Raw genomic sequence first — 144,179 nt, forward strand, 5'->3', positions numbered from 1 at the left:
AGTATCACCGAGATAGCAAAGAAGTGGGGATTTTCCTGTAAGACCATTTCGCGAGTGTGGTGTGAATCAGGAATCCACCAAGACATCAAGTCTCCAACATCGCTGCGGCCGCGAAAGTATCCTCCTAGAACGGGATCAACTAGGACTGAAGAGAATCATTTGACAGAAGTGCAAACTTTCCCCAAATTGCTGCAGATTTCAATGCTGGGCCCTCAACAAGTGTCAGCGTGTGAAACATCATAGACATGGGCTTTCGGAGTCGAAGGCCCCTTCGTGTACCTTGGATGACTGCACGACACAAAGCTTTACGCCTCTCCTGGGCCCGCCAGCACCGATATTGGACTGTTCATGACTCGAAATATATCTCGTCTTAAATTGTATCGAGCGGAAGGACGTGGGCGGGTATGGAGACAACCTATGAATCCATGGACCCTGCATTTCATCAGGGGCTGTTAAAGCTGGTGAAGGCTCTGTAGTGGTGTGGGGTGTGTGCAGTTGGAGTGATTTGGGATCTCTGATACCTCTAGATACGGCTCTGACAAGTGACACGTACGCAAACATCTTGGTTGTTCACCTGCATCCATTCATGTCCATTGTGTTTTCCGACTGACTTGGGCAATTCCAGCAGGACAGTGCGACACCCCACACGCCCAGAGTTGTTATAGAGTGCCTTCATGAACACTCTGCTTAGTTTAAACACTTCCGCTGGCCACCAGTCCCCCTAGCCATAACATTATTGACCATATCGGGGATGCCTTGGTACCTGTTGTTCAGAAGAGATCTCGTACTTTATGGGCAGCCCTGCAGGATTCTGGTGTCAGTTCCCTTCAGCAATACTTCAGACATTAGCAGAGCCTATACCACGTCGTGTTGCGGCACGTCTGCACGCTCACGAGGGCCGTACACAATGTTAGACAGGTGTACAAGTTTCTTTGGCTCTTCAGTGTAGGTGGTCATTAGACTCAACATAATTGCGACAACAAATATTCCAATATAGCTTAGGCGTGTCCAAGCATTAGTCCAATATTATTTCTTCCACAAACACCATTCTATCCATGGCTACGTCACCTGAGGTGGACAACAAAGTGATGCAATGCTGCCGGAAGAGTTGTTAGCTGCCCTATCGCTTAAAAATCAGCAGCCACCAAACTACTGTTGATACTCTGGATGCTCTACGCACTAATACGTTCTTTCGAGATGCGATCACGTCGTGCGAAGCCTCACATGCTTCTGCAGTCGGTATCCAGTATGGTTCAGAAACGCACCAGCAGTGGAGAAATTATGGGACGCATTACACAACCCATTAATTGAGGAAAGATATCGGTGGTCCCGAATCAATTCACAGAACTTATGAAACAGTCTTGATAAGCGTCATCATCTTCGCTTTCAGACATGGTACAAGATCAAAAGTCCCCACTCTTTCACGAATGACGTAAGTCGAGTGGCGTTCCGATTACACTCAGAAAGACCCGTCAAGTAGGGTGATAAACGTGCTCCATTAGCAGCCAACATACTTCAGCAAAGAGTCTCCGTGCAGTTGCAGCAAATCAACTCCACGAAAGGAAAACAGGAGAGTATTTAAACTGCCCGTAAGTCATGACACACATGATTATAAAAACATTTAGTTCATTTGTACATAAATATAGTTTCTTAACTTTCAATTAACTTCACCAAATCTGTCACTTACGTCAACATCTCGTATTTAGTCAGTTGCGTGTTCTGTAGATCATTTGGCAGATTTACTATCGAAATTATGTGGAACGAATCAGTTTAGAAGATATGCATAAATGGTCTCTTTTAACGCAGTTGGATTGAACAATACTGCGCATATTTTTTTCAGTCCTACTCATGCAACTACAGATAATCTAGCTTTTTTTACCTGTTCTTAGACAAACTGTTGTCTATGGAACAGAATGAGCTGTCAAGAAACAGGTGTATAAGGTTAAATTAAATCTTGCTTTTTTACCTATCGGACAATAGATGTTGTAAAGCAACATCAATAATTTTTCTTGATGCATATTAAACTCTTTTTTGCGCCACTGACAGGAGAGTAAGAAAGGCAATGCGTGATTTATTCTTCTAGTGTTGTAGGCACGAACATCGCTGTTTTTCTGAAATTGTGATCGTTTATTTGTAACGAATATCATTAACGTATATATGAAATTCAGCTACGATTTATCCTGTAAAATTAATCCATAACACATTATTGAGTGTAAATTGGAAATAGATGTATTGGCTTCATTCGTTTATTTACAGGACTAGCATTTATACGAAGATCTTACGTAGCTGCATTTAATTGGCTGAGTAGCTCAGTAATATGCTCCCTTGTTGAGGACGTACCAGTTTCTCGCTGCGGTTGTTGTAGTCGGATAAAAATAGTTTGTGAAGGACTCAGGCGTACTTATCTACCGAGCGAGGTGGCGCAGTGATTAGCATACGATTCGCATTCTGGAGGACGACGCTTCAAACCCTCGTCCGGCCATTCTGGTTTAGGTTTTCCGACATTTCCCTAAATCGCTCCAGGCTAATTCCGGGACGGTTGTGTGGAAAAAGGCGCTGCTGACTTCCTTCCCCATCTTTCCCTAATCCGATGGGGCTGATGATCTCGCTGTCTGGTCCCCTCCACTAAGCCAACTATTCAAACAAAACATACCAACCGGTGGTATTTTATTGTTTTAAGTTTGTCATATTTGATGAGAGAGTATATAAGCATTCTTAGTTGAGCAATCCTCCTAAAATCGAAAATGTAATGTGCAGTGTGAATTGTTTCTACTTAAACGTGAATCTACTCTTATTGTACATTCTGTGAAGGATGTTGCGTCTACTTGTAGTTGCTACAGCTTCCCAATGGTTCTAAGATCTAATACAGTTCTGCCGCTAATCAATCACACAAGCACGCTCTTAGCCACAACTTTGTCCTACAAAAACATGATAGAGTTTATAAGTTATGTAGGCAAAACATGGTAATAGATTTCAGAATTTTTCGAAGTTCTCTGTATTGTAAGGATAATTTTGTTGATCATTATCGCTCACTAACCACCGACTTCAGACACTTTCGCTGCAGCACGCACTACAAATAATGGGACAATTTGCTTGACTTCGTGAGCCACAGCAACCCTTGCGGGCTTTCTAAGCCTCGGGACCTTTCAACGAAGCGGCTTTGTGTTAAGATCTTTTTTCTTAGAAGCGGGCGTTCTCATACTTCATAACCTATTGTCCCACTTACATGACTGGGGAACAGTATCTGATACCCCTGAGAATTCTTTAAAACTGGAATGAGCCCACTGGAATCCACCCACAGTGTTCAGCATGTAATGTCGGATTACTAGTCCAACATCTAGCAGCAGCGCGTATAAGCAAGGGAACCTTCATCCCGAAACCTGGGGAAGCTTTTGTTTCGCTGACAACTGAGGTCTCACCCCAAGCCGTAGACCGACGTCTATTGAGTCAGGCGCAGAGGAACCTAAAATTCTAGCTCCAGTTATAATGCATCACGAGTAATTACTCCTGTGAATACTCGCATTTTGAAATGGTCCTAATTAGTGCACCACTGGTCGTAATTTGCACTGTGGGTGCCCTGCGGTCACTCACGGCTGCTCACTAATGTGATGGCTAAAACCACAAGCCGATAATACGACCACACTGAGATTCAGTTAATTACGGGAATTGTGCTAATCGACCGCTTCATGGCATTTCAGTTACATTTATCAACGTAATACGATTTTAAAATAGGATTACACAAGTACACAAATCATATGCACAGATAAAAAATTTTTTTTCGGTAACCCGTAGTTGTCTCCCTTGCAACACATGTATTTCAAAGTTGGCTCTAACGTGCCTACCACCTTCCTCTCTTAAGTGCTAAATCGTGGTACCCTGTGTGTCACCCCCGGGCTCTACGATGCTTCGTACAGCAAGGAGCAAGAAAAGACCATATTTCAGAAGTTCGCGTCAGCTGTAAGGTGCGTTAATGATATCACATTGGCAACAAATTTCACCATCATCGTGGACGTTTCCCATGATTGGAAGGTAATCAAATCTCTCTTATCCACATTTCACGTCACTGCGATGGTGGTCATAATCGTTACATTCTGCGTTGAAATCAAGCGCTTTTCTTTTGGGTGCTGAGGAAAACATTTCATACACACTGACTCTCAGAATCGACACGAACAGCCGAGAAGACTTGACATGAAGGGCGTCAATGAAACTATACTCTCTCTTGGGTCGTGTTTCTGACACAATTGTCGGCCGAAAATGATATATCGCCGTGCGATGTACTAAAGGACGACGTTCTTGACAATGTTCGTCACTGCAGACCCTCCTCAGGTGATTCAGTCAACTCTACAAACATCGAGGGGCTACAGGTTTCTAGTCGTCCCTCCGGCAGGGGTGTGTGCGTTGTTCTTGGCATACGTTAGTTTAAGCAGTGTGTAAGTCTAGGGATCGAAGACCTCAGCAGGGCCGGCTGGTTTCGCCGTGCGGTTCTAGGCGCTTCAGTCTGGATCCGCGTGACCGCTACGGTCGTAGGATCGAATCCTGCCTTGGGCATGGATGTGTGTGATGTCCTTAGGTTAGTTAGGTTTAAGTAGTTCTAAGTTCTAGGGGACTGAATGACCACATATGTTAAGTCCCATAGTGCCCAGAGCCATTTGAACCATTTTTGAACCTCAGCAATTCACAAACATTGAACATTTGAGATACCGCCCCATTGAACTGGAGCTGATCCCTTTGCAATGTAATGCGAATAAAGTATTTGCTCTGCCGTAAAAATGAAACCAGTAGGGATCATTCAAAACGATTCGAAGAAGTCTGAACCGAAGCAGCTAAAGGTGTTTACACTTTTTCAGTCCTCTTGTTTTGTGCCCTCGTGTGGGATGATTGCAACATAGATATGTGCATAAATAAGACACCAAGGCGTCCCTCTATGAACCCCGAAACTCCCAGCCGCTCCCACTACACCCTCGCCCTCCCATAGTCAATCATCCTCCTCCCTCTCCCCACACCGCCACCCCCGTTTCGGCAATTCCGCAACACCTTCAGTGACACTAACACATCTCAGCATTGAGCACGTCAAAAGTGTACTCTCAACTACTATAACGCTTATGGGCAGACAACCCCATGTAAGAGATGTCGAGGGGTTGTCTTCCCTTAGGAGCTAGAGTAGAGGCGTCGTCTAGAGTGTGGTCCTATTGCTCACCATATAGCCCATCAGACTGCGAACTGTCGTTTTCGACGGCGAAATGTATGGGAATCAACGTCCCAATGGAAGGGGTGAATTCATTGACGCCCTTTAGACACCGCGTAAGGACCTTTCGTGTCAATTCTGAGCTTCAGTGTGAAAACTATCCCTCGGGCATCCATAAGAAAAACGCACGATTTCAACGCTGGGAGTCACGGTTCTGGCCTCAATTGGAGAGGTGTTGAAAGAAGGCCTGAAATGTGAGTAAGACACATTCTCGACGGCGTGAATGTGTAGTAAGACACATTCGCGACGGCGTGAATGTGTAATTGCGGTGAAATTTGGCGCCCATGTGACATGATTAACTCATCTTATCCTTCAGATGAACGGGCCTTTCTTTCGAATGTAGCGACACCTTGTCGTATGTAGCAAGCAGAGTGAGAGGGTGATGTCGCAGAGCACCACCGTTTCGCACGTATAGAGAGGAATGTTGCAGGCATCTTAGAGCCACATTTCAAACATGCGAGATCATTACATGGTTTCCAAACAGTGATATTTTTTGCGCATTGTATGATTGTTATGAACTCACTGAGTCTGTCCCTGTAATAACACAACTCTGCACGGTGATGTCGTGCTTTATTGTCACTGACAGTAGCAATGGAAAAGTAACAGAAAATACAAGGCTGGTAATTATATTTCTGGAGTCCTGATGCTATGCAGTTTGCATGAATTTCAGGAAAGACATTACATTTCATCTAGTGATGCACATAATAAGATTAAAACTGTATGGAATATTGTGAAATTAGAGACAGAACGACCAGTAAGTGAAAAAGATACTCCCTCACGCACCACATACATTGCAGAGAGTGTGTCAACAATATAGCTGTACCGTGGATGCACAAGATACTGTCAGCTGGATGACAATGTTGCCAACGGCAATTCTCAAACAGCGAGTATTTATAAAATCTGAAATTTAGTATCAAAATATGATCATATCTTCAGTTGCATAAGCTAATGAATATACTAAAGTGCCACTTCACAAAATTTTATACAAATAAAATCCCATTCACAAATGAGAGCGGTTCACATAGGTCACTAGGCATAGACACGTAATGCCTTGTTGTCGGTTCCAATTGGGTGTTGCGGTAAGCGTGTGCACGTGCTTTGCGTCCGAAGAAACCCTGTATCTTGCGTATTATGTCTTTAGCTTTCTTATGTAGAATTCGTCGCTTATCATCACCATCAGTGACAACTCGCAACAAATGGACTAATAATTCTTTAAATAATGCGTTAACATCACGTTTAATGCTCGCATTAGCTGCGACGTCCACATCAGAGAGCTCAGAATACTATCGAACGCTCATTGGCTGTCGGAGAATGCATGACGTAGGTACGCAAAACAAGATTAAACTCGACCGCCATCGTTCGTGACTGCGAATGCCTTCAACTATGGAAGTAGCACCACTGTCCTTCGTTGAAATTAATAGACTTACAATAGCTCTCAAAATCAAAAGCTCATATAGTGTTGATGTAATTCCAAACAAAATTCTGAAAAACCGGTCTTATTTAATACATAAGAGCTTTCATGACATATGTATTGCATCACTAACACAAGGACTTTTTCCACACAGATTAATTTTTGCTTTTGTTAAACCTCTTTATAATAATGAGGACAAGAAAGACATTAATGTTAATCGTCCAATTTCAATACTAACGTCTTTGCAAAAAATACTCGAAAAAGTAATGTACCCTACAATAGTTTCAAATTTAATTAGATACCATTTATTTTGCTTGTTATAGTCTAGATTCCAAAAGGTTGACCGACTAACTATGCATTGTACGCATTCTCTCACCAAATAATATAGTCCTTAAATAAAATGTCGGCCATTGGTATTTTTATGATCTTTCCGAGGAATTTGACTGTGTAGTTCAAGTAACTTTCTCAGAAACAATATTATGAAGCGGGAAGTTGCTACTCACCATATACCGGAGATGCTGATTTGTTGAATGTGGCTTCAGTTGCCTGAGTCAGGTGTGTGTGTGTGTGTGTGTGTGTGTGTGTGTGCACCTGTATGTGTCTGTCATTTATTTTTGACGGACGCTCTACTGGCCGAAAGCTTTGTTTATGAGAGTCTTTTTGTTGTGCCTTTCAGCGACTCAGCATCTCCGCTATATGGTGAGTAGCATCTTTCCTTTTCATAATATTGTTACTTTCCATCCTAGATTTTCCACTTTCTGAGATTCCACGTCCCGACTAGTAGAACATTATCCTTTCGTTGATTACTCCACGCTTTCCTCACACTCACCTCCTTGGCAGTTCCCTCCCAGAAATCTGAGTGGGGACTCATCCGGTGTCCTTTGCCGGTGAAAAGAGCATAATGATGCTATTTTACTGTGGATATACTTAATGTCTTTAATGCAGTAGTTTCCATTGCCTTCTGCATCGTCATAGTGTTGATCACTGCTGATTCTTCCAACTTTTAGATGCAGTTTCACTCCCCAAAAATAATAAACTGCCCTGAACCTCTATCCGTCCCTCCGCCGTCTTTGACAAGACCGTTGCGAGAAAGAGGTTGACTTCCTAGGCCGGAAGGCTTGTCCGCCAAATTTTAAGTAGTGGCTTGGTTCAGACCTTTGACCCAGTGCGTTCTCATTCCTAGTCAAAGACACTATCCTAGGACCACCATGCCTATTAAAGATTATGCAAAAAGTAGTGCTGAATATTTCAAATAATGTTCGAGGAACAGGAAATTTCCGTGACTGTCGAGAACCCACGAAGGATATCGTACTGGGCTCTCTTTGGCTCCACTTCTATTCTTAATGTGTGTTAATAACCTTCTGCTTGACATTTCTTTGTTCAGAACTGGTATTTTTGCAGACGATACTAGTGTTAAAATAAAAAACATTGAAGAAATTGCGAAACAACAAATCGTTCATTACGGTTTTCAAAGCATTAATAAGTGGTTCTCTGAAAAAGAGACCCCCTCCCCCTTAACTTTGAGAGACAATGTTATATCCAGTTGTTCACAACAAATTTAGATGCCTGAGCTAGCAGGACAGAGTTGATTAGGTTGTGGAAAGAGGCCAAAAAAGTTGCTGTCAGTTGCACTATAACACACAAACTTTATTCATCAACATACAATATTACAAGAAGGATGCAAAACACTCAAAACTTTAATCGACCTCCTTTGATTGACTTGAGATCGGCTGGAGACCACACTCAAAATCCAAGACACAAGGCCTCAGCAAGAAATTTAAATACAAGCTTCTTCTGGAGGTTTCACCCAAGAATATTTTCTAAACATTCTATCTAAAAAGGCTCAAGGCTTTAGCAATTTAATGCTATTGAAACTTGGCTGGAGGCCGCATATTAAGCAACAAAAAGTTTCAATCAAAGGGCAGAAGGCCTTATCTTAAAATATTTCATACAAAATTTGGCTGAAGGCCCCATACAAAAGCATAACAATTTTACGCCTTAAGGGCAAGAGCAGAACATTAATTAAAGACATATTAATATTCAGCTGTAGGCTACACATTAACCAAATAACTAAAACCCAAAGAGTGAAATTACTATGTAACACACAAGGAACGCCGCTCAGCAGTTTCCAAGGGTCGGCCTGGGATTCTAACATTAACGCCCGTTTAGGTGAGACAAAAATGGTTCAGATGGCTCTGAGCATTATGGGACTTAACTGCTGTGGTTATCAGTCCCCTATAACTTTGAACTACTTAAACCTAACTAACTTAAGGACATCACACACATCTATGCCCGAGGCAGGATTCGAACCTGCGACCGTAGCAGTCGCACGGTTTTAGGTGAGACAGGCAGCCTGTCCAACGACCTCTTAATCTGAAGGCAACCCAACCGACAGATAGCCATCCGACGAATCAACAAAATCAGTTCCGCTCCACGCAACCGGCAAAACGACCACAAGATTTCAATACAACGACACACAGAATATTGGCGCCCACAGGGAACAACATCATCTCAGATGTTGAACTGCGCTGGACAGCAACAGAACGACAGCAACTGCCGAAAATTACGTAAACGACCGGGGCAGGTAACCGGAACGTCAATGGCCACCAGGCATATAACACCGCTGGTCAACTTCAATAACAAGGAATAAATGAAGTTAAACTCCACAGGAAGATGGCTGGAATCTCGGCCGACTTGAATACAAACACGTTGTTGCTCACGGGAATGTCCCAAAAGCGACAACCAGGATCAAACGAAGAAATGTAAACAGTTGGGATTCGGTCGTAGGTTAGGTGAGGACTCAACTTTCATGTCCAAGATCAGTGGGCGACGCACTTCGTAGCACTCGCAAGGATCACCTCACGCTCCAACCGCGCGTACACACCTCCAGCCATACATACGTACACACCACCAGCCATACATACGTACACACCTCCAGCCATACATACGTACACACCACCAGCCATACATACGTACACACCTCCAGCCATACATAGGTCGGACGACGAGACGGCCAACCGAACTACCAACCAACAGTCGTCCCTCTCGAATCTCCCTCCATGGCGCAGTTCATGTGTTTCGCCAACGGTCGGCAAGTCATGGATGTCCGCGCCTCAGCGGCGTCCTGTCCCCGACTTCACTGCTGTTGCGTCCCGACTGCACTGCTTGTCTGTCTCCAACTGACTGCCACACACACAACGACCCGGAAATACTACCGGTCGCTCCAGAGACGGTACGACAGTGCAATTATTGATACACGCTGCTGCTGCCACTCATGGGAAAGTAAGGCAGGAAGTGAGTGACGCCAGTAATTAGAATAAGAAAACGAGGCATCAGTACCGTAATAGAAGATGACAAACAATAAATGGCATGATCACGGGCCGTGCACGCAAGTGCTGCCTAGTACAATCGTGAGAGCGAGGAATGGTGTCGTTACAGCCCTCTCGTTTGTAGTGTATTGTCGTCGTCATCAGTACGCTTGCATATATTTATATTGTTGCAGGCAAGTGAACAACTGTGTTTCATGAACATATCAGTGGATAAGCTACATACGGACAACGGCATTAAGGGAAAATGGAAATTAAAGAGGCATTACATGCTTTTAAGATTGTAAAATATGACAGTGGTGAATATTAATACAAAATACTGAGCTTATGCAGGTAACAACTGCATTCTTTGTGGCAGCGCCATAAATATATAAGCGAGAAATTGTGTTCATAGTTCGTTATCTAGGGATATGGTACATAAAATATGTTTTAGACTCATAGTTGTGCTATTCTAATAGCAAGCTAGTGATAAATACATTTACTGATAGTGACTGCCTGCAGAACAGCAGTGGTTACATACAGAATAACAGTGGCTGTGCCAGTAAGTAGACAGGATAACTTAACGCATAAAATAGTACGTGCAGATTGACTGTAAAAAATGACAAGATAGATAGTTCATAAGTAACCAGTCTAAATACTGTCAGAACTCATAAGAAAGATCAGTATAGTTGAATATCTCTGCAGTATATGGGACTTTAAAATGGTATTTCTTATAAATATCGTCTATAAAGAGAAGGGAAAATATAATAACAATAGCAGATGTAAGGAATGCACATAACTACTGGTAAAGGTAGGAGTAAGGTAAAGGGAAGTGTACTTCTGCTGGAAAAGAAACGCATTATCGTCCATAGTCGTCAAATTCGTCAGTCAAAATAAAGCAAATGGGGCGCATCTTGGTGGCGGGCTCGTTCTCCAAAAAAACTGCGAATGAATTCCAATTTATGAGTAATAGGCCAATTAGATGGTAACAAGAATTAAACCTGTTGTGTGCCAGCCGCGGTGGCCGTGCGGTTCTAGGCGCTTCAGTCCGGTACCGCGGGGCTGCTACGGTCGCAGGTTCGAATCCTGCCTCGGGCATAGATGTGTGTGATGTCCTTAGGTTTAAGTAGTTCTAAGTTCTAGGGGACTGATGACCTAAGATGTTAAGTCCCATAGTGCTCAGAGCCATTTGAACCAAACTTGTTGTGCCCAGTCTAAGGGATGGAGATCTGTTTTGTTATTACGTAATACATTGAACTTACGTACTGAGAAGAAATGCTTGTAATCGAAACCATCGTGTCGGAAATTTTGTGTCGGCCCATTGTTATTAAAAATTGTGTTTTGTGGACGTTGTTCTGCGTCTAAATCTCTCACACTCTGCAATCTATCAAGACTGTGCTTTAGCGGTGTGGTACCAAATTATTCTGGATGATTGTATTGTAGGTTACTATGTACTTGAATGTATGGTATCTCATATTTTAACATGGCGATTTCATGATGCAAACTGTTAAATTTACGAATGAGTGCAATACTATGTGAGTTCAGCACATTATTAGTGCCGTTCATAGATTGAAATTGTTGAGACTTAATGAAAGGAGACTGTGTCCTCAGATTTAGTATCGGAATTACTTCCTAAAATTTCTATTCTGTTCGAAAGGTCACCTTGTTTTTCAGTAAGTGATGAAATCTGAGCAGTGTTATTCGTGTCATTTTCGTCTATCTCATTCTGCAGTTTTTTGTACACTTATTAAGTTTGCGTGTATCAGAATTGACTATTGTAGAATCAGTGTCAAGTTCTAGTTGTTCAAGTCTGCTGGTGACAGTTTGTACCTTTTATTGGAGTTTGTTTGTATTGTTGACTCAAACGAGTTTCTGTTAGTTTATCGCTTCACTAATTTCTGTGAAACATTCGCATTGTTTCTGCTGTGGCTATTTACTGCTATCCATGATTTGTTGAAACGTCATAATAATGACATTATTTGATAATTGACCAGCAATGTTGAAAGTACAATGCTCAACAGTCTCAGCATCTGACATGTCTGTTAACTTTTCGGTATCTTCATTTTGTATGGATTCGAAATCTAAATGATCAGAGTGCCAATTTTGTACTTGGGCAGTACGTGTATCAGCGGCTTTCGCATTTGAGGAATATGCCGTCTGATGATTTGCGACATCGGTAAGTAAAGCAAAATTAGAGATAGTCTGACTATATGGCATGGAAGATACACCTTGATTGCCTGTCGCGTGATGCACTGTCGATGCAGTATTGTCAAAATTGGTATTCATTGCAACAGAGTTATTTGCAAATGAGTATCTGCGGCATTGTCCATGAGTGAACTAAGCTTAGTACTATTAATCGTTTTACGTGGCGTGTTGCACAGATACAATCAAAGAACAAACAAACAGACAAGAAATAATGAGCAAATTGCCTTTAACCTGTTAGGAATAACTGATACAGATTAGAAAACGCGCAGAGCGAAATTTGATAACTACACTTACTAACAAGGAGTGGACCGTATGCTTCATTGTACTATATCAAAATATTCCAAAAAGTATTTCGATCTGCACGAAGTAGTCGCTAAGTGAAACATGTATGTTTGAAATATGATTGAAATTATGTGACTGACAGCCGCCTGCAACACATCTGTTCCAATGCGAATGGCATGCGAACGTGTAATTTTCCTCATCACTGATGCGCTTTGCCCCGTACTGAAATTTTCTGTCGGGGTGAATGTAAACTGTTAATAATTTTAAACCAAACCAAAGCTGCATGAATTTACGTAACACAAAAAACAATCTGATGCAACAGTATTGATTTAAAACTAGCCCTGGTAATAAAACAAAACTTGATCAGTTTGAAAATAAAGGTCCCTGTGCTTTATAAATGCTATCCCTGAAATAATAAATCATCGTACATTTATCTGCGCAATGGTGACGCTCTCTGTTATTACTTTAAATTGTACAGTTAGCATACAGATATTGTGGAAGGCTGTTGCTTAGCATACATTTTAATTAAATCGAATATGACAGACAATACCCACTTGAGCACAAGAGTTAATCAATAACGACATGAATCTGGGAACTGGAGTAGTGTTATGGGAATTAACAACATGGCACTAAATAAAAAACTTGTATTTTGATTCTTTCAAAATTAATGATGTTCACAATTAACACACTCAAGGAACTGATTACGCATTAACAATAGGCTTTACAAAATCATTGGATGTGGGTGCTGTACATCGTCTCAATCATCACTTAAGAATACGCGCATTGCACTGGTAACAAAACAACTTCCTTTACCGTGTTTCCAATATCGTATTTTGCAAATAAAAAAATCATTACTGCCTGTAGCGAGTAAGTATACGTATATTCAGCACACATTAAATACACTCCTGGAAATGGAACAAAGAACACATTGACACCGGTGTGTCAGACCCACCATACTTGCTCCGGACACTGCGAGAGGGCTGTACAAGCAATGATCACACGCACGGCACAGCGGACGCACCAGGAACCGCAGTGTTGGCCGTCGAATGGCGCTAGCTGCGCAGCATTTGTGCACCGCCGCCGTCAGTGTCAGCCAGTTTGCCGTGGCATACGGAGCTCCATCGCAGGCCTTAACACTGGTAGCATGCCGCGACAGCGTGGACGTGAACCGTATGTGCAGTTGACGGACTTTGAGCGAGGGCGTATAGTGGGCATGCGGGAGGCCGGGTGGACGTACCGCCGAATTGCTCAACATGTGGGGCGTGAGGTCTCCACAGTACATCGATGTTGTCGCCAGTGGTCGGCAGAAGGTGCACATGCCCGTAGACCTGGGACCGGACCGCAGCGACGCACGGATGCACGCCAAGACCGTAGGATCCTACGCAGTGCCGTAGGGGACCGCACCGCCACTTCCCAGCAAATTAGGGACACTGTTGCTCCTGGGGTATCGGCGAGGACCATTCGCAACCGTCTCCATGAAGCTGGGCTACGGTCCCGCACACCGTTAGGCCGTCTTCCGCTCACGCCCCAACATCGTGCAGCCCCCCTCCAGTGGTGTCGCGACAGGCGTGAATGGAGGGACGAATGGAGACGTGTCGTCTTCAGCGATGAGAGTCGCTTCTGCCTTGGTGCCAATGAAGGTCGTATGCGTGTTTGGCGCCGTGCAGGTGAGCGCCACAATCAGGACTGCATACGACCGAGGCACACAGGGCCAACACCCGGCATCATGGTGTGGGGAGCGATCTCCTACACTGGCCGTACACCTCCGGTGATCGTCGAGGGGACACTGAATAGTGCACAGTACATCCAAACCGTCATCGAACCCATCGTTCTACCATTCCTAGACCGGCAAGGGAACTTGCTGTTCCAACAGGACAATGCACGTCCGCATGTATCCCGTGCCACCGAACGTGCTCTAGAAGGTGTAAGTCAACTACCCTTGCCAGCAAGATCTCCGGATCTATCCCCCATTGAGCATGTTTGGGACTGGATGAAGCGTCGTCTCACGCGGTCTGCACGTCCAGCACGAACGCTGGTCCAACTGAGGCGCCAGGTGGAAATGGCATGGCAAGCCGTTCCACAGGACTACATCCAGTATCTCTACGATCGTCTCCATGGGAGAATAGCAGCCTGCATTGCTGCGAAAGGTGGATATACACTGTACTAGTGCCGACATTGTGCATGCTCTGTTGCCTGTGTCTATGTGCCTGTTGTTCTGTCGGTGTGATCATGTGATGTATCTGACCGCAGGAATGTGTCAATAAAGTTTCCCCTTCCTGGGACAATGAATTCACGGTGTTCTTATTTCAATTTCCAGGAGTGTACAACACGTCTTTACACTTTAGTGTCCTCCATATTTCTCTGTAAGTAAAGTTCCTCTCTACGTCATTTCTAACTCTGTTACTTTACCCATAACAACTGGACCCAACGATGGCCGTTGAGCAGCCATGCTCTTGCACATTCGATAGTACATGTGGCCATTTCTGATCGAATACAAAATTCTCTTACAAAATTTTCCCTGTGTATATGCCTTTCAAGCTTCGTTAGAGATTAAAGAGATGTCGGAACCTAGGTGACAAACAAAAGCTGAAAGAAGCGAAAATGAGAAAAAGGAAAGCAATAAGACAAGCGTTCAATAACTTTGAAAGTAAAATTTTTCAGCCAGTTTGAAACCCCAAGAGGTTTTCGTCTTATGTAAAATGAGTAAGCTTCCCGAAATCATCTACTCAGTCTTTCAGTGACGATATCGGCCCTGAAATGTAAGGTAACCGACAGAAGGCTGAGATACTGAATTCGGTCTTCCAAAATTATTTCAAATAATGAAAGGAAAAAGTTGATCCTTGCTGCACTTTCACAGTTCATGCTGTAAAAAGGCCGCATAAAGCATGGCGTTTTAATTATTACGTCTTGCGTATTAACTTTGTTCACACTGTATTTGTAGACATTATTCACATACGTCACTGGATGTACGAGCATCATTACATCGTTTCACGACTCATAGTTCAACAGATATGACGTAATTGCCACTAAGATGCGTGAAAAATTGCTGCATCATCTGAGACGTTCAAATTTATTTCCTCGTTGCTAATAACTCTATTCGCAACTCTATCCGCAGACAGTGTCCACATATTCCGCTGACTATACCATGAAAGCTATGCCATTACACGACATTTATCTTAGGAGATACGATATCATAAACACTGAGATGCAAGAAAAACTGCTGCATCATATATGACATCCTTATTTATTCCTACCTTACTGCTAACTCTGTTCGTAAAACATATCGTAGACAGTATACGCATATGGCACTCAATGTACGTAGAAAATTTTATCATTGTGAGGCACATAATTCAAGGGATGTAACGCCATAAACATAGAGATGCACGAAAAACTGCCGCATCTTCCAGAAGGTTCTAGTTTATTACTCCTTCGATACTAACTCTATTCACAACACGTTTCGCCGAAAGCAGTCACAAGCCAATGGATGTATCTGCAAAATTATTTTATTCTACAGCACACAAGATACGTCGTCATACTCGTAATCTTCAAGTTGCGTGGAAATGGAGCTTCAGGGTGAGACTCGCTAGAGATGAATGTGCAATATGTGTACAAATGATAGTGAATTATATGGCATATATGTAATGTAAGCATAGGCAGGCAAAGTCACAGGTAAAAAGCTCACCCAAAATTGGTACCCATATTTGTTATGTTCTGTAATCAAATATTTCGAGGGTAAGAATCACCAGCACAGTTTTGGGGTGTATGTTATAAACTGGAGAGAAAAGGAGATGGGGGAAAGAGGAGATGGACATAGAGAGGGGATGGAGGAAATGGACACAGCGGAGAGAGGACGATTAACAAGGGAAGGAGGGAGGAAGTGATGGACAGTCTCGGAGAGGAGCAGATGTAGAGAGAGGGGGGAGATGAACAACGACAGGGAAAAGAGAAGATGGGATGTAAGGCGGGTGGGAGAACATCGTCAGAATGTGATGGTGCAGATGGAAGGAGGGAGGAGAAGATTGATATATAGAAGGACAGGAATCTGGTGCACTAAGTGTTTCTGCTAGAAAGAGCAGACAAGCAGTTGTTAGCGTCTCCCTTAGACATTGAACTGTAATCATTTAGTTCCAGAATGGTGAAAATAGAAGAATTATGGGCAAAGTTTAAACAGACTGTAAATCGTGCTCACGACAAGTTTGTGCCTAGTAAGTGGACTAAGGACGGTTCAAAAGAGGATGCAAAAATGACGACAGACGAACATTTGTAGAGTTTTGTGCTTCTGTGATAAAATCTATGCACGAAGCGTACAACAGCTACCACCGTCATACCTCGGCTAAAGATCTGGAGGAGAATCCGAAACACTATGTGAAATCGCTTGGCAGGTATAAGAAGTCCATCCAGTCACTCGTTGACCATTCGGGTTTAGCATTAGAAGACAGCAAAAGGAAGGCCGAAATTTTAAATACCACGTTGAAGAAATCTTTCATGGAGGAGAAACGTACTAACGTACCTTCGTTTCACCATCGTACAGACTCTCGCATGGGTGTCATAGTTAAAAGCAGACTTTTAAAGAAACTAGTCAAAACATTGATAACAAATTGGTCGCCAGGTCCGGATAGAATCACAATTCGGTTTTACAATGAGTACTGTAGGTTACTGGACCCTTACTTAGTTTGCATTTATCCCGACCAGTGCAAAGTGCAACGCGACTGGCATTAAAGTGCAGGTGACGACACCTGTACGTATGACGGGTAAAAGAAGGCTCCGCAAATTATGGATCAAAATCCTTAACATCGGTTTGCTGCATAATTCAAGAGCGTATTCTGAGTTAGAATTTCATAAATTTCCTAGAGAACTGGAAGCTCATGTCCACTAATCAGCACGGCTTTAGAAAGCATCGCTCGTGCGAAACCCAGATCGCTCTTTTCTTACATGATATACTGCGAACAATGGATGGAGGGCTCCGAAAACCATTCCACGCCGTAACCCACTGCAGGCTGTTAACGAAGGTAGGAGCATACGGAATAGATTCCCAGATATGTAACGGGTTCGAAGACTTCTTAAGTAACCAAGTATGTTGTGCTCGAAGGCGAGTGTTCATCGGAGACAATGGTAACATCTGGAGTGCCCTAGGAAAGCGTGATAGGACCGTTGTTATTTTCTGTTTACCTAAATGATCTGGCAGACAGTGTGGGCAGCAGTCTTCAGTTGATCGCTGATGATGTTGTACTGTACAGTAAGGGGTTCATGATAAGTGACTGTAGGTTGATACAAGATTACCTAGACAAAATTTGTAGTTGGTGTGATGAGTGCCAGCTGGATACTGAAGTGGAAAAATGTATGTTGATGCGGATGAGTAGGAAAACTAAACAAATAATGTTCTGATACAGTATTACAAGTGTCCTGCTTGACACAGTCACGTCCTTTAAATATCTGGGCGTAACGTTGTCAAGCGATATGAAATGTAATGAACATGAGAGGATTGTGGTAGGGAAGGAGAATGGCTGAGTTCGGTTTATTGCGAGAATTTTAGGTTAAGTGTGGTGCATCTGTAAAGGAGACAGCATATAGGACGCTAGTGCGACCTATTCTTGAGTACTTATCGAGTGTTTGGGATCCGAGCCAGGTCCGATTGAAAGGAGCCATCGAAACAATTCTGAGGGGATCTGCTAGATTTGTTACTGGTAGGTTAGTTCAGCATGCAAGTGTTGCGGATATGCTTCGCGAGCCCAGGTGGAAATCTCTCGAGCGAAGGGGACGTTCATTTCGAAGAACACTACTGCCAAGGGAACTCCCCCCCCCCCCCCCCCCAATCACACACCCCTCAGATTTAGTTATAAGTTAGCACAGTGGATAGGCCTTGAGAAACTGAACACAGATCAATCTAGAAAACAGGAAGAAGTTGTGTGGAACTATGAAAAAAATATGCAAAATATACAAACTGAGTAGTTCATGCGCAACATAGGCAACATCAACGATAGTATAAGTTATGAGCGCCGTGGTCCAGTGGTAGTCCGGCTTTCGCCGCCGTGCAGTGCGGACGTGTTGTTGTTTCCGCCTGCGGAGCGCGCGCGCTCGCTGTTGTTTACATTTCAGCGGCCGTCACATACGTATCGCTTACGTGCACTAGAGCCATGACCAATCGTTTTCGAAAATCAACTTTACGATTCAACTTCTGCAACGAATACGCACGACCAAAGGCCTTGGGAGTGGAACGCTTCCTACGCGACGTTGCTAAGATCCCAGCTTCCGACATCTTGGGCATCCATTTGTCCATATTATGCAGTACTGTGTACGTGAAAGTCGTCAATGACGCGGTGTGTGAAAGAATACTTCGTGACACCAACCATGGAATACGCTTTTGCCACGCCGACGGCAATGTCGGAGCGGTCACTGTCGACCATGCCGGCTTAGGAATGCGCACCATACGAGTTTTCGAACTCCCGTTCGAGCTACCGGCGGAAGACGTTATCGCGGCTTTCCGCCCCTATGGCACTGTACATGGCCACACTGCCGAACGCTGGGCGCAATTCCAAACGTACCCCGTTCTTAACGGTGTACGGCAGATCACCATCGACCTCCATCGCCACGTGCCATCTTACCTGCAAATTAGCGGGTGCCGAGCGGTTGTCATATACGACGGCCAACCCAAGACCTGTTCCGGGTGCGGAAAAGAAGGCCACCTCAGATCTGAGTGTCTTCAGCGACGGATCACCCAATTGTCAGGCGCTACCGTGGCACCTCCGGCTCCGACGACGATTTTACCGATCACCTACGCATCGGCGCTCTCTTCTCCTCCCACCGGCCGCCGCTCATCGGACCACGTACCGGTGACCCTTCCAGCTGCTATGGATACCGCCGGGGCCGACACATCGCGCTCAAAGCCAGACGTTACTACGGCGCCACTACTAACAGCGACGACTTCCGACACCCACCAGCCTGAACATATGGACACCCCTTCATTTGACGTTCCCGCGACGGCCTTGCTCTCAGAGCGACGCGACTCCCTTCCGTCTTCCGACACAGAGGGACGAACCCGCAAACAACGTTCACATAAGAGGCGCAAGAGGAGGCGCCGTACGGTCTCGGAACGAGACGTATCACCTCCCCATGATGATCCAGAGGCCGTCCGACACGACGAGGCCTCAGAGAACCTACACGACGATACGAATGACGACAACATGACGCCGACTGTGGATGTTTCGATGCCAACTCTACTGGCTCGCTCAGGTGCTCCTGAACCAATGGACTCCACCGATGCGATTGCCGCCGAGACGTGCTCCGCCCCTACGACCGAAGTGGAACGTACGACCATCACAATGACAGCGCCCTCAATGATCTGGAGTGAGGACGTCGATGAGGACCCGGACCACACGCTGGGGACAGAGTTACCCCAGACGGAAGCATCGTTACTCCGCTGATAACGCCGTCAGGTGGCGCACGGCACGACTCGCCGTTGCCTCGCCCCTCTACATTCTCCGCCGGTGGAGTTCCCCTTCACTGCGGGGGACGGCTCCAAACCTACAGAATAGCGACGATCAACACTAACACCATTAGCTCACCAGTGAAACTTCAACTGCTGCGAGAGATGATATGGGCGTCGGACGTCGATATAGCACTACTACAGGAAGTACAATTGGCCACACTTCCAGACGCCGCGGGATATAACACTTATCCTTCTCCTGGTGACCACCTGGGACGCGGCGTAGCCATCTACGCCAGAGAAGGCATTCCAGTGACCGATATCACATACCTTCCATCTGCCAGAGGCATGGCCGTCACCTTCATGGGGGCGCGTATCGTCAACATTTACGCTCCGTCAGGCTCCACCCACAAACGCGACAGGGCCCTCTTCTGTTTCTTGGACGCTGTTTGGGGGTGATTTTAATTGTGTCTTGCACCCTAAAGATCAGGTGCCCCACTATAACACCTGTCAAGAACTGCGTCTTGTCGTCCGAGATCTGTTGCTCCGCGACACTTGGGAAGTTCAGCACGACGAGTCACTCCGCGAACCGCCTGGACAGAATTTACGTCTCTCGGGAACTCACACCTGCAGTCCAAGGTGCAGAACTTTGGCCCCTGGCCTTTTCGGACCACTGTGCGTACATCTGCAACATTCTCTTCCCAAAGCAAGTGGTCTGGCGCAGTCGTGCACCGTGGAAGCTAAACACCTCCCATCTTCATGATCCCGAATGTTTTCAACGTGTTACCGAGACATGGGCCACCTGCGAACGTCGTTTACCGAAATACTGCACGACCTTGACCTGGTGGCTGGAATGTGCCACACCTGCCATTCGACGCACTTTGATTCAGTATGGAAAGGAAGTTGCTATGTGGCGCCGGCACACTACCGACTATTTGTACGCCGTTCTCCGCGACCTGGACGCCCAACCGCCCACACCCGACACCCAGAGGGAACGCAGCAGGATTAAGGCCCAAATTGTAAATTTGACACGCCGTCGACTGCAGGGGGCTATGGTGCGAACCCGATATCAAGATTGAGCGGAACAGGAACATCCGACCATGCATCATATCGCCTCCGATAGGAAACATCGTCGACAACAACTCATCACCGAGATCACAACCTGTCGCGGCCAGCACGTCACTTGCCAGGCCGAAATCGTCAGTGCCTTTGTCGACGACTACCGCACAATGTACCAGGAGGAGACTACCAACAACCACGCTGAGGAATCTGTGTTACCACACGTAACTCGCACCCGCACCAGCGACGAAGCGGATGAGCTGATGGAGCCCATTACGCGTGACGAAATCCACGATGCAATCAAAAAAGGTGCTCTGAATAAGTCACCTGGTGTCGACGGATTGCCGATAGAATTGTATCGCGCTTTCTTCACACTAATGGCGTCACGGTGGACAACAATGTTTCATGAACTGCTGACGATGGGGAACGCCGTACCGCCGTCCTTCGTCACGGGAATTATTATACCAATTCACAAACCGACACCAGGTGTGACGACAGAACATTACCGTCCCCTGACTCTACTTAACGCTGACTATAACATTTTTACATTCCTACTGGCAATGCGATGCCGCAAGGTCCTGCCTAGCATTCTATCCCCGGAACAGACAACTCCGGGCGGCTCAGTTAATATACAAACGGCCACAGGAGAATGTCGCGATTTAATTTCACTGGCAGCGACGTGCAGACTCCGCGCCTCAGTGGTTGCCATTGATTTTGACACCGCATTCGACAAAGTGCGGCATCCTTTTCTGTTCTCCGTGATGAACCGCATGGGTTTTCCACCAGCCTTTATCGACGTAATCCAGCGCCTGTATGGCACCGCCGAATCGCTTCAGATTAATGGCCGTGTGGCGGGACCAGTGGCGATCCGACGTTCCGTACGAAAAGGCTGCCAACTTTTGACCCTACTCTATGCCATCAGCCTGGAGCCACTCATCGGGAGTCTGACGAGCCACCTTTCTGGTCTCACTTTGCGACAGCACAGTTTTCGATGTCGTGCGTATGCGGACGACCTCCTCCTCTTGATCCGCTCACGGAGTGAAACACACACGGTACTTGATTTGATATCAACGTACGGCACTGCAGCGGGCAGTAACATGAATGTGACTAAATCCGCGGCGATGCCCATTGGACGCGGCCTCTCACACGACGACTTAGCACCTCTCCCGTGTGTACAGAAACTACGATACCTTGGTATCATTTTCACCTCCTCCGTGCGTCGCTCCGCTGCCATCAATTTTCGGCGTACTCTCCAAACCATCCGCACGACGGTGCGACAAAATCTTCTCCGACGACTCGATTCTTTACAACGTGTCCAATACCTCAATCAACATGTCGCGTCCAGAATGGTCCACATTGCACAGGTCCTCCCGCTGCCATCAACTATTGGACGCAGCCTCCAGGCTGCCTTCGGATACTTCCTTACGGCCGGTACGCTCTTTAAGGTCCGCTACGACGCTCTCACCCTTCCCCCGCGAGCGGGAGGCCTCGGCCTTGTCAATGTGCGACTCCGCGCAGCGTCCTTGTACATGTCCACCATGCACAAGCAGTGGCACGGGGGCACCTCCCTTACGCGCGGCTTGCTGGAAATTCTTGTGCTCACGACCGTAACACCACCAGTACCAGTCGGACACATCAAGCACCATCTGACGCACATTTCCGATTTCATCGTCGACTTCAGTTATGCTCACACACACTTACCGACCACGCGTTCTCCTCGACCTAAGGATTTATACACCCCACTCCTTCGTTCCATATCCAGCAACAATATCGAACTGCGGCATCCGTCCACGCGGTGGCCCACGGTTTGGCGTCACATCTACCACCCTTTTCTTCCCTCCAACGTCCGGGCAACATGGTACCAGTTCGCAAATGAAAAATTGACCACAAATCATCGTCTTCACGCCATCGGACTAAAGGACTCTCCACTCTGCTCCATCTGCCACCTCATGGATGACGATGTCCATCAACTGACTTGTGCTGCCACCAGTGATGTCTGGAAACTTGCCCGACAGTTCGTTCCTGTTACCTCCGTGTTCCGCCGGACTCGATTGACCCATGGACTTTTCTCCATCCTGAGAATACTTATTTCCCCGCCACCAAAAATCATGTGATTGTATGGGTCAAGGGATGGACCATCACCTACATGTATAATGATGGGACAAATCACGCCCTGATTTCTGGCAGTACTTACAAACCGCCCACAGTGAAGTCGAACAGCGACCACACTACCGTGCCCTCTTCGCTAATTACCTACACGCGATCTTTACGTCACCCCCGCTCAGTTGGATGGTGGCACACGCCGACAGCACTTCCGCCCCCCCCCCCCCCCCCCTGCTGACATCTGAGACCCCTCGCGCTGCTTTCCACATTGTAACCCATAGTGGAGTAGGCGCATGGACACGCGCCTCCTTTCTTTTATGCACTACACCAGATAAACGCTGGTTTTTCCCTCACTCCACTGTATATTGCTTTACACCTCTTAATTTCCATCAGTATTATTAGTTTTTTTTCCTACATCTTGTTCATACTAAAGAAACTTGCTCACCTTGTACGAGTATCATGTCTTGTGTTATTTTCGCCGGAAGGATGGCATTTTTCTTGTATTTAAGTTTGTACCAATAAAGATCTTTTGTTCATTAAAAAAAAAGTGGTTAACGTGAGCAGCTGTAAAACGAGAGGTCCTTGCTTCAAGTCTGCCCTCAAGTAAAAATTTTACTTTCTTAATTTTCGCAAAGTTATGATCTGTCCGTTTCTTCATTGACGTCTCTGTTAACTAATAAGTTTAGTGTGTGTTTTGCGACCGCACTGCAAAACCGTACGATTAGTAGACGAAAGGAGGGGCCTCTCCAATGGGAACATTTGATCGCAAGGTCATAGATCAACCGATTCCTCCACAGGAAAACACGTCTGATATATTCTATACGACAATGGTGACGGCATGTGCGTCACATGGCAGGCATATGTTGTCGACCCACCTAACCTGTACACTGGCGAATGGGTAAAAAGGTTCTTCTACCTTGCCCGATTTAGTTTTTCTTTTGGATGTGATAATCACTCCCAAAAAAGTGATTAAAACATAAGAGTTTGTCACATAAACTGCAACAAATGAATGCAACAGTTTCACAGTGGCACAGTTTTCCCTGTGCTCTGTCAAAACATACGTTTTTAACGTTTTCAAATTTTTCCGTGTGTAGACCGTCAAATCCTGCTTGTATCCAAGCAAATCTGAACATCTCCTGGAATTTTGGAGAGCGAAGTTGATTATGTGTGAGTGCCTGAACTTTGATAATTGTCTGAAAATAAAATAAATTAACTTTTCACTCGAGGGAAAACTTGAACCAAGCACCTCTCGTTCCGCAGTTGCTCATGTTAACCACGGGACGACGGCGCACATAACACACATTGTCATTGATGTTGCCTATGTTGTGCATGGACTACTCAGTTTGTATATTTTGCTTATTTTTTTCATAGTTCCACACAGCTTCTTCCTGTTTTCTTGATTGAGCTGTGTTCAGTTTTTCAAGGCCTATCCACTGTGTCAACTTATAACTAAATCTGGACGGGGTGCGATGGGGATGTTCCCTTGTGAGAAAGTCTGGAGAACTGGCATCTGAAGCTGACTGAAGAACGATTCTACTGCCGCCAACATACACTTCGCGTAGAGACCACAGTACAAGAAATTAGGGCTCATACGGAGAAATATAGATAGTCATTTTTTCCCTCGCACTATCTGCGAGTGGAACAGGGAAGAAAACGACTAGTTGTGGTACAGCGTCCCCTCCAGCACAAACCGTATGATGGTGACACACACAAAGTGGTTAGGGTTACTACAAGCCACACCACAAGTTAGGAAACGGGGCCAAATTTCTAGTAGTTTCCTATCGAGTTGACATTTTCACAAACGTTTTCTTCGTATATTACAGAAACTGGAAGTACGGCAATAAACAGCCTTTTAAACACGCCGCTAACGAAAATCAAAGTAATTTACAGCAATACAACAAATTTAAATTTTCTTTTAACACAGAAGCTAGCAATACGGCAATAAACTACCTTTTAAAACACGCCGCTAACGAAAATCAAAGTAATTTACAGCAATACAACAAATTTTAAAAAAATGTTAAGAACATTGGTAAACAGTCTACTTAAGTAAATAAAGAACTTTGTTAATAAAGTACGGTGAGGTAGTGAAGCTACCAACACCTCCGGTAAACAAATTAAACAGTTATCAGCAAACACACGATTAACGGCAGTAAAAGGAATTTACAAACTTGGAGGAATTTAACTAAAACTTAAACAAAAGTGTCCTGGAATATCATTAGAACATAACAGATATGACGGACCCGTGTAAGGTGGCCACAAATCACCTACCCAGGGATGCTCAGGCTAGACAGAATACTGACCAATTTAAATACGCCCGTAAATACAATTGCCACTCTCCAGCTGGTCACCGCACCGACTTTCAGCCAGCGAAAACTTGTTATAAGATGGCTTAACTTGCTGACAGAATTAGAGCTAACATCTTGCAAGGAAATATTACACCACACAGCCCTGAATGAGTGACCACCTGATCAACCAACAAGAAGCATGAATTTATTCATAACGAAACAATTAAACTTCCCAAAACTACACCTCCCCTCGGACAGTAACGAGAGATGGAAAGATCACTGTCTTCAATTACACCGGTGCCAGGGACAGGAAACCTGGTCGCCGGAGGCCACAAGGCAGAAGAGACGCTGGTTACACAAAATTATTACTTAATGATTAGACCTTCCACAAACTTATCTTGCAGTTATGCTCGAACAGGCAGTGCACGATCTCCGATGGCAAGGGTCCACACATCCGAGCGCGCACGCGTCGCCAGCGTACCCAACACGCCACGGTCACCCGACAACATGCTCTGTCACCGGAGTTCACGTCTTCTCTGCAACGTTGACGGGTAGTGACCGCTCCTTCACGTTAGGTGTCTCCTTTTAAACTCCAGTGTTGAAACGGAGGATTTACAGAAGCTTGTTAACGTCCTACCAAGGCGAAATGAACAGCAACTACTCGTGGGGCGATTCTGTATAGAAACAACACGCAAGGAGCTCTTCCGTCAACTCGACTCGCTCGTTACACACAACCGACATACATCACGTGGCGACTCGGTACAACCGACCACGCCTGCTTCGCGCTGGAGTGCCACACTGCCCTCCCGTGTCCACCACACTCTCTCTGCTCCCAACGCCCCTTGCCGGGCGCGGTGGTCTCGCGGTTCTAGGCACGCAGTCCGGAACCGTGCGACTGCTACGGTCGTAGGTTCGAATCCTGCCTCGGGCATGGATGCGTGTGGTGTCCTTAGGTTAGTTAGGTTTAAGTAGTTCTAAGTTCTAGGGGACATGGCCACAGCTGTTAAGTCCCATAGTGCTCAGAGTCATTTGAACCCAACGCCCCTTTTTCCTCACCACTACACGAGATTACAACCGGTCAAAGACCTCACTTCCTCCACAGCAGTTTCCCGGAAGCAAAAATGCAGATATTGATAGCAGAGGGAAAAGACAACCAAGCAGCCACTTAATGACAGACAACATACCAAACAAACATGTCAGGGGAAGAAAAGGAAAACCAATGCAATGTAAACACAAGGTGTAGCACGAGTCGATACACGGCTCAGATGGCTTGCGGACTATGTATACGGATGCACATGGAGACGCAGTAGGTGGACAAAGAACGAAGAGACGGAGGATGAACAGAGAGGTGTTGATGGAGGAGATGCGCAGAAACAGGGGAAAGGAGAGGTTGGTTCAAAAAATGGCTCTGAGCACTATGGGACTTAACATCTTTGGTCATCAGTCCCCTAGAACTTAGAACTGCTTAGACCAAACTAACCTAAGGACATCACACACATCCATGCCCGAGGCAGGATTCGAACCAGCGACCGTAGCAGTCGCGCGGTTCCGGACTGCGCGCCTAGAACCGCGAGACCACCGCGGTCGGCAAAGGAGAGGTTGGACAAATAGAAGACTGAGATACACGAGCAACAGCCAGGTACACAATCAGTATGTCATAAATTTCACATATATTTTGGAAAACACATACAGTTTTCGATCAACGCCTTCATCGCAGTTTTTCTTTACTCCTCCCCTCCTATTACTACAACGAAAAGATCGTCTTAGTATCTGACTTTTAGCAATTGTTGTGACGCACGGTAGCACTTAACTATTATGATGCTATCAGTGGTAACCATGGATGGGTCAGTGTCTACTAGGAGAAACCTGTATGCCGATCAAACGAAAAAGTAAAAAAAAAAAAAAAAAAAGATAGGCATTTTCAAGCCACGCTCCTTGGTGGCGAGAGCACAGGTTTTCCCATCTGAACGGGAAGTGTCGCTGTAAGCCATATGACGAAAATTGACGCTTAAACATCGATGATAGTTTGGCAGCACCGGCTTGTGGTTCAGCGTCCAGGTAGGCCTCGCCCTGAGATGCCATCAGGCGGTTTTTGTCGCTTCTGCGACAGCCGGCTGTGGGTCCCTCCACTCATTAGCACATTTAATTGCGCCTCGTTCCACGCAGTCCACAGCGGCCAACCGCGTTAAACAAAAAAAATTATTTATGGCCGTCGTTTCGGCTTACGCGGCACCGCTACTCTTGCCCGACAGATTTACGTCCAGATGTCTGAGCGAGATAGCCGCGGTTGGCATCACTGTCCTCCTCTGGAGATCCAGCGCGTGGTGCGGGCGACTTGCAAAGACCCTGCGGAACATGGAGGCTTGCACGTTACCACACGCGCTGTTATTGAGGAGTACTCCATGCTTCATTTGGAACAGAAACCAGTTCCAAGCAACATCCTTAAATGTCCAATTCCGTACTGCTAAGTACTCGTCAGTCTGACCGCGTCCGCTCGTAAAAGCTGTGTAAAATCGTTTACAATATTTATACGTGTACTAGTAAAATGAACTATAAAAATTGTTCTTCTGTCTGCTGATGAAGTACAACGAGGTCTTAAGAAGATTATTTGCATTTTTATGTACCGCTCAGAGGTGCTACGCTCTTGACGTTTAAACGCTCTCATGAAAACAGCGCGTACTGGTCGTAATTTTTCAAGTTTATGCTTGCATCAATAGTGGTACCGACCTCTCAGAATAACGAAGCAAGCTTAGATTCGTCCTGTGAGTCATAGCACATCCTTCGCAGCGATTTTACTGTTCTTTCATAAAAAAGTCTTCAGACAACTAGCACAGAAGGATCATACATGCTTTTATTTACTGTGTGTTAAATTCTGCTTCATGATACGACGAGGTACTTAATGCAGGATTACGATACAAAATTAAAATTTACTTTATGGTTTTCTCTACTTTCTACTACACACAGTTACAAACAGATTGTTGTGTAATATTTTGTACTGCATATCCTCTTCAGCATCAAGTACGTATTAAAACTACAAGTGGACGACTATTGTGTTCAATTGCTGTCTGTTAACGATGAATGACCCTCAAAATTGTTTTAAAAACAGTAGTGAAATTTTTATAAATGGTATGATATGTGGATATCTAAAGACTTCGTAAGAGGACAATGAATAAGGAAGTTCTTATCGAAATTACATCTGCTCAAGTGCGCTAGCAATAACTTCGATATTTAGGGACCTCTTACAACTTAAGCGGGACTATTACACACAAAACTTTGTAGCTTCGTGTTGCTTTATTCCAAATAACAGATACATCCGTTACACATGTTCCTCAAATCTGTTGTAGACTTTAGAATAAGTCAAGATACGCACTTGGTATCAAAACTTTCAACAATTGTAAATAAACAGTTCAAAATATTTAAAATTACAATAGCATAATTTCTCAAAGCATCTTTGCTTTTCTCGATATTACCATATGAATCAGTATTAAGTTAACATTACTTGTGCTAATTTCATTTCATTGTGTGTGGAATGCGTAAATTAATTGTTGTCAGTAGTGAAGCAAAGGAACTCTTTGCACTGCTCACATCCTATCAGCCGGCATTCTGTATTGTTCTTCTGAACGTGGCAGTCACGCCCGGTAATCAAGGTAAGAAAAGTTAACCCCACTATCAGTAATGATATACATACACTCCTGGAAATTGAAATAAGAACACCGTGAATTCATTGTCCCAGGAAGAGGAAACTTCATTGACACATTCCTGGTGTCAGATACATCACATGATCACACTGACAGAACCACAGGCACATAGACACAGGCAACAGAGCATGCACAATGTCGGCATTAGTACAGTGCATATCCACCTTTCACAGCAATGAAGGCTGCTATTCTCCCATGGAGACGATCGTAGAGATGCTGGATGTAGTCCTGTGGAACGGCTTGCCATGCCATTTCCACCTGGCGCCTCAGTTGGACCAGCGTTCGTGCTGGACGTGCAGACCGCGTGAGACGACACTTCATCCAGTCCCAAACATGCTCAATGGGGGACAGATCCGGAGATCTTGCTGGCCAGGGTAGTTGACTTACACCTTCTAGAGCACGTTGGGTGGCACGGGATACATGCGGACGTGCATTGTCCTGTTGGAACAGCAAGTTCCCTTGCCGGTCTAGGAATGGTAGAACGATGGGTTCAATGACGGTTTGGATGTACCGTGCACTATTCAGTGTCCCCTCGACGATCACCAGAGGTGTACGGCCAGTGTAGGAGATCGCTCCCCACACCATGATGCCGTGTGTTGGCCCTGTGTGCCTCGGTCGTACGTAGTCCTGATTGTGGCGCTCACCTGCACGGCGCCAAACACGCATACGACCTTCATTGGCACCAAGGCAGAAGCGACTCTCATCGCTGAAGACGACACGTCTCCATTCGTCCCTCCATTCACGCCTGTCGCGACACCACTGGAGGCGGGCTGCACGATGTTGGGGCGTGAGCGGAAGACGGCCTAACGGTGTGCGGGACCGTAGCCCAGCTTCATGGAGACGGTTGCGAATGGTCCTCGCCGATACCCCAGGAGCAACAGTGTCCATAATTTGCTGGGAAGTGGCGGTGCGGTCCCCTACGGCACTGCGTGGGATCCTACGGTCTTGGCGTGCATCCGTGCGTCGCTGCGGTCCGGTCCCAGGTCGACAGGCACGTGCACCTTCCGCCGACCACTGGCGACAACATCGATGTACTGTGGAGACCTCACGCCCCACGTGTTGAGCAATTCGGTGGTACGTCCACCCGGCCTCCCGCATGCCCACTATACGCCCTCGCTCAAAGTCCGTCAACTGCACATACGGTTCAAGTCGACGCTGTCGCGGCATGCTACCAGTGTTAAAGACTGCGATGGAGCTCCGTATGCCACGGCAAACTGGCTGACACTGACGGTGGCGGTGCACAAATGCTGCGCAGCTAGCGCCATTCGACGGCCAACACCGCGGTTCCTGGTGCGTCCGCTGTGCCGTGCGTGTGATCATTGCTTTTACAGCCCTCTCGCAGTGTCCGGAGCAAGTATGGTGGATCTGACACACCGGTGTCAATGTGTTCTTTTTTTCCATTTCCAGGAGTGTATTTGGCATAGAGTCCCCAGGTATCGTATATTATACATAAAAGTTTAAAACTCATGTATCCGTTATAATATTAATTTACAGTTAGCTAATAACTTCGGAAAGTCTGTAACGTTCTAATAAATTACTACAGCATGTGACAACGCTTGCCGGCCGGGGTGGCCCAGCGGTTCTAGGCAGTACAGTCTGGAACCGCGCGACCGCTACGGTCGCAGGTTCGAATCCTGCCACTTGCATGGGTGTGTGTGATGTCCTTAGGTTAGTTAGGTTTAAGTAGTTCTAAGTTCTAGGAGACTGATGACCTCAGAAGTTAAGTCCCATAGTGCTCAGAGCCATTTGAACCATTTTTTTGACACTTGACATTGAACATAGACAGTCCCTTTATTTCGCCGAGGCATGCTGTGTAGTTGCAGAATCCGAAGTTTATACCTCGTGGGGCTCGGCAGGAGGATTTAGAACGGGGGTGTGGTAATTGCGATTTACATCGTACATGACGAAAACATTCAGCTGCGTACATTCCCGAGAAAAAAAAAAAACCTGTTGGTATCGTGTATGACACCTATTGACTAGGGATGATATATTTATTGCGTAAACTCTACGGACGAATAAATTTTAATAGATGCGCAGGGGATATATCTTATTTGTTACGACAAAAGCAATGGAAATTATTTACATGATGCAGAAAAGTTACTTCATGCCTCTATGAACATCGTAAATAAAAAATTTAATTCTTACTTCAAAAAATCAAAATCTACAGAAATCTCGTAATACGAGTTATCATTGTGACGCTGCAGCATAAATTTGTTAATATAAAGCAGCTGAGTATGCACTCGTGATCTTCAGTCTCGCATTCTAAATTTACAGAGTAACTTGGGTTGTCGCTGAATATTACAAGAGTCGAAGGACATGAAAGGGAAGCAGTTATTGAGAACAGAGTTGTAGGCCCTGATGTTATTTAATCTGTACTTTGAGCAAGCAGTAAACGAAATAAAGCAGAACTTCTGAAAGGAAGTTAATCTTCAGTGAGCAGAAATAAATTTATCAAGTTTTGCTGATCACATTGCATTTCAATCAGAGACGGTTAAAAGATGCAGTTGAACGGAAAGAAATGTGTCGAAAAGTGGACGTAAGAAGGAAAAAATGATCATTGAATGTAGTCGAATGAAATCTGGAGATGTTGAGGAAATTAGATTGGGATATGAGACGCTAAAAGAGGCATAATGGTTTTGATATCTGGAGAGTAAAATAACAGATGATGGCCGACGCAGAGACACTATATTCTTCTCACAATACCATACATCCTATCTCACCACTTGCTTCCTCTACCAATAAGGAATATAGTCTTCTTGCTTGATTAATAAAATATTCGTGAAAGGAGATTAGCAGAAACTAATTCAGACCGTCTTCAAATCCATGGCACGATGCTAAAATAGCGTTATAACAGCACTTGTGACCTAGTATAGAATTTATAAAGATATGTTGCTCAAGTGATTATCATACGGTCATGTATCTAACCTGTAGTATAAAATTGATTGTAGCGACATGTATCATTATTAGCACTGCATTTTCACAATGATTAGTTCAGTACTGGTTATTGACTCTGAGATGTGCACAAATACTCTAACTCAGCCAGTAGGAAGAAGAAGATTTGCTGAATGGGAAATACAGCTCAGCTGTGAAGATGTTGAGGGTGCAACTGAGAATTTTAGTGAACACTCTTGAAGGAACCGTGGGACTGCTAACTTCGAAAAGTAGAATAAAGCAATTTTATATAGTACGGCCCAAAATACGCGTTAGAAAGTGACTAACGTGGTTTAATCGTATGCCGTGAATGAGTATCCTTGCGATATTAATGTGCTGTAAGTTTGAAAATTCTGTAGCTCACTCACTGATGTCTCAGTTCACATTTCAGAGCGGAACCACTAACATTGGAACTACGGTACTGTGAATCCTCACGTTGCTGCAGCTCCACTTCATCCACAAAATGTTTGTGTTTGTGCGCAGTTCAGTGTAGAATGTGTTACTGGGCACTGTCACAGAAAACAAATACAGACACGTCCAGGAACATCAGTTAATACCGGCCGCATGTTCAGGCATCGGAAAGTCGCCCTGGACACTTTAGGGTTCACTGGAGATGGTGGAATGGCTCTCTTATAGACGCAATCATGTGTGAAAATTTGTACTTCATGAATACGAGGCATACCTGTTGTTAAACATTTCCTAATATGATAGAGCCATGGTGTCATCATCAAAAGACAAAAACAAAATCCGCTTAGAATCGTCGCACGTGTATAAATTATGGTATACAGGGTGTTAACTGTAACGGAAGACACTGATGTATCTCGAAAACTACACATCGGACAAAAAGAATTATAATTCCTATTTGTTTTTCTCGGAAGGGGACATCCGATACCACACTTGACCTGCCACCGCACCCCGTGTGTGGGTGGCAGGGGGCAACTTTGAAATCTTCAACGGGAACCCCCTTCATTTATTGCAGATTACGATTTTATGGAGAAATCTACATACCTTGTGTCTGAAACATTTTCTTCGTTTCGACATAGATGACCTGTAATTGGAGGAATAGAAATGCGTAGGCAGAAAATATCTTCCGAGATTGTCCTAAATGCTTTCTCCGAAAATTATTTCGAGCAGTTAGTCCACGAACCCACGCGAATTGTAAATGGTTGCGAAAACACACTTGACCTCTTGGCCACAAACAATCCAGAGCTGATAGAGAGCATCATGACTGATACAGGGATTAGTGATCACAAGGTTAAATGGTTCAAATGGCTCTGAGCACTATGGGACTCAACTCCTGTGGTCATCAGTCCCCTAGAACGTAGAACTACTTAAACCTAAGGACATCACACACATCCATGCCCGAGGCAGGATTCGAACCTGCGACCGTAGCAGTCGCACGGTTCCGGACTGCGCGCCTAGAACCGCGAGACCACCGCGGCCGGCAGTGATCACAAGGTCATTGTAGCTAGGCTCAATACCATTTCTTCCAAATCCATCAGAAACAAAGGCAAAATAATTTTATTTAAAAAAGCGGATAAAGTGCCACTAGAAGCCTTCCTAAAAGACAATTTCCATTCCTTCCGAACTGACTATGCGAATGTAGACTAGATGTGGCTCAAATTCAAAGATATAGTAGCAACAGCAATTGAGATATTCATACCTCATAAATTGGTAAGAGATGGAACGGATCCCCCGTGGTACACAAAAAAGGTCCGAACGCTGTTGCAGAGGCAACGGAAAAAGCATGCGAAGTTCAGAAGAACGCGAAATCCTGAAGATGGGCTAAAATTTACAGACGCGCGAAATTTGGCACGTACTTCGATGCGAGATGCCTTTAATAGGTTCCACAACGAAACATTGTCTCGAAATTTGGTAGAAAATCCGAAGAAATTCTGGTCGTATGTAAAGTACACAAGCGGCCAGACGCAGTCAATACCTTCGCTGCACAGTGCCGATGGTACTGTTATCGACGACTGTGCCGCTAAAGCGGAGTTATTGAACGCAGTTTTCCGAAATTCCTTCACCAGGGAAGACGAATGGAATATTCCAGAATTTGAAACACGAACATCTGCTAGCATGAGTTTCTTAGAAGTAGATACCTTAGGGGTTGCGAAGCAACTCAAATCGCTTGATACGGGCAAGTCTTCAGGTCCAGATTGTATACCGATTAGGTTCCTTTCAGATTACGCTGATACTATAGCTCCCTACTTAGCACTCATATACAACCGCTCGCTCACCGATAGATCTGTACCTACAGATTGGAAAATTGCGCAGGTCGCACCAGTGTTCAAGAAGGGTAGTAAGAGTAATCCATTTAACTACAGACCTATATCATTGACGTCGGTTTGCAGTAGGGTTTTGGAGCATATACTGTATTCAAACATTATGAATCACCTCGAAGGGAACGATCTATTGACACGTAATCAGAATGGCTTCAGAAAACATCGCTCTTGTGCAACGCATCTAGCTCTATATTCGCACGAAGTAATGGCCGCTATCGACAGGGGATCTCAAGTTGATTCCGTATTTCTAGATTTCCGGAAAGCTTTTGACACCGTTCCTCACAAGCGACTTCTAATCAAGCTGCGGAGCTATGGGGTATCGTCTCAGTTGTGCGACTGGATTCGTGATTTCCTGTCAGGAAGGTCGCAGTTCGTAGTAATAGACGGCAAATCATCGAGTAAAACTGAAGTGATATCAGGTGTTCCTCAGGGAAGCGTCCTGGGACCTCTACTGTTCCTGATCTATATAAATGACCTGGGTGACAATCTGAGCAGTTCTCTTAGACTGTTCGCAGATGATGCTGTAATTTACCGTCTAGTAAGGTCATCCGAAGACCAGTATCAGCTGCAAAGCGATTTAGAAAAGATTGCTGTATGGTGTGTCAGGTGGCAGTTGACGCTAAATAACGAAAAGTGTGAGATGATCCACATGAGTTCCAAAAGAAATCCGTTGGAATTCGATTACTCGATAAATAGTACAATTCTCAAGGCTGTCGATTCAACTAAGTACCTGGGTGTTAAAATTACTAACAACTTCAGTTGGAAGGACCACATAGATAATATTGTCGGGAAGGCGAGCCAAAGGTTGCGTTTCATTGGCAGGACACTTAGAAGATGCAACAAGTCCACTAAAGGGACAGCTTACACTACACTCGTTCGTCCTCTGTTAGAATATGGCTGCGCGGTGTGGGATCCTTACCAGGTGGGATTGACGGAGGACATCGAGAGGGTGCAAAGAAGGGCAGCTCGTTTTGTATTATCGCGTTATAGGGGAGAGAGTATGGCAGATATGATACACGAGTTGGGATGGAAGTCATTACAGCATAGACGTTTTTCGTCGCGGCGAGACCTTTTTACAAAATTTCAGTCACCAACTTTCTCTTCCGAATGCGAAAATATTTTGTTGAGCCCAACCTACATAGGTAGGAATGATCATCAAAATAAAATAAGAGAAATCAGAGCTCGAACAGAAAGGTTTAGGTGTTCGTTTTTCCCGCTTTCTGTTCGGGAGTGGAATAGTAGAGAGATAGTATGATTGTGGTTCGATGAACCCTCTGCCAAGCACTTAAATGTGAATTGCAGAGTAGTCATGTAGATGTAGATACAATTGTAATTTTCGACATGCTGCTCAGTGGCCCTTGAATATCCAGTGGCACTCGGCTCCACACTTCCATTCTGGGAGTGTAGAACACGCCAGTATTTCATAACACCTAATTGGAAGCTCCATTAACAACGTTGTATTCCTACGACATATCGAAGAGTGGACTAGTCGAAGCGCAACTGTGGCCGTATCTCGAGACGAATACTATTCTACCATTCCAATTAAAGTAAGTACACTACTGGCCATTAAAATTGCAACACCAAGAAGAAATGCAGATGATAAAAGGGTATTCATTGGACAAATATATTATACTAGAACTGACATGTGATTACATTTTCACGCAATTTGGGTCCAAATATCCTGAGAAATCAGTACCCAGAGCAACCACCTACGGCCGTAATAACGGCCTTGATACGCCTGGGCATTGAGTCATACAAATTTTGGATGGCGTGTACAGGTACAGCTGCCCATGCAGATTCAACACGATACCACAGTTCATCAAGAGTAGTGACTGGCGTATTGTGACGAGCCAGTTGCTCGCCAACCATTGACCAGACGTTTTGAATTGGTGAGAGATCTGGAGAATGTGCTGGCCAGGACAGCAGTCCAACATTTTCTGTGTCCAGAAAGGCCTGTACAGGACCTGCAACATGCGGTCGTCCTTAATCCTGCTGAAATGTAGGGTTTCGCAGGGATCGAATGAAAGGCAAAGCCACGGGTCATAACACATCTGAAATGTAACGTCCACTGTTCAAAGTCCCGTCAATGCGAACAAGAGGTGACGGAGACGTGTAACCAATGGCACCCCATACCATCACGCCGGGTGATACGCCAGTATGGCGATGACGAATACACGTTTACAATGTGCGTTCACCGCGATGTCGCCAAACACCTATGCGACCATCATGATGGTGTAAAGAGAAAATGGATTCATCCAAAAAAATTACGTTTTGCAATTCGTGCCCCCAGGTTCGTCGTTGAGTACACCATCGCAGGCGCTGTTGTCTGTGATGCAGCGTCAAGGGTAACCGCAGCCATGGTCTCCGAGCTGATAGTCCATGCTGTAGCAAACGTCGTCGAAATGTTCGTGCAGATGGTTGTTGTCTTGCAAACGTCCCCATCTGTTGACTAAGGAACCAAGACGTGGATGCACGATCCGTTACAGCCATGCGGATACGATGACTGTCGTCTCGATTGCTAGTGATACGAGGGCGTTGGCATCCAGCACGGCGTTCCGTATTACCCACCGATTCCGTATTCTGGCGTGAACCAAGAACTAGATACCAACCGGTAATGTCCTTGAAATGTTTATTTCGTAGAGTCAGTTAGCAGCAGACAGAGGCCAGTGCAGTTTCATCTGTGCTTGAAGAGTGACGTGTGCGAGCAGCAGTAGCAGAAACTAGTCGTATATTCAGATTTTTCGTATTCAGCAGGTTTAATTGAAATTACTTTGTATGTTTGTGTGCGTGTGTGGTGAAATTTTTCGGATCTTTGTGAATTTTCAAATTAGAAACGGGTACAAGCAAATTTTAATAACGGTACAGTGTAAAATCGCGTAGGCGGTTGACATTTGTACTAAGACAGGTGTAGGATCGCATTGTAATATCTTTATAGTGGCGTAGTTGTGGTCATTTGATTGCTGAGTTCGTAAGTAATTGTTCATATATTGCAGCTCAATCTGTCCCTGGTGAGGCAACTGTGCAGTCGCATATTGCTGTTTTATTTCTCGCAACTCTATACGTCCATATATTAGCAGTAGGATGGATAGGGTGTGTGACTGCTGTGTGCGGGCGCAGGAGGAACTGGCTGCGGTTCGCGAGCAGCTGAGCGTGCTGTTGGCCACGGCCAGTCGCCTTCAGGCTGCTGCCTCGAGGTGCTGCGACGGCGGAGAGTCTGGCGCGTCGCTTGAGACACCCCAGGTGTCGCTTGCTGCGTCCGCTGACGCAGCCGCCGAGGCACCCTCTAGTGTACCCGGCGCGTTGGGGCCGCCCTCACGGTGAGTGGCGGTCTGAAACGCGTTCGCGTCGCTCGAGGGTCAATGTGGAGGCTGGCCGGCTGGCCTCGCCCGTTCATCCTGTCAGTGAGCAGGTGGCCGCTCCTTCAGCAGGGCCTGAGCAGGCACTCGGGGCAAAGGCTTGCTGGTTATTGGGAGCTCCAACGTTAGGCGGGCGATCGAGCCCCTTGGGGAAAGCGTACTGGGCTGGAAAGAATTCCAATGTGCACTCGGTTTGTCTGCTGGGGGGCCTCATCCAAGATGTGGAGGCGGCCTTGCCTGCTGCTATCGAGCGTATGGTGTGCAGTTGTCTGCAAGTAGTTGCTCATGTCGGCACCAATGATGCCTGTCGCTTGGGTTCTGAGGCGACCCTCAGTTCGTGCAGGCGGCTGGCGGATTTGGTGTAGATCCCTGGCCTCGCACGCGGGGTGCAAGCAGAGTTCTCAATTTGCAGCATCGTTCTTAGAGTGGATCGAGTGGAGGATACCAACCAGAGCCTTCGTGACGGCCATGGCTGCAGATTTCTAGATTTAAGTTATTGGGTGGGGAATAGTAGGACGCCCCTAGATAGGTCATGGGTCACTACACAAAGGAAGCAGAGTACTTGTGGCGTGCACATGAGGGTTTTTTTAGGCTAGGCAGTAGTGCGAGGTGCCCTGATGAGCACTCATCAGTCGACGTGCAGGCAGGAAAGTCAGGACGCACTCAGTGTAAAGACACTTTAGCTATCAAGATATCAGCAGTAAATTTTCAGAGTATTCGGAACAAAATTTCTGAATTTACTGCCCTCCAGGAAGCGTGTGGCGCGCAAATTATTCTCGGGACTGAGATCTGGCTGAACCCTGAGATAGGAAATTCTGAAATATTTAGTGAGGGTTGGAACGTGTATCGGAAAGACAGATTAGACGCCGTAGGAGGTGGTGTATTCATTGCATTTGACAAAAATATTGTGTCTACTGAGGTCGAAGTAGAGTGTGATTGCGAAGTTATCTGGACATTTAAACAGGGCTAGGAGACATCAAGTTAATTGTTGGGTGTTATTGCCGGCCACCAGGTTCCACATTGACAGATCTAGAATCATTCGAAGGGAGTGTGCACACTGTATCGCAGAAGTACCCGGATCAAGCTATATTAGTCGGAGGCGACTTCAACCTACCAAGTATAGACAAGGATGTCTGTGGATTCATGGATTCATTACGGGAGGTACAGACAAGCCGTCGTGTGAATCACTTTTAAACACATTATCCGATAACTGTCTTGAGCAGCTAAATCGACTGCCAACGCCTAATGGAAATATCGTAGATCTGGTAGCCACAAATAGACCAGACCTCATCGACGGTGTCAGTGTTGAGACAGAGATTAGTGATCATGATGATGTCATTACGACTATGGTTACGAAAGTTAAAAAGACGGTCAACAAGGCTAGGAGAGTATTCTTACTACAAAGAGCAGATAAGCAGTTCTTAGCATCCTACTTAGTAAATGAATCGACTTCATTTACTTCAGGTACCATGAACGTGGAAGAATTATGAGCAAATTTTAAACACATTGTAAATCACGTATTGGAGAAGTATGTGAGGAAACAGTGGGTTACGGACGGAAAAGACCCACCGTGGTTTAACAGCGCAATTCGGAGAATGCTCAGGAAGCAAAGGCAGTTGCAATCGCGATACAAGAAAGATCGTGAGAATGAGGACAGGCAAAAGTTAGTAGAGATTCGTGATGCTGTAAAAAGAGCGATGAGCGAAGCATACAACCACTACCACCGTCATACCTTGACAAAATATCTTGCTGAAAACCCAAGGGAATTCTGGTCTTACGTAAAATCGGTAAGCGGGTCGAAGGCTTCCATCCAGTCACTCACTGATCAGTGTGGCCTGGCAACGGAAGACAGCAAAACGAAAGCTGAAATTTTAAATTCATCATTTGAGAAATCTTTCACGCAGGAGGATCGTACAAACATACCGCCGTTTGGGTCTCGTACAGATTCCCGTATGGAGGACATAGTGATAGACATACCTGGGGTTGTGAAGCAGCTGAATGGGTTGAAAATTCATAAATCGCCAGGTCCTGATGGGATTCCAATTCGGTTTTACAGAGAGTACTCTACTGCATTGGCTCCTTACTCAGCTTAAATTATCGCGAATCTTTTGCCCAATGTAAAGTCCCGATCGACTGGAAAAAAACGCAGGTCACGTCTGTATATAAAAAGGGTAGAAAAATGGATCCTCAAAGTTACAGAACAATATCCTTAACATCGGTTTGTTGCAGGATTCTCGGACATATTCTTAGTTCGAATATAATGAATTTCCTTGAGACAGAAAAGTTTCTGTACATGCATCAGCACGGCTTTAGAAAGCATCGCTCCTGCGAAACGCAACTCGCCCTTTTTTCACGAGGTATCTTGCGAACCATGGATGAAGGGTATCAGATGGATGCCATATTCCTTGACTTCCGGAAAGCGTTTGACTCTATGCTCCACTGTAGACTCCTAACTAAGGTGCGAGCATATGGGACTGATTCCCAAATATGTGAGTGGCTCGAATAATTCTTAAGTAATAGAACCCAGTACAATGTCCTCGATGGTGAGTGTTCATCGGAGGTGAGGGTACCATCTGGAGTGCCCCAGGGGAGTGTGGTAGGTCCGCTGTTGTTTCGTATCTACATAAATGATCTTTTGGATAGGGTGGATGGCAATGTGCGGCTGTTTGCTGCTGTGGTGTACTAGAAGGTGTCGTCGTTGAGTGACTATAGGAGGATACAAAATGACTTGCACAGGATTTGTGATTGGTTTGCAGCTAACTCTAAATATAGATAAATGTAAAATAATGCAGCTGAATAGGAAAAAGAATCCCCTAATGTTTGAATAGTCCATTAGTAGTGTAGCGCTTGACACAGTCACGTTGATTAAATATTTGGGCGTAATACCGCAGAGCGATATGACATGGGACAAGCATGTAATGGCAGTTGTGGGGAAGGCGGATAGTCGTTATCTGTTCATTGGTAGAATTTTGTGAAGATGTGGCTCATCTGTAAAGGAGACCGCTTATAAAACACCAATACGACCTATTCTTGAGTACTGCTCGAGCTTTTGGGATCCCTATCAGGTCGGATTGACGGGGGACACAGAAGCAATTCAGAGGCGGGCTGCTAGATTTGTTACGGGTAGGTTTGATCATCATGCGAGTGTTACGGAAATGCTTCAGGAACTCGGGTGTAAGTCTCTGGAGGAAAGGAGGCGTTCTTTTCGTGAATCGCTACTGAGGAAATTTAGAGAACCAGCATTTGAGGCTGACTGCAGTGCAATTTTACTGCCGCCAACTTATATTTCGCTGAAAGACCACAAAGATACGATAAAGAGATTGGGGCTGGTACAGAGGCATATAGGCAGTCATTTTTCCCTCGTTCTGTTTGGGAGAGGAACAGGGAGAGAAGATGCTAGTTGTGGTACGAGGTACCCTCGGCCACGCACCGTATGGTGGATTGCGGAGTATGTTCGTAGATGTAGATGTAGAAAGGAACCTGTATGGAGGTCGTGGTTTGATGGTATGGGGTGGAACTATGATTGGTGAACGTACACCCCTACATGTCTTTGACATAGGAACTGTAACAGGTCAGGTGTATCGGGACGTCATTTTACGCCAGTATGTCCGCTTTTTCAAGGGTGCAATGGGTCCACCTTCCTCCTGGTGGATGATAACACACAGCCCCACCGAGCTGCCATCGTGGAGGAGTACTTGGAAACAAAAGATATCAGGCGAATGGAGTGACCTGCCTGTTCTCCAAACCTAAACACCATCGAGCACGCCTGGGATTCTCTCGGTCGACGTATCGATGCACGTCTTCAAACCCGTACGATTAGATTAAATTAGATTAATACATTCCATAGACCCACAAAAGAGGGTAGCCTCCTGGGTGTGGAGCATGTCACTTCAGCAGCTCCGACAGGCGCTGGTGCAAGAATGGGAGGCTATATCCCAGCAGCTGCTCGACCACCTGATCCAGAGTATGCCAACTAGTCTTAATAGCATTAAGACACATCAATGCTTTTTAGTGATTTATGGGAACGGAAAGACGTTGAAACGTTATATACACTCCAGGAAATGGAAAAAAGAACACATTGACACCGGTGTGTCAGACCCACCATACTTGCTCCGGACACTGCGAGAGGGCTGTACAAGCAATGATCACACGCACGGCACAGCGGACACACGAGGAACCGCGGTGTTGGCCGTCGAATGGCGCTAGCTGCGCAGCATTTGTGCACCGCCGCCGTCAGTGTCAGCCAGTTTGCCGTGGCATACGGAGCTCCATTGCAGTCTTTAACACTGGTAACATGCCACGACAGCGTGGGCGTGAACCGTATGTGCAGTTGACGGACTTTGAGCGAGGGCGTATAGTGGGCATGCGGGAGGCCGGGTGGACGTACCGCCGAATTGCTCAACACGTGGGGCGTGAGGTCTCCACAGTACATCGATGTTGTCGCCAGTGGTCGGCAGAAGGTGCACGTGCCCGTAGACCTGGGACCGGACCGCAGCGACGCATGGATGCACGCCAAGACTCCTCAGTGCCGTAGGGGACCGCACCGCCACTTCCCAGCAAATTAGGGACACTGTTGCTCCTGGGGTATCGGCGAGGACAATTCGCAACCGTCTCCATGAAGCTGGGCTACGGTCCCGCACACCGTTAGGCCGTCTTCCGCTCATGGTGTGGGGAGCGATCTCCTACACTGGCCGTACACCTCTGGTGATCGTCGAGGGGACACTGAATAGTGCACGGTACATCCAAACCGTCACCGAACCCATCGTTCTACCATTCCTAGACCGGCAAGGGAACTTGCTGTTCCAACAGGACAATGCACGTCCGCATGTATCCCGTGCCACCCAACGTGCTCTAGAAGGTGTAAGTCAACTACCCTGGCCAGCACGGTCTCCGGATCTGTCCCCCATTGAGCATGTTTGGGACTGGATGAAGCGTCGTCTCACGCGGTCTGCACGTCCAGCACGAACGCTGGTAAAAACTGAGGCGCCAGGTGGAAATGGCATGGCAAGCCGTTCCACAGGACTATATCCAGCGTCTCTACGATCGTCTCCATGGGAGAATAGCAGCCTGCATTGCTGCGAAAGGTGGATATACACTGTACTAGGGCCGACATTGTGCATGCTCTGTTGCCTGTGTCTATGTGCCTGTGATTCTGTCAGTGTGATCATGTGATGTATCTGACCCCAGAAATGTGCCAATAAAGTTTCCCCTTCCTGGGACAATGAATTCCGGTGTTCTTATTTCAATTTCCAGGAGTGTATGTGCGCCGATACATATTAATCTAGATGGTCCCCACGTAACTGAATAACATTTATGAGGGACAGAAGGCTTGTTCACAACATGAAGTTGTGGTAAAATAAATGCAGAATACCAATAAAAATGGTATTATAATATGGTTTTCATAAAACAAAGATAAGATGGATGACAAGGAAAGGATTATATATCAAAAGATGAAAATCATCGTCCTTGCGTTCAAACATATTTTCAGACAGATCGGAACATCCGTTATCTCATAATTATATGTTTTCATTAAGTAGTAGTGACTGGTCTTGTTTTTTGGTGAACAAAAAACCCGAGCTCTTCCAAGGTACCTAACAGAAAGTATTTAAGAATTGTAGATTAAATTCTGTATCACATTCTGAATTTTTGTCCTAGATCAGACGTTGTCCAAACACTGATTTTTTACGCGATGTAACCACCTTATGCTCTTCAAACCAAGTTCATTTATATACCCTGGATCTGTAAGATGGACATTTATAGTTTCCAGCAGTGTGTTTCAATTTATTTGCCAAGATATTGGTGGTAGGGAATGGTAGTGAGAGGTCAGATTTTATAAACAATTTGTTGATCCTATCAGAATCAGGTCCCATGTAGAACATTTTTAAAAATGGTTTTCCTACTTGACTACTCTTCTGATCACTTTTTTTGGAAAAGAATATCAGCCATTTTAATACCGTACCCATTCGCAGCAGCAATTTGTTTGAAAACCGAACTAGTTGACAGCTTCTGTGGACTGAGTCAATGCTTTAAACCAGTTTAATGATGACAACAATACAGAAAGATGTGGGGAAGTAAATGAAGATAGGATGGGAGATAAGACGGTGTGAAAGAAATTTGACAGAGCACTAAAAGATCTAAGTTGGAATTATGTCAGCAGAGTAGATATTTCTTCACAACTATAGATGTCTTTGGAAGAGCTATACATAACAAAACTTTTCCATCTATTTTCGGGACATATGAGACAGGCGAAATACACTCAAACACAAAGAGAACGCAATAAATCTCATTTCAAAATATACAGATACTGACACGTTTGAATGCTGCCAAGCTACAAAAAGTCATAGTTTCATAGTACTAACACAAATAATTTACAAATGAATAATGAATGGAAAAGCTTGTAGAGGCTGATCACGGTGAACGTCAGTTTGTGTTCCGGAGACATTTAGGAACACGCGGAACGCAAAAGGCAATACCGGCCGTACAGCGGGTAGTGGCCTGTACAGCAGAAAATATATTAGAGGTCTGAGAGTATCGGTCTTCGGCATGAAGATCACATCAACAACGACAGCGCTACCCTGCAATTTCTGAAGCTCATCACAACATTTATAAACCGTAAAAGCGATGTGGAATGAAGTAAACGCGTACATTTGCAGTTACAAAAATTATGATCAACTGTGGAATTCCTCTGAAGTGCAATTCATGCCTTAAGAAGATCGCATACAAGAGTGCAGTGATAGAAGACGAAGAGGAATTTCGGGAGTACTTACTAGGTGCCCTACACGATTGTTGCCGTTGTGGTCTTCAGTCCTGAGATTGGTTTGATGCAGCTCTCCATGCTACTCTATTCTGTGCAAGCTTCTCCATCTATCAGTACCTACTTCAACCTACATCCTTTTGAATGTGCTTAATGTATTCATCTCTTGGTCTCCCTCTACGATTTCTACCATCCACGGTGCTCTCCAATACTAAATTAGTCATCCCTTGATGCCTCAGAACATGTCCCACCAACCGATCCCTTCTTCTAGTCAAGTTGTGCCACAAACTCCTCTTTTCCCCAATTCGATATTCCGAGACCCACAGTCGCAAGAGTGTGCTGAGAATTCCAGATTTGAGGCATTACTTCTGACCATGGACATAGCGGTGGCAGATAGCCTTCACTTAACGACTGAGATTACATTATATTAGATTAGATTTACTTTCATTGAAATTGATCCGTAGTGAGGAAGTCATCGAAGATATAGAACATGTCAGAACAACCACAATACAGGACAAATATTTGCAACAAAAATAAGCTGCTGTACCATTCCACATGTTCCAAGTGGAATGATAGTCATTTTTTAATGAACACTACATGAAAGAGTTATTTTACAAGTACTAATGCACTGAATTAAAAAATTTACAATTTAGATTGTACTTTCACACAGACACACACACACACACACACACACACACACACACACACACACACACACACACACACACACACACAAACACATATTAACAATGAAAACATTACTGCACAGTAATTTTGCAGAAGTTATAGTTTCACACACACAAATCACTTAGTTCCACTGAGAAATTCATCAATGGAGTAGAAGGAATTGGCCACCAGAAAATTCTTTAGGATTTTCCTAAACTGAATTTCATTGGTTGTCAAGCTTTTTATGAATGCTGGCAAGTTATTGAAAATGTGTGTTCCTGAATAATGCACACATTTTTGTGCAAGACTAAGTGACTTTAAATCCTTGCGAAGATTATTCTTACCTCTAATATTGATTCCATGAATTGAGCTTTTCGTTTGAAAGAGTGACATATATTTTAATGAAAAATTTAACTAAGGAATAAATATATTGGGTTTCAGTAGTCAGTATCCCTAGTTCCCTAAACAGGCATCTGCAGGATGTTCTCGATTTCACGCCACATATAACTTTTACTGCACGTTTTTGTGCCGGAAAACTTTAGCTTGGCTTGATGAATTACGCCAAAATATAATCCCGTATGACATTATGGAATGAAATTAAGCATAGTATGCCAGCTTTTTCATTTTTATATCCCATACGTCTGACACTATTCGCATTGCCAATAGAAATTTGTTAAGACGCTTCAGCAGTTCTGTGGTGTGCTCCTCCCAGTTGAATTTATTATCAAGCTGTAGTCCTAAGAATTTAACATTGTCCACTTCTTCTATGTGCTTGTCATCGTATGTCAGGCATATACTCGTGGGACACGCCTTACAAGTTCTGAAATGCATGTAGTGTGTTTTTTCAAAGTTTAGGGACAAAGAATTGGCTAGGAACTAGTGATTAATGTTCACAAATATTTTATTAGCTGATCTTTCTAAGACTACACCTGATTTGCTATTTATTGCAATGTTTGTATCATCGGCAAACAAAAAAAACTGCTAATGTCCCTTATGAAAGGTCGGTGATATACACAAGAAACAGTAAGGGCCCCTAAAATGCAACCTGGTGGGACCCCACATGTAATTAGTTCCCAGTTGGTTGATACGGGATAAATTGATACATGTCTCTTTCCTAATAACACCCTTTGTTTCCTGGTAGAGATATAAGATTTGAACCATTTTGCAGCATTTCCTGTTACACTGCAATATTCAAATTTCCTTAAAAGGATATTGTGATTTACACAGTAAAATACCTGTGACAGATCACAAAATATACCAGTTGCCTGCAATTTTTTGTCTAATGAATTAAGCATACTTTCACTGTAAGTGTAGATAGCCTCTTTAATATCAGAACCCTTTAGAAACGCAAACTGTGATTTTGACGGTATGTTATTTGAGATAAGATGGTTATAAAGCAGATTGTACATTAATTTTCTAAAATTTTTGAGAATGCTGGCAACAGAGAAATTGGAAGGAAATTTGATGCTATTTGTTTATCTCTCTTCTTAAACAGTGGTTTAACTTCAGCATATTTCAGCCATTCAGGAAATATTCCACAGATAAACGACTGATTACACAGATAGCTTAATATGTTACTTAGCTCCGAATCACATTCTTTAATTTGTTGATATTTCATCATACGCACTAGACATTTTTGATTTTAAAGATTCTATGATGGACATTATCTCTGCTGGGATATGTTGCTTGTTTTTTGTTGTTGTCTTTAGTCCAGAGACTAGTTTGATGCTGCTCTCCATGCTACTCTATCCTGTCCAAGCTTCTTCATCTCCCAGTACTTACTGCAACCTACATCCTTTTGAATCTGCTTAGTGTATTCAACTCTTGGTCTCCCTCTGCAATTTTTACACTTCACGCTGAACTCCAATACCAAACTGGTGATTCCTTGATGCCTTAGAACATGTCCTACGAACCGATCCTTTCTTCTAGTCGAGTTGTGCCACAAACTCCTCTTCTCCCTAATTCTATTCAATACCCCCTCAGTAGTTACGTGATCTACCCATCTGATCTTCAGCTTTCTTCTGTAGCACCACATTTCGAAAGCTTCTATTCTCTTCTTGTCCAAACTACTTATCGTCCATATTTTTCTTCCATACATGGATACACTCCATACAAATACTTTCAGAAACGACTTCCTGACACTTAAATCTATTCTCGATGTTAACAAATTTCTCTTCTTCAGAAACGCTTTCCTTGCCATTGCCAGTCTACATTTATATCCTCTCTACTTCGACCAGCATCAGTTATTTTGCTCCCCAAGTAGCAAAACTCCTTTACAACTTAAGTGTCTTATTTCCTAATCTAATTACCTCAGTATCACCCGATTTAATTCGACTACATTGCATTGTCCTCGTCTTGCTCTGACAGAATCACAATGTTATTGGCGAACCTGAACGTTTTTACTTCATCTCGATGGACTTTAATACCTACTCCGAACGTTTCTTTTGTTTCCTTTACTGCTTACTCACTATACAGATTGAATAACATCGGGGACGGCTACGAACCTGTCTCACTCCCTTCCCAACCGCTGCTTCCCTTTCATACCCCTCGCCTCTTATAACTGCCATCTGCCTTCATAACCGCTGCTTCCCTTTCATACCCTCTTACAACTGCCATCTGTTTCTGTACAAATTGTAAATAGACTTTCGCTCCCTGTATTTTACCCCTGCTACCTTAGAATTTGAAAGAGAGTGTTCCAGTCAGAATTGTCAAAAACTTTGTCTCAGTCCACAAATGCTAGAAATGTAGGTTTGCCTTTCCTTAATCTAGCTTCTAAGATGTCAATATTGCCTCACGTGTTCCATTTCTGCGGAACCCAAATAAATCTTCGCCGAGGTCAGCTACTACCAGTTTTTCCATTCGTCTGTAAAGAATTCGCGTTAGTATTTTGCAGCTGTGACTTATTAAACTGATAGTTCGGTAATTTTCGCATCTGTCAACACTTGCTTTCTTCGGGATTGGAATTATTATATTCTTCTTGAAGTCTGATGGTATTTCGCCTGTCTCATACATCTTGCTCACCAGATAGTAGAGTTTTGTCAGGACTGGCTCTCCCAAGACCGTCAGTAGTTCCAATGGAATGTTGTCTACTTCCAGGGCCTTGTTTCGACTCAGGTATTTCAGTGCTCTATCAAACTCTTCACGCATTATTGAATCTCCAATTTCATCTTCATCTACATCCTATTCCATTTCCATAATATTGTCCTCAACTACATCGCCCTTGTGTAGACCCTCTATATACCTCTTCCACCTTTTTGCCGTCTCTTCCTTGCCCAGAACTGGGTTTCTATCTGAGCTCTTGATATTCATACAAGTCGCTCTCTTTTCTTCAAAGGTCTCTGTAATTTTTCTGTAGGCAGTATCTATCTTACCCCTAGTGAGATAAGCCTCTACATTCTTACATTTGTCCTCTAGTCATCCCTGCTTAGCCATTTTGCACTTCCTGTCGATCCCATTTTTGAGATGTTTGTATTCCTTTTTGCCTGCTTCATTTACTGCGTTTTTATATTTTCTCCTTTCATCAATTAAATTCAATATTTCTTCTGTTATTCAAGGATTTATACTAGCCCTCGTCTTTTTACCTACTTGATCCTCTGCTGCCTTCACTACTTCATCCCTCATAGCTACCCATTCTTCTTCTTCTACTGTATTTCTTTCCCCCATTACTGTCAATTGTTCCCTTATGCTTTCCCTCAACCTCTGATTTAGTCAGTTTATCAAGGTCCTATCTCCTTAAATTCCCACCTTTTTGTAGTTTCTTCAGTTTTCATCTACAGTTCGTAACCAACAGATTGTGGGCAGAGTCCACATCTGCTCCTGGAAATGTCTTACAATTTAAAATCTGGTTCCTAAATCTTTGTCTTACCATTATATACTCTATCTGATACCTTCTAGTATCTCTGGGATTCTTCCATGTATACAACCTTCCTTTATGATCCTTGAACCAAGTGTTAGCTATGATTAAGTTATGCTTTGTGCAAAATTCTACCACACGGCTTCTTCTTTCATTTCTCTCCCCAGGTCCATATCCACCCACTATGTTTCGTTCTCTCCTTTTTCCTACTCTGAAATTCCAGCCACCCTTGACTATTAAATTTTCGTCTCCCTACACTACCTCAATAATTTGTTTTATCTCATCATACATTTCATCAATTTCTTCATCATCTGCAGAGCTAGTTGGCATATAAACTTGTACTACTGTAATAGGCATGGGCTTCGTGTCTATCTTGGTCAAAATAATGCGTTCACTTTGCTGTTGGTAGTAGGTTACCCGCACTCTTATTTTTTTATTCATTATTAAACCTACTCCTGTATTACCCTTATTTGATTTTCTATTTATAACCCTGCATTCACCTGACCAAAAGTTTTGTTCCTCCTGCCACCGGAGTTCACTAAGTTCCACTATATCTAACTTCAACCTATCCATTTCTCTTCCTAAATTTTCCAACGTACCTGCCCGATTAAAGGATCTGGCATTCCACGCTCCGCTCCGTAGAACCTCAGTTTTCATTCTCCTGATAACGGCGTTCTCTTGAGTAGTCCCCGCCCGGAGATCCGAATGGTGGACTATTTTACCTCCGCAATATTTTACCCAAGAGGACGCCATCATCATTTAACCATACAGTAAAGCAGCATGCCCTGGGGAAAAATTACAGCTGTAGTTTCCCCTTGCTTTCAGCCGTTCGCAGTACCAGCACAGCAAGGCCGTTTTGGTTAGTGTTGCAAGGCCAGATCAGTCAATCATCCAGACTGTTGCCTCTGCAACTAGTGAAAAGGCTGCTGCCCCTCTTCAGGAACTACACGTTTGTCTGGCCTCTCAACAGATACCCCTCCGTTGTGGTTGCACCTACGGCACGGCCATCTGTATCGCTGAGGCAAGCAAGCCTTCCCACCAACGGCAAGGTCCATGGTTCATGGAGCTGAGGTAGTGAGGTTCAAATTCATATTACGGAAGTTACTTGAAATGTCTGGCCTTAGGTATTCCATAGCAGCATCTACCAAACCTGACAATCCCATCTTTTCAGTAACAGTTATAAAATGTTTCTTAAGAAGCTCTGCAACACTATACAAATCTGTCACCAATGTATCATTTACTCTTAATGCTATTTGTTCCTCGCCATGTCTGGTTCTACCGGTTTTCTCGTGCACTATATCCCATATTGACAAGCAACGCTGGGTGAAATAAACGCAGAAGTCAATGTTGTTTCTAGGACGAACGTATCCGTTAAGACAATGCGGCGAAATTTGTCATTAATGGGCTTTGACAGCAGACGATCGTCATGTGTGCCTTTTCGATCAGCACAACGTCGCCCACAGAACCTCTCCTGGGCTCGTGACAGCATCGGTTGGGCCCTAGGTGACTGGGAAACTGTGGCCTGGTCGTTCTTTTAGGGATTTCCACACCTCTTCAACAGTACTACGTACTGTGGTATTTACCATGGCAATACCTCCATTTCTATAAAATTTCATATGTTCATCACAATTCTTCAGTACCACAGTTTCCCAATTCCTTCCACATTGATTCCCCCGGACGATTATTGACTGAAAATGGTTATGTTCAGCTACTTGGAGAGCATTTTCAGCCATTCAATGGACTTCATGTGCCTTAATAACGATAGTATTTCTATGGATGACAGTACACCACGTCACCAGGCCACAATGTCTGCGAATGGTTTGAAGAATATTGTGCACACTTCATGCGAAATATTTGACCGTCCATCGATGATATATGAGACGTAATCGAGAGGTCAACTCATGAACACAATCCTATACCGGCAACACTTTCTCAATTATGGATGGCTATAGAGGCACCATGGCTTAATATTTCTACGGAGGGATCCCAGGTCTTTATCACCTACACCTCGTCTTGTTGAAAATTTGAACACAGTCTTCGTTATTACTGTAAACGGCCTTGCCGCAGTGGTAGCACCGGTTCATGTCAGATCATTGACTTTATGAGCTGTAGGGCTTGGCTAGCACCAGGATGGATAACCGACGGGGTCTACCGTGCACTGTTGATACGCGGAATGCATTCAGCTCTTACGAGGCCCATTGAGGAGGTACTCCATGGAAACATATCAGCTCCGGTCATGAAGGTTGACAACGGCCGAGACAGCGTTGTGCTGACCACATGGCCCTACACATCCGCACCCAGTGACGTCTGTCTGCTGAGGATGACACGACGGAGGTCGGCACCGTTGTGCCTTCCGAGTTTTTTTCGGTACTACTAGCTGAAATATATTGCAGAACGCAATATCTCCTCTCTCGTTCCTACACTAAATCCCCATTCTCCCATAACTCTGGCTTCTATTTCTTTCTCTTGCTATAGTTTATAGTTTTTATTTTTTTATAGTCCTATAAATACTGTATTACTCCTTTGATAGCCAAATTTACTACCTCTGTCTCTCCATTATTACCTTGTGACTTAGACATACGTATCGTAAATATTCTTGTTCTTTATTGATTTTTGAATCATAGAATTATTCTCATTAGAATCGTGGAAACTCACTATCTGCACTTCCTGCATATTGATAATGAATCCTACTCCGGCTACATTTTCTGCTGCTGTTATATTACCCTAAAGTCGTCTGAACAGATTTCCTATCCCTCTTTCCTTTACATTCCACTAACAGCCACTAAACGATTGCCGGCCGCTGCGGCCGAGTGATTCTAGGCACTTCAGTCCAGAACCGCGCTGCTGTTACGGTCGCGGGTTCGAATCGTGCCTCTGGCATGGATGTGTGTGATGTCCTTAGGTTAGTCAGGTTTAAGTAGTTTTAAGTTCTAGGGGACTGATGACCTCAGATGTTAAGTCCCATAGTCCTTAGAGCCATTTGAACCACTGAACGATTATCTAGGGCGAGCTTTCAAATTTATGAAATTCCACTCTTCGTCTCTTACAATGTTAGTCTTTCGTTGCATTTCCAGGCTGCCTTACACTAGGTGGTGCCCTTCAGTAGATCCGATTGGAGGACGAATCCGGAATCTATAACAAATGCAGAGACCTTTGTGACGCTTCTTTTTTCACTTACAAACCACATGTCTGGTGGATACATTTTGTATATTTTTCAACTGCGTTGGTTTCTATTGCTTTCCGCATCACCTGCTCCTTCCTTCATTTATGTGGATTTCTCACTCCAGGAACAAAAGGATGGACCCAAAACGCGATCCATCCCTTCGCCCTGCTTAACAGGTTCATTTGCAGAACATGTATGACTTCTTATGCCGAAAGTCTGATGATTTTTGCTCAAAATCTGAGAAAATCGCTTGGTTCCATTGCAAGACAGAGGACGTTTTAATTAATTCATTTATAGCATTAGAGTCGCGGTCTAGGAGCCGGTACGGCAGCTCAGCGTGTTCAAAAAAATGGCTCTGAGCACTATGGGACTTAACATCTATGGTCATCAGTCCCCTATAACTTAGAACTACTTATACCTAAGTAACCTAGGGACAACACACAACATCCAGTCATCACGAGGCAGAGAAAATCCCTGACCTCGCCGGGAATCGAACCCGGGAACCCGGGCGCGGGAAGCGAGAACGCTACCGCACGACCACGAGATGCGGGCTCAGCGTTTTCGGTCAGAGGGCAGCGTGCTCTCTGGAATAAAGAAAAACTGAGTCAAGGAATCAACGATCAACTTTAACAAAAGTTTTATGACGTCCGCCCAGACCAAACGCAACGAACTGTATCGAACAAAATAAATAAAAGGAGCAGAGTCTTTGATTAGTAATCAAAACGTATTCAGTTCCGGGTTCGAAATCGACAACCGTTTAAATTTTGATTAATAATCAGCACTAACGACCGAAAACTGCACCCTCACCCTGCCAACGGCCTGAGGGCGAGGATGTGGACAGGGGTTGAGGGCACTCTCTTGTCTTGGGGAGGACCAGCAGTTCATTGACTCTGAGCACTATGGGACTTAACATCTATGGTTATCAGTCCCCTAGTACTTAGAACTACTTAAACCTAACTAACCTAAGGACATCACACAACACCCAGCCATCACGAGGCAGAGAAAATCCCTGACCCCGGCGGGAATCGAACCCGGGAAGGATCAGCAGTGATCAGCGGCAGAAGGATGATAAGGGCAATGGAAACCGCTGCATTCGAGACACGTAACGTGTATCCACAGGACATGTAGACTGTAATTCATAACTGGTCACGATGATCTCTCCATTGCCAAAAGATTTCGGAATAGTCCCATATTCGGACCTTTGAGAGCGGACTACCAATGGGGTGATGATGAGAGAAAGATTGAATAACCAACGAAAGGACAACGTTTACGAGTCGAGGCTTTGAACGCCAGAAACAGGAACGTCCTAGGGAAGCTAGAAAATCTGTAAAGGGAAATGCAAAGGCTCAGACTCGATATAATGGGAGTCACCGAAGTGAAATGGGAAGAAGAGAAGGAATTCCAGTCGGATGATTATAGGGTAACATCAACAGCAGCAGAAAATTGTATAACGGGAGTAGGATTAGTTAAGATAGGTAAGAGAGTGTGTTACTGTGGACAGTTCAGTGAAAGGGTTGTTCTTATCACGAACGACATCAAACCTACACCAACAACGATAGTTCAGGTATACATACCGACGTCGCAATCTGAAGACGAAGAGATAGTGAAACTAATAAGGATATGGAACAGATAATACATTACGTGAGAGCAGATGAAAATCTAATAGTCATTGGAGGACTGGAATGCAGCTGTCGGGCAAAAAAATTGTTGAAATGGCTCTGAGCACTATGAGACTTAACATCTGAGGTCATCAGTCCCTTAGAACTTAGAACTACTCAAACCTAACCAACTTAATGACATCACACACATCCATGCCCGAGGCAGGATTCAAACCTGCGACTGTAGCGGTCGCGCGGTTCCGGACTGCAGCGCTAGAACCGCACGACCACCGCGGCCCGCGAATAGTTCCGTAGTCAGTGCATTTAAAGAAGAATAAACACCTCTAAATAGGGCAATCACAAAGGGTGGGAAGAAATACATGGGTACAAAAAAGCTAATTGCGAAGAAACCTTGGTTAAGAGAAGAAATACTTCACTTGACCGATGAAAGAAGAAAGTACAAAAATGTAAGGAATATAGAAATAAAAGTGACTGAGGAATGAAATAAATAGGAAGTGCAGACAAGCTAAGACGAAGTGTTTGCAGGAAAAATGTGAAGAAATCGAAAAAGATACGACTGTCGCAAGAACTAACATATGAGAAAGTCAAAACACTATTTGCTGAAATTAAAAGCAAGGGTGGTAACATTAAAAGTACAACGGGAATGCCATTGTTAAATGTAAATGAAAGAGCGGATAAGTGGAAAGAGTACTTTGAAGGCCTCCATGAGGAGGAATATTTGAATGATGTGGTACAAAAGGAAACAGGAGTCGATTTAGAAGAGATACGGGATCCAGCACTAGAATCTGAATTTAAGAGAGCTTTGCAGTACTTAAGATCAAATAAGGTAGAAGGGATAGATACCATTCCATCAGAATTCTGAAAATCACTGGACAAGTGGCAGCAAAACATCTATTCACGTTCTTGTGTAGAATAGATGAGTCTGGCGACACACCACTTGACTTTCGGGAAAATATCATTCACACAATTCCAAAAACTGCAAGAGCTGACAAGGGTGAGAATTATCGCGCAAACAGATTAACAGATAATGCATCCAAGTTACTGCCTTGAATAATGGGAAAGAAAACTGAGGATGTGTTAGATGACGATCAGTTTGGTTTTAGGGAAGATAAAGGTAACCGGTGGGCAATTGTGACGTTGCAGTTGATAATGGAAGCAAGACCAAAGAAAAATCAAGACACATTCATAGCATTTGTCGACGTGGAAAAAGTGTTCGACATTGTAAAATGATGAAAGATGTTCTAAATTCTAAGAAAAATAGAAATGAGCTGTCTGGGGAGACGAGTAATGTACAACATGTATGGACAACGAAGAACGAAGTGCTCTGATTAAAGAGGGTGTAAGACAGAGGTGCAGTATTTAGCCCCTACTGTTCAATATGTGCATCGAAGGAGCAATGATGGTACTAAAAGATAGGTTCAGCAGTGGAATGAAATCGCAAGGTGAAAGGACAACAATGATACGATTCGCTGATGATATTGCTATCCTGAGTGAAAGTGAGTCTGCTGAATGGAATGAACAGTCCCGTGTGTACAGAGTGTAAACTGAGAATAAATCGAAGAAAGACAAAAGCAAGGAGAAATAGCTGAAATGAGAACAGCGGGAAACTTACATTAGGACTGATGGTCACGAAGTGGTTGAAGTTGAGGAATTCTGCTTCCTAGGCAACAAAATACCCAATGACGGACGGAGCAAGGGGACATGACAAGCAGACTATCACAGGGTAAAAGGGCATTCCTGGCCAAGGGAAGTCAGCTGGTATCCATTATACGCCTTAATTTGAGGAAGAAACATCTGAGAATGTACGTTTGGAGCACAGCATCGTATGGTAGTGAAACATGGGTTGTGGGAAAACCAGAACAGGAGAGAATCGAAGCATTTGAAATGTGGCGTTACAGACAAATGTTGAAAATTAGGAAGAGTGGTAATGTATGGAATGAGAAGATTCTGCGTAGAATCCGAGATGAAAGGAATATGTGGAAAATACTGACAAGCAGTAGGATATAGGAACTTTTTACGATATCAGGGAATAACGTTCATGGTACCAGCGGGAGCTGAGCAGATAGATATTGGCTTAATCCAGCAAATAACTAAGGACGTAGGGTGCGAGTTCTACTCTGAGATGAAAAAGTTGGTACAGGAGAGGAAATCGTGGAGGATCGCATCAAGCCAGTCAGAAGTCTGATACCCCCGCAAAAAAGTATTAGAAGCCAATATTGCTTGATGAGAAATTCATTCGACAGTAGTTTGCTATTATACTCGCCGCGCTGGATTAGCCAAGTGGTCAAGGCCGCTGCAGTCATGGACTGTGCGGCTGGTCCCGGCGGAGGTTCGAGTCCTCCTCCAGGCATGGGTGTGTGTGTGTTGTTCTTAGGATAATTTAGGTTACGTAGTGTGTAAGCTTAGGGACTGATGACCTTAGCAGTTGAGTCCCATAAGATTTCACACACATTTGAACATTTCCTGTCTGCTGACATCCTCAGATTCTCAGATCTACAGTGTACCGTTAGATAGCATTACTGTACTAATTTGGATGACCATACAACTACTACAAACAAGGAACCATTTTACCTAAATATTAGAAGTTACAAACCAGCAAGAAATACAACTACCCGTCTGTCCCCTAGATACGCTGAGAAGATGCTCCAATTGTAACACGGGAGAACGAGGCAGATCGGCCCACTTTTCCTTCTTGATTTTTTTTCCAGACAATACTTTGAATGTTTCCACTACCATTCGCATGTGGAAACATTGGTACATTGTTTCATCACCTTCATAATTAAGTAATTATTGTGTCTCACTGATAGCCTACACATAAAAATATAATTTGTACACTAATACCACCTGGGTTAACCTACTCTACCCCTGGGGTAAGCTGGTGCAGCAGTTAGGGCAAGTTGTACACTGGTCAAGTATGTAAAACTTGCCAAATAAAGTATCCGTTACATCAATAAAGAGTTTGTTGTTGTTGTTGTTGTTGTGGTCTTCAGTCCTGAGACTGGTTTGATGCAGCTCTCCACTCTATCCTGTGCAAGCTTCATCTCCCAATACGTACTGCAGCCTACATCCTTCTGAATCTGTTTAGTGTATTCATCTCTTGATATCCCTTTACGATTTTTACCCTCCACGCTGCCCTCCAATACTAAATTGGTGATCCTTTGATGCCTCAGAACATGTCATACCAACTGATCCCTTCTTCTTGTCAAGTTGTGCCACAAACTCCTCCTCTCCCCAATCCTATTCAACACCTCCTCATTAATTATGTGATCTAGCCATTTAATCTTCAGCATTCTTCTGTAGCACCACATTTCAAAAGCTTCTATTCTCTTGTTGTCCAAACTATTTGTCGTCCACGTTTCACTTCCATACATGACTACGCTCCGTACAAATACTTTCAGAAACGTCTTCCTGACACTTAAATCTATACTCGATGTTAACAAATTTCTCTTCTTCAGAAACGCTTTCCTTGCAATTCCCAGTCTATATTTGATATCCTCTCTACTTGGACCATCATCAGTTATTTTGCTCCCCAAATATCAAAACTCCTTTACTACTTTTAGTGTCTCATTTCCTAGTCTAATTCCATCAGCATCATCCGACTTAATTTGACTACAATCCATTATCCTAGTTTTGCTTTTGTTGATGTTCAGCTTATGTCCTCCTTTCAAGGCAGTGTCCATTCCGTTAAACTGCTCTTCCTAGTCCATTGCTGTCTCTGATAGGATTACAATGTCATCGGCGAACCTTAAAGTTTTTATTTCTCCTTCATGGATTTTAATACTTACTCCGAATTTTTCTTTTGTTTCCTTTACTGCTTGCTCCTTATACACATTGAATAATATCGGGGAGAGGCTACAACCTTGTCTCACTCCGTTTTTGCTTCCCTTTCATCTACAGGCCGCCAGTAAAGATGATGCGTCCACGACAGCTCAGGATGACAGCCGATGCGGTTTAGAGATGATGTTAAGTTGTTTCAAGCATGGCTTCTAGACGGCGCCTCCGCACTGAGGCACCGATGTGCACACGATTGTTTGGAAAATTGTGCTAACTATTAACTACGTAACGAAAGTACCATCGATGGCTTATATATATATATTTTTTTGAATGTTATCTTATACAGCTGTTTTGTTATTTGGCACTTTATAACTGAAATATGATGCTATGTATTTGGCACTTTATAACTGATATACTATGCCATGTATTTAGCACTTTATAACTGATAATCTATGCTATGTGTCTACAGGGTGTTGCAAAAAGGTACGGCCAAACATTAACAAAACATTCCTCACACACAAATGAAGAAAAGATGTTATGTGGGCATGTGTCCGTAAACGCTTAATTTCCATGTTAGAGCTCATTTTAGTTTCGTCAGTATGTACTGCACTTCCTCGATTCGTACGGGATACTCTACCTTTGCTGCTAGAACATGTGCCTTTACAAGTACGACACAACATGTGGTTCATGCACGATGGAGCTCCTGCACATTTCAGTCGAAGTGTTCGTACGCTTCTCAACAACAGATTCGGTGACCTATGGATTGGTAGAGGCGGACCAATTCCGTGGCCTCCACGCTCACCTGACCTCAACCCTCTTGACTTTCATTTATGGGGGCATTTGAAAGCTCTTGTCTACGCAACCCCGGTACCAAATGTAGAGAATTTTCGTGCTCGTATTGTGGACGGCTGTGATACAATATGCCATTCTCCAGGGCTGCATCAGCGCATCAGGGATTCCATGCGACGGAGGGTGGATGCATGTATCCTCGCTAACGGAGGACATTTTGAACATTTCCTGTAACAAAGTGTTTGAAGTCACGCTGGTACATTCTGTTGCTGTGTGTTTCCATTCCATGATTAATGTGATTTGAAGAGAAGTAATAAAATGAGCTCTAACATGGAAAGTAAGCGTTTCCGGACACCATATAACATATTTTCTTTCTTTGTGTATGAGGAATGTTTCTTGAAAGTTTGGCCGTACCTTTTTGTAACACCCTGTAGAATGTATCTAAGGATGTGTGCAGTAAAAAGTTATGTTTAAATGCTTCTATTTAGTGCTTGTTATTTACACCACGTAAAAATCGCTCTTCTTGTAGGTACTAAACTATCATCGTGTACCAGCAATACCTGTATACAGTACTCATAGACAGTAATCTATGTGACCGCATACGTGGTTATGTATCTTTTACGGTGTGAGTCGTGTCAGTATTTATTGTTCAGTTCAGACTACGTTTATGCCTATAGTTTTGCTAGGAAATGCGGTTTTAGCTTTTTTTTTTTTTTTTTTTTTTTTACGTAAACGTTTGGTCAGTACAACCTTCGAAATAATCATGCTGCCTCGGTGCTGTGGCGTCACCAGGCGACCAAGCTTGAAACCGCATAACATGGGCTCAAAAGTGCAAGGGTGTAGTCTTTCCAGAATGTTGTCGACAAATCACCTTTATTGACGCATCTGGATTTCGTACTGTACTACTTATTGGTTCTATGGATATTTTGTTCAGCAAGTTTTATGTATTTCCTATACCAATGAGGAGCTGTGTTATTGTAATTGGAACGTGTTCTCAATATGTCGACCACACTGATGTGTAGTTGTGTTTCGGGGAGACATGTAATTTTTATTATTCGGGTTGTATAGTTCCTCGCGTATTATTGTGTACAATCATGCGTATTACTGTCTCAATGTTGTTCTATCTGTACGTTGTGGGTTTGAGAGTCAGGATGACAGCTAGTTCATTAAGTAAAGTATATCACGATAAGCGTTCTTGCCTTCTAATATTATAAATTAAAACATGAGACCGCCCCAACAACATGTATAAGTTGTTCTGATAATCAGTCAAAGACGGTACCCCTACAACACCAGTAAACTGGATCAGCAAGTATCTTCCGTCATACCACGTTCACTCATTCACGTACATATAGTAATATACTTTGAAATTTAGTCGTGGTGTATCTGGAACGTAAATAAGTGTTGATTATTTATTCCTCCCTATACTGGTTACTTTTTGCAGACTGCCAGCCTGGAAAATACCTCGGGTGCGATCATAAATCATGTGCGCTCTCATCCAGAACAATTTGCAGTAATACCAGCAACGGCGCCATCCACTGACAACGCTCTTTTATCCAGAAGGCGAGCCTGACAAATGAGGTTCGAGGCACTGGGTGTGGAAACACCGCCTTTCGCCTGCTTTCCGATTGGTGGTCTTCGCAGTAGCTACCATCTGGTGCCACGTGCGACATGTGGCGCAGTCATAATATCGTAACAAGGTTCCCGTTGTATGGATGGAGAAGTCGTGTGCATTTCCAAGGGATCAATTTTTTTGGAATTCTGGAATATCGCTTCACATGTAAGTGCGGTAATTGTTCCACCATTGTCAGTACACTGTTTAAATCCGCACTTAGGACGAATGTTTGTCATGAAAGAAATTCGTCTTACGGAAAAACTGCGCCAGTACATCTACTTTCCACCTACAGGGCCGCACAAAAATATGAAAGTAATAAAAACATATTACCATGCCTAATACGGTGTAGGTAAACTGCCGGCATTCAAAATAGCTTCCATTAGCCTCTGAATGGATAAATACAGATCGTGTATGGTTTTTAAGGGAATTTTGTACCATTCTTCCTGCAAAAAAGTAGCATATTCGGGTATTGTGAGGTATTTGGATGGAGATCACGGACCTTTCTCTCCAAAAGTAGACCACAAAGGCTTAGTAATATTGAGGTCTGATGTGGCCAGATGAGATCTGATAATTCACCATCGTGCTCACAAAAGCAGTCATAGACCAGGTGAACTGTGTAAACAAAGGTCCTCTGGTGTTGGAATACAGAATCACCAGTTCGGAACAAACATTGTACCGTGGGATGGACCTGATCAGCTATAATGGTAAAATGTTAATCAGTGGCTGTCGATTCAGTGAATGTGTTTAAATTGATTTTAGGTAGGCGACTGGGGTGCTATGCAGAGAAACAAGCCAGTAAGAGCGGGATAATCAAAATATATGTTATGTCAACTGTTGCTCATAATCCACGTGTTAGTTCTGAAGAAATTGCGAGTGAATCTGGAGTAATTACGAGCACCGATTTTCGCATTTTGTGTGCAAAGTGCTTATATCTGTATCATGTTTGTCCTCACGGGCACATTAACCAGATAGATGGCAGAAGACGCATGATAGTTCCATATTGATTCCTTGAAGAAAAGAACCTATTTTCATAAATAGGGTCATTTCTTCAAGAAATTCTCTACACCGATAAAGCTTAATGTAACAAATATGCATTTTTCGGCCGCTGAGAATCCGCTCTGTCTGGTATATGCAGTGGAATGTGAACGTTTCATACGGGATTACTGGATTGGTCCTTACTTCATTGAAGAAACCTTAAAGGCTGAAAGATAAGTATAATTAACTGACATACTCAGAGTGGAGATGGTAATCTGTAAATTTGACTGTTGCAGCCGCTAAAAGGTCATCGTTGAATGAGAATATAAACATGCGGTGTCTAGAACTAGGGAATAAATACGACACTTTGCCATTACAGTGTTTCATATTTTTAAGGAGTGTCACTTCCAATTCTATTTACAATACACATATTTGAAATATTGCACAAGCATCGTCGCCGTACATGACACGAGATAGACTCATCATGGCCGCCCACTATCAGTGTTAACCGAATGCCTTTGAATACAGTAAAAGTCAGGCTGGCTGGTATTTTGATCTGGTTAACTTTGACTAACGCTGTGGTCGTGCATGATGGCTGCGTATCATGTCACATACGACAATGACGTCTGTGCAATGTTCCACATTGCATAATAGCAATTCGACTGTAAGTGACATTTGCTGAAATATATGTTGTATTTTGATAGTGTATAACATTTTAAGCGCTTAAAACTAGTAATTAGTGTTCGCTATACTGTTTTACCGAAACCTGCAAATGTCTAAAAGATAAGTACGTACAACTTATCGTCAAAATGTTCCTGGGCATCCAGCATGAAGTACCAGTTGAAATACGTAGGTAAATGTGTTACCCGCATGACAGGTGTCCGAATAAATACTTGCTTGTGACTAGCAAACCGGTTACACAATTCCTTGCTTGTCGCTGGATACAACGTCAAGGACTTACCAGTTGGGGTCTCTTTCCCCAGATATGATGCCACTGGCTTTTTTCACTCTCTGAAGTCAATTCATAGACGAAATCTACCCATACGTTCAGATGACTCAAGAGAATGTAAAACATCTCTCTATCGCAGCATACGCAAAATTATCGAAGAAATCTCATCAATCTGCCCAAAGTTTTTCAACTAGCGACTGCAAAGGTGTATTGTAGTAGACGATGGACGTTTCAGGCATTTGACGACATATACGGAATTTTAAGAAATGTTAGTGATTATATTATCTTTTAATTTCCTTAAGGTTGCTGATATAATTATGCACTGTAAGTACGTTTCTTGACATTAAACTCGTGGCTCGAACCCATTATTTAACGATCTACACACCATAATTCTCTGTTTTACAACTCCGTCCAGTTATCGACGTGTACTTTTCTTTCAACCTCTAGAAGAGAGAGAAGCATGACTGTGTAGGTCCAACGGAAAAACGTTCAGTACCTTTAGGGACTGTGTTTATTGCCCGGATACTCAGGGATTGTAACGCTGGTCATCGACGATGTGATGACGCCGAGGACGACTGTCTCTGCACCCAGGTCACTCATATGAGTTTAGAGATGATGAATGTCTGCAAAATTCATTCTAGGGTGCAATGAATGCCCGCTGACGAGTACTCCTGTTGAACTGCTTCAGTCATTTCCACGAGTTTCGTGGAACTGACTGATTGCTGCACATGTTGGGCACAAATATACCGGTGGAATGTCGTTGCTTTCATCTACACCTACATGGTTAATCTGCAGTTCACACTTTAGTGCCTGGCAGACGGCAGCAGCAGTCTGTGAAAATTATCTTGGGAGTTAACGCCTTTACTTATCTTTGTGTCATCACTGTTCTGACTAGTTTGTGCGGCCCGCCACGAATTCCTCTCTCCAGTGCCAAAATTTTTTCTCATCTCAGAGTAGCAGTTTCACCCTACGTCCTCAATTATTTGCTGGAATTATTACAATCTCAATGGTCCTATGCAGTTTTTCACATCTACAGCTCCCTCTGCAACCTTGGGAGCTATCCACTGATATGTCCTACCTCTGTCCCTTGGTCTTGTCAGTGTTTTCCATGTATTCCTTTCCTCACCAACCTCGCAGAGAACCTTCACCTTTCTTAGCTTATTAGTCAACTTGATTTTCAAAGTTCTTCTGATGCATCACATCTCACCTTACAGGCTTCGATTCCCTTCTGTTGTGGTTTCCCACAGTCCATGTTTCATTACCAAAGAATGCTGTCCTCTAAACGTACATTCCCAGGAATTTATTTCTCTAATTAATGCCTAAGTTCGGTACTAGTAGACTTATCTTGGTCAGGAATGTCTTTTTCGCCAGTTCTATTTTGCTTTTTATTTCCTCCTTGCTCCGTCCGCCAAACTTTGCTGCTTAGGTGGCAGAATTGTTTACTTCGTGATCCTCAACTCTAATGTTGAGTTTCTCACTGTTCTCATTTCTGCTACTTTTCATTACTACTTTCGATATGCTCTCAATATAAATTCTGTACTCATTGGACTGTTCACTCCATCCAACACATCCTGCAATCCTAATTCACTTTCACTGAGGACAGGAATGTCATCTGTGAATTTTATCATAGATATCCCCCGCCGCCGGCCGTTGTGGCCGAGCGGTTCTAGGCGCTTCAGTCTGGAACCGCGCGACCGCTATGGACACAGGTTCGAATCCTGCCTCCGGCATGGATGTGTGTGATGTCCTTAGGTTAGTTAGGTTTAAGTAGTTCTAAGTTCTAGGGGACTGATGACCTCACATGTTAAGTCCCATAGTTCCCAGAGCCATTTGAACCTTTTTCTTTTATCGCCAATCCTGAATTTTAGCCCCACTCATTAATCTTTATTTTACTTTCCTTATTGCTTCTTCGATGTATAAGTTCAACATTAGCGGTGAAAGACTACAAAGAAGTCTCACACCATCTTTAATCCGGGCAGTTAGTTCTTGCTCTGCCAGTCGTATTCTTCTCTCTTGGTATTTGTACATATTGCATATTACCCGCCTTTTCCTATATTGTTGTTGTTGTTGTTATTGTTGTTTGATCTTCAGTCATGAGACTGGATTGATGCAGCTATCGATGCTACTCTATCCTGTGCAAGCACCTTAATCTACGAGTAACTATCGCAACTTATATCCTTCTGAATCTGCTTAGTGTGTTCATCTCTTGGTCAACCTCTACCACATTTACCGTCCACGATTTCCTCCAATACTAAATTGGTGATATCCTGATGCCTCAGAAATTGTCCTACCAAAAGGGCCCTTCTGTTGCTCAGGTTTGCCACAATTTATTCTTTTCCCCATTTCTATTCAGAACTTCCTTATTAGTTATGTGATCTACCCATCAAACTTTAGCATTCTTCTGTAGCACCGCATTTCTAAAGCTTCTATTCTCTTCTTGTCTAAACTATTTATCGTCCATGTTTCTCTTCCATACCTGACTACACTCCACACAAATACTTTCAGAAACAACGTCCTGATGCTTAAACCCATACTACATGTTAATAATTTCTCTTCTTCAGAAACGCTTTCATTGCCATGGCCAGTCTATATTTTATATCTTCTCTACTTCGTTGATCATCGGTTATTTTGCATAGCAAAACTCATTTACTACTTTAAGCGTTTTATTTCCTAATCTAATTCCTTTACCATCACGTAATTTAATTCGACTAAATCCTATTACCACTGTTTTGGTGTTGTTGATTTTCATCTTGTATCCTCCATTCCGTCCCCTGCCCTTCCACGTCCTTTATTGTCTCTGACAGAATTACGATGTCATCGGCAAACCTCAAAGTTTTTATTTCTTCTTTATGTATTTTAATTCCTACTCCAAATTTTTCTTTTGTTTCCTTTACTGCTTGCTTAATGCGCAGATTGAGTAATATCGGGGATAGGCTACAACCCCCTCTCATTCCCTTCTCGACCGCTGCATACCTTTCTGCACAAACTGTGAATAGCCTTTCGCTCCCTGTATTTTACCCCTGTCACCTTCCGAATTTAAAGAGAGTATTCCAGTCAATAATGTCAAAAGCTTTCACCAAGTCTACAAGTGCTAGAAACGAAGGATTGCGTTTCCTTAATTTATCTTCTAATATAAGACGTAGGGTGAGTTTCCCTCGCGTGTTCCGACATTTATAGAGAATCCAAACTGATCTTCTCCGAGTTCAGCTTCAGCCCGGTTTTCCCATTCGTCTGTAAATAAGTAGTGTTCGTATTTTGCAACCATGACTTATTAAACTCATAGTACGGTAATTTACATGCCTGTAGACATCTGTTTTAATTTTTTTTTGATTGGAATTATTATATTCTTCCTGAAGTCTGACGGTATTTCGCCTGTCTCATTAATCTTGCTCACCAGACTGTAGAGTTTTGTCATGGCTGGCTCTCCCAAGGGTATCAGCGGCTGTAACAAAACGTTCTCTACTCCCGGGGCCTTTTTTTTTATTTACGCCTTTCAGGGCTCTGTCAAATTCCTTACGCAGTATCATATCTCCCATCTCACCTTCATCTACGTCTTCTTCCATTTCCTATAGCTTACCGCTATTTCCCTCAGTATTTCCATCAGCTTGAACCATTTTACCCTGTCGCACGCTCTTTACAGGTCGACTTATTTACGTATGTTGATTTTTTTCAGTCTAGCTTTCATTATCAACCGCAACGTCAATACTGCCTTTACGGTGCCTTTACATTTCCTAAAGCCAGACTGATCGTCATGTAACAGATTGTCAATTTCCTTTCTATTATGCTGTATACTATACTTGCCAGCGACATGAATGCATGAACTGTTAAGCTGATTGTGCCATAATTGTCACATTTGTCGGTGCTTGCTACCTTTGGAATTGTGTGGATGATGTTTTTCTAAATTCTAATGGTATATCGCCATTCTCATACGTTCTACGCACCAAATAAACAGTCATTTTTTTGCCACTTTCCCCAAAGGTTTTAGAAGTTGCAATGGGAGTTTTTTTTATCCGTTCTGCCTTATTTGATTTCAAGTCTTCGAACGCTCTTCAAATTCTGTTTCTGATACTGGATCCCCTATCTCTTCCCAGTCGACTCCTCTTCTTGTTCTATTTCGTCAACACAGAAGTCTTCCTCCTCGTAGAGGCCTTCAGTATACTTTTCCAACCCACCCGTTCTCTCCATTTAACAGTGGAATTCTCATTGAAATTAAAAATTTACCGTCGTTACGTTCATTTCAGCGAATGTTTTTTTCACTTTCCTTCAGGCTGAATCTGCCCTTCCGATAATCATTTCTTTTCCGATTTGTTCACATTTTTCATGCAGCCATTTAGCCTTAGCTTTCCTGAATTTTATGTTTATTCGTTCGTTAGTATTTCTGTGAGCTTTAATTTCCCTGAATATTTTTTGTACTTTCTTTTTCACCGATCATCTGAAGTATCTCATCTGTTATCATGGTTTCTTCGCAGTTGTCTTTTCTGTACCTAGGTTTTTGTTTTTGACTTCTGCGATCGCTCTCTTTAGAGATGTCCATTCCTCTTCAGCTGTACTGCCTACTGATCCATTCCATATTGCTGTACCTATAGCGTTAGAAAACTTCAAACATACCTCTCACTTTTTGGTACCTCCGTGTCGCACATCTTTGTGTACTGATTCTTACTGACCCTTGAACTTCAGCCTCCTCTTCTTCATTACTAAATCGTAATCTCAGACGATATCTGCTCCTGCGTAGCCTTACAATCTAATATCTGATTTAGGAATCTCTCCCTGACCATGATGTAATCTAACTGAAATCTGCCCGTATCTTCCGGTCATTTCCGAGTGCACCTCCTACTCGTGTGATTCTTTAACAGAGTATTCCCTATTACTGATATTTGTAGAACTCAACTAGTCGTTTTTCTCTCTCGTTTCTGCTATCAAGCCCATATTCTTTCGTAACCTTTATATTCTACTCCTTTCCCTACAACTGCATATCAGTCCCCCATGAGTATTAGATTTTCATATTCCGTTACGTACTGTATCACCGTTTCCATACCCTCATGTACTTGCTCTACCTCTTCATCATCGCCTGCCGGAGTGGCCGTGCGTTTCTAGGCGCTACAGTCTGCAGCCGCGAGACCGCTACGGTCGCAGGTTCGCATCCTGCCTCGGGCATGGATGTGTGTAATGTCCTTAGGTTAGTTAGGTTTAGTAGTTCTAAGTTCTAGGGGACTGATGACCTCAGATGTTAAGTCCCATAGTGCTCAGAGTCATTTTAACCAACATCATCTGCTAGCGATGTCGGCAGGTGTACCTAAATCATCGTTGTCGGTGATGGTTTGCTGTCTGTTCTGACGAGAACAACGTTATCAATGAACTGTTCACACTAACTTACTCTCTGCCCTACCTTCCTGTTCCTACGAACCCCACTCCCGTCATTGTAGTTCCTGTAGCTGTTGACGTTACCCTACATTCGTCCTTCGTTTAATTTCACTTCATTGATGTCCACTACATCTAGATATCATCTTAGCATCTCCGTGTTTACATTTTCTAGCTTCTGTACCATATTCAAACTACTGACATTCCGCACCCCGACCCGTAGAACGTTATCCTTTCGCCTTTTATTCTATCTTTTCCTCATGGTCACCCCAACCTTGGCAGTACCCTCCAGGAGATCAGAATGTGGGCTGTTGATCATTGCTGATTCTTTTGTCCTTAGGGGCAGAATCCCAGCCGGAGGTCACGAGGGTGCACTGAAGGAAGCTCCTCCCCTCTCCTTGACAAGGCGATTGGTTGAATAACGGTGACTTCTTGTGTCGTAAGTCTTCGACCGGTATTTTCTGACGGTTTTTATTCAAAATATATGAGAAGCTTGGGATCGAACCCGGGACCGAGTACGTTCTGATTATTAATGACAGTCGATAAACCACGACCACGGGTGGACCCGGAATTACAACTCGATAAACAGTTTTTAAAACTGAAATTTCTGAGATCTGACAAAAACTGGAAAATAATTTGTGATCAGTGTAGACGTCACCAAATGATGTATTCGTTCCTACTGTCGCCCGCAATTCGTAAAACTAAGTACGACTCTGCGCAAAAAAAAAGGAAAAAAAGATCACCCGCTGCTTCAAGCCGAATTCAGCGAGAAGCGGAATGCGTAAGATATTAAAACCACCATCAAATTCAATTAATTGGTTGCGTCCGAATGGTCTAGGCAGTACGACAACATCATGTTAGGGAATGAATGACCGAATCATCCGATGTACGGTTTGTAAGAAATGACCGGTAGAAATATCTCAGGGACGTGCTGCGTAATTCGCAATGAAAAGCAGTGACGAAACGCGATGAGTGTTCGGTCATTAATAGCTATTGACAATGTTCTGTCAACTCGTCAGTTCCAGCCGCGCCTCTCTGAAAGCATATCATGTGAGCTTAAAAAAAAAGTTCAGTAATGAAGAGGATTCAGGTAGAACATGACGTTATAATGTATTAAAGTAGCTTATATAAGATTTTCATAGGAATCCTTAGATGAGCGCACCAAAATGTGATATCTTACCAAGAAAGAGGACTATAACAATATTATTCGAAACATCAGGAGATCAAAAATTGCGGACTAACGAAAGTAGTCCAGGTTTTAAATTATTTTGTAGACATTATGTTTTAACCGTCGATTCAGCAAACTAACTGAGTAAATTCATAGTAAGAGACTGGTGCCTCGTTCACACAGTGTTTGCATTTATAACTCTTACGTTCAAGTTTTGACGGATACTGGTATATGGCTCCCTTGAAAGCTTGAAGGAATACGAAACACGGAATACCTTCAAGTCTTCCAAGATACTGGTCCAATAAGACATGTCAAAACTTACCCTGAAATTTTTTACACAGGAAGAAGACAACCAATGAAATGTATTGTCAAAATTTTAGCTGCTAAGAGTCACTGCAAGTATGAAAGACTAGTTGAAAACTCACGAATTCGTAAGGCGGTGGAAATGTATACCCCTACTGGTGCTGTAGCAACTACGAGCGCGCACACACACACACACACACACACACACACACACACACAAACACCAACACGAGGTCGGCGGTACATTTGTAAACAGGAAACACGACACAACCCGATTGCAATTTGTAGAGCACGTTTCAGGTTACCTTTCGCCGATAGTTTCTCTGTCTCTACAGTACACAGTTACTATTCTCTCGAATTAGCCACTCAAGTAACACCTACTACAAATTATCAGTTGCTTTTTGCCGTATTGGTAAGTATTGACAAAACAGTTACAGCTGAGTTAATATTTATTGTGCTTTTGAAAGGCATGCTTGCGTAATAGTACATTTCTTTTCTTACAGTCTCACAATAACGTGTAATCCAATTAAAGTTCTCAGTTTAGCATTGATGAGATATGAAGAACGTGGTTTCCAACGGAAATCACTAACATTTGTTAGTTTATTCCATGGACATTCATTTGAGTGATATCGACATTTTGTTTGAAATTGGGGAAAAAAAGCGTACTGCAGCGGCTATTAGTTACATACAAAAGGGAATCAAATCTTCGTTAAACGGAGAAAGGAAAAAAACACTTAAAGTTACGCAGTGTGCAAAGGCGTTTTCTTTTCGTAAAATCGGTGAGTGATCTGTACAAATGGAAGAATGACTTACACGAAGTAAGAAATATGCGCCAAACGGAAACCCGAAACTATCTGAATGAAAAATTGTTCAAAAGATTTAGAACTGCTCTTGAGACGCTATAGAGCGTTACCGATGAAAATCTAGGAGATTGGGCCCTCTGTATTGCATCTGACATAAACACTACTAATCTCCTGGCTTCTTCGACCTGTTTACGCAGTTTCAAGAAATCGTAGAGAATAGGAAGTCGCAAAAGTACCAAGTGTACGTCACGTAAACTTGTAGAGCAGCAGCCATTGATAGACGGTGCTATAGAGAAATTCATAGCTGAAGTAAAGACGAAACTTGCTATTATCCTCGGAACTGTTGTTTCTAACACGGATACGTCAGGTTTCGTGAAAGAACTGCGTGCACGCCGATATCGTTTCGGGGTGAAAAGAAGACGGAGTCGGTTGTCCAATTAATGGATGCAGTGACACATTCAAATACGATCATGCCAGTGATAAGTATGAGTGCCTTACTTTTTCCGCAGCTGTATATCTGTCTTCAAGAACCGCGAGGCAAATTAGGACCAAAAATAAAAAATGGACTGTTTAGTTGTAAAAATATTGTAATCGACGTATCAAAACGTGGAAATATGAAAAGGAATAATTTTCAACGTTTCGTTCGAAACGTATTCCTATCAGCCGCACAAACTAATTCATTGGTTTTGTTGGTCTGAAATTAACGACACTTCTGTTTTTGTGGAGGACGACGAAAAAATCTGTAGATGTGGATTCCTCCTGGACCTACTAGTGCGATTCAACATATCGGTAAAGAGTTTTTCGATAGCGAAAAACATTTTTGATGAAACTGTCAGACAACATAATTTACGATATCTCTCTCTCATTTCAGGTCTATAAAGCGGAACAGTATTCTTAAGATCATCACTGGTGCATTACCAGTTTTCTTCGCCACGCTTTAATAATTTGATCCAGTACGCCTGGTATGTAGTGCAATATGCGGAACAACGGCCGGGACCATTTCTGACTCCATAAAAGTAGTGGCTACTGCGAAGTGCCTGACTGTGCCAACGTTTCCTTTGTCCGGTGTGCCTGGTGCAAGAAAAATGTTTGTCCTTGTCATTCAATAGACACTTCACATTTTTGTGACGACTACAGGAAGTAAACAAGGAGCTGTTTCACCGGTAGTCAAATGGTACTACATCCATAAGGAATAGCCTACAGCAATTGTTACAAAATGTAGTACTGGAAGACACATTTCAACTAATTACGAGTCTTCATTGATAGAAGTTATCTGTGACATCGAGCAATGCCGTGATTTTATTTTCTCTGCTAGCCACTTTCATCAAAATTATATGCGCAAGAATTGAACTGTCGATGTGAAGATATTAAAAAAAAAAGTGTTTGTATGGTTTAAGACAGGTTTTCACTGGAGCAAACAACCTAACAAGCAGGAGCAAAAGAGAATTCTGTCTGGTGTACCCGTTAGGTCTCTTGCAGGTCTTTGCACTGGACTCCACTGCAGATATTTTCGTGTCCCTAACCTCTCCAGTCATCTGATTGAAAAATGGAGACTTGCATTTTAACGTGAAATCCGAACCACGTGTCATTCGTGGCCACCCCAACATCTGTGAGAAGTGAAAGCTCGGTTAAAACTCATAGTTAAAAAGTTATAGTCTGAACGGGATTTGATCTCCAGCTCTCTGGATCACGAAGCGCGCGCTTTGCCACTATAAAATTTTTGTTTCGTGAAAAAGAAAACAGAATATGACCATTAGACCTTACACCCGTAGTGGAAACGCTAGCTGTGTCACCTCCTCAGATGATGCTAGAAGTCGGTAATTAGTGTTTTGTTTATAAATTTCTCCTCAATGGTAATGAGAATCCAGGGAAAAATGGCAGCAGACATACAAGGAAAATGTTGGAACGCTAAGGAGATATGGAGATGCAATTCCGCTTAAAGTGCATGATCTCCACCCATTTCACTCTTCAGTACAAACTGAGACACTTAAATTCTTCCTTCCCTGCGCCATTATGTATACGTCAAGAACAGAGCGTTCGCCATGCAGAGTAACCCTCACTGAATAGCAAAGTTTTTCATTGTGGCTCTAACAGAGTTGTATCCTGTAAGACGAATATTAGTTCCAAAAACTAAAGACTAATAACGCAGCGTTCATAAGCAATGTTCGTTACCTCACGGTTTCTTTCGTTCCCTCTAGTATAAACGATTCTAGTCATCTACAAGCGAGTGGTATGAATTTTCTGCAAACGCTCATTCTCACGTGTTCGCTGTCATTTGCTCCATTGTAAACCAAGCTTTAGGTGCTTCAAATTTGTGTCTGTAAACCGCGGATAATTTCGCTATGCAGCGCTGCTTGAGTGATTCGCAGAGTCGCGCGCTAGGCGGTTAGGGCTGTACAAACCGCTGTTTTAAGCTGTTCTTCACGCGACAAAAATGTGTAATCTCAACCATTTTATCAAACTCCTTGCAGTACCTCTACAGCTAAAATTTTGGCAGTTCATTTCTGTCGTCGTCTTCTTCCTGTGTCAGAAATTTCAGAGTAATTTTCGACATGTCTTATTGGACAATTCCCTTGTTTGACCAACGTCATGGTCAAAGCCATGGTACTGTAAGATGCATCGTTTTAATTTCACAAAGTACTTTAGTACATAACGGGAATCGATATTGGTTAAATACAGATGTACAGCAATAAACTCAGGAAGTATTTCAGATCGTAGAACGAGACAACAAAGTTGACTAATTATTTACACATATTGCGATTGGTGCATAAAGTTATGGTTTATTTGCAGTTTTTAAAGGATTTGCATCTTTAAAGGTAACCTACGGACCCATGGATCAATCATAAATACATGTGATCAAAATTTTCACAGAAATCCAAAGTGCTTCAGACAAATGATGAACAACAACTCGCTCGGTTGTGAGCTACACATAATATAGCAAATTTCAAAATTTTCAAGTCGTTAGTCTGTGTGGGTCGAATGGTGAATTGACTGTGATGCACTTCATAACTACACTCCTGGAAATTGAAATAAGAACACCGTGAATTCATTGTCCCAGGAAGGGGAAACTTTATTGACACATTCCTGGGTTCAGATACATCACATGATCACACTGACAGAACCACAGGCACAGAGACACAGGCAACAGAGCATGCACAATGTCGGCACTAGTACAGTGTATATCCACCTTTCGCGGCAATGCAGGCTGCTATTCTCCCATGGAGACGATCGTAGAGATGCTGGATGTAGTCCTGTGGAAGGGCTTGCCATGCCATTTCCACCTGGCGCCTCAGTTGGACCAGCGTTCGTGCTGGACGTGCAGACCGCGTGAGACGACGCTTCATCCAGTCCCAAACATGCTCAATGGGGGACAGATCCGGAGATCTTGCTGGCCAGGGTAGTTGACTTACACCTTCTAGAGCACGTTGGGTGGCACGGGATACGTGCGGACGTGCATTGTCCTGTTGGAACAGCAAGTTCCTTTGCCGGTCTAGGAATGGTAGAACGATGGGTTCGATGACGGTTTGGATGTACCGTGCACTATTCAGTGTCCCCTCGACGATCACCAGAGGTGTACGGCCAGTGGAGGAGATCGCTCCCCACACCATGATGCCGGGTGTTGGCCCTGTGTGCCTCGGTCGTATGCAGTCCTGATTGTGGCGCTCACCTACACGGCGCCAAACACGTATACGACCATCATTGGCACCAAGGCAGAAGCGACTCTCATCGCTGAAGACGACACGTCTCCATTCGTCCCTCTATTCACGCCTGTCGCGACACCACTGGAGGCGGGCTGCACGATGTTGGGGCGTGAGCGGAAGACGGCCTAACGGTGTGCGGGACCGTAGCCCAGCTTCATGGAGACGGTTGCGAATGGTCCTCGCCGATACCCCAGGAGCAACAGTGTCCCTAATTTGCTGGGAAGTGGCGGTGCGGTCCCCTACGGCACTGCGTAGGATCCTACGGTCTTGGCGTGCATCCGTGCGTCGCTGCGGTCCGGTCCCAGGTCGACGGGCACGTGCACCTTCCGCCGACCACTGGCGACAACATCGATGTACTGTGGAGACCTCACGCCCCACGTGTTGAACAATTCGGCGGTACGTCCACCCGGCCTCCCGCATGCCCACTATACGCCCTCGCTCAAAGTCCGTCAACTGCACATACGGTTCACGTCCACGCTGTCGCGGCATGCTACCAGTGTTAAAGACTGCGATGGAGCTCCGTATGCCACGGCAAACTGGCTGACACTGACGGCGGCGGTGCACAAATGCTGCGCAGCTAGCGCCATTCGACGGCCAACACCGCGGTTCCTGGTGTGTCCGCTGTGCCGTGCGTGTGATCATTGCTTGTACAGCCCTCTCGCAGTGTCCGGAGCAAGTATGGTGGGTCTGACACACCGGTGTCAATGTGTTCTTTTTTCCATTTCCAGGAGTGTATTTTTAAAAATTTGGCTCGATGCAAGGCCAAGTAGACTCGATGCCTTCATGGATGGATGGTCAGCGGTGGTCCAAAGACAATTTTGAAGTTATTAAGACACAATGTAGACTCGATCCCGTGTGGAGTTGATAGTCTCCGATCGGGCGCCTCCCTAGGTGGAGGATAGGAGAATGCTCTCCAGATATGGAGCGTACTGGGGAAATAAAATACGCGGGGTGGAGTAAAACTATCAACCAAAATCCACTAACATCTACCTGGTATCCAGCGGTTGGGGGTCAGCGTCTGTTCGCCTAGATGGTGCGGCTGCAGCAACCTTCTTGATGTCAACAGTGAAGTCGTATTCCTCTTGATCTTTCCTCGGAAGTACCAAGTTAGTTTTCAACTTGAAAACCAGACGTCATGATGACACAAGAAATGAATCGACTGCCCCGTGCACCAGTCGCAAGGCTGGCTTCACCTGGCCATCGGATTCCGACGGACTAGGAGCATCACGCCTAAGGTTGAGAACCAGACGACGTCCAAATTATTACACACAAAACAAAGACACCTCATCGGTTCACTTAATACTAATACTCTCTTCAAACCGGGCAATATCAAACAACTTACAGACGAGCTGCCAAAATTTCAGATCAAAATCATTTCAATCCAGGAAACACGATTTACGAACGAAAACCAATTTGACACAGACAACTACAGGATCTACAAAGGAAAACCACCAGTTAAAACTAATGAGAAAGGTCTCAGTTTGGTACAGCATTTGTAGTCCAGAAATATATCAGCGAATCTGTCATTGACTTTCAGTCTGCCTCAGAATGTATATCAACGCTCTCAGTCAAATCGGCCAACAATGCATGTACCTTGATCAACGCACACGCACCCACAAATAACTGTAACAAGAAGAACCCCCAGAAAGTGGATGACTTCTGGAATGACCCTGACAAGACGACAAACAAAATAGCCAAACACCATGTAATAATCTTGTTAGGCGACTTGAACGAGCAACTAGGCAAAGAAAAAAATACACGAAAATCACCGGAATCCATATACCACCAACCATCAACGAAATAGTAGTAATTATTAAGACACTGAAAAACAACAGAGCCTCAGGAGAAGACGGAATTATTTCAGAACTATAGAAACTAAATGATGAAAGATTAACAGGAAAAATCCAGAAAACCATATTAAACATTTGGGAAACAGAACAGATCCCTTCTGAATGGAAATGCGCACTCATCCATCCACTCCCCAAAAAAGGGGACAAAACTGAACCAAATAATTACAGGGGCATCTCACTCGTGCCGGTCACATATAAAATCCTATCAAAAGTTCTCAAGAATAGATTAGAAGAACAAGCTGACTCACAAATAGGAGAACACCAAGCTGGTTTTCGCAAGGGACGATCACGCATGGAGAAGATCTGGAATCTGAAAATGATTCTCCAGATGAGAAACACCCGAAACACCGTGGTCACTTTTGTACATTTTAAAAAGGCCTACGACTTGACAGAGTAGCGCTCTGCAACACGCTGGAAGAATTCAGCATTGACAGAAAGACAAGAACAATATTTCGGCAAGCATTAACTGACACAGTCTCCAAGGTTAAATTTATGGGGGATACCTCTGAACCATTTGAAATCCAAACTGCAGTGCGACAGGGTGACGGACTTTCATCATTACTCTTTAATATCATTCTTGAAAAAATTATCAGGACATGGGAAAAAGAAGTCAAAGGAATCCAAACTGGCATTATAAAAGATAATAGATTCAATGTGAAGTGCTTAGATTTTTCGGATGACTTGCAATCCTCACAAATAATAGAAAAGAAGCCACAAACGCTATAGAGAAGTTACACGAAATTGCACAAAGAACTGGCCTGTAAATCTCATATGAGAAAACCCAGTACATAGAAAGAGTGCCGTAAGACAAATTCCCTATTATGACAGCCCATGGGCAAATCGTACAAGTACCACATTTGAAGTAGCTGGGAGAAATCATCGAGCCATCAGGGATCAACCTAAAGGCCAATGAGGAAAGCGTAAAAAATACAGAAAACATATGAACTCACGTGAAACTATTATAACAAACAGTTCATATCCATTAACGCAAAATTGAGGCACTACACACTGTCGTATGTCCGGAGGCACTGTATGCATCTGAAACAACACAAATAGGTGGGTAAACTAAAATCAAAGAAAAAGAGAAAACAAGAAAGGAAAATTCTCAGGAAAATTTTTCGCCCGATAGAAGCTGAAGGAAACTGGAAGAAGAGACCAACATCAGAATTATATAAATACACAGACAAGATTACGGATACAATAAGGAAAGAAGAATGCAGTTTACGGACATATCCACAGGATGAATGAAAACAGAATTTCAAAGCGAATTATTAAAGTCGTCAACTCAGGCAGCCAAAAAACAAAATGGATAAAAGAAGTTGAAGAGGACCTCAGACAAGCAAACGTAACAGTAAACGATGCAGAAAATAGAAATGAATTCAGGAACATCATCAAAAAACAAATTTGACACCACAACACAGAAGAGACCAGGATGCAAATGAACAGCGGAGTAAAGGAACAACACAGTGAACACATGAAGAAAATTTGGGCTCAGAAAAAACATAAACAATCATCATAAAGGAATTCAAGTTCAAACGCTCTCTTTACATGGGAATAATCGAAAATAATAATAATAATGTAGACTCGATGTCCTTTGTAGATGGATTAGGAATTCCGTTCAAAGAAATGTGAATTTATATGAAATCAAAGTCGACTCGTAGGCCGCTGACGGTGGTGGCGGGAAAAATGTCGAAATATAGTGAATTTATACCAGAGAAAAGGTTTTCTCAAGTTGAGTATTGGTGAAATCCTCATAGAAAATGAATGTATACAATACGAAAGTAGATTCGTGGTCATTTGATGTAATACTTTATTAAAATTGTTTAGGTGATATAGATTCAATGTAGACTCCGTGCACCCGAAGAAAATGGAGGAAGAGCGGGATGGCTGCAGGTTACCCCTCCACCCATACGTCATGGTTGTGTGGTGGCAATGGGGAATTACGTGCGTCGAGTGCTCAGGTGCACGTCGGAATACTCTGAAATGTTGCCAACGGTTTGTTCAGTGCTCCACGGAATTCACGAATCAAGTAAAATAGCAGCTTTAGTATTTAAAAAGAAAGCAATCCTACCAATGCTATGTTCTGAACTGATGCTTCTCACAGTAAACACATTATTGTTCTATATGAAACTATAAAGAATTGGTGGTCTTTTGATGCCTCAGAATGTGTCCTATCAGCCGACCCCTTCTTCTAGTCAAATTGTGCCACAAATTTCTCCTCTCTCCAATTCTGGCTCTGAGCACTATTGGACTTAACAGCTATGGTCATCAGTCCCCTAGAACTTAGAACTACTTAAACCTAACTAACCTAAGGACATCACACAACACCCAGTCATCACGAGGCAGAGAAAATCCCTGACCCCGCCGGGACTCGAACCCGGGAACCCGGGCGTGGGAAGGGAGAACGCTACCGCACGACCACGAGATGCAGGCCAATTCTGTTCAGTACCTCTCGTCATTTACGTGATCTACCCATCTAATTTTCAGACTTCTCCTGTAGCACCACATTTCAGAAGATTCGATTATCTTCTCGTCTAAACTGTTTATTGTTCATGTTTCACTTCCACATATGGCTACACTCTATACAAATACTTTCAAAAAAGACTTCCTAACACTTAACTGTATACTCGATGTTAACAAATTTATCTTCTTCAGAAATGCTTTCCTTGCCATCGCCAGTTTACATTTTATGTCCTCTCTTCTTCGACTGTCATCACTTATTTTGTGGCCGAAATTGAAATCTACTACGTGAAGTGTATCATTTCCTAATCCCCTCCGCATCACCTGATTTAATTTGATTGCATTCCATTATCCTTGTTTTGCTTTTGTTGGTGGCACAACCGTTATTAGCGTTCAAAACATTTAATCTACATAAACATCTCTGTTTGACAGACGAGAAAGATCTCTTAAACTCACATTCATATTAAAGGGAAGCCAAACGCACTCCTGGAGTGCCCATGTACGATACAAATGTACATTTTAAACTGCACTCGCGGGATGCTTTAAAATTTAAGAATGCACACACCGCGTCGACAATCATGTTCATAGCTGAGTCTGAGAGTGTCGGCTATTGCACGCAGGCAGGCGACTCGTAAGTTCTCAAAGCTTCTAAGCTCGTCACATGCGTGTTTCATTTGTGATAGTGTTTGCAAAAAAGTTCACTACCAGCTGGAACACAGTTATACAGTGTTCAAGGTTTCACAATATTTCAGCACCAGATTTAGACTTAGGAAGGGTGAGGAAATAACACTATTCTACACATTTTTAGTTTCATGTTTATTCTTATGTTTGTAAATAAGGTGTCTACAAAAACCTTGCCTAATATTTGCATACAAGTCCCAGGATCGTGACATAGTCTAGTCTGACACTTGCAAATGGCCAGGGTCTAACAAATAAGAGAATACGAATTAAAGGTTGGGACATCAAGTTTTCTAAACCCCATACATTACACGTAAATTACAGAAACAAAGCAAAACGACAAAAAATACCCAGATAAACGACAAAGCTCACGAACGCGAATGCGACGGGAGCTAACGTTATATGACGCACATCAAACATTTACCCAGTAACTCACTTTCCGCATCATTTTCGGGACATAGACAAAATATTTATACATAGAAAGTTTTATTACAAATATATTTGAAAAATGTGTCACACAGTACTTTTAAGCCAACCCAAAAATCATAGAATTTAAATTTTATTTGGAGAGGGATTTTGTATCGCCTAGAGTGCGTCGAACATAGGATTCCGATCGTGTTTGTTACACACAGTAGAGATTGATGGCAGAACAGAAGTCCACGTCATCAGTTTCCTTGTCTGGGTTTTGACATAATTTGAGAGGTCATACACAGTGACAGAGCTATAGTCCTTCGTTGTAGTGCTGTCATTTACGAAGTTTAATTATTTTATCAGCGGTCTGTAAAGCTTTAAGCTTACTTTTAACTTGCCGGAGATTAACGTGGTTGGTGTTGATTCTGCAAGGATATGATTTTGAAATTATATATATCAAAGGAAATGAAAACGTTCCTACCGATGCACTATCGAGGTTAGCTGTGGTCTGCCTGGGCTTGTGAACTTGTGGAAGGTGTGAAAAATGTTGTTAATAAAAATCCTGTTGACCGACGTTATTACTTGGAAATGTGTAAAAACATATAAAGACTACAGGATGCGGATCCCAAGTGGTCTATCACCAAGACTATTTTGGCGCTTTAACCAAATCGCAAGCTGAGCCAGTACTACACACTGCTTAATTATGTATTGTTCCATCGGACCAATACTGACAATGAGTTACGGCGCTTGTGTAAACCTTGTGCTTACCAGTTTTATCAGGTATGATAGATGCACATGGCTTGAGAACAAGGTGGAACTGAAAAATATAAATAGGGAATTGCCATCTATTGCTACTTACCGAATCTGCACAGGCACGTACGTAGTTTGTTGTGAGCATGGGCTGCCTGTCTGGAAACTAAACCCATGAACCTGTCAAGTAAAATTACTTTGCATTCTATTCTGACGACTAAATCTGGAGAAATCGACTTCATTAGTACAGCTGGACCATATCCTCAAAGAAGCGAGGGTGTTAAATATCTGGTTGCGGTACATTAATTCTCACAATATGTCACGGAGTCCACACACGAAGCACCAATAGTCAAGTGGTGGCAGAATTACGGCTTCCCTCGTTTCACAATGCCGGATGGAATATTGTCTGATAATGCTAAGAATGTTACCTGGCGCTCATTTCTTCATGCGCGTAGCATCAAGCAGATTTTAATTTCATACTTCCATCTGAAAAATAATTTTACAGAAGAAATTTACAAGGAATTCAACCGTTTACACCGTGTAGTGGGTTGACTTTGTCACCCTATTTGAGGAAATCGTGAAGGAATTTTCCACATGTTTCCACAGGGCACACAACTAACGAGATAATATTAAACATAATAGAGAGGAATGAGTGGGTGTCTCCACTTCCACTAGTCCTCCACGCGCGACTGCGTATGGGAAGACAAAACACGCCAAGCGTTTCCGTCTTTGATAGCCAGTGTTGTGACACGAAAGTGAGTGTGCGATAAAAAGCTAGGCTGAACGCAGTCTATTAACCTAGATGAGATGGTGCTACTTAGGTCTAATCTTAAGTCATCTATTCTCAACAAACCGAACAAGAAACTGGCAGTTTTTATATACTGGCCCATTGCGTACTGTGAAAATTCCCCACGATGCATATTTTCTCTTGGCGTATACGAACTCGTGTGAAGTAAAGGGCTTTATCAGATCTAAGAAAATTTATAAAGCGATTTTTTTGTTATTGCGTGTAGTTATTTCCGTACTTGTTTTATTTACAGAGTATTTTACGTTGTATGTCTATGTAACTATGTAAGAGAACCTGGCGTCTTGTCAAATAATCCTTGACAGAGAGAGGCTTTTGCTTAAATTTACTGAATGTAAATGAGGCTTGTATAAAGCTGTGAATTAGTAGCTTAAACGCCGCCAGACTTTATGTTAATCTATAGTGTACTAGAATTCTGGCTCACGTTTTGAGCATTGTGTCACGTACACACTAGCTGATGCCTCCTGTTCTACGAATTTTAGTAATGTAACTGGGTGTCACCTAATACCTAACATTTTTAATCTTGTCATTTGTCTATTACGTTCTTCTATGTAACGTAAGCAGTAATCTGAAATCGAGTGGTTGAGGATGTGGATCCTTTCTTTAACTGTGTCATTAGTCAGTGAAAGTTCAGTATCATTATGTATATGAGGATGAGTTTTTGTACTTCATGCACGTCCCATGGTGACAGTCGTCAGTCATTACATGACTGTTCATTGCAGCACCCATTGACTTTAACGTCAGTCCTCATTCTACAATTTTCTATGAGATACGCATCTCTAAAATCAGACTGTATATAGTAATTTTAAGATTGATAATCTAAACATTTAGGTGGATGTAATCTTTAGTGCCTATCTAACCATGTTGAGAAAAACTTCCAATTGCTTTCTGGATGTGGTGGGGGACATTTGCCTATTGTTGTATCTAATCTGGAATCGCACTAAACCTGCCAGATATATATGACATGTCCTAAATTCCTCCAAATTAGCAGTCACTCCTGAATTTGAAAAACGTTGCAAAACTTGCCCCAAAGATGTATGTCCTCTTCCCAGAAAGGTGTGGTTACAGCAGATAGTCACCACAGACCATAACTTTGTCGAAGAAAGGCCCAGGAATGGTGTGAATGCCTGTGTTAAACACACGAGGCCAAAGTTCAGGCCGAACAGAAGTACTGTAAACTGATACGACCATCCATCATAAACAAAAGCAGTATACTTCCTAGAATTATTGGACAACGGCATCTGCCAGTATGATTATTCGGGATCCAGTGTCGTTATGAATTTAACCCCAGAAAACTTTTTTAATAACTCTTTGAGAGCATCAGAATGGGTTCCGACAGGCACAATAATTCTGTTTGTGTCATGTGTCCAGGGCTAAGTGCAAACCACCTCCTGACTTTACTATAGCTACAATAGGGAGGAAACTAGTTCTCAATAATGTCCCACCCGAGAAATCGGCGTAGCTTCTGTTTCAACACTTCTCTTTTTGACCACAAGGGCAGTGTAAGTCTGATAGAGAGCAACACCCAGGTAATAAAAGTATCCTTTCAAAATGCCATGTTTCTTAGAGAAAAGTAGTACATACGTCATCAGTAAATGAATTACTTCTTTCTGCATTAGTTCATTCTTTTTCTGTTCGTCAAAGAAATCAGGCTCCTGAGTCTTGGCTTGGAATTTGTTTATATCGGGTAGATCGTCATTCACATCGACTGACACTGGTTCCGAATTGCAGTTGAAAAAATGACTGTCTGCCACCAGCACATTTACACCAACTAATTTTATTGATGCATTGACAGGTCCTGGCAGAATCTGGCCTGACGTTCCTTGGTATGAAAAAACTTTAATTCTATCTCCTCCTCATCAATAAGTATGGTGGATATACTTCATTGGAGATTGACACACGCGTCCCTGCGTCTTAGAAACTCCATCCTCACCAAGCAAACTACGGTTAGACCCATAACCACTAAAAATGCCCACTCATCGGGTCCGTTCTCAAAATAAATTAAAACGTGTACTTGCTTCTCTACTCCACGTCTCCTCAACGACCTCCTTCGTATGGTTGACTACTCGAAACCAATCATGAGGCGTAGCACTTGCAATGACTGCTTTTGTCAGCGTTTCAACCTTACTGACCGTAAACTTCCTGTTAGTTTTTGCCGCACTACCTTTCACCTGCGCTCATATGTTCTCAATAGGATTTAAATGTGCGTGATATGGTGGAAGCCTGATAACATTATGCATTTTATCGGTAGGCAGTTCGTCGACCTGTAGCGTGGAGTTTTTAGCTTGTAAAGTGTTAAAAGTTATATTAACTCTGCCTTATTCATGACAGGTTCAGCTTCATCCGATGAAACATTCCTTTGAACCTGAGCTAAATACCTGCTTTCCTCCACTGGAGCCGGCCGCGGTGGTCTCGCGGTTCTAGGGACGCAGTCTGGAACCGTGCGACTGCTACGGTCGCAGGTTCGAATCCTGCGTCGGGCATGGATGTGTGTGATGTCCTTAGGTTAGTTAGGTTTAAGTAGTTCTAAGTTTTTGGAGACTAATGACCACAGCAGATGAGTCCCATAGTGCTCAGAGCCATTTGAACCTTTCTTGAACCTCCACTGGATTGTCGGAGCTTTATCTATCCCAACAGAGAGGTATGGCGCATTGTCCATTACATTTGTAGTATTTGGAGGTAAATTATGCAGCAGAACATCAGAAAACCACTCCGTGGAAACTTTGGCAGTTATTTCCTCATTATAGCCACCTTGATCCCTGGAACGGATCAGCAGTAAACTGTTTGGAATGAAACGACGAGCAGAGCCAGCGTGGAGGACGATTATCCTGCTACCATTGCCTGTCGGCGCTTTCGTCGTTCCTTGTGCTGTGCGATCCGACCACCCCATTGTCAACGTGTGACACGCATTAACCCACGTCTCGTCCAACCACACAGTGCCTCCCTCGCTGCAAGTAAATATCTGCCTCTCCACGCCGCTATGTCGCTTCTTTCCACGATAAATGCCACAGACGAAAACTTTTTTTCACCAGAAACAAAGCTCGTCGAAACAGTTTAAATGACGACCTACACGCTCTGAACAGCTCTGCCTCTTTGAGGCTGAAAAGAGGTTTATTTAAGGTAGGGTATTCCTTGCGCTGATAATTAGTGTACACATGTCTGCGATTTGCATCCTGCTGGAATGCGCTCATCTTCGCTACCCGTCTCTCATAACATAGCTTCTTGCCTGCAGTTTATAAAAAAGAATGACGTTTCTTTCCTTCTCCCTGCCAATTCTCAGCACAGTTGGTCGATGAAAGTTAAGTACAGCAGCAGTTCTGTCCAACACTCTTGTAACACCTAAATTCGGACCGCCGTTATTGCAATCAAATTCAAAATAACTACTCACAGGGCACACAAATTCACCATCTTGGCCACGGGTCGCAATTCTCTTTCCACAGCTCTCTATTTTCGGGGCCAGTGAACGTGTTCTTGGACTACCTCTTTTACTGTGAATCTCGCGATCAGTCATGCTGCACTGTTATTATAAACGCAACGCCAACACAAAAACACCCGTTCCCAACACCTGAGCACTGCAGAACACTTCTAGGATAAAAAACAACACTTCAGAAAGAGAGCTTACTATCGCAGAAGCAACTGAAGAGCACCACATGGTACTGTTAACCCCCGCCGTGCCAACAAGGGGGCTTTACCAACTGAACCGCTGGCAGCGCGGTATGGAAAACCGCTCGCTTTTGGTGTTACCTGGAAAACGGCGTCGCGTCCCGTCCGGCCAGCCAAACGTCTAAAGTTGCAACTAATTTTAAACGTACTATAAGCAAAATTATATACTATTTTCCTAGGAATCTTTGCAAGAGCGCCGGCCCCTGTGGCCATGCGGTTCTAGGTGCTTCAGTCTGGAACCGCGCTGCTGCTATGGTCCCAGGTTCGAATCTTGCCTTGGGGACCGATGACCTCAGATGTTAAGTCCCATAGTGCTTAGAGCCATTTGCAAGAGCGTAGCAAAATGGGTGCAGTATCTTACCAAGAGAACACACTAAAGACGATTCTAAAATGATTATACTAAACATCAGAAGAACTAAAATGGTGGATGAATAAAATTAGTCCAGCGTTTACATTTATCTTGTGTACATGAGCTTCTAACGATCGATACAGCAAAATAAGTGAGTAAATTCAGAAACAGTTACAAAGGTGGATCGATTACATAGTTGCAAGAACAATTTATACTTGCAAATTCTGCTAGACAAAACGTAACAGTAGAGCCTCTGCGATTGCTGCACGTGTTGTCCACAATGTATCAATTGTGTGTCGCTGATTTCAGCAGGGGTCTATGGAACGTTTCTGCACCCGTAGATCAGGTTCTGGACGTTCGCTTACTGCATGCGTTTGTCAAGATCGATGGATTGTGTGAACAGCGGTGGCGAAGCGTGCATCACCCAGCGAACACGTTCGGGCGCATATGGCACCCACTGTTTCGTCAGTGATCAGTAGCATCCATCTGCCTCCAGCAGGATTTAGATCACCCGTGCTTCTGACCGGGAAAACACTTTGCACAAGCTGTACAAAATATTTGCTTATCCACCTGCATCTGTTGCTACAGAAGAAAGAAGTTTTTCAACATTGCAGCGTACAAAGACATGGATGGCTGAGGTCTACAATGAAGCAGGATCGAATTCATGGCTTAGCTCTGTTGTACTCTCACCCTAACATTGATTGTTCTATTGAAGACGTAACTAACCAATTTGCCAGGAAGAATAGGCGCATAGAATTCATCGTTTAAGCCTGAAATAAGTTCAGCAGAAATTTTTACGAAGTCTCAGACGGTGTTCAGGAAAGATAGATTAGGCAGAATTGGTGGTGGAGTGTTTGTGTGTATCAGTAGTGGTTTATCTTGTACTGAAGTAGATACTCCGTGCGAATTGGTATGGGTGGAGGTTATACTTAACAGCCGAATTAAGTTAATAATTGGCTCCTTCTACCGACCCCCAGACTCCGATGATACAGTTGCGGAACAGTTCAGAGAAAGTTTGAGTCTCGTAACAAATAAATACCCCACTCATACGGTTATAGTTGGTGGGGACTTCAACCTACCCTCGGTATGTTGGCAAAAATACTTGTTCAAAACCGGTAGTAGGTAGAAAACATCTTACGAGATTGTCCTAATGCTTTCTCCGAAAATTATTTCGAGCGGTTAGTCCACGAACCCACGCGAATTGTAAATGGTTGCGAAAACACACTTGACCTCTTAGCCACAAACAATCCAGAGCTGATAGAGAGCATCATGACTGATACAGGGATTAGTGATCACAAGGTCGTTGTAGCTAGGTTCAATACAATTTCTTCCAAATCCATCTGAAACAAACGCAAAATAATTTTATTTAAAAAAGCGGATAAAGTGTCACTAGAAGCCTTCCTAAAAGACAATTTCCATTCCTTCCGAACTGACTATGCAAATGTAGACGAGATGCGGCTCAAATTCAAAGATATAGTAGCAACAGCAATTGAGAGATTCATACCTCAGAAATTGGTAAGAGATGGAACGGATCCCCCGTGGTACACAAAAAAGGTCAGAACGCTGTTGCAGAAGCAACGGAAAAAGCATGCGAAGTTCAGAAGAACGCGAAATCCCGAAGATGGGCTAAAATTTACAGACGCGCGAAATTTGGCACGGACTTAGATGCGAGATGCCTTCAATAGGTTCCACAACGAAACATTGTCTCGAAATTTGGTAGAAAATCTGAAGAAATTCTGGTCGTATGTAAAGTACACAAGCGGCAAGACGCAGTCAATACCTTCGCTGCGCAGTGCCGATGGTACTGTTACCGACGACTGTGCCGCTAAAGCGGAGTTATTGAACGCAGTTTTCCGAAATTCCTTCACCAGGGAAGACGAATGGAATAATCCAGAATTTGAAACACGAACATCTGCTAGCATGAGTTTCTTAGAAGTAGATACCTTAGGGGTTGCGAAGCAACTCAAATCGCTTGATACGGGCAAGTCTTCAGGTCCAGATTGTATACCGATTAGGTTCCTTTCAGATTACGCTGATACTATAGCTCCCTACTTAGCACTCATATACAACCGCTCGCTCACCGATAGATCTGTACCTACAGATTGGAAAATTGCGCAGGTCGCACCAGTGTTGAAGAAGGGTAGTAGGAGTAATCCATTTAACTACAGACCTATATCATTGACGTCAGTTTGCAGTAGGGTTTTGGAGCATGTACCGTATTCAAACATTATGAATCACCTCGAAGGGAACGATCTATTGACACGTAATCAGCATGGCTTCAGAAAACATCGCTCTTGTGCATCGCAGCTAGCTCTTTATTCGCACGAAGTAATGGCCGCTATCGACAGGGGATGTCAAGTTGATTCCGTATTTCTAGATTTCCGGAAAGCTTTTGACACCGTTCCTCACAAGCGACTTCTAATCAAGCTGCGGAGCTATGGGGTATCGTCTCAGTTGTGCGACTGGATTCGTGATTTCCTGTCAGGAAGATCGCAGTTCGTAGTAATAGACGGCAAATCATCGAGTAAAACTGAAGTGATATTAGGTGTTCCCCAGGGAATCGTCATGGGATCTCTGCTGTTCCTGATCTATATAAATGACCTGGGTGACAATCTGAGCAGTTCTCTTAGATTGTTCGCAGATGATGCTGTAATTTACCGTCTAGTAAGGTCATCCGAAGACCAATATCAGTTGCAAAGCGATTTAGAAAAGATTGCTGTATGGTGTGTCAGGTGGCAGTTGACGCTAAATAACGAAAAGTGTGAGATGATCCACATGAGTTCCAAAAGAAATCCGATGGAATTCGATTACTCGATAAATAGTACAATTCTCAAGGCTGTCAATTCAACTAAGTACCTGGGTGTTAAAATTACGAACAACTTCAGTTGGAAGGACCACATAGATAATATTGTGGGGAAGGCGAGTCAAAGGTTGCGTTTCATTGGCCGGACACTTAGAAGATGCAACAAGTCCACTAAAGAGACAGCTTACACTACACTCGTTCGTCCTCTGTTAGAATATTGCTGCGCGGTGTGGGATCCTTACCAGGTGGGATTGACGAAGGACATCGAAAGGGTGCAAAAAAGGGCTGCTCGTTTTGTATTATCACGTAATAGGGGAGAGAGTGTGGCAGATATGAAACACGAGTTGGGATGGAAGTCATTACAGCATAGACGTTTTTTCGCGGCGAGACCTTTTTACGAAATTTCAGTCACCAACTTTGTCTTCCGAATGCGAAAATATTTTGTTGAGCCCAACCTACATAGGTAGGAATGATCATCAAAACAAAATAACAGAAATCAGAGCTCGAACAGAAAGGTTTAGTGTTCGTTTTTCCTGCGCGCTGTTCGGGAGTGGAATACTAGTGAGATAGTATGATTGTGGTTCGATGAACCCTCTGACAAGCACTTAAATGTGAATTGCAGAGTAGTCATGTAGATCTAGATGTAGAACCATAATTGTAACTTTTTTGTATCATAAGATGGCATTGTCGTGTGTACGTGTATAATCAGTTTAAATAAAAATTTCTTGAACTTTGCATGTGATCTGGTTATTTTTTGTTATGGTAAAAGTAAAGGTAGCTCAAGATATCTGTAGCGACCCCTCGTTGAGGTTTTAAGTGTATAAAAAAAATAATTAGTTCAAACGGCTCTGAGCACTATGGGACTCAACTGCTGTGGTCATTAGTCCCCTAGAACTTAGAACAACTTAAACCTAACTATCCTAAGGACACCACACACATCCATGCCCGAGGCAGGATTCGAACCTGCGACCGTAGCAGTTGCACGGTTCCGGACTGCGCGCCTAGAACCGCGAGACCACCGCGGCCGGCTTTTAAGTGTATCCTCCACTGCGTGAGTTACCTATTCCAGAGTGCATTTGCCCGCAACTCAAAGGTCCCATCTCAGGCTTCATTACGTGTGGGTCATCAGTTAAAACACGCATTTTCATTTGTTGTTTCTACTGGGTAATGTCAGGAACATTGCACAGCTTGTTATCTCTGTGGTTCAAAATGGTTCAAATGGCTCTGAGCACTATGGGACATCTGAGGTCATCAGTCCCCTAGACTTAGAACTACGTAAACCTAACTAACCTAAGGACATCACTCACATCCTTGCCCGAGGCACGATTCGAACCAGCGACCGCAGCAGCAGCGCGTGTCCGGACTGAAGTGCCATGAACCACTTTTTGGTACTACCAATTATTGGACAGGACGGTGATGTGCTTTTTCAGCAGGGCGCTACACGTCTATGTATGGCTGCTGCTACGCAATGTGTACTTTTTTTGGTAGACAACTGCTATGGCCCTCACAATCATTAGATGTCTCGTCAATGAAACACATATGAGACGTGATGAAGCGGGAAATTGCTCATTCTTCAGGACTTGCAAGAACCTTGCCGAATCACAGCAAATGGCACAAGGTACTGGGTTCAATTTACCGTAGAATGATTCTTTGCATCCCTGAATACACACCTGCGTTGCCACCAGAGCGGCTACACTGTTTACTGATGCGACTATTTGGGTATATTTGACTGTGACACGTGTGTGTCATTTGGTCTGAATCAGATATCATATACTCCTAACAGCTGCGGCTCGCGACTTTACATTCTGGATCTTTGCAAATTTTTAGATTCAGATGAATTTGAGTGTGAAATAGCACCTGTTCTGTAACAGTTACGTTTATCAACAAATTTATACAACTGCAGCCGTTGTCATTAACAATAATAATAATAGTGATATGCAAAACTCTCCTGACGAAGGAATTTTTTTTTGTAGAATTTTATTGTGTTGTACGTAAGTAAAATTTTGTACATAAGTGTAGTTAAGTGCAAGAACGAAATACGTAAAGTGTAAGCTTTCCCTACTCTCCGCTTTTCATGTTTGTGTGTTTGTGCAATTAGGAGTATTCGTGCTTTTTTTTTTTTTTGCACAAGCATGCAAGATCCCTAAACACTGTATCAGCCCACGAATTAACTTCAGGGCTGTAAAATAATCATTCTTACGTTGTAACCACACAACCACTTACGCATGTTCTACACTTCTTTGTCAAATGTTCGCTTGTAGTCATGCTTATTTGATTTCGTCACTTTCTCAGTCAACGGATCTGGTCTGGGACGCCTTACTACCTTTGGGGCTAACTTATCTTGGCAATTTACTTTTCTGTTGGTAAGATAGATTCAACAGAGTTCATGTTGGCACTGCAAACGAAATCCAATTCCCGCACAGTAAACAACCAACTTCAACAGACCACTGTTTGTGGAAATGATTAAATTCAGGTAGCAATGTCTAGTATCATGGTCACTTGACTAGAATACAAATGGATTACTGTATGATAAAACCCAAAACTTGACGTACTATAGCTCATTCAGAAAACCACTAAATAGATTTTCTACCAGCACAACAGTAACATATACTGGCGTCCAAACTAATTTATCTATATAGTAGGTGAACTAACATATACTCGTATGAGGAGTGTGCTACTATCAGACTGGATTTGGGCCAAGTCAACGGGGATAAAACCCTGCTGCAATGTGCTACCACGAAGTGGAACTGGCGTAAACTTGTGTATGAGTGGTAGGGTGTAGAGGAGTAGGAATGTAGCATCGCGCGGCATATTTAATTGCCGTATTTTCACATAGCCGCATCTGTTACGTTTAACAGCATTCGAAGATAAATAATCAATAAATCTGCAATGTGCTGAAAGTCATGGAGCTTATGTGCTGTTACACAGCAGCCACCGCTAGCTCGTACACTGATGAACCACCGTGTAACGTCACTAATCAATTAAATTAAATTTTTCTCGTATGTGTTATTTTTTTCGTCAGTCGTGATATAGTGCTCTTCTTCTATGTTGTTATTGTGATGAAAATGTAAACTATGTCCTGTCGCGGAGATAAATGAATATGGTCTGTCCCCGTCTCTTCAGACTGTTAACGTATGCTTATGCAGCTATCAGAGTTCAGTTTGTTGGCTTCACTGAGAGAACACGCTTCGTTAAGTAATAATCCAGACCATGTGCGTAATACGAAAACGTGTGTTGTAAATTGTTTCTAATATTAACATTAATCAGTTCAAAATTGCAAAATGTCACTTTTGTGAAATAGCAGTACAAGTGAAAATATTTTTTTTTTTTTTTTTACTGCCCCTTCCCTAACAATGCCTTTATTCATTACCGTAAGGATGTCACTTTTCAATAAACCTCTGGCTGTACAACTTCTCCATCTTACTGTATGAAGGAAATGCTAATAGTTCACTACAAATGCCCTATGTAATATAACCATTTTGTGGCACCTATAACTTCTCAACATAGCTAAATTTAGTTATGATATTGCGTTAACAAAAAATAAAATAAAAAGTTTTCACTTTTACATTTTATTTGTAATGTGTGTATTTGTGTTTTAAACGTGAAATGAATTTTTAAATGAACGTTTACTGGCAACGTAATAAGTTTAATTCAAAGTTCAGATGGAAAATGTCTAGCATGATCACCGTTTTCATTTTCAAGGCATTTTTATGTTGATCTTTTTGTTGTTTTCAGTAGCCCTTCACGCACTCCTCTCCTTCAGAAAATTCAGCAATTCACCTCAACTTCTAGGAAAGTTCACTTTGTCTGAAGTTCTCCTTTCACTAAGGCCTTGGACATCCGATTTCTTTCTTCTGATCACTTGTTCTTCATCATACTGAAGGTTCTTTTAGCATATGAGTTACTGAAAGGAACTGAATATGAATGTGTGATAGAGTCCTAACCAAATGGGAATGGAAGATGCCAGATGTGGTCTGTTCCTTAAAGAAATCTACCCAAATCTTTTGCTTCACATTTGTCTGATTTCGTAAACCACAGGATTCATTATATAACAGGCCTTCATCCTGGTTGATATTCAGTTTGTTGGTGACCTTTACAATATACTGCCACTGCAGCCGATAATCTCTTGGTTCTTTAACCGAAAACTTGTTAGCATGTTCAACACGTTTCCTCCGAAATAGGTTAAAAAAATGGTTCAAATGGCTCTGAGCACTATGGGACTTAACATCTATGGTCATCACTCCCCTAGAACTTAGAACTACTTAAACCTAACTATCCTAAGGACATCACACATCACCCAGCCATCACGAGGCAGAGAAAATTCCTGACCCCGCCGAGAATCGAACCCGGGAACCCGGGAGTTCCGAAATAGGTCAAATAACCAGTGCAACGTGCCAAAAGAGATTGTGGAACATTTACAAACCTCAATCTCTGGGGCTTCGGTGTTTCTTCCGTTATTTTGTGAAGTATCTTTTCAAAGAACTTATCCTATTTCCTGCTCTCTAGTTTACAGAAGTAACTGAGCTGTTTCCCTGTTTGCTCAACGGCAGTTTAGAACAGGGACTTTACTTTTAGGCTGCGGAAAGCGTAGACAGCATTCAGGAAATCAATGTTCAGTATCTTAAGCATTATACTCTCATTTTTATGTCACAAATTGCCGAGTCTATCTTTAACATTCTTCCTCGCCCTTTGAAATAAAATATGGTTTGATGGCATGCCAGTAGTGAAAAAATTCTGTCAGTAGCATTAGCTAGCGAGAGCCATGTTGTATGGAAGTGTCGTTTTATTTCCTTGAACTACATCTCTACAAACTCTGAAAATTCTCTCAGTGCCTGAACATTTAGTGCAGAAGGAACAAATTGTATATTTTCAGAACTAAAGCCTCTACATCATTATGAAATGTTTTACGACCATGTACTAAAGAATTATTTTGATATGACCATTCTACTCAGCTCTCAAAATGGGCGAGTTTTCCTTTTTCGGTGAAACAAAAACCTAACTGTATTTTCATAGTTTACGGGAGCATTTACAGCATTTATGCAGTATCTGGATGCATATGAAAGCCATTAGATTGTGTAATATTCGTTACTGCAAAGAAAATGGCTTCGTGTGTTTCTTTGGTATCTTCAAAAAATGTAGCAATCTCTGACTATTTCATGGTTCACATGAACTCAGGGGGAAAAGTTTTTATATATCCTCGGTTTTAAGTATCTGCGGACACAGAAAAATCAAAAGGCTTAATCAAACTTATTTATGACTGCATCTTGACTGTATAGGCCATGAACATTTTTCGAGGACGCCGTTGCCGTACTGTTCCACACGGAGTTTTAGATACGATATTACTATCTGCAAACATGGAATGATTTAGTAATGTTTGAGAACATCTCTCTGGAGTACAGCTATTCACTTATTATTTCAAATTTACTATAAACAGCCACAAACGCAATAAACTTTTATCTTAATTTATTTTTCATATAAGGTTACCGGTTTCGGTCTGTTTTGACCATCTTCAGACCCACACAATGATGCAGATGATACCTGTTAACTGAGCAAGTGCTACACGTCTACGAACGCTGACTGCTAGCTCTCAGCTTTCGTGGAGGTCGTTTTGTTGCCACTTCTCCAAATAGTTTTAGAGACTCTGATGGAATGTTATGTATCCTACTGTCTTATTTGATTTTAAGTCTTCCTAAGCTCTTCTAAGACCTGATTGTAATACTGGATCACCCATCTCTTCTACATCGATTCTTGTTTCTTCTTCTATGACGTCATCAGAAAAGACTTCCCCCTCATAGAGGCTTTCAATATATTCTTTCCATCTATCCGCTCTCTCCTATTCATTTAAATTTGGAACTCCGGTTGCACTCTTCAATGTTACCACCCTTCCTTTTAATTTAACGGAAGGTTCTTTTGACTTTCCTATCTGCTGAGTCAGTCCTTCCGACAGTTATTTCTTTTTAGTTTTCGTCATATTTTCCATGCAGCCATTTCGCCTTACCTTCCCTGCACTTCCTGTTTATTTCGTTTCTCAGCGACGTGTTTATTTATTATTTATTTGCACGTCAAGATCCGTAGGACCAAATTGAGAAACGAATCTCCAAGGTCACGTAACGTGTCAGTACATGAATTTACAACAAGAAAGTAGTAACAGATAAAAATAAAATGTTTGTGAAGCCAAAAAAGTCAGTCCATAAGTTTAAGAAAATGCAATCAACAATACAACAGGAATTAGCTTAATTATTCGAGAAATTTCTCGACGGAATAGTAGGAGAATCCATGAGAATACTCTTGAGTTTCGATTTGAAAGCGCGTGGATTACTGCTAAGATTTTTGAACTCTAGTGCTATCCTACTGAAAATGGATGCAACAGTATGCTGCACACCTTCCTGCACAAGAGTTAAGGTTCAAAAATGGTTCAGATGGCTCTAAGCACTACGGAACTGAAGCACCTAGAACAGCTTGGCCACAATTGTCGGCTAAGAGTTAAGAAAGTCCGACCCAAATGCAGGTTTGATTTATGCAGAGTGAAAGCTGCTTCTTCTTGCGAATAAGCTGATACTGTTAACAAGAAGTGACCATAAGGAATATATATTGAGAGGACAATATCAAAATACCCAGACTCGTGAACAGGGGTCGACAAGAGGTTAGTGAACTTATACTACCTAGTGAACGAACCGCCTGATTCTGAACCAAAAATATCCTTTTATAATGGGCAGAGTTACCCCAAAATATAATACCATACGACAAAGCGAAAGAAAATATGCAAAGTACTCTAAATTTCATGTCGAACGATCACTCCCGTCAGATACCGATCTAATAGAAGAAATGGTAGCATTGTCTTAGTTCCTGAACGTGGGTTTTCTACAACAGTTTACTATCTACCTGAACACCTTGAAATTTGTACTGTTTAGTTCCACTAATCATATGCCCATTCTGTGATATTAAAACATCAGGTTTTGTTGAATTGTGTGTTACAAACATTAAAAACTGAGTCTTACTGTGATTAAGCGTTGCTTTATTTCCTAAAGGTTAAGAACTTAGGTCATGAATTGCACTATTTGAAACTGGGCCAATGTTCCAGACAACATCCTTTACTACCAAGCTAGTGTCATCAGCAAATAGAAATATTTAAGAGTTACCCATAATACTAGATGGCATATCATTTATACATATAAGGAACAGGAGTGACCCCAACACTGATCCCTGGGGCACCCTACACTTTACTGTACCCCATTCAGACCCCACTTTACAGCCATTCTCATCATCGAGGAAAATGACATTTTGCTGTCTGTTGCTGAAGTAAGAGGAGAACCAGTTGTGAGCTGCTCCCCATATTCCGTAATGGTCCAACTTCTGCAGCAATATTTTGTGATCAACACAATACAATGCTATAGCTAAATCAAAAAATATGAGTAGCGTTCGAAAACTTTTGTTTAACCCATCCCGTACCCCACATGGGAAAAGAGAATATAGTATATTCAGTAGTTAATGACTTCTAAAGACGAGGTGTACACTTGACAGTAAATCGTGTAATATAAAATCATCAATTACAATGACATATACAGCTTTTTCAATAACCTTAGAAAGCACTGATGGCATAGAAATAAGTCTATAATTCTCTCCAATATCCCTTTCTCCCTTTTTATAAAGCGGCTTTACTACTGAGTATTTTTATCGTTCAGGAAACTGATCATTCTTAAGGAAAATTTACAAATATGGATAAATACAGGGCTAACATGTGCACTACTGTACTTTAATGTTCTGCTAGACACTGCATCATAACCATGAGAGACCTTAGTCTTCTGTATCACAGAGGAGTATTTCAAACATCAATCTCGGAAATCATTTGCCAATAAAGTTATATGATTCCCTGCAGAAAGCAAAATTTTATTTACTTTACCAGAAATTCTCAGAAAATTATTGTTAATTACTGTACATTTGCCTTATTTGTCAGTAAGAGAAATATTTTTACTACGAACTGACTTGATATCGTCGACCTTGTGCTGCTGACCAGACACATCCTTAACAACTGATCATATGGTGTTAATTTTATCTTGTGAATTAGGTATTCTATTCGCATACCACATACTCTCTGTCTTCCTAATAACATTTCTAAGCACCTACCAGTACTGTTTGTAGAGGGTTACTGTAGCTTGAGTGTCACTGCTTCTAACATTTTGATATAATTCCCACTTTGTTCTGCATGATATCCTTATTCCACAAGTCAGTCACACAGGTTGCCTGTTACTGTTAGTACCCCCTTTAGAACGTTCTAATGGAAAGCCACTCTCAAAAAGCATGAGAAATGTGTTAAGGAAAGCTTTATATTTATCATCTGTGTTATCAGCACTATAATCATCCTGCCACTCTTGTTCCTTGTCAAGGTTTCAAAAACTCTCTATTGCTGTTGGATTAACTTTCCTACGTAGTTTGTAATTACATGTGACATTTGTCAGAGTTCAAAAGCCTTTTAGTGTTAAAATTAGTGCATAATGGTTGGCAACACCATTCACCATTTTATTAACCGAATGCTCATCTAGTAATGAAGAATGAATAAAAATTTTGTCTATGGCTGTGCTGCTGTTCCCTTGCACCCTGGTTGGAAAGAAACAGTCTGAATCAGATCGCATATATTTAGGAGATCTGCCAACATTCTTTCTCTTGCACCATCATACACAAAATTTATACTGAAGTCATTACATATAACAAATTTCTGGTACTTCTTACAAAGTAAATCAAGAGCCCTCTATATCTTGAGCAGACATGCTGTGAAGTCAGAGTTAGGGGACCTGTAAACAACAACAATTAGAAGTTTAGTTGCACTAAAGGCATTTCAGTGCAGTGCCGTGATAGGTCTATGGCCTTAAATGGAATCTGTTTCTTATGCACATAGCCACTCCCCCACCGCACAAGGAACTCCTTGGGAAACAGCTAGTTAATCTGTATCCTGGTAAAGCAAGCCTCTGAATTGTCAAATAATTTAAGTGGTACTCTGACACAATAATAATTTCAGGCTCCACACCTATAAGCAATTTACTAACTAAAGTTAGAAATCTGTAATACCTTATATTTAGATTAAATATGCTATATCTTTCTCTGAAGAGGACTTCCTTTAAGCAGGAGTACCTATCAGCTGACTTCAGTTTAATAAATGTGCACTTCTAACACCAACTACTACAGGAAATTTTCGATGAGTGATCACACCACCAACCACTATTAAGCTTTGCAAGCCTCCCCTTCCCATACCTATTGAGGTGCTGGCCTGCTGGCCATGCCTAGTGAAACCTGATCTACTGATAGACCCAACTTGCAGCACTGAAATGTAACCTACGCCCTCTGCCATCAGTGCCTTCTGCAGCCCCATGTTGACGCGTCTAACATCTGCATTAAGATGGGGCCGATCATGGCGCTGAAACAGTTGCACGAAATGCACACTAGTGCCACCAGTTTGAATAGCTATCTATACCGGGTCACCACCTACATCATACTCCCCGTCCCTATCAAGACTATTCCCTGCTCCACGCACTATCACTATCACTATCTGATCCTCCTCTGTAAAATTCCTACATAACCCTGCACTAGGCTTCAGAATGTAGGTGACCTGATTCTCAATCCCCAACAGTTCGGGGAAACTGCTGGCATACACCTGTACCGTGCGAACTACCTAACAGCAGAACATTCTTTCTTTTTGTGACTTCGCAACTAACTACTGAGGACTGCTGCAAGTTCACTACATCTACCGTTACAAGAGGTCCTCTCCACTCAACTCTGACGGTTAAATAGACAGCATATAGGCAAATTATAAATGTCTGAATACCTCCTCCTCCTAGCTGCCTTCTTGCCAACTGCCAGTTCCCATTCCCCACCACTCTTCCCCACCTCCTCAACCTATGTAGTTCCTCCTTTGCGACTTGTAACTGCACCTGATGGGTACGCTCCTGTTCCTCTATCAACTTATTTCTACTACAGATTCTGCATTCCTAGGAGAGGATCTCACTAGAATTCCCACTGGCTTCGCCACTGCATTCCCCCTAATGAAAGTACTTTGAACAAATCCCACACCGTAATCCACTACTCAAAAAACTACAACAGAGTCCTACTTCTCACTCATGGTAAAATTTTACACTTACTGAAAACAACTATACATCTATGTTACCTAAGTTCAGTTACACGAGTAAAGCTATTTATAGAAATAACAATAGTGATCTCGAAATTCTCTGTCTACTAAGAAAGCAACTAACTGTATTAATACCACTACACCACACCTAATAGCAATACCAACAAAACCTCACAAAATTACTAGCTAAAACGAATAATTTAAGCGGCCACTGGAACAGTGAATGAAGTTAAAATTCTGAAACGAAAATTTACTGAAATATTTCTCTAGAAACAATAAGAAACGTCAGTTGAAAAATAAAGCACGATGTTTACTAAACGAGTTCAACGCACAGAAACCTCTTAAAAGCACAGCGAGCGAACGTTTATTAAATTGTTCTTTCGCCACAAACAGCATGAAGTACAGATGAAAATTATTAAATTTAATAACTGTACAACGGTGCACAAATAACTTCGTCAGCACTCACTTTTATACCCGTACAGCTGCAACTGCACGCCGCCAAATTCAAACACACTACTGGGGCGCGAGGCTTGGACGAACGAAGTCAGCACACTCACGAATAAGAGACCACTCGAGTCAGTAACACAGAAAGAAAGACAGAGATTAATGAAAATCCACTAATAAGTTACTTTTACAGCAAATATTAACACAATAAACTTTAAAATAAGTAACTGAAGATTAAAACTTTATAACATATTGACGAGCAACTTCAACAGCACTCCAGCACACGTGACGTCACGTCAAAAAGCCAGCATTTCTGTGTTCCTGAATTTCCCTGAACATATGTGTACTGCCGTCTTTCAGCGATTAACTGAAGTATTTCTCCTGTTACCTATGGTTTCTTAGCAGTTACCTTCTTTCTACCTATGTTTTACTTTCCAACTTCTGCAATTGTCCTTCTTAGAGATGTCTGTTCCTCTTCAACTTTACTGCCTACTGAGCTATTCGTTATTGCTGGATCGACAGCCTTAGAGAACGTCCACATTAATATCGATATAGAATAATCAGGAGTATCACATGAAACAAAGACAAGGGGCAAGGGAGCACATCCAAACACCCACCATGAGGATGTGCTCGTAATAGTAAATTAGGTACTGATGATGGAAGACGTGAATATACGTATTATTTTTAAAAGTTTACCTTTAAACGCTTAAGCCCATCTTAACGAGCGGAGTGTTAAATGATAGCACCAACAGAATTTCCAGAAGACACCTCCAGGTTATCTGTTAAATGTAATATGAATTATATACCAAGATGTTGATTCCGAGGGTTAAATACACATTTCAGCACAAAATAAATTGCAGAACAGAAAGTGTAGCGACAGTGTAACAGACTATAGTAGCTGTCTGTAGAAATCTGATTACCCTTACGTTTAAGGGTAGTAGTATATAATGCTAATTTTGACCTATTTCCCTGAATAAGCTGCAGATAGCTCCTTAATCAAACACCCGAGCAAAATATTAATATTACAACATAAAAGCTGTTTAATGTCTAGCCCTAATTCAGTAATATTTGTATAATGATAGATTTTATGTAATTATTACTTTTTATGATGTTCATGCGCAACTAATTAGAGACGTTAGTGTTAGATTTACTACCAAATAGGTACAAAAGCGGGACTCTTAACATCTGAAAGGAATCTGCCAGGGTGAATCATTCAAAGGGTTTCGATAGGCAGGTTTAATGGTAATATGTACAGTTCACGTAATTTTGTGGCTTTTTCAGATCAAGTTACTAAAGGGCCACATTCATAGTGGTTCAGGCGATTTGGCTTTGTGAGATCGCGAGTCAAGAGATGTGCCGATGACCTGTGTGTCGGTTGGGATTAAAGTGTTTTAATTTCTTCGGCCTAAAAATCAGTGAACTTTTTTGTCTTTGATTACATCAGAACTTCTCTACGAAAACGGGAACTTACACAAGTCTTCGACAGACACTTTAATGCACGTTAGTTCTGAACTTCAGCGTTGCGTTTAACGACTTGTCAAATATCCCCTTAGGTTCATGGACTTTGAAAGACATCCACAGTTGTATTTTCGAGCTTTGAACAGCACTATGGTGAACTGGACTTTGTGCTCTCTACATCTCCGAAACCCTTTCCTATTCCATTCTAAATTGGAGCCAACGACAAGCGACCCTCTATATGCAACCTTATCCTGATATATCTTTCTTCGCCGTCCTTGATCGAAACGTTCGTTAGCGGGAGCAGAAGCAGAGTCGTTCTGCAGTGAGCTGAAAAAGCCGTTTCTCTAAATTTTCAAATATTGTTTTGCAGAAAAAGTTCGTCTTCCCTCCCGGGATTCCGTTATGAGTTCACAAAGTATCTCCATAAAAATCGCATGTTGATCAAATCTACAGGTAAAAAGATCCAGCAGCCCGCCTCTGAACTGCTTCTATGGCCTACCTGGAAGAGATACCAAGCACTCTAGCAGTAGTCGAGATGAGCTACACTTTCCTAAACCTCTCCCAATAAAGTGAAGTCGACCAATCGCCTTTCTTACTGCCATCTTTAGAGCCCTAGCAGAGTAACGTGACTGGTAAACGCACAGTAGGCTGGGCGCACGTGGGGAGATTGGTAGTGGTGGGGCTTGCGGGCAGACACTGTAGGGGAAGTGCTGAGCGCTGGAAGGTAAGTGCCATTCTGAACTGCAGTGTATGCTCACGTTTCTGTAAATATTAAGTGGTGCCACTCCGTCACCCACACTTGCATCATGATCTTTCAAAAAGGTCAGTCACCTTTACTTTGGTTAGGATGTTTAAAAAAATTCTTTGAAAATGTAGCAAAAGCAGCTGTTTGGGTTTCGCAACTTCCAGAGAAGCATCATGACAGGCGAATTTCGAGTAAAGTTACACATTTCTTTTCTTGGCACGTTAAAATTTGCTTCTGTTGCCAAAACACACCTCACTAATCTGTTGTGCAGAGGCACTTGCGAGAGGATTCTGAAACTGTGATTTATCAAGTCTATTAAGCGCGAAAATAAGGAAATGTAATATCAGTAGCATATAAAGAAACACATACTAGGTACTGAAGTAAACGTGTTACATCTTAATTTATGTTTTTCCAAAACTCAGATCATTTCTGGCTTCGCCAGTTATCAAAGGCCCTTAAAAAATATTCTTCCATAAAGAAAATCTGTACTCAGTGAAAAAACACAATAGTTAACGAAGTTTTGCATAATAAACATATGTAAATACTCTCCTCTATGCGTGATATCATTTCCCAAAATCTAATTTCGATATCTCAAACAGTTTTTGAAATACGAGGAATGTTGTGGATATTTCACTGCTGGCGCGCGCGTTGGCAAATGAGTATGATACATCGGATCAATTTTCTGGAGACTGGTGACAGTTGGAGAACTCCACTACAGTATAAAAAAAACTTCGGTATGTGAGCTCAATTTTATATGCAGCAATATATTATGTCATGTGCAGCAAACCCAAAATTATAGTGAATCCTATTATTCATTGCAGTCTTACTTCCATACAAATGTCACAGTAACTATGGCCATTAAAGAAGTGATGGACAAGTTGCGAAGCAGCTGACATTTACAGCTAAAAGTGAGGCAAAAATGAATTCTTGTCTCGAATAGTTTCTGTAAAATCGTTTGGGAAACATTGCAGGGAATGCGCCTTGATTAGGTTATCGAAGGCCGGTCGAAAGGGGCCACACACAGTCGGCGCTCTCAGCGCTGTGGACGAGAAATGGTCACTGCGCATCTGTCACCCCATGCTGGGCGGACTTACGTTCTCGTTCCGTTTCATACCTAACTGTAACGGTACACCTAGGTATTTAATCATTGCGAGTGTGTCAAGCAGCACATCAGTAATACTCTATTCGAACATTACAGCATTGCTTTTCCTACTCATCTTCATTAACTTATTTTTCGATATCTTGGACGTGCTGCTATTCATCACACCAAATGGAAATTGTGCATCATCGTGTATACAGTGTGAGATTTTCACTCTGCATCGGAGTGTGCGCTGATATGAAACTTCCTGGCAGATTAAAACTGTGTGCCCGACCGAAACTCTAACTCGGGACCTTTGCCTTTCGCGGCAAGTGCTCTACCATCTGAGCTACCGAAGCACGATTGACGCCAGGTACTCAAAGCTTTACTTCGCAGGAGAGCTTCTGTGAAGTTCGGAAGGTAGGAGACGAGATACTGGCAGAAGTAAAGCTGTAAGTACCGGGCGTGAGTCGTGTTTCGGTATCTCAGATGGTAGAGCACTTGCCCGCGAAAGGCAAAGGTTCCGAGTTCGAGTCCTCGGTCGGGCACACAGTTCTAATCTGCCAGGAAGTTTCATCATCGTGTATACTTCTACAGCTACTCAACGACGATACTTTTCCGTATACGACAGCGTCATCTGTGGACGGGTGCTGAGTTCGCAAATCAATCTCTCAGTGCAACACAATATTTAGCAACTTAATTACTAATTATTAACCAGCTTAACGACATTTATTCGCATCGACAACGATCAAAACAAAATGTCAAGACTCTCTGTGACCAAAATGGTACTGAAACAGACGATGACAGACTAAAGGCCGAAATAGTAAATGTCTTTTTCCAAAGCTGTTTCACAGAGGAGGACTACACTGTAGTTCCTTCTCTAGATTGTCGTACAGATGACAAACTGATAGATATCGAAATAGACGACAGAGTGATAGACAAACAATTAAAATCGCTCAAAAGAGGAGAGGCCGCTGGACTTGATGGAATGCCAGTTCGATTTTACACAGAGTACGCGACGGAACTTGCCCCCTTTCTTGCAGCGGTGTACCGTAGGTCTCTAGAAGAGCGTAGCGTTCCAAAGGATTGGAAAAGGGCACAGGTCATCCCCGTTTTCAAGAAGGGACGTCGAACAGATGTACAGAACTATAGATCTATATCTCTAACGTCGATCAGTTGTAAAATTTTGGAACACGTATTATGTTCGAGTATAATGACTTTTCTGGAGACTAGAAATCTACTCTGTAGGAAACAGCATGGGTTTCGAAAAAGACGGTCGTGTGAAACCCAGCTCGCGCAATTCGTCCACGAGACTCGTCGAACAGGTGTGCAGAACTATAGACCTATATCTCTAACGTCGATCAGTTGTAGAATTTTGGAACACGTATTATGTTCGAGTATAATGACTTTTCTGGAGACTAGAAATCTACTCTGTAGGAATCAGCATGGGTTTCGAAAAAGACGGTCGTGTGAAACCCAGCTCGCGCAATTCGTCCACGAGACTCAGAGGGCCATAGACACGGGATCCCAGGTAGATGCCGTGTTTCTTGACTTCCGCAAGGCGTTCGATACTGTTCCCCACAGTCGTTTAATAAACAAAGTAAGAGCATACGGACTATCAGACCAATTGTGTGATTGGATTGAAGAGTTCCTAGATAACAGCTCTTTATTCGCACGAAGTAATGGCCGCTATCGACGGGGGATCTCAAGTTGATTCCGTATTTCTAGATTTCCGGAAAGCTTTTGACACCGTTCCTCACAAGCGACTTCTAATCAAGCTGCGGAGCTATGGGGTATCGTCTCAGTTGTGCGACTGGATTCGTGATTTTCTGTCAGGAAGGTCGCAGTTCGTAGTAATAGACGGCAAATCATCGAGTAAAACTGAAGTGATATCAGGTGTTCCCCAGGGAAGTGTCCTGAGACCTCTGCTGTTCCTGATCTATATAAATGACCTGGGTGACAATCTGAGCAGTTCTCTTAGATTGTTCGCAGATGATTCTGTAATTTACCGTCTAGTAAGGCAATCCGAAGACCAGTATCAGTTGCAAAGCGATTTAGAAAAGATTGCTGTATGGTGTGTCAGGTGGCAGTTGACGCTAAATAACGAAAACTGTGAGATGATCCACATGAGTTCCAAAAGAAATCCGTTGGAATTCGATTACTCGATAAACAGTACAATTCTCAAGGCTGTCAATTCAACTAAGTACCTGGGTGTTAAACTTACGAACAACTTCAGTTGAAAGGACCACATATTGTCGGGAAGGCGAGCCAAAGGTTGCATTTCATTGGCAGGACACTTAGAAGATGCAACAAGTCCACTAAAGAGACAGCTTACACTACACTCGTTCGTCCTCTGTTAGAATATCGCTGCGCGGTGTGGGATCCTTACCAGGTGGGATTGACGGAGGACATCGAAAGGGTGCAAAAAAGGGCAGATCGTTTTGTATTATCGCGTTATAGGGGAGAGAGTGTGGCAGATATGATACACGAGTTGGGATGGAAGTCATTACAGCATAGACGTTTTTCGTCGCGGCGAGACCTTTTTACGAAATTTCAGTCACCAACTTTCTCTTCCGAATGCGAAAATATTTTGTTGAGCCCAACCTACATAGGTAGGAATGATCATCAAAATAAAATAAGAGAAATCAGAGCTCGAACAGAAAGGTTTAGGTGTTCGTTTTTCCTGCGCGCTGTTCGGAAGTGGAATAGTAGAGAGATAGTATGATTGTGGTTCGATGAACCCTCTGCCAAGCACTTAAATGTGAATTGCAGAGTAGTCATGTAGATGTAGATGTAGATGAACAGAACGCAGCATGTCATTCTCAATGGAGAGAAGTCTTCCGAAGTAAGAATGATTTCAGGTGTGCCACAGGGGAGTGTCATAGGACCGTTGCTATTCACAATATACATAAATGACGTTGTGGATGATATCGGAAGTTCACTGAGACTTTTTTCAGATGATGCTGTTGTGTATCGAGAGGTTGTAACAATGGAAAATTGTACGTAAATGCAAGATGATCTGCAGCGAATTGACGCATGGTGCAGGGAATGGCAATTGAATCTCAATGTAGACAAGTGTAATATGCTTCGAATACATAGAAAGATAGATCCCTTATCTTTTAGCTACAAAATAGCAGGTCAGCAACTGGAAGCAGTTAATTCCATAAATTACGCATTAGTGGTGATTTAAAATGGAATGATCATATAAAGTTGATCGTTGGTAAAGCAGCCAGACTGAGATTCATTGGAAGAATCCTAAGGAAATGCAATCCGAAAACAAAGGAAGTAAGTTACAGTACGCTTGTTCGCCCACTGCTTGAATACTTCTCAGCAGTGTGGGATCCGTACCAGGTAGGGTTGATAGAAGAGATAGAGAAGATCCAACGGAGAGCAGCGCGTTTCGTTTCAGGATCATTTAGTAATCGCGAAAGCGTTACGGAGATGATAGATAAACTCCAGTGGAAGACTCTGCTGGAGAGACGCTCAGTAGCTCGGTACGGGGTTTTGTTAAAGTTTCGAGAACATACCTTCACCGAAGAGTCAAGCATTATATTGCTCTCTCCTACGTGTATCTCTCGAACAGACCATTAGGATAAAATCAGAGAGATTAGAGCCCACACAGAAGCATACCGACAATCCTTCTTTCCACAGACAATACGAGACTGGAATAGAAGGGAGAACCGATAGAGGTGCTCAAGGCGCCCTCCGCCACACATTGTCAGGTGGCTTGAGGAGTGTGGATGTAGATGTAGATAATCCTATCTACAATTTACTTACTTCGTAGAAATTAACAGAAAACAAACAGAGCAGTGAAATAGATATGTGGCCGTCCCCTAGAAATCTACGAAGATAACAAACCTAGAACATCGATCATGCACTTAGGCCTTTTTGCGCAAAAAGTTTGTGAAAACTGCATTTGAATAATATCCTACCCAAAGAATAGTCACGATTAACGAGATATCGTCCTTCCAACCTTTATAAAGTGAGTTCCATTGTTCTACTGTACTCCTTGAGGTTTTCAGTTTTTCCTTGACTTTGGTGAGTGCTTTACTACTTACCTTTTTGTTGCATGAACATCTCCAACTGCATTTCGGTCACCACTATACGATGTGTGGTAGAGTTCGATGAGAACTGTGGCTTTGGTAATCATGAATCAATTGACGAAACACAGCTGCCAGAGTTGATTCAAAGACTTTGCGGCACTTGCGTCGTCACTTTCCAGATAATCCTAGAAGGGCTGTACTGTACTGCCCTATGTTCTATTAGATGGTGCGACCAGTCTCACATCCGCTTAGCACGCGCGTAGCTTCTGTGGGAATGAGGGGTAGATAACCCAGTCATTCCGACGTTGAACTTCTCTGAGAGGTAAGCCTCCACTTTTAGGCGCCTTTGCACGACGCACCAGACCCAGTTTGCCACCACCTCTGGGTCCAAATGGGTTCCTCAGTGCTTATTCCGTTAGCTGCGCCTCGCAAAACGAAATTGCTCTCAACTTCATTAGGGGAGTCGGCACCGCAGCGCGCTGTGCGTAGGCCGCGGTGTCCTTAAGGGCAATTTTAGACTCGGGGGAACGAGCGAGTAACTTTACATTTACCCCGTTGCTGCCGCTCAAAGCTCCATAGATTACAGAAGAAGGCCATTTCTGTCGACCTGAAGTTGCGTGGCAAATTTGTTACGACTTCCATTAAAATATTTACACATTTCTTCCCGTTAGAAGCAATGATTTAATATGGCAGTACTCATTAGCAGTTTGACGACTTTATTTATACTCAAAGGTTTCTTCCAGATTTCTTCATATGTTAGTAGTAAAGCCAGAGTCATACTAGGCGAGTCCGGTGTTATCGACGACGACGTAATCTGTTGTTGGTAGATTTCTCCATCTCTCCTCCGCCCATCCTTCTGGCCAGTTTCCCAATGTATAAAATGGCGGGAAATTCAAATATTAGAGCGAAATTCCAAGAATCCGAGATGATGGAGAGAGGTCACTTGTCCAACGTATAAACACCTAGTCACGCACCTCAGCCGGCCGAGCTGGCCTAGCGTTTCTAGGCACTACAGTCTGGAACCGCGCGACCGCTGCGGTCGCAGATTCGAATCCTGCCTCAGGCATGGATGTGTGTGATGTACTTAGGTTATATTTAAGTAGTTGTAAATTGTCGGGGAGTGATGACCTCAGAAGTTAAGTCCCGTAGTGCTCTGAGACATTTGATCCATTTTGAGGCACCCCAGAATCCAATAAGAGATAAAAAATGGACTAGTTTCCCTAAGTAAAAACTCAGAAATGGTGGACACTGCCCCACAAAACTACTTTGTTAAACAATGTTCACGGATGCAGTACGTGTTCTCACCTATTGACATATGACCATACATCTTGTATTGCTGACCGGGGTCGTTTTGGTGATCCATGCAAAATGGTGAAGGGAGAAATAATGTTGCACGGGTATAGAGACTATAAATCTTTGAACACGGTACACTTGCAGTCATCGTTATTGTGACGCTGTATTCCCTCTCTATGCGTGTCTTCTCAGGAATGAATTCGGACCTTACATTATTTTCATGGATAACTATGTGCCACCGCTTGTAACAGTAAAGTTCGAGGAGCTCTTGAAACGAGGGTACAGTCAAAAACCGGACTGCCTTCCCCGATTTAAATGCCACCGAACGCATGTGGGATGCGTTGGGCAAACGTATTATATAGCACGTCACATCCAGCAACAGATGGAGAAACTGAACACCTTACCACCTGAACTATTTACTAACCCTGTGGCCAGAGTGGGATGGCAGCACGTTGCAGAGCATACACTGCTGTCCGAAGTTATCACACACCCTACTAAGAACCATGCCCCACGTTTCTAATGTCCAGTTAGCTGTCATGAATCGCCTTGAGTTCAGTGTAATTACTGTCTATGAATAAAAGTGTCTTTTCAGCTCATTTGCGTATTTCTTTCAGTTACTTTGTAAGTAGTCTGTTTAGGTTTTTTTATTGGTAACGCCACGTAGCGCTCTGTATGAAAAACCACTGGCTGTGCTGTGTGCGGTCAGTGGCTGGTTTGCATTGTTGTAATACTGGCCATTGTAGCGTTGGGCAGTTGGCTCTTAGCGGCGAGTAGCGTTGCGCAGTTGGAGGTGAGCCGCCAGCAGTGGTGGATGTGGGGAGAGAGATGGCGGAGTTTTGAAATTTGTAAGAATGGATGTCATGAACTGCTATATATAAGATGACTATTAAGGTAAATACATTGTTTGTTCTCTATTAAAATCTTTCATTTGCTAACTATACATATCAGTAGTTAGTGCCTTCCGTAGTTTGAATCTTTAATTTAGCTGGCAGTAGTGGTGGTCGCTGTATTGCAGTAGTTCGAGTAACCAAGATTTTTGTGAGGTACGTGATATGTGAAACGTATAGGTTAATGTTAGTCAGGGCCATTCTTTTGTAGGGATTTTTGAAAGTCAGATTGCGTTACACTAAAAATATTGTGTGTCAGTTTAAGCACAGTCATATATAATTTTCAAACAAATTCTTTCTGAGTCGACAATTGGTGGTTTATAGACTTGCTATATTGTCCACAAGACTCTTCGATGGTGATTGTGCACCCGCACAGTCGCAACAGTTGGCTGCTAGCCATCTCTACAAGGACTAAAGTGGGTCTACACCTTTGATGACTCACCAATACCATTATTTCTACAAAGACTGCAGTGGGTCTGCACCTCTGGCGGCCCACCAATACCATAATCTCTACCAGGACTACAATGGGTCTGTGATGACCTACCTACAAATATTCTTCAAAACTCCGACTGACTCTGCTGTCGGTAAGTGGACGTTTCAATTTTCTATACTATAATGCAGCACTTCTTTCTATATATGGTCCAAGTTTCAACCAGCTGTGTTACTCGACAGCCACGCATCGTATGAAAGTTACTTTCATCCTTAACTTTTGCATTTCATAGTGTGGCGTGGAGAAAAATATAAAAGTTCAATAAGGAATTGTCGTAGTGATAGGCCACACTTTTTACTATGAGTGGCTTATAACCGATTTTAAATATCTAGGGGACCTGTGACGGAAAAATAGGAAATGCAAAAATTCTACGGGAAGTTACACGCAATCATAAAAGAGCGTAAAAAAAAGATATACCGAACTTCTGTGGAGACAGGAATGCCCGAGATGGGAATATTCCTATCAAGGACGTTGCAGGGAAGTTCAGAGATGCCAGAATTAACACTAAAATCGAGAAATTCTGGTATGTTACCTATATAATGTATGTAACTAATACTTTTGCAGGGAAAGAGATACATTAGGAGCGATAGAGGTAGGTAATAGAAGACGAGCGTTTCTAGTGAATGGTGTAACAGTATACAGAGTATGTGATAAGTACAGCTACCATTACCTGCTGAGTGACGAAGTAATTCCAGACCTAGACGGTCTACAACTGAGAAACAAATTATTAACGGTAGAAGAGAAAACGAAGGAATTTATAGAACTGAACAGGTGAAAGAAACATCCGAAGCAGACTTCTAAGAGCATAAAAAGATATTTAGTTGAAAATGAAACAAAGAAGAATATTAATGAAGAATGGAAGGGGACAAGCAACTGTATGAAAAGAACAATAGATAAACTGTTGGGCAAACCAATCAAATTGAATCAAAAGACTGAGAATATGCAATGACGAAATGGAACAAGCTATAGCATATGAAATATATCTATACCCAGAAACAGAGCAATCCAGTGAACAGTATATAGCTGCTGGGCAGAGCAGTACTTAGTTGAAAGAATTGGTGAGTAATGTGGAACATTATGTGCACGGGAGATAGACTTTGGCTACAAGTTATTTAAGAATTTAAATGAACGGGTAAGAGACAAAGCACTTATAAACATGAATACAAATGAAAAATGGATTGCACATTTAAAGAGTACTTAGCTTAGCCCTGAGGTTGATATCGCTATTGCTAAAACGCCTTATCAGAACCTGTATCCCAGTACAATTTGCAGAGTAGGACCAACAAAAACTAAATACTTAGTATTTCTAGTAACTCACTAAGTTAGTTCGTAGTTGCGAATATTAATAACCACCACATGTATAATGGAATGATGCCAATGAAAATTTGTATCGGCTAGGGACTCAAACAAGGATTTCCCTCTTATCGCGACCCATCGACTGCCTATTAGGCTATCTAAGCACGACTCACAACCACCTGAAACTTCCATATGTCGTCAACCATTTGTCTGCAATCTGTACTGGTACCTCCATTACGTATACACCAGTACAGGGTAGACATTTTGTTTTAAAGTCGCTTGCCCAGTGTCGGCGAAAAACACAAGTCTGCAGTGCCTATTTCGAATACAATACCAAATTACTGTGTCGTCATTGCCGTCATTCCATCGTTCAGCTGATGATTGCTCATATTTTCAAGTAGGAATACATTTCAGTACAGTAGCCGCGGCAGTACCTGTTCCATAGGACATGCGTGGATGTGTGAGGGACATTGCATCGTATTCTGATGAACACAGACACTGCAATAAAGAATTTCCCGTAATTATTGACGGAGTTTAAAAATATAAAATGCCTTAATAATCTACTCATTAAGAGTACAACCTTATGTTGAAAGTTAAACACAATATAACAAGTATTTCAGTAACAGACTGTGTTCCATTAAGTTTCGGGTGTGCTGCCTCATGAATTCTCGTTCCTCTTCTAATATTTCAGCCGTATAACGTTCAGCCATCTTCAGAGTGAGCCGCAAGACTGCCGCTCCAGTGCTCGCTTCGTCCCTTAATGCGGTACACGAGTATTAAGGGATAATGCCAGCACTGGAGTGGCAGTCTTGCGGCTCGCTCTGAATATAGCTGAACGATATACGACTGAAATATTATAAGAAGGAGAATTCTTGCGGCTGCACACCCGAAACTTAATGGAACAGTCTTTGCGCCGCCAAAACCTGAAGATTCACAACAGACTGTGTGTTTGTCTTTGGGCAACGGGACTGACGGTGGGCAGATACACGGGTTTCATTCATCCATTTTTTGAAAATGAGAGCATTTAGCGGCTTTACACATTATTTAAAACCTTAACGACAGTTTTTCTCGCTGTCGCCCGGCAAAATGACGGTAAAAAGTGTGTCGCGTTCTACATTTTCCTCTTCATGCAGTCGGATTACAGCATCACACACCAAATATTAATTTATTACTTCCTTATTACTAACTCTGTGTGCAGTATAGTATTCACATACACAACTGAATGTATCTGTTACGTTATGTCCTTGTAGGACATACAATTCAAGAGATATGACTTCATAAAGATTTAGATGTTTGGAAAACTAACTTTTGTTAAAATGGAACGCTAATTGCTTAGTGAAGATTCATACAGTGTTTCATAGCAGTCAGAAGTTGCAACTATCTTCAAGGGTAATTTTAAACCTTTCCTAAACATCTTGCTTACATGTTTATAGACAAATATTTAACACGCTAACCCATTTTTAAAGTAGTCAGACGTTTCAAGGTGTATTACTCATGAGAGATGATTTACAGGTCTCTATTAATCCTTAAGATAAAACGGCACAACTAGTAACAAGTATTGACCTCCTCACCTCAGGAGAGACGGACGCAGTAATAGGAGAACAGAAAGACACAAAATCACCGGGACCAGAGGACACAGCTATAGAACTCATAGGGAATGCAGGTCTTCTACTTTGACTCCGACTTCTTCGTGTACTAAACACCTGATGTCTTACACGAGGAATTCCGATACTTGTAAACGTAGGCTTTCCGCAGCCGTTGTCACAGTCAATAAAATTCTTTTGGGTTTTGGGCCGCATTGTCAGGTATAAAATTTCGACGTTTCGGAAACTATTGAAAGACACCTTCTTCCTGCTAACTGTTGAATGAGCACTAGTTTGCTTACTTATACAGGGTGTTACAAAAAGGTACGGCCAAACTTTCAGGAAACATTCCTTACACACAGTTAAAGAAAAGATGTTATGTGGAAATGTGTCCGGAAACTCCTAATTTCCATGCTAGAGCTCATTTTACTTTCATCCACCTACGCTCAATGGAGCATGTTATCATGGTTTCATATGGGACACTCTACCTGTGCTGCTAGACCATGTGCCTTTACAAGTACGACACAACATGTGGTCATACACGATGGAGCTCCTGCACATTTCAGTCGAAGTGTTCGTACGCTTCTCAACAACAGATTCGGTGACCGATGGATTGGTAGAGGCGGACCAATTCCATGGCCTCCACGCTCTCCTGACCTCAACCCTCTTCACTTTCATTTATGGGGGCATTTGAAAGCTCTTGTCTACGCAACCCGGTACCAAATATAGATTCTCTTCGTGCTCGTATTGTGGACGCCTGTGATACAATATACCATTCTCCAGGGCTGCATCAGCGCATCAGGGACTCCATGCGACGGAGGGTGGATGCATGTATCCTCGCTAACGGAGGACATTTTGAACATTTCCTGTAACAAAGTGTTTGAAGTCACGCTGGTACGTTCTGTTGCTGTGTGTTTCCATTCCATGATTAATGTGATTTGAAGAGAAGTAATAAAATGAGCTCTAACATGGAAAGTAAGCGTTTCCGGACACATGTCCACATAACATATTTTCTTTCTTTGTGTGTGATGAATGTTTCCTGAAAGTTTGGCCGTACCTTTTTGTAACACCCTGTGTAGTACGGAGGAGGGATGACACAGGATATCAGGGAAAGGAGGAAGGGTATTAGGTGCAGAACAAAGCACGGAACACCGCACTACTATCATACGTACAAGGGGTCAATGAACGTCTGGACAAAATTCTTCGTCGGGCAGGTATATGGATCGTGATAACCCCTTCAGCTTCAACTAAGGCGTGAAGATGGCCCATTGAAATGCCGAAACTAGTAGCTACACAATAAATAATCATTTCCCGACAATAATGGGTTTAATTAGACCAGAGGACACAGTGCATCACAGTGCTTTGTTGACAACTTGGGTACATGGCTTCGTGGGTTCTGCGCCTCACCTGAATCCTACCATCAACTGTTTCCTACTGAAATAGGGACTCACTTGACGACGATTCGGCCTTCCAGTTGCTAGCGCCCGAACGGTATGGTGACAAGTCCAGGAGAACTGCTGTAAGCGATATTATGCATTCTGAGGCGGTCTCGTGCTGCATGCTCACGTGAAACGTTCTTCCCTGAAACTTTCTTCCTAAGGGATCCCACGACCAAAAGACCTGAAGAGGAAGGCGTAATGCCAAACTCAGTCAAATGCAAAGGAAACGACCACGAATATGTGTTCATACAGTTCACTTAAGGTGTACTGGTGTGTCAGCTACCTACGATAACTCACCAACAGCAAAAGCTGTAGTGTCTGCGATGAAAACCGAACACTACTAGGAACTGTGTGTTCAAGCTATTCACATGAGTCGCACCTGCAATTTAACGTAAACGATTGCAGTTTGCAGCAGTTATGTCAATTTTCAGATTTACAAAAGCTGGAACAAAAATGTATAAATAGAGAAAAAGAAGCTATACCTCTAAATCATAATGAATTGCATAGAGTCGTTTGGAGACTGTCATAACTCTAATTGTGAATCAGCCATGCATTGCGCGAAACTTTATGAACAGTACAGAAACAGTTTTAAAGCTTGGAAGCATGTTTCAGAGTACGTTATGCTGAGAAGTAATTGGCTCTGAGCTTAACATCTGAGGTCACCAGTCCCCTAGAACTTAGAACTATTTAAACCTAACTAACCAAAGGACATCATACACATTCATGGCCGAGGCAGGATTCGAACCTGCGACCGTAGCGGTCGCGCAGTTCCAGACTGTAGCGCCTAGAACCGCTCGGCCAATCGGGTCGGCTGAGAAGTAATTGATAAGAAAGAAATTCAACACGTTGCTCGGTTTTTGAGTTAAGCAACACTGAAGTTAGCCAGACAGACCGTTGTGCACGCAAATTCAAGCTGCTCACAAAATACAATTAGTGTCAATTGTTCTCATAGCGTGGATGATTGCATCCTGCGCTCACGTTTCGTATCGCTGAACAGCTGTTTGTCAGCCCAACCTATCCTGCCACGCCTTAACACGCTTTTCAGATCGTTGCTGACCAACCCAGTGTATAATGTTAAACAAAAAACTGTGTACACAACAATTTATTGTTTAATTTTCTTCCTCGAAATTTATTTTAACAGAAAACGGAAAAGCTTTATTTATGGACCTTGGCTTATGGTTAGAAAACTACTCTGGAATCTCAATTGTCTGATATATTGTTTTCCTACCTATTCGCAGACTGAGACTATATGAAATACTGCGATTGAAGTTACTATCCTCGCAGATATGGCAACTGAGGAGGTCTCTCTCATACTCCGTAGAAAAATGATCGCAAATGAATTACTCATTTATTTTAAGCTACTTCTTCGGATCAAGGTTTCGTTTGCAGTACCAATAATAAAGGGTCAGAGAGAAGGGGAGGAGAGGGGAAGAGAAGATGGAAAAGGGAGGAAATAGACACAGAGACAGGGAGGAGGGTATGGACAGAGAGAGGGGAAGACGAGGAGGAAGATAAAGAGAGTGTTAGGACAGAGAGAGAGAAAGAGAGAGAGAGAGGGAGAGAGAGAGAGAGGGAGGGAGGGATGGAGGGAGAGGGAGATTAGGACGTACATGCAGACCCAATTACATTTAGCATTTGCGAAGTACTGTCGGGTCCAGGGTCCGCTAGTATGAAATACTAAAGCTGTAAACTGAAAAGAGCTAAAGATATCTCAGGACATTTTCGTAGCTACAAAAATATTTTCGAATGCGGTCTAGACGACGCTGCAACACGGTGAGTAAAGTATTCAGCTGAGGTGTCAGCGGTGAACAGCAGTGACTTATTTTCAGGCACAGGGTGGAAGAACGAGGACCAGGCAATTTGTGTGTGATGGCTCATCGCCATCGGCGTGCAGAACAGACATGCAGATTAGTCGTACACCTTCAGAGTTTTCAAAGTATATGTGCTGGTTCAATCCATTTCCCAAGTTTGAAACATTTCCAGGTTGTTGTGTACCTGTATTTACATCAACATCTACACTCTGAAAGCCACCTTATGGTGTGTAGCGAAGAGTACCTCGTGTAGTAGTATCACTTCACCTCCTCTTCTTCTACTGTTCAGTCACGTATGATCTGCTGGAACAACGACTACTGGTAAGCCCGCTTGTGAGTTCCAATCTCTCAGATTTTAACTTTCTGCTCTTCTCGTGAGTTGTACATAGGAGGAAACAAAATACAGGGCGGTCCATTGATAGTGACCGGTACACGTTTCTCACGAAATAAGCATCAAACGAAAAATCTATAAAGAACGAAACTTGTCTAGCTTGGGGAAACCAGGTAGCGCTATGGTTGGCCCGCTAGATGGCGCTGCCATAGGTCAAAGGGATACCAGCTGCCTTTGTAAAAATAGGAACGCCCATTTTTATTACATATTCGTGTAGTACGTAAAGAAATATGAATGTTTTACTTGGACCATTTTTTTCGCTGTGTGATAGATGGCGTTGTAATTGTCACAAACGTATAAGTATGTGGTATCACGTAACATTCCGTCAGTGTGGAGGGTATTTGCTTCGTGATACATTACCCGTGCCTAAATGGGCCGTTTGCCAATTGCGGAAAAGGTCGATATCGTGTTGATGTATGGCTATTGTGATCAAAATGCCCAACGGGCGTGTGCTACGTATGCTGCTCGGTATCCTGAACGACATCAACCAAGTGTCCGGACCGTTCGCCGGATAGTTAGGTTTTTTAAGGAAACAGGAAGTGTTCAGCCACATGTGGAACGTCAACCACGACCCGCAACAAATGATGATGCCCAAGTAGGTGTTTCAGCTGCTGTCGCGGCTAATCCGCACAGCAGTAGCAGAGAAATTGCACGAGAATCAGGAATGTCACAAACTTTGGTGTTGAGAATGTTGCATCAACATCGATTGCACCCGTACCATATTTCTATGCACCAGAAATTGCATGGCGAGGACTTTGAACGTCGTGTACAGTTCTGCCACTGGGCACAAGAGATATTACGGGATGATGACAGATTTTTTGCACGCGTTCTATTTAGCGAAGAAGCGTCATTCACCAATAGCGGTAACGTAAACCGGCTTAATATGCACTATTGGCCAACGGAAAATCCACGATGGTTGCGACAAGTGGAACATCAGTGACCTTGGCGGGTTAATGTATGGTGCAGCAATATGGGAGGAAGGATAATTGTCCCCCATTCTACGGATGGCAGTCTAAATGGTGCAATGTATGCTGATTTCCTACGTAATGTTCTAGCGATGCCACTACAAGATGTTTCACTGCATGACAGAATGGCGATGTACTTCAAACACTATGGATGCACGACACATAGCTCGCGTGCGGTTGAAGCGGCATTGAGTAGCATATTTCATGACAGGTGGATTTGTTGTTCAAGCACCATACCATGGCCCGCACGTTCGCCGGATCTGACGTCCTCGGATTTCTTTCTGTGGGGAAAGCTGAAGGATATGTGCTATCGTGATCCACCGACAACGCCTGACAACATGCGTCAGCGCATTGTCAATGCATGTGCAAACATAACGGAAGGGGAGCTACTTGCTGTTGAGAGGAATGTAGTTACACGTACTGCAAAATGCAATGAGGTTGACGGACATCATTTTGAGCATTTATTGCATTAATGTGATATTTACAGGTAATCACGCTGTAACAAGATGTGTTCTCAGAAATGACAAGTTCACGAAAGTAGATGTATCACATTGGAACAACCGAAATAAAATGTTCAAACGTACCTCCGTTCTGTATTTTAATTTAAAAAACCTACCTCTTACCAACTGCACTTCTAAAACTGTGAGCCATATGTTTGTGACTATTACACCGGCGTCTATCACAAAGTGAAAAACGTGGTCTAACTAAAACATTCATATTTCTTTACGTATTATACGAATATGTAATAAAAAATGGGGACTTCTATTTTTAAAAAAACGCAGTTTATATCCGTATGACCTATGGGAGCGCCATCTAGCGGGCCAACCATTTCGTTCTTTGTAGTTTTTTCGTTTGACGCTTATTTCATGAGATATTTGTCCCGGTCACGATCAATTGACCACCCTGCATATATTTTCTGCTCTAGCAATGTATATCAGAATTTTGATAGTAAACCTCACTAAGATTGAACAATGTCTCTTTTGTAACGTCTGCCACAGGAGTTGGCTGAACATCTCCGTGACGCTTTTGCTCTTATTAAATTTATCTGTTATGAAATGAGCTGCTGTTCTTTGAATTTTCTATATTTTCTTTATCAATCCTACGTAGTATGGATTCCAGACTGACGAGCAATATTCAGTTACTCGTGAAACTAAGGATTGTAAGCTACTGTCTCTGTGGGTGGTCTTCACATCCTAATACTTCTTCTACAGGCTGTCTGCCATCCTGGCCGAGCGGTTCTACGCGCTTCAGTATGGAACCGCGCGACTGCTGCGGTCGCAGGTTCGAATCCTGCCTCGGGCATGGTTGTGTGTGATGTCCTTAGGTTAGTTAGGTTTAAGTAGTTCTAAGTTCTAGGGGACTGATGACCTTGAGTCTCATAGTGCTCAGAGCCATTTGAACCATTTTGTCTGCCATCTTCATTACTCTAATTAATTTTATTTGACGTTACACTTTACATCGCTTTGTGTGCATGTTTCTAGATATTTTATGGATGTCATTGTTGGCAGCTATCAGTCTTCTGTTGTGTAATCATACTACAATAGGTATTTATGGCCTGCCGCTGTGGCCGAACTGTTCTAGGCGCTTCAGTCCGGAACTGCTCGACTGCTACGGTGGCAGGTTCGAATCCTGCATCGGACATGGATGTGTGTGATGTCCTTAGGTTAGTTAGGTTTAAGTAGTTCTGTTTCCTAGTGGTCTGATGACCTCAGATGTTAAGTCCCATAGTGCTCAGAGCCATTTCATCCATTTTTAGGCAGTTCTGCTTGATGATATGCAATACGTTGTTTATTTTGCACATCATAACGCAGGTCACTTCTCTGTATGTGATAGCATTATTCCCGAAAACCTCGCGAAATTTCCTACGTAATCTACTAGGTCATTACAAACTGTTCTGCACACTCCTTTGTGCCAGATCCGAAGTCAATGTCACGTATGTGAGAGTTTTCTGCTGTGAGAGCTAGGATGTTTCCAGTCTAATCACACTGCTGCTCTGATATTCCGTACGCACGCATTTGGTTCATTAGGCAGCAATGCGAAACTGTTTCTAACGCCTTCTGGAAGCCAAGGAACGTGGGAGAATTAGACAAACAGAGCGTGCTGTGGTAACTACGGTATATACTGTATGTTATTCGGACGTAATTAGCAGGTGACTTTTGGTGGCCTCTGTTGAACTGTCACGTTACTCAATGCTGCTTTCTGACTATTTCCGTGTTTGCAGTTGTACACCGACGCTACTTTGTTGTATCACAGTAGTGTGCGCTCTTCCAATTGCAACCCAAAGCTACTGTTCGTCTGCCTTACGTAAAATCTCACATTCTTTGCATTTTGTTTTTTACTCATCGCAGAAATTGAATTTTGTTCTAATTGTACTGACGATGCGTCTTTACTTGGACCTTCTAGGTACGCTTACTTAAATCGACATACAAGATCTACTCCAAAATCATTTCTGGGTAATTTAACGAATAATCAGACATTTTCAAAAATGCCAGTCAAGATTCAGGACAGGGAGGAGCTATGCTGTTGGCGTACTTTGAAGCAAATTGTTGAAAAATATATGGAGGCAATAACGAAACATACATGATCGTAACTGCTATCATTAGAGCTTTTGATCATATTAAAAGAAGTGGGCTCTTTCACATACTTGACACGAGTTTCCATAAACATGTGACTGAAGTCACAAAAAGTACTCATGAGGAGTCATACATAACTATTACGACCAAAGATAGAGCGTCCACATACTGAAGTGCATCACCCAAGCTTTTTTAATTATTCGTACATAAGAGAAATAATATTTGCACGGATGAGTGAAGTACCATTTTAATCTTATAATATCAAAAATCTAGACAATGTAAGGACGATGTTATTCGTTTATGATCTACATCTACATCTACATGACTACTCTGCAATTCACATTTAAGTGATTGGCAGAGGGTTCACCGAACCACAATCATACTATCTCTCTACTATTCCACTCCCGAACAGCGAGCGGGAAAAACGAACACCTAAACCTTTCTGTTCGAGCTCTGATTTCTCTTATTTTATTTTGATGATCATTCCTACCTATGTAGGTTGGGCTCAACAAAATATTTTCGCATTCGGAAGAGAAAGTTGGTGACTGAAATTTCGTAAAAAGATCTCGCTGTGATGAAAAACGTCTTTGCTGTAATGACTTCCATCGCAATCCGCGTATCATATCTGCCACACTCTCTCCCCTATTACGTGATGATACAAACGAGCTGCCATTTTTTGCACCCTTTCGATGTCCTCCGTCAATCCCACCTGGTAAGGATCCCACACCGCGCAGCAATATTTTAACAGAGGACGAACGATTGTAGTGTAAGCTGTCTCTTTAGTTGACTTGTTGCATCTTCTAAGTGTCCTGCCAATGAAACGCAACCTTTGGCTCTCCTTCCCGACAATATTGTCTATGTGGTCCTTCCAACTGACGTTGTTCGTAATTTTAACACCCAGGTACTTAGTTGAATTGACAGCCTTGAGAATTGTACTATTTATCGAGTAATCGAATACCAACGGATTTCTTTTGGAACTCATGTGGATCATCTCACACTTTTCGTTATTTAGCGTCAACTGCCACCTGACACACCATACAGCAATCTTTTCTAAATAGCTTTGCAACTGATACTGGTCTTCGGATTGCCTTACTAGACGGTAAATTACAGAACCATCTGCGAACAATCTAAGAGAACTGCTCAGATTGTCACCCAGGTCATTTATATAGATCAGGAACAGCAGAGGTCCGAGGACGCTTCCCTGGGGAACACCTGATATCACTTCAGTTTTACTCGATGATTTGCCGTCTATTACTACGTACTGCGACCTTCCTGACAGGACATCACGAATCCAGTCGCACAACTGAGACGATACCCCATAGCTCCGCAACTTGATTAGAAGTCGCTTGTGAGGAACGGTGTCAAAAGCTTTCCGGAAATCTAGAAATACGGAATCAACTTGAGATCCCCTGTCGATAGCGGCCAGGGGGTAGTAACTGCAAAGACTGAGAAAAATTTACAACGAGCAGCTTATCAACTACAAAGAATGTGTACTTCGGAGAACTTGCTGATATCGGACAAGTAACGATGATTTCATTTCATGTGAAAAATCAGCTTATATCCAGAATCAGCAGAGGAAGTGAGGAATTTGAATAAGCAGGATGCAGTGTACTGCATGAAGGCATAATTGATTTTCTATGTAAGATACAGGAACTTGGCTATTGGTACTTTTAGACCAAATTCAAAAAGGATGGTAAGAAAAGAGACACCTCTGAAGTTTTTCGAAACAGTGTCACTTCCCTTAATAGTTTATGCATGCAAAACCTGGATAAGAATTTTAAAAAAAAGACACTCAAAGAAACGGTTTGCGGAAATGAGAGTTCTGACATGTAGCAGGTTGCATAAAGGAAATTCGAAAGTGAAATATAGATGTATGAGAGGATTTATGTTTGTAAATTTAAAAAAAGAATGAAAATATTCATGACGAATACAGGAGGAACTAGAAAGAGAACATCAGTGGGTTGAGCAATTGCAAACAATAAAAAAATTCTATAAAAATAAACCAAATAGACGAAAAAACTTCAAGAGACCTAAAACCCGACAGATGGACTTGACCAATCCCTATACGCAGACCTGGCATTCAGATCCTAATATGACCAAAAAACTGTCGAATACGAACGGAAATTTTCGTTATAAATTTCGGTAAACCAAGCATTTATTTAATTTTGACGTCAGTATGTTATTTATATTTCGTTTTACACCGTGATCCACGTTTCATGTAACCCAGTTAAATCAGTACCATAACATTTGTTTCTTGGTATCACCTGATTCAACATATTTAGACCTTTTTTTACTTAAAGTAATAGATGTCCTGTAGTAGCCTTACGTCTGTTTATGAGCGAACGAATTCAAGCTTGCTAGGTCTCTGCAGATGGCAGTCTCGTCGATGATGATAGCCGTACACCGAAGTTTATGTTTGATTTTAACGTTTTTATTGTTGCATTTCTCTACGGTTAAATGTAGAAAATTTTAATGAGTGTTGCTCTCCTGTTCCACAGTAAATGTTAGATATTTTATTAATTTCGCGCTAGTAGTTTACCAAAAAGCTAAAATCTTCCAGAATCCTCGTCAAGTGCAGTGAGAGGTACTTCAGTGGTAAACTCACCACCGAGCTACATGAACACAAAAAAACATAAAAAATGCGTTCTGTGCCCTAATTCACCCGCCGCAGCCTCTGCGATTTTAAACTGCAGTCAATTCCACATCGCTCTCCTCTCAAAAAGGATATATCTCGAATTTAACTGCTGCAGTCTGTGAAAGTGCTGCGCAGGACTTCAAATGAAAAGCTGCTTCTTTCTTTTGATCTGACTCATTCCTGAAAGTTCCCAGTCTGAATTTCCTGCAGTTACGCTAATTGCTGCCATTCTCATTAGTATTCAATTTACTGTGGAATAAATTTCTATGGCTATTTGAAGTTAAACGATACGTTCCGAAACTTTCAGTACATCGTCGAAATCCATGGAAACCAAGGAAATTGCCGACGACTTAATTTATTCTTCTTCCACGTTAATATGCAGAAATTTTCTTCTGTGGAGGCTGACGTGAAACTCAATTGATCATTCACGTATTGTGTTGCTAGCGAGATTCCACCATGACTCCAATTGCTGTGCTAGAAAATGTCCGCACCTGAACTGGAGAAGCAGCGAAAGAGAAACATCGAAGATCTCTTCCTTTTTAACTTTGTAAACAAGAAAAGTCCCTTTTGGCGAGTTTTGGTCTGTGTAATGGATACTCGGAAACTTTCCAGCCAAACTTTTCCAATAATCACTTATGCAGTTCGTAAAATGTGGATGGATGTTCCCAAACAGCAGACATTTTACTGATAACAACATTCTCGCACTTGTTTCAAATAGCCAACCAGATAATATGCCATGTATTAATATCTCTTCTGATCAATTTACCTTTGATTTATTTTTTAGTATGATTTTCATTTATGACGACGCACTTGCGCACAATACTCCGTTTGAATAATTTACGTCTAGAGATTTTAACCAGGCTGTGATTGCTATGCCTGGGCCTCCGTACGTCTGCCATGAGAAATTGTGAATCTGAAAAAAATAGAAACTCGACATCTTGTGGTAACTAAATTTCTGTAGCTGCGCTATTAAAAAATTAAAACATCTGACTTATAAGTGTTGTTATTCAAAAGAGTTAATTAAGGTTAATCAACCTTAAAACATGTAAGAGTTTTAAGCTCCACGTTCCAGAGGCAGGCAGTATCACTTCCCGATCACAAGAAGTAACAACTAAGTTTTTTTAGACTTTAGTGTCAATGGACAGCTTTGGGGATAAGTGGCAGTTATGACATGTCTTCAAGCACCAGTCTTCAGGTATATTGTCTGGAAATGTAGGGAGAATGTAATTATTGACTCATATGTTTTATTATCGTACCAAGTACAAGAAAGTTTCTTTAATGTAATCAAAAATAGAATTCTAAAATTGAGACTGGGAAGAATCTGTGGAAAGACAGACAGATACCGAACTTGTTGATGATGAGGTCCCATGCTCCGAGGAACGTAGGGGACGATGCGGGAAACCCGCAACGCCGTACTAGGCAAGGTCCTAGCGGAGGTGGTTTGCCATTGCCTTCCTACGACCGTAATGAGGATGAAAGATGATGATGAAGACGACACAACAACACCCAGTCATCTCGAGGCAGGGAAAATCCCTGACCCCGCCGGGAAACGAACACGTGACCCCTGCGCGGGAAGCGAGAAAGCTACGGCAAGGCCACGAGCTGCGAAAAATATGGAACGCTTAACGATTTTGCGTGTCATCTTTGCGCCGGGGCCATGCTAACTTACCAGATTAAAAACGAGACGAAAATTGGACAAAATAGCGTTGGCGAAAAAGCACGCAAGCTGACAACTTTAATTTGAAGTCGTTTCTGCATCCATAAATTTGCTGAGTGTTTAGTGTTGAGCATTTTAGTTTCTTTCAGTCTCGAATAGTAGCTCTTTCGTAATGACCATTAAATTAAATATAGTGTAGAGCATTGCTGCATATGGAAGCAAAGCTTCAAAAGTTGCTTTTCGTGAATGCAACTGTGTAATTTTTTGCTGTTTTTTCGAGGGCAAATATTTACATACGTTCAGTGTTAGCAGTTTCACTGTATACCAACAAAAAATCTTTTGTACAAGAACTTGCCTTTGTCACTATGATAAATGAGCTACGCGTCAAAATTTCTGAACTTTCTATGAATGTAGGACTGATCAGCGTTATAACTCAGGATATCAATCAAATTAGTCCAGTCTCTGAGTAAGTTGCTCAAGCAATTTGGGAAGAAATAGGAAGTAAAGTAGACAGACTGTATACGGAGGTCAGCAATAAGTTTAAAAAATGGAGCACCATTACAGTTCAGCAGTTACATAAAATCGCTGGTGAGAAGTTCACCTACATGGATAGAAATCTAAGGACAGAAACGAAATAAGTCAGTAGAACAATTTTTTAAACACTGTTGTGAACGAGAGGCATGTAGATGAAATATTGCCGAGAGAGATCGAAGATTTCGAAACTAATTCTGACACTGAAGAAAGAGAAGAAGACTTCAGAAAGGTGTGGGAGGTGGCAGTGCAGTCTACAAGCATGCAGGAGATGGATGTTACGTGCAGAAACGCCGGTATTTCACCTGTCACTTCATTCTCACTCTCCGAAATTTCTTTGGTGCCTGTCTGACGAATGTCAATTTCGGCAACTGTTGTTAAGGATACAATGCAATGTTTATTTTGCTTATCGTTGCCATTGCTCTGCTCTGTATCAACACCACGAGCACTGTAGCACTGCTGTGCGTTACTTGTCGACTACGCAGTTCAACTACCCCTGTAGCCTCAGAATGTGCTCACCACTAGATCCCTTCAGTCCCGCACCCTGTTGCCATTAGCAGCCAATATTGTAGTTTAATGGTAGACAATACGTGGGGCGTCGAATGCTGTAAACAACATTGGCCTTTTACGACTTCGCACTCTTGGGTTTTCTTGTAATTAAGATGATCAAAAGATGCATTTTATGTCAACGTTAGAAGTACCTAAAATAAATAACAATATAACAGCTTTATTAAAAACTACCACAAACGTGTATACTTGATTTAATTCATATTCTGTTACATAATATACATAAATAGTAATAGTAAGTATGAGCTTTTTAACATGAAATAGTTTAAAAAGTAGATACTCTTATGCACAGTTAACAAACCGAAGTATCAGTGTTTCAAGTGAAATAGTTTATAAAGTTAATACATGTATTCTCAGGTAGCTTGATACACTCATATGTAAGTAAAGGAAATATCACAAACTTTCTACACACATTTTAAATATTTTCGTGGAGCATTTTGAATAATTGAATTTATCACATACTTGTAAGCCACCATTTTTTTCCAGTGTGAAGTGAAAATAACGACAATTTTTTTCTCTTCCCTAGCTTGGAACTTCTTTCTCTTTTGTTGGATCCCCATCTCTTTGCCATTCAACGAAAATATCTGAAATGGTTTTCCAGTTTATTTATGCATTTATTTTACCTGGCAAGTTACACCTAACCAGGCATACTCAGATTGAAATAGTTACAGTTTCTACAGAACATTAACGACATATAACGTATTATACAGTATTGATGTTAAAAAAGGAAAATAGAGATTATAACAGTAGTACAATGATAATTATAACAATCAAAAAATAATTATAGCAATCAAGAATAATAATGATGATAATAATAATAATAATAATAATGGTAATGACTATGTATATGAAAGTACACATACTTTACTTTTGTGAATGTCAGTCCTATTGTTAGTTGGTAATTTTCTCGTTATGTTCTTGCAGCTTGTGAGTTACTTCATCGAGCAGAGACGTAAGACGATAGAATGGGGTGAAAGGTATAAGAGGTAGATAAGTTAGAGGACGAGAAATAGAAGGGTAAAATTCGAAGCTGTGATGGAAAGGAGAAAGAAAGAGATGAGAAGGGCACAACAATGGTGGCTATACCGTCCCTAATATGTAAGTTTTGATTTTTATCCGGTCAGTCTGTATCATTATATGCATATTTTCTCTGATTACGTTTTATTGTAGTTCTGTGTAGTGTCTTAGTACCACTGTTGGGCGCTCTGGAACTCCAAGTGGAACAGTTCATTACCTTGATAAGCTTTGTCCATTTCGGTGTTATGATTTACCCCATCCTGGACATAGTCAAAACCACCTTGTTCAGTCTCTGACGTGCTGAAAATATGATACATATTTATTTCAGGATCCCTCATCGTTTGAATCTGATACGTGATGTTCTTCCGGAACATAGAGATGTCTGAATTATAGTTCTAATCGCTCCTGTCGAAGTGCACCATTTGTTTGATGACAGAATGGACGTTTATACGACCGTATTACACTGTCACTGGAAAAACTTTCGTGGTATAAGGCCGTGGTCCACGAAACTCTTCTGTATCCCTCCATTAGTAGCCATCTACAAAAAATGACATATTTGAAAAATAGGGAGTATAGTACAAAACATTTACTCATTTAAAGCAATATCCGTCTATTTGGTGGAAAAAAATCTTAACTTTACAGTAATATCCACTTATGAGACAATGTGGCTCACATGTGTGCGAGAGTAAAATAATGCTGTCACGGAAATGAAAAAATAATGTCCACCTAGTACCAAGTTCAGCTTACAAATGAGGCATAGAAGAAATCTCAGATTAATTTGACCGTGCAGGTGTGCCAACTATACATTGAGAAGTGTTGTGCGCCCCTATGAGACGGACGTTATCAACTGAAGGTAAGTACGGTTACAATGAATGTAAATTCGAAAGTTAGCGCTCTGCACCACACAGTCGCGGAAGTTCGGAGTGCCGTGAAAGACTTTCAAAATGAGTTGGCTCTCTAAGATGTCAGCCTGGAGAGAGTACCTTATAGATGGTGACTCAGGCGAGAATAGCTGCAGATTATGCAAGTCCACAGAGTAGAAACGAGGCATTTCTTAGAGGAAGGTATGCTCAGGCACTGATGTGGTTTTTGTCAAGTCATTCTGAGGCGTGTTACCAAAAATTCAGAACGGCAAACGAAAGATGGCATTCGCTGGTGGACTTATGTAAGGTAGTGCCACCTTGTGGACTGCCGAAGCAGCATATCTGCGTAAAACGTTTGAGAATATCGAGAAATCTTTCCTTGTCAAATAATGGTGAAAGACCATTCAAAAGAGTCTGAGGGAATCGTTCAAATGGTTCAAATGGCTCTGAGGACTATGGGACTCAACTTCATCAGTCCCCTAGAACTTAGAACTACTTAAACCTAACTAACCTAAGGACATCACACACAGCCATGCCGGAGGCAGGATTCGAACCTGCGACCGTAGCGGTCACGCGGTTCCAGACTGAAGCGCCTAGAACCGCACGGCCACTCCGGCCGGCTCTGAGGGAATGAATCATGAATCTTTCAACACCACCACCATCACCACAACTAGAAATCTTCATCGACATTTTGAGAAATACTTGGACAAGGCCATCTTCTGGGCTCGGAAGATTCACAGACGGATATTCTGCAAATATTAAGAAAAATTGTCCATCGGAGCTGGAGAGAAAAACTGGCCATTTTCCCTGAAGATGACACGGAATCGTTTATTTGCAGACATATTGGATTTGCTCTAAGATGACAGGAGAGCTATTGAAACAACTAATGAATAAGCAACATTCAGGGATCCTTGTGACGTAAAGGATAGGCGCTATGCAATTAAAGAATATTACCGCCAGTATGCACACTGTGACCATTTCAACCTTTAGCCAGTGTCAGGGCAGATTAATGACGCACCGACATTCTACTGACACAATGGTGATCGGGATTTCACGGACTGCAAGTCCGGCTGAGCAGACAAAACGGTAGATATCGACCAAGCTATCAACGCACACAATGGGAATTTCAGATCTGAAACAGACCTAGCCAGGAGTTAAATCGATGACAACAGTGTCACTCACTGCAAAGGCTAGGAAATGTGGCGAGAATAGAAGCGTTAAACTGAAATTAGCCGATGAAAAGACGTGCTCTCATGGCCTCTGGAACATTGCAACCATTCAACACAAGACTAGTTTGTTAAGATATCAGCATGGAGACTTATTGCAAGATCTTTTACACGCCGAATAATGGACTGTTCTACGAAAAAAGTGAAATAATGAGCAACTGACATGAAGTACTACAGAACAACGAACATAACAGCCGTTCAGGATACGGACGCAGAACTTTTCATTATGCAGAGTGAAACTTACAAAGACATATATAGATATGTGTATTTAAAGTTGCATAAAATATTTTTTTCTGATAGTAACGTATGCACTGGGCCTTCACCAGCACCTCTCACCCTGCCGGGAGCTGCTGGACGCACAGTTCAGTGATCAGCCGGAATATTATGACCAACGAGCTACTACCGATAGAAATCCGTCCAGGCGATAGCAGCATCACATAGTGAGGAATGACTGCTACTTAGACACAGCCATGTGCAGGTAGTATAAGTGAGCGTTTTGTCCGTTTGTAGAACTGGTCATGCACGCTATCTGTCACTGAGGGTTGATTGTGTTGGCCCGGAGTGTGGGCACGAGCGTTCGGGAAACTGCACGATTTGTCGAGTATTCTAGGAGCGCAGTGGTGAACCAAGGTGGCACTACGTCCACCTTTCTCAAAAACGGCGGAACTAACATCAGACTGTGATGTTGGAAACAGTACCAATGTATGTGAACACACAGAGCATCGGGACTGGACTTTGGAGCAGTGTCAGAGCGCTCCAAGGTCTGATGAATTCTGATACCTTCTTCATCATGCTGATGGGAGGGCCACTTGACACATGTATTGCTGACTGGAGACAACCTGACAGCGGTTCCATTACGCTATGGGGAACTTGTGCACCCATAGGTCCAGTGGAGCTCGTGCAAGGCATCATGACGGCCAAGGAGTACCATACACTGGTTGCAGGCCACGTCCACCCCTTCATGATGATTGTGTTTCCCTATGGAAGTGGTGTTTTTCAACAAGATAATACGCCATGTCACAAGGCCAAGAGTCTGATGCAGTGATTCGAGGAACAAGTGTCGAGTTCCTATTGATATGATGTCCCCCTTCCCCTGCATCCCCCCCCCCCCATGGGCTCCCTCCAACTTGGCAGATCTGAATCCGGTCGAGCACATCTGGAATGTGATTGAGCGCGGCGTCAGATCTCATCGTCCACCTCCAGGGAATTTACGGGGTTAGGTGACTTGTATGTGCAGATTTGGTGGCAACTTCCTCCAGAGACCTACTAAGATCTCACTGCTTCCTTGCCAAAGGTGGACATACCGGCTGTTAGGTAGATCTCACCCAGCCGTACTGTGTCGATAAGTCGCGGTAAGTCTTCCGCATGCTATCTATGTCTTTAGCTGACGCGAGCCGTTTTGATGTAAACAAGTGTCAGTGTGAGTTGGACGGCGACAGAGGGCGGAGCAGGAAGGGCTATTCAGACAAGGCGTGTTATGATTTGAGCCGTGATATTTCTCCAAGAGACGACTGTATTTCAATATTCGCGTGTCGGAGAATACGTTTTCATTCTGGCGGCTCCGGAGGACATGAGGCGGCCCAAGTTATTTCTACTACGAAACTCCATGATTGCGGCGCCTTAGTTAAGATGGATGAGTGGCGTCCTATAACTATGGTGAGTTACCTTACTTCTGTTGAGTGGATTTGGGGACAGTGTAAGGAGCGCAAAATGTTCTTTTATATCCTCTTCCAAAGTGCGGCGCCGTTTGCTTAAGCGCCGTACTTGCCGTCACGGCGGTTAGAAGTCAATCTTCTGCTTGCTTATGCCCCGGTCGTGAATACGTTGATCGCGAGTTCAGAGACCTGTACGCGTTTGTGTCAATTGCTGATTATACCGACGTGCATTGTGATTTTCTGTAATGACAACATACTTTGTTTTTACCTTCTTATACATGATAGCCTTGTGGAATTTGATTTAAGTTAGCTCACTGATTGCTGTGATTACCTTTGATGCTTGCTAATTAACTTATTCTGGGAGATAAGGATTCGAGCCAATTGCTTGGCATTGAAGGTACTACCTGCTAATGTAATCAAAGTTCCCTGCCAACCCTGTGCATCTATTCAAATCCCGCCCTGTGGTGGCCCCTTGCTACCGTCGCGCTGTCGGACGTTGTTTTGAAACTGAAATGCGATTGGCAGGGGATTCTTCGTAGAGATTTTGGTGTGTGTTCAGTAATATGGCCAGGTTTGTTTCTTTACTGTTAATACTAGAGGGCTTGGTTTGTGCCCCATTATTTGTATGTGGGTGAGTAGCCGTATTATGTTCAGTTTCACGACTGAGGGAGTAAGTATCATTTATGATTTGATTGCCAGGTAATACTTACTAGCATTTACTAGCGCCTTTCAGAGAATTGTCTCTATTGTTCAAACAAATATCGGGCTTGCAGTCGGTCGTCTTTCAGTACTTCGCACGAAATTTCAACTAGGCACCTGCCAACCATCTTCAGATGACAGGCCGTAGTCTCGCGGTTCCAGGCGCTCAGTCCCGAACCGCGCGACTGCTTCGGTCGCAGGTTCGGATCCTGCCTCGGGCATGGATGTGTGTGATGTCCTTAGTTAGGTTTAAGTAGTTCTAAGTTCTAGGGGAATGATGACCATAGATGTTAAGTTACATAGTGCTCAGAGCCATTTTAACCATTTTTTTGACTGGCAGGTGCCCAGTTGAAATTTCGTCTGAAGTACTGAAAGACGACCGGCTGCAAGCCCGAAATGTGTTAGAACAGTCAATTCGCCGGGAAAATTTTAAAATTCACAATTGTCTCTATTGTCCCGAAGGATTCTGTATCTGATTTATGCTGAGTAACTAACTACCTGGGTGCAATCGCAGGCCTCTCTACCTCCTAATCAACAGTGCTCGCGTGGGCAAAAGAAATACAGAAAAATAGTGCTTGACGCTACATTGTCCCTCTCTTGGTTTTTTAAAAAAAATTACGTCTTTTTTGAAGTGTTTATGTGTGTCCTTTTGGGGAACTGAAAGTAAAATTGAAGGCACTAACTACTGATAGGTATAGTTAGCAAATGAAAGATTTTAATAGAGAACAAACAGTGTATTTACCTTAATAGTCAAAATATATATATCAGTTCATGACACCAATTCTTACAAATTTCAAAACTCCGCCATCTCTCTCCCCACGTCCACCACTGCTGGCGACTCACCTCCAACTGAGCAACACTACGCGCTGTTAGCATCCAGCTGCCGCTTCCCAACACTACAATGGCGAGTATTACAACAATGCCAACCAGCCACAGACTGCACACGGCACAGCCAGTGATTTTCATACAGAGCGCTACGTGGCGGCGGCGTTACCAATAAAAAAACCTAAACAGCCTACTTACACGTTGTTTTAGTAAGTTTCCATTCCTTTGGTGAGTGGTGTTCGATGCCGAGCAAATTGTAAACCAGTAAATTGGCTGTCAGTATATACGATAAAGTGAATTGTTAAGTTGTTTGTGACAAAATATCTTATTGTAGTAGCTATCGCGTTGATCGCGTTGAAACAAAGATAGTATATTTAATTTTTGTCTCGTTCGTTGTCACATATGCTTGTACTAAAACTCTTTTATCCCAATAATTACATGACACCTCATTACAGGAATTTAAATTTATTGATAAGTGATTCATTTTCAATTAACTGCAACAAATTTCCTTGCCTCTGTGATAAGTGTTGTTGAAAGTACTTGCTTCCATAACGCTGATAGTTAGGTTCGAAGCTTCTTTACTGTCAATGAACATAAATATTTTCATAACTATACACAACATTTTAGGTGTACATTGGTTTTAACAGTATAACGTAGGTAAGTGTGACAGTGCATTAAAATCTTACTTGAATGCAAAGTGCACACTGCAGCGCCCGTCCAGGGGCGTGCATACTTATGAAATTCTCTTGATACTTGTTGTTTTTCTTAACTTTCCTTTCTAATTAATTGTTGAAAGATTACAAGCAATTTTTTCTTAATTGGTTTGGTTGACCCTTTAAGCACAAGATGTTCAATAAAATTTTGCTCACGAATGATGTTCAGCCCTTACTTGGGTCTAGTCCTCCCCCTGCTAGACAACCCCACCTGTGTACTAGTCATAATGTTATGCCTGATCAGTGTATATAGTAGGATATAGGAATTTCATGTGTGTGTAAGGTAAAGAGTATGTATATAGTTAAAGGTTTGGAAGCCCACCCGACTAGTCGCGTGGTCTAACGCGCTGATTCCCGAATGGGAAGGCGTGCCGGGTCCGGGCACAAACCCGCCCGGAGGATTAGTGTCGAGGTTTGGTTTGCCGGCTAGCCTGTGGATGGTTTTTAAGGCGGTTTTCCTTCCGCCTCGGTGATTGCTACGCAAACACTGTCTCCGAGTACCCGTACACCATAATTACTCTACTACACAAACATTGGGGGTTACACTCGCCTGGTATGAAACGTTCCTGGGGGGCGGGGGGCGAGAGAGAGAAAGAAGGGTGGGGGGGGGGGTATCCACTGGGGGCCGAACCGCACAATAACGTTGGGTTGGGTGTGGAGCGGCGGTGAGGTCGGTGGACTGCTGTGGCCTGTTGTGGGGTTGCCAACCGCTGAAGGCTATGGCGGGACGAAGCCTCTCCGTCGTTTCTAGGTCCCCAGTTCAATCCACAATAAAATACACGCGAAGTATGAAGATTTTCTTTTAGACGTGCCTCGTCCAAGACCAGGGCAGTAGCTGTAATAGCACTTCTTTACTACTGGAACTGTCAAAGTGAGTAAATGAATGTGAGTTAACTTTGTTTACAGAACATATTATGTACAATACTTTGTAGACTTGAGATAAGATTGTATCGGTGATGTTTATGGTATGAACAGATCTCCTCCGATTTCGTTAAGCGATAGAATAGAGGGTTGACAGACTGTTTGGATATGATAGAAATTCGGTTACTAGAAATATATATGGTTTTAAAGATCCATGGAGTTCTTTTTGCTCGTGTAATTTGTTTGTATTCTATTTCATTAGTTCGGTTTTGGTGGGTTGAAAACTAATTTAAGTAGACTGATGATGTGTCTGTTGGTGGATAAGTAATCGCAACATACAGTAGCTAATGGAAATCAAAAAATAATAACACACGAATGCTGAGCTACAGTTAGGAAGCATGTAATATTTTGGAAAGAAACGCGGAAATAAATGTGAATCACCTACAGCTGTGTAGAGAGTGAGGAGTTATAAGGATCTACTCACGGGGAGGGCTGAAAACCTAGAGATATGGACGCATTGTAGCATTTCACTCGACTAAAAGCTACACTTCATTTGAAACACAATGTTAAACCGACGCTAGGACTGATGCATTATTGGTACAGTTAGTATGCAGGAAACGGAGGAAGGATCAGGTACTATCGATTCTACACAGATGTTACTACGGTGTAGATCCAAATGTAATGGGGAAAAGGAAAGAGATAGGAAAGCAGCTAAGGACTAACAATAGATTAGATTATTAAATACCTCGACATAAATATTTGTATCTATGTACTGTTTGTTTTGATTTCCATTCCAGCTGGATAAACTTTGCAAGAATTTCATTTATGCGTGTAATGTAGCATCCGTGGTTTAGGGATAATGTATGTGATTAATAATGAAAATGTCCTCGTTCCCGGTGGAGCGGACAGACGTTCAGGATACACTCTTGTCCTTGGGATGAGAAATTGCCCCTGAAGGAGGGAGAATAGTGATGACAACAGTATTAGGTTCTCTGGGAGGGGACTACCATTGGGGAGGTGACATGACAAAAGAGTTCAATAACCAAACAAACGATAACGTTCTACGGGTCGGGGCATGGGATGTCAGAAACTTGATCGTGATACGGAAGCTAGAAAATCTGAAATGGTAAATGCAAAGGTTTAATATTGATATACTAGGAGTAAGTCAAGTGAAATGGAAGATACGGATTTCTGGTCAGATAAGTGTAGGGTAATATCAACAGCAGGAGAAAATGGTATAACGGAACTAGGTTTCGTTTGAACATGTAGGGAAGAGAGTGTGTATCTGTGAACAGTTCAGTGATAGGGTTGTACTCATCAGAATCGACAGCAAAACGACACCCAGAGCGATAGCTGAGATATAAATGTCGTCGTCGCATTCTCAAAATGAAGAGATAGGGACAGTATATGCGGATATTGAAAGGGTAATACAGTACGTAAAAGCAGATGAAAATCCAATAGTCATAGGGGACTGGAATAGAGTTGTAGCAAAAGGACTCGAAGGAAAGGTTACTGGAAAATATGGGCTTGGGACAACTAACGAGAGAGAAGAAAGACTAATTGAGTTCTGTAATAAATTTCAGCTAGTAATCGCAAATACTCTGTCCAAGAATCACAAGAGGGGGAGGTATACTTGGAAAAAGCTGGGTGATAAGGGAAGGTTTCAGTTAGATTATATCATGGTGAGACAGACAATCCTAAATAAGACACTGGATTACAAGGTGTACCTAGGAGCAGATTTGACTCAAATCGCAATGTAGCAATGATGAAGAGTAGACTGAAGTTTAAAAGATTAGTCAGGAAGAAACATTACGTAAGAAGGAGGAATACGGAACTACTAAGGAATGACGAGGTACGCTTGAACGTAACTACGGCTAAAGATGCAGCAATAAGTAATAGCTCAGTAGGCAGTACAGTTGGGGAGGAATGGATATCTGTAAAAAGGGCAATGACAGAACATGGAAAGAAAAACATAGGTGCAAAGAAGGTAACTGTGAAGAAACGATGGGTAACAGAATAAATACTTCAGTTCATCGATGAAGGAAGGGAGTACAAAAACGTTCAAGGAGATACAGAATTATAAGTCACTGAGAAATTACATAAAAGGGAGTGTTGGGAAGCTAAGACGAAATCCCTGCAATAAAAATTTGAAGAAATCGAAAAAGGAGTGACTCAGCATATAGGTAAGTCAAAACACCCTTCGATGAATCTAAAACAAGGGTGGTGCCATTAAGAGTGTTACGGGAATTTTACTGTCAAATGCAGAGGAGTTAGCGGGTAAGTGGAAAGAGTACATTGAAGGCCTTTACACAATTCCGAAGAGTGCGAGAACTGATATGTGTGAGAATTATCGTACAATCAGCTTAAGAGCTCATGCATCAAAGTTACTTACAAGAATTACATACAGAAGAATGGAAAAGAAAGTTGGGTAAGATGACGATCAGTTTCGCTTCATGAAAGGCAAAGACATCAGATAGGCAATTCTGATGTTACGGTTGACAATGGAAGAAAGCCAAAGAAAAACCAAAGACACGTTCTTGGGATTTTTTGACCTGGGAGAAGCCTTCGAGAAGGTAAAATAGTGCAAGATATTCGAAAAGCTTAGAAAAGTAGGGAAAAACTATAGGGAGAGACGGGTAATGTATAATGTGTACAACAACCTAGAGGGAATAATAAGAGTGGGTGACCAAGAACGAAGTTCTAGTATTAACAAGAGTGTAAGACAAAGATGTAGCCTTTCGACAATACTCTTCCATCTGTACATCGAGGAAGTAATGATGGAAATAAAAAAAATGGTTCAAGAGCGGGATTAAAATTCAGTGTGAAAAGATATCAATGATACAATTCACTGATGACATTGCTATCCTGATGGAAAGTGAGAAGAATTACATGGTTTGCTGAATTGAATAAACAGTCTAATGGGTACAGAATATGGATTGAGGGAAAATGGAAGAAAGACGAAAGTAATGAGAAGTAGCAGAAACAAGAACTGCGAGAAACTTAACATCAGGATTGAGGGTAACGAAGTAGATTAATTTAAGGAATTCTGCTAGCTAGGCAGCAAAATAACAAAACAGGGACGCAACAAAGAGGACATCAAAAGGAGGCTAGCACTGCCAGAAAGGGCATTCCTGGCCAAGAAAAGTTTACTAATATGAAACAGCTCTTAATTTGAGAAAGAAATTTATGAGGATATACGTTTGGAGCATAGCACTGTATCGTAGTGAAACATTAACTGTAGAAAAACCGGACCAGAAGAGAATCGAAGCATTTGAGAATGGTGCTTCAGAAGAATGTTGAAAATTAGATGGTCTGTTAAGGTAAGGAAGAGGCGGTTCTGCGCAGAATCAGAGAGAAGAGAAATGTGTTGAAAACACTTGCCGACTAGAGGGGCGAGGATGATATTTGTTAAGACATCTGTGAATGACTTCCAATGGTAGTAGAGCGAGCTGTACAGGGGAAAAATAGTAGAGGAAGACTGGAATACATCCAGAAAATAACTGAGGACTTAGAAGTGCTACTCTGAGATGAAGAGTTTTCACAGGAGAGGAATTTGCAGCGGGCTGCGTCAAATCAGTCAGAAGACTGATGACTCAACAATAATAAATTAAATTAAATAAACATTGTAGTTTAGTAAAAAAACGAAAACAGTAGTGCACACACTAACCACAAAACAGTCATGTGCTCCGTCAAAAATATTAAACCCATTATCATACGGCTGACACGGATACGAAGGACAAATACTAACCACATAACTTCCGTTTGACGACCTTCTCAGAAGATTGTACTGATCATTGTACTGAAACTAAATGCCATTTGCAGAACACTTTATGTTTAGTCGTACAGTTCAGCATGGCAGTGCGCTGAATAATCGGGGAACTATGGATTAAGGTCGTAAGGGTCACTAGAAATCTTTTGTCCCCAATCAATTGTCAATATACGCTTCACCTCTCGAGAAAGTCATTGGCTTTACTCTGTGCACACATAAACGGATACTCTTTCACATACCCTAGTCTTTCATGCCTTTTGCCTGGGAGATACCGTCCCGGGGGGAAAATAAAAGCCGTGTGGGATTAGTCAGCGGTCTAAGGCGGTGCAGTCATGGACTGTGCGGCTGGACCCAGGAGAGGTTCGAGTCCTCCCTCAGGCACGGGTGTGTGTGTGTTTGTTTGTCCTTATGATAATTTAGGTTAAGAGGTCTCCCATTGTTGTAAGACAAAGTACCTACACATTCCCTTGTGGGATTACCTATGTTTCGTGTGGTTAGCTGAAACGTCCGTGACTACCACGCGGCATTACTCGTGCAGCTCTACGTCATTAACAATCAATGAAGTTCTCTTCATTCCTCTAAACGGATTCAATAGTGACCGTTGGTAGCATTTCTTCTAGAAATTTACGTAACGATTGGTAGCATCTCTTCTTGAAATTTACCTAACGATTGGTAGCATTTCCTATAGAAATTTACCTCACGACAATTTGCCTCTTTACAACAGCGCACTAGAAGTGGTGATAAACGGTTGCTGATCTTTCCTCTTCCATAAATCACAGCATAAACTCCACAAATGATGGACTCGGAATCGACAGACCGCATTTAAATCATTTTTCAAGCACATCTGCAACGCGATTGAGATCTAAAACACATTACACAGCCAACATATTAAACCGAATGCAAATTCGAAATTCAGACACCATTATTGTATAGTTTCAAAAGAATTAAAACATTTCGGTATCAGAAAGAGACATAAATGGGCAGGCAGATACGGAGATTCACTGAACACAAATCAAGTACCATATGCTTCGCCCGCCCGACTTGGAATGCGGTCTACCGCACGGCTTTCCGGAGTGGGGGGGGAGTGCCTGATCCAAGGCATGAATCCGCCCGGTGGTCTTGTGTGGAGGTCCAGTGAGCCGGCCAGTCTGTGGATGGTTTTTAGGTGGTTTTCCATCTGCCATGGAGGAATTCGGGCTGGTTCCCTTTATTCCGTCTCAGGTACACTATGTCGGCAATTGCTGCGCAAACAAGTTCTCCACGTATGCATACACCACCATTAGTCTACCACGCAAACATAGGGGTTACACTCATTTGATGTGAGATGTTCCCTATTGGGTTCCACCGGGGACCGAACCACACAATAACCCTGAAAGAGTGGTTCGGTGTGCGGCAGAAGAGGAGTGAAGTGGACTGCGGTAGTCGTCGTGGGGTTGTGGGCCACTGTGGCTGCAGCGGAGACGGAGCCTCTCTGTCGTTTCTAGGTCCCCGGTAAACATACAATACAATAACATATGCTTCACACTCATAGATATCTTTCAATAGAATTAAAGCAACTATTGATGAGAAGGGAAGAGTTTCAAAGAAACGATAATAGGAAAATGATCGAATTTACTAAATTAACAAAACTAATCAAAACTGGCTTCGACAGATTTTGCATAAGTGTAATGAAAATTTGGGTAACGACTGAAATCAAGAAGGCAGGACGAAAACTGAGTTATAGAGAACACACTTCTTCACTTACGGTAGTAGTTACCTCACGGAAATTTTACAAGTATTTCTGTAAATGTTAAAATTATTCAAGACATTGATCATAAACAGGGGAACTTAATACTGGAAATGATGACATTACGGGAAATATGTCAAACGAGGTGCGCGAAGCCATTTATGCAATGGACTCATCAATTCCTGCAGAATTTTTACAAGACTGATTATAATGTTATCGCCCACCGCAGAGACAAAAAATGGAATTAAATCTGTCAGAACGCTTCATTTGCAAGTAGTAAGCAATATTATAGAATGGAGAATGAGTATGAATTAGCAGAATCTTAAAGGAAATAAGCGTTTGACACATCTTCAACAAAAACTGTTTTTATATCCCTCGAGAAGCAAGGCACTGATTCAGCCATTGCCAGCATATTGAAGAACAGCGGTAGTGTTACAGTCTAACGGAGACTTCAAGAGAATAGTGGGATCACGAACTCCTGCTCCTTCGGTAAACTGCACCGACGGACTTACCCTCTGTTCTGAAACAGCATGCCTAGAAAGACAAAGCGTACGTTTCTGCTGAATAACGGGAAGATGAATGAGGATACACTTCAAGACAATGGCTAATTGTTTTGAAGGTATAATGCCCCTAATGTATAACAGCTGAGTAATGATTGCTGTAATTGGAAATCTTATGGCAAGGAAATTCCAGTGGCTTTGAGAAGGTTTGAGTATAAAAACATATAGTTACTACCAAAATACAATTAGGACTCTATGGCACACACGTCACTGATACGCAAAGTGCACGGTAGAAAAAACAATAACACATGCATTGTTTGCAAGAAAAAATATACGCATCTCAAGAAGTATTTAAACAAGCTCATTGAATGGGATTGTGACAATTTTAAGTGCCCCAGTATTTGGGTGGATTAGTCGAAATCCGATTCTGTGCTGTGTACTGATGTTCCACCCATATTACAAAGCCACAAATATCTCAAAATGGGAAGCACGCTCTGAAGTTCTGAAAGTACAGTGAAATACATGCTTTGAGAAGATCTTAGCCCGGCACACAATTGTCTCTGTAGGGTGCTAGCGAATTAATAATAAGTGGAGTAAGTTGAGAATGTGACTACAATTTTCAAACAAATGGCTTGAAAATCAGTTATAATGAGATTAAAAGTAATGCATACTCAATATATCGAACATTTGCAAAAAACAATTAGCTTGCGGATTTTATAGTTTTACGAACTTGTAACCTGTCCACTATATTGTTTATGTATGAGATGTAGCCCTACTTTATCTCCCACTCTATAAGGAATCTACATATTACCAAAACTATGTACTCGCAAACTGTAAGTGATCTGATATAACCTCTCTTAACAAGTAAAACTATTATCTGTCCCTAATCAAAATTTCCTTTCACCTCCCGTGTTGACAACATTGTTATAGATTTCTCGAAAGCACAACAGCAAACAGTAATTAGTTAGTGGCCATACTATATCTCTTTTTCTAAATAAATAATTAAACTGTTCCATACCACATAATGCAATGTGGTAGTGCGTAATGACACACAGTGAGATGGGGAGAGTAACTATTCCTATGAAATTATATTCAAAGACCATGATTTTAGAATGAAGTAAGTATTCAAAAAGACTGCATAAAACTTCGAGTGATCTTCACTCATAACATTGGTTTGAATAATTATATGATTAGCAAAGTATGATTTTAAGAGAGTACAACAGAGATTTTTAACAAAAACGAAACTGCTTAATCAGTTGACATCCTAATGCACAATTCAGAGAACTGGGGTGGTCTTTCTCTCAAATCTGCGTAAGTGAACAGAGTTAACTAGCTACCAATAATCATTGCTACTAATTGGGTGAGCAGTTGTATAGTCGTACATCAAACTTCTCCTCTTAAAAAAAAAATATCATCATTCAAAATTTATATTGTCTTCACTTTCCAGTTTACACATCTTATTCGTCCTTGAAGTCAGTCAGAATAAATTTTAATTCTTGAAACAGATACAGTCACAAATCAACACAGCACTACTAAAGATGTCCATCGCATACCACACTGCAACTTAGACTTTATCAGACCGCTCAGAGGCAAAGACTGAGCGACGACAAGATCAAAGATTGTTGAACAGTAACGTAACTTGGTATCTCTGTTATGCACATTGATAACATGCAAAAATCAAAATGACGTGTCCACGTTACAAGCTGGACAGGAAAAGAAATCAACATGAGAGTAAAAGCCAGCGGACAACTATGAATAGGACACGCTTTGAATTTTCCGTATAAACTTAATTTTGTTTATAGATAAGAATAATAATTTCGTGTGGCCCACTGACCTGCTGCAAGTCTTTCCACTGGACGCCCCTTGAACGACTTGCGTGACCCTAGCCTAGTCCAGTTATCCAACCGAGAAAATGGGACCCACAGCTCAAATTGGAATCCGATGTGTTGACGTAAATGATTCCACTCATCGTTGAGACGTAAAGGCTTCGTTACAACGGAAACTTAAAAATTCATGATCCGACCGAAATTAGATGCTACGAACTCTTCCACAACCACTTTCTTTGGCTTTGTTCGCTATATTTGGTGTGGACACACGTCACATGACACCTCTTCAAGTTGATATTTGAATACTGCACCCAGTTTTCTTTCTTTTTTTTATTACAAAGGGAATCCAGCCCTCTGACTGAACACGCTGTGCTACCGCGCGCGCACCGTTAGACGTCCAGGCTGGTCATGTACCTGGGATATGTATTATGACCGTTCCCTGTGATTGTAATCACAGCCAAGGAACCGTATGCCTTATTACGTGATTAACGTGATACCTAACCCAGTTGCCGACGAATAAGTGTCTTAGCCAATTCACAGTCTGACAGCACTCCGGCTTCAGGCCACGAGTGGTCTACCGCGACCATCCGACGCCCTGTCATCCTCAAGGGGGATGCGGATAGGAGGGGCGGGGGATCAGCACACCGCTCTCCCGGTCGTAAGATGATATTCTTGACCGAAGCCGCTACTATTCGGTCGAGTAGCTTCTCAATTGGCATCACGGGGTTGAGTACGCCCCGAAAAATGGCAACAGCGCATGGCGACCTGGATGGTCACCCATCCAAGTGCCAACCACGCCCGACAGCGCTAAACTTGGGTGATATGAGGGGAACAGGTGTATCTACTGCTGCAAGGCCGTTACCACAGTCTGAGAGACCGATAAAAAATGACAAAAAAGTATTTTTAATGTGATATAATTACAGGTTAATAATGTTCGGAATTTTTCCTTTACTTGTACTGTGAGGCCTTTGTTGTCACATTTCATGATCGTGGGTCAACACGATGTATCGTGTAGGCTTTGATGAGTGATTTTACCAGTATGGAAATATGTAGCATAAAAGGCCGTATCTTTTGATTGCTGTGTCTGACAACCTTATATTCTTCACAGCATGTACACCACAGCATGTGACATACAACGTGTCGGGCCGACAGACAGGGAGACAGATGGACTGACGGAGGGGCAGAAAACAAATTGGCTCTATAAGGGTCAATTTTCACCGATTGAGGCAGGAATTCTGTAAATGGCATGGGATGCCAGATATAGTTTTCAAACCAAGCCTCAAATGTGTGTGAAACCCAAAGTTCACTAACCGCGTGAACTACACGTTTTGACATACTACAGCGACACTGCACTTTTAACGCTCATTGCATTATACAACACTTGTTTAGTAGCCTGCTAGTGGATCAGTGAATAGACAGCAATGTAAAACGCAACCAAATTTGATGAAGTGGGCATGTCATATGCCAGGCGAAATGGGTTAAAGGAGGACCAGGGAAGTTTCTTGTCAGATTCCAACTGAAGAGGGTCTAATGGATGACAGATGAAGTTAGAAGACGTACATGGACACACCTAGATAAAAACCAAGAACTTTACTCCACAGTGAACGCTAAATTTTCAGGTAATAATGTATTCTTCCACTAGTGCCTGTACACTTCGTAGTACCTACATCACTAACCGTGTAATACGTGTCCTACAGCGAGAATGGATCGACATCTTTATGGCAGACTGCCAGTATTAAAAAACTGCCAAAACTGTAGATGATCAAAATCAGTAGAGGGTGTCCTCTGTTCAAGTACGTAACTTGGGAATAGCGATGAAACCCAGCGTCCAGCGTTCGAGACCATTCGGTCTCGAATATTTTCGACATGCATTCCTTCTGTTTTCCGAACGCGTATGACGTGATAAGTATTTCTGTTATAAAGTACCTTTCTCACAATAATGGTGAAATGCTAGGAATAAAGCGCTATAGCCACGTACTGTCTTTCTAACGTCATTAACCTTTTGTAAATTTTGCAAATGTAAGTGCATTTTTTCAGTAGTTGTAATTTTTCCTTTTGTATTTTTGTGTATACTCAAACACGTCAAGCGTTTGTGGTGTCTACGCAAGAGTTAGATGGATACACATGACTCTCTGAATTCGCCATTTGGCGTGTTTGTTTCAGCCAAACAGGAGTTCGTGTGTTTCAACCAGGACGAAAATTTCTAGATTTACTCGTCTCAAACGCCGTGTCCTATGTCACTTCGTCCGATTTCGTTTTTTTAGAAGATCATTTCAATAGAAAATTTATGTATTTGACGTTGTTTCCTGGTAGAAGATTCATCAATTAATCATACAGCATTGAACTGTTGCTATTTGCATAATTTGTGGTGTTTGTTTGTGGGCATTATACCGCAGGCCAAGACATATTTCACCCCGTAATGTTTCGTATTCCTATGCTGAAGGCATTTTCAGAAGCCATAACAACTCCGGAAGCAGATAGAATCTCAAATAAGCTCAGGAAGCCAAACTGTTTTGAGATGACAAAAGTCATCGGATACCGATATGCACATATACAGATGACGATAGTCTCGCGTACACAAGATGTTGAAGGGCAGTCCATGGCGCAGCTGTCAATTCATGTAAAAAGGATTCCGACGCGATGGGAATTAACAGGCTTTAATCGCAGAATAGTGGTTGGAGTCAGGCTAATGGAACTTTCCGTTGTGGAAATCCTTAGGTATTATTCCGAAAGCCACATTGTCAAGAGTATGCAGAGGATACCAAATTTCGGGCAGTACATATCACCTCAGACAATGTCGAGATCAGCGGCTTTTGCGTATGATTATCAGTGGTAACAGACAAACACCACTGCGTCAAATAACCGCAGAAATCAGTGTGGGACGTTGTTGTTTGTTGTTGTGGTCTTCAGTCCAGAGACTGGTTTGATGCAGCTCTCCATGCTACTCTACCCATTGCAAGCTTCTTCGTCTCCAAGGTGACTACAACCTACATCCTTCCGAATTTGCTTTATGTATTCATCTCTGGTTCTCTCTCTACGATTCTTACCCTCCACGCTGCCCTCCAATACTAAATTGGTAATCCCTTGATGCCTTAGAACATGTCCTACCAACCGACCCCTTCTTCTAGTCAGGTTGTGCCACAAATTCCTCTTCTTCTCAATTCTATTCAGTACCTCCTCAGTATCTATGTGATCTACCCATCTGACCATCATTCCTCTGTAGCACCACATTTCGAAAGCTTCCATTCAGTTCTTGTATAAACTATTTGTCGCCCATGTTTCATTTCCATACATGGCTACACTCCATCCAAATACTTTCAGAAAAGACTTCCTGACACTTAAATCTATATGTTAACAAACATCTCTTCTTCACAAACGCTTACCTTGCCATTGCCAGTCTACATTTTATATCCTCTCTACTTCGACCATCATCAGTTATTTTGCTCCCCAAATAGCAAAACTCATCTACTACTTTAAGTGTCTCATTTCCTAACCTAATTCCCTCAGTAGGACGTACGACGAACGTATCTGTTAGGACAGTGCGGTGATGTTTGGAGTTAATGGCAGCAGATGACAAGACGACAGTGCTTTAGCTAACATCACGGCTTGGTCTGCAGCGTCCCTCCTGGACTCCTGACCATATCGGTCGGACAGTAGACGTTTGGAAAACAGTGGCCTGGTTAGATGAGTGCCGATTTCCGTTGACGAGAGCTGATTGTAGGAGCGAGTGAGGCACAGACACAATGACACTATGGACTCAAGTTGCCATCAAGGCACTGTCCAAGCTGCTGTTGGCTACGTAATGCTGAGTTCTTCGTTTTCGTGGACTGGACGAAGCGATCATTAACTGTAAATCGTTAGGCCCGCATCTCGTGATCGTGCGGTAGCGTTCTCGCTTCCTACGCCCGGGTTCCCGGGTTCGATCCCGGCGGGGTCAGGGATTTTCTCTGCCTCGTGATGGCTGGGTGTTGTGTGATGTCCTATGGTTAGTTAGATTTAAGTAGTTCTAAGTTCTAGGGGACTGATGACCATATATGTTAAGTCCCATAGTGCCCAGAGCCATTTGAACCATTTTTTTTTTTTTTTTTTTTGTAAATCGTTATATTCACAACTTGGAGACCACTTGTAGCCATTCATGTACTTCACGCTCCCAAAAGACGACGGAATTTTTATGGATGACAATGCCCCACTTCAGAACATTCTGGAAAGCTCGAGGGAATGGTCTGGCCAGTCACATCTGCCCGTCACGAATCCCATCGAGCATGTGAGACCTAATCCAATGGAACGTTCGTGCACAAAATACTGCATAGGCTAAACTCTCACAATGTGGAACGCTGTAGGGACATCCCATGTAGATGGATGGAGTGTATGAAATCTCTTCCAAATGCGATCAAGCATGCGTACAAAATACGAAAAGGAATCATTAACACACATCTTAAGGAACGCAGGAGCAATAGTAGTCTGGGCAAGATGGGTTCTTCGGCAGTAGCTGAACATCTGTTGGGAACAGGGAACCATAGGATTCGTCTCTCTGAGGCTACGCCACAGAAAGCATAAAAATTCAAAAACACGAAAACAACATTTAACAGAAGAAATAATTATTAAAATTAGACAAGTTGTGGCCTTAGTAACACTATCTAGGTTATGTATTCATCGATGATCGAGATTATAAAGGCTATTGTAGGTGTCACATTTGTTCCTGTACTACACCTACATCTAAAAGACTGCATAACACATGTCAGCGACACTTCGCAATCTTGTGCAGCGGTCTGATGACGTCAGAAATCGATCATTGCCTAGATACGTACAAACAGTTCGTCTTGATGAGCTCCTTTGAGAGTATGACTCGTTTAAGAGTTGTTTTAGCTTCTGTTGAGGTCTCCGCCACTGGAAGACTAAAGGTTAGGCAGAGAAATAAGCCTTCTGCCATGGCCTGGTGCGAATAAAAAACACCAAGAACGTTACATCATTTACTGTTAGTTACCTGTTTGGTCACAGTGGGTAGATCGAACACAGCATGATACTAACCGTTGTGAACATATGTAGATGCTTGTCGTATGTTATAGCTTTTCCCGTTTTTATATCAATTTCAATTTTTCGTCTTGTGTTTATCTTCGTTTCTTGAGTTAAAGAGGCGGCTTATCATCGGAGAAATGGGGCATTGCCCGGATGCCCCGCAGCCTACATACGCCGATGATATTACTAAAGACAAGACTATAACAAATGTCCTGGGATGATTCAGTTAACATGGGGATATAATAAAACATCTTCCACAACATTCAGAATCTCCATCATTGAATACTGTCTTGTCACTGGAAGAAATGAAGCCCATATAGTACTATTCAGCATTTCTAATGGAATGGAAGACTTTCTTTTTGGTTAAAGAAGCCACACTATCTAGGTTATGTGTGCATCGATATCCGAAATTATTTTGGTTATTGTAGGTGTCAAACTTGACCCTGTATCGACATCTACATCTAAAAGACTACTCTGGAATTCACGTTTAAGAGCGTAGATGAATTAATCAAATTTTTGAGAATGTTGCACTGAAAGCCCACTAGTAAATGAAGGCTGCTAGTGTTTTCAGCGTCTCTGAATGAAATTGTATACCGAATTAGCAAATTTTGCCACAGTTCTTATTTCTTAAATTAT

The sequence above is a fragment of the Schistocerca gregaria genome, chromosome 8, assembly GCF_023897955.1.
Source record: "Schistocerca gregaria isolate iqSchGreg1 chromosome 8, iqSchGreg1.2, whole genome shotgun sequence".
NCBI classification, from domain to species: domain Eukaryota; kingdom Metazoa; phylum Arthropoda; class Insecta; order Orthoptera; family Acrididae; genus Schistocerca; species Schistocerca gregaria.